At 45.4% G+C, this 144,179-nt stretch overlaps 1 protein-coding gene across 1 annotated transcript; it reads right to left on the minus strand.

Moving 5' to 3' along the window:
* Window positions 1-21,135: 21,135 nt before the first annotated feature.
* On the minus strand, window positions 21,136-115,718 carry KLHL38 (kelch like family member 38). The gene is made up of 4 exons (XM_086966188.1): window positions 115,399-115,718; window positions 110,526-112,091; window positions 41,812-41,917; window positions 21,136-24,273 (listed from the first exon to the last, which is right to left on the minus strand). The coding sequence occupies exons 2-4, from the start codon at window positions 111,873-111,875 to the stop codon at window positions 23,984-23,986; spliced, it is 1,746 nt and encodes a 581-aa protein (XP_086822314.1). The 5' UTR covers window positions 111,876-112,091; window positions 115,399-115,718; the 3' UTR covers window positions 21,136-23,983.
* Between the last annotated feature and the right edge of the window lie 28,461 nt (window positions 115,719-144,179).

A 144,179-nucleotide genomic window follows, 5' to 3' on the forward strand; every position in this document is an offset into this window, starting at 1 on the left:
AGAGCAGGTTTGCCTCTGCGCCCGGGTTGGTAATAGGGAGGGAGCCCACAGGCAAAGTGATGCCCTCAAATTTACAGTTCCTCAAATTTTGTGGGGTCACGCTTTCATGCAGCTTCCCTTTAGGAAAGCGCTTGTGCCACATGTACGCCAGTACTATCAGTCTTACAGAAGGGGCAACACAAGCGTGTGCAGCCCCTTCTATAATACAATAGTGCCCTGGGGCACACAAAGTAGGCACACACGCCTGTGGCTCCCCGGGGCACTATGTGTAGTATGGCCATTGGTCCTCTGGGAAACTGTAAAGTCCCCATCAAGGGGGGGTCATAGATTCTCCAAGTCCAACATTGTTACAAGTCTATACTAGTAATATTGATGCTTTGCACATAGAGATCTGCTATAACTCCGATGCAGTGGTCAAGGTACCCCTGCTCACTCTGTCATACCCTCTAGAAATGAGAAGGCACCTAAATATCTCATTTCTTTACCGTCCTCTTCTCACCTCTTAGTCTGTTCTTGAACAGTTACAGTTTTTGGTGAAGCGGTCTGTTGGCCTTGCTGCTAGGTTCCTTAAATATATAAATATAAATAAAGAAATATTCTTTACTAGCCAGCGCTTTTGATTTGCTAAATGTATTCCAAAGTAAATCTGCACTCTAGTGCTGCCTTTGAGACGCAGGTTTTTAAAAAAGATAATGCATCATTAAAGAAAAACACAAACAGAAACACAATGTGGCAGGTATTATTTGTTAGCATTTTAGGACAAAATGGTTACTGGTATATTTAACAATCACACTTTCCCTTCTCTTGAACTCATCTATTTTTTCTTTAATCCTTCTTTTTATTTTCCTATTTCATTCTTTCTTTCTTCACACCTTTTTTCTCCCACCCACTCAACCTCTAACCTTTTTTCCTTCTTTCATTCCTTCATTCTGCTTTTCTTTAATCCCTCACTCCCTTCTATCCATCCATTATTTGTTCCTTCCTTTCGTACTTCTGTTCATTCTTCATTCTTCTCCCTCTCACTCTTCCTCCCATCCTTTCTACCTAATGTTATTTCTCGATCTTGCTAATAAAAACAGCATTGCACAATGCCCGTTCTTTTTATCATTGTTTTGAATGTATCGAACATTTTCGAGTGCTTGAGGCAACTGATGCAATAGTGTGGCTCACACCTGCATTCTTTGAATTACAACACAGTCCTTGTATCTGCTGAACAATGGAGAATTCATATCTTTTTGTTTCTGGTCAGAATCGTGCCAATATTTTTCTACTCGTGTTCAACTTTGCGGAATAAGGCACAATCTGAAAATTGTAAATCTAATTTAGAAAGACCACTAAGCGCAGGTGTGTCATGCCAAGGCAATAAGACGTGGAAACCATGCTACCACACGTCAACGAACGGGTTTAACCCTATGCATTGCGCCAGCTGGCACAACTGTACTCACAAGTGCATGCCACCTAGTCGGCCAGGCGGTTCCAAAACCAGCACATGTGTAGAGAAACGTTATTGTTAATTGTTTTGTGTGAATTCTGTCTTTTATTATCATTGTGGAAAATGGAACACTGGCCCTTTTCCACCTCCGCCTTCTCTGTTCCGGGGTCTAGCACGCAGGTAATCTCTTTCCATTTCATTTTTTATGAGTTTTACTGATGCACGGCTAACAGCATTATGGTTACGCCAGCATATGCTTATGGCATCTTTGGGGATGAAAGAGAGGGTAACTGGGTATCTGGTAGTTGTCCGTACCCTTAGCACGGACCCTGGTCTTTGTGGGGTACTGGCAGTCTTTAGCTTGGTTATTGGGGTCACCTCCACTGAGGTTAAATTCTGACAATGAAGTAAATTACGAGGCATATTAGCAAGACCTCGTTAATATTATTGCAGTTTTAGAGGCAAGAAAATGCCGCTAAAACGGCGATAATGGGCTTGGTAATATGCGTTATAGAATTCCAATAGAAGCCCAGGTTGGATGTGCAGGACATCTGGCATGGGCTTCCATTGGAATTCTATAACGCATATTAGCAAGCACATTATTGCCGTTTTAGCGGCAGTTTCCTACCGCTAAAACGTCGATAATTCTAACGAGGTTCTTGCTAATATGCCCCTATGTTCTTCTCGAACACTTAACGGCTCCACTGAGATCTCAGAGTCATGTCCACGTTCCAGACCAGGGCTGTACAGGATTTTTATTCCCCCAGGCATTTTCCCGGGTGGGCTGACGCCCTTGAAGGCTGGTCTTGAAAACCTGGACCCCTCCTGCTGCCTCTGTCACTTTCCCCAAAGATTACTTGCAACAGGCGCAGGAAGAATTCAAGTGAGAGAGAAAGGGATAGGGAGGAGACAGAGAGAAAGCCACCAGAGAGGGAGAAGTGACAAAGGAGGGGGAGAGGGAGAGATGGATGGAGCGAAAGAGAGAGATGGCATGAGGAGATGAAGAGAGCGGGGCTGGTTTGAGCATTTTGCGGGGGCTACTTTTGGTTACTCAGTCCGGCCATGTTCCAGAGTGTGCTCTGACATTTATACTGGCTGACCATTTGCCATGTTTATTTCTTAAATTTCTTAAAGCCATTCTGGTCATCAGGTTTGCCAGGCTGCTGACTGTGTTGCCGGTACACATCACATTGACATTGTAATTGAACAATTGAGGAGATTGTGTGGATCCTTGTGGCACTCCGCACATTAGGCCACCATTGCTGAGCTTATCATGCCTTGAAAACTTTGACCTGTTGTTAGACGCTGGGTTTCTGGGTGGCAGAGGTATGCACCCTGTTGAAGCAGGGACCACAATCCTAATAAGGGCAAGTCACAAACACAACCTAAATTAACCTGTGCTCACACAACCTGGTAGCTTTGCAAGAGCAGACAGGCTAAATTTACGAGGCAATGTGTAAAGTATTTGTGCAACACTTCAAACAGTAAAACAACGAAAACACCACACAAAAAAGATACCATACCTGGTTAGAAAAATAGAGTTTAATTTAATGAACAAAACAAGCAAAACGACAAAAATCCAATAGGTTGAACTAGAGCTATGATTTCTTAAAGAATAAACTGAAATGTAGTGCTTAAAAGAATAAATCACTAACCGGGGCTATCTGGTCGAGCTAGACCGGGTCAAACCAAAACATTCAGGCCAATCGCGATGGAGCGCGGGTCAGATACAGGAACTAGCCTTGGCCTGCTACAAAGTACCTTGGTTGCATCCTTGTCGAAGTTGTGATGCGCAGTACAGAGGAGGAGATGCATCACTGACTATCTGTAGATTGCAGGTGATGCATTAACTCCGAGCTTCGCAAAGTCGGCGATGTGTCAGAAATGGTGTCTCTTCGCCACGCAGTGGGCAATGTATCGGAGTCGATTCTTGCAATGGCATAGATACGTCCACTGTGTTAGAGATGTGCCTGTTCTGAGCTGCTGCGTCGACTGTGATGCGTGGATTCTGCTGGAGCAGCACTTTAACCCACTTTCAGGGGCCCAGAACTGGATTGGCACCACTTGGCAGAGCAGACTCAAAGATGGTAGAATCTCAGTGCTGAGGCAGGTGAGTCGGATATTTTTGATGTCCGTGAGACTTGAAAACAGGAGGCAAGCCAGCAAGCCCTTGGAGTCACTCTGGTTCTGGGTTCAAGTGATGTGGGTCCAGTCCTTCTCACCCAGGCAAGGTGGGTAGTAAGCAATAGGACAGCACAGCAACAAAGCAGTTCTTCAAAGCAGTAGTCCAGCAGAATGACAGAGTATCCAGAGGTCCAGCAGTGTATTGAGTTGGTAGGGGCAGAAGTCCAGTACTTATACCCAGTGCTGCCTTTCAAGTGGGGGAGACTTCAAAGAGGGCCTTCGAAAGTGCACGGAGGTCCTTCCTTCCAGGCCTGGCTCAATACTCACTACAGGGGGTTAAGCAGTCCTTTGGTGGTAACAGGACACAGCGTATACAGGTGTAAGTGTGAGGCTGTGGCCAGCTCCTCCATCCCTTCCTCCCCGGGATAGCCCACCAGTCACACCTAAGTTCACTTTATGTGTGACTGTCTGGAGGGAATGCACAAAGGCCAGCTGTCACCCACCCCAGATGTGTATTGGAGACAGGCTGCAGGCACACAGGGCTAAGAGCAGAAAAATGCCATCTTTTTAAAAGTGCAAAAACAACTATTGATGGAAGGAATGCGGCACAGTGTCAAACATTCATCCCCAGTACAGAGATCTGGGCCTAAATCATTTTTTTACTCACCATGCCATTCCAGTTTGGACCCAGGCATATGCAAATCAGTCTTGATTCTGCTCCCCATGGGAAACGTCCAGCCCAAAATAACAGGCCAGGTCCTCCCTGGACTGGAAACAAGCATCTTGTGACTTGTTACGGGCTATCACCCATCTTCAGCCAGGCTAGTGTGGCTCTAGTGGCATAGAGAGCATGGGACTCATGTTTGGGCATAACTGTCCCACTTAGGGGCTGATTCCGATCGGGCTCCGAATGCGATCTGCCCTGAAAATGTATGAGTCGTACGTGTGTTTTCCGACCGACTCGTACAGCTGCACAAGCGAGCAAGTACGATGCGAGAAACGCGAAATCGCCAACCGAATCTTTTCCAGGTCCGAACCGCTCCGTACGCCTCGTATGAGCAAACCGTGCTGTGCAATGGAGGCGATTTACAACCGAGCCAGTACGATGGACAGCCAGATCGAGTCGGGCCTTCGACACTTAAAAGCTCCAGGAAGCAGACTTCAGGGGGCATTGCAAAGTCCTTCATCAAGGGCATACAGTACAATCCTTAGTGGGACTGATCTGGTCCATGTATCCGGCCTGAACTCAACTGCAGTCAGACTGAACTTGTGACTTTGTCCCAGTCCAGCATGACCAGTGAACCGTAGTTGGAGCTTTGTGCTTTTAGATACTCTACTTACCTTAAAACATTTAAATTGCATATTGTCAATTCTTCCAATTGGATTCTTTTTTTTTTTCAAAACCGACCTTTATTGACATTTGTAACTTTGACACAGCAGGGTGTCTACATCCCATCGGGCCGGCGCAGCAATATTAGGCATTCTATACAGAAGATATAGGGGGGGGGGGGGGCGAACACAGCTAACCAGCCTACAACCCCCCAAGGGGCCGGCCGAGTCAGGTGGGCAAGCTGGGCGTACGCTCATCAACTCAGGTCTCTAACCAAAGTCCCTAAACCAGAAAAGACAGTAAGTCACAGTAATACTGCCGTTATCACCTAGTATTTCAAGCCTTTATCTTGTCAGATCCCACGCAGCGCTCCCAACCGAAGTACCCCAGCCCACACGATCTAAGTCATTTCTTACCATGTTAAAAAGAGGTCAGCACAGCCCTATGACCAGGATGCCTCCCCCTCTGCAATCCCCTCCCTGTCTCCTCCCCCGTCCCCCACCCGATCAGGGTCTGGATCTGTGTCCCCAGAGTCGGTATGTGCCAATAAATATGTTTGAAGAGGAGCTCATATATCCTTAGGACGGGATGAGGGTGGCATAAGTTCTGCGTAGGTGTGCAGTTGTTCCTGGCAATATGTAAGGTCACTCAGCTAGTCCTTGAATTTGGGGGCTCGGCCCGCCCCCCAGCGACAGGCTATTCGTCGTTTCACCATCAAAAGAACCAGGGAGACATTTCCCGCACCTTGACAGGAACCTGTTCCGTATAGCCTAAGAGAGCAGTAAGGGGATCGTCGGGCACATGTATCCCAGTCATTTCATCAATCGCATGCAGCACCTCGCTCCAGTATTTCTGAACAGGCGGGCAGTCCCAGGCCAAGTGTCCAAAATTAGCATCCCCGGCCTGCACCTATCACAGCAGGCAGTGTCACCCGAGTGTAGTCGGTGCAGCCGAGCAGGTGTGTAATATAATCGGTGAATATATTTATAATGTATCAGGTGTAGCCTGCTATTAGCTGATACGGCGCCTGTTTGGCGACAGCAATAGGACCATTGCTCCACCATGATGGGAGTTCCCAATTCCGCCTCCCACTTACCCTTAGCGGGCGCTAGGTCTCTCTCCCAGTCCCCCTGAGTCAAGCGATACAATCACGACACTACATGTTCCGGGGGAGTGTGCTGCAGGAGAGTATGTAGGGGAGCCATAACAGGGGGTTCTAATGGAAAGCACTGAGTCAAGGAGCGCACGTAATAGAAGCACTCCAAGGGGGTGGGGGTAGTGGTGCCAAAGAAGTCATCACTAGATTTAAACTTCCCATTCTTGTATAGCTGGCCCCAGGTAAGGCAGGCCATCTTGCGCAGCATCCGGCGGCAACCCCCCTCTGTAGTGACTGGTAGGTCATGTCTCCACTGCAGGGGGCATCAGTAGCGAACAGAGAACAGGGCATTTAAGTTTGGGTGCTAAATCGTGCCATGCACTGGTCGTACATTGAACAGTTGTAGCGGCCAGATGTCTAGATACAGTGGCAGTGCTGAGATACGCGGTGATTGGTGTGAGGGCCATATATCCATCTTCAATGGCGAGGTGAGGCATATATGGGGGAGGGTGCATCCAATAGGCCACAAAATGCGCCTATTGGGGACTCTAAATCCCCCAGCTTCAAAGGGATGAGTAAGAACCTCCCACGCCAGCCTGGGCTGCTTTCCTACTCACGCTAGCCTGATCAACTGGGCTCTGACACACTTAAAGAAATATCAGCTTGGCGCATACGGAATGTTTGTAAACAGGTAGAGAAACTTGGGTAGGATTACCATTTTTATCAAAGATACTCAGGCCGCCATGGAGAGAGGCATCGCGATCCATCTGGTGATCTTATCCGTGATAAGATCCAATGCTCGTCCGTAGTTGGAACACATCAGCTCCTCCCGGCATCTAGAGACCCGGATGCCTAGATATGCAAGTGTGTCCCTGCACCACTTCAGCGGAAAGACAGGAGCGAATTCCAGTGTGGCATTCGTTAATGGGAAAATTTGAGATTTCCCCCAGTTCACGTTTATTCCAGATAATTGACCAAAGAGAATAAGCATTCAAAGAATTGGGTTGAGGCAAGTACAGCGTGAAGTTGACAGCATACAGGGAGATTAAAATCTGCCTCTCTGGGTATATCAATGCATAGTCTCAGAAATGTTGTCTAATTTTTGCCGCCAAGGGCTCAATTTCAATAGCAAAAAGTAGGGGATGACATGGGGCATCCCTGTTGGGTCCCCCGGGTTAATGCGAAGGGGCCGACTGAACCCCGTTGACCATCACTCGGGCTCACACGCCCAAGTACAGCAAATCGATCCATTCCAGGAAGGGGGCAGGGAATCCCATCCGCTGCTAGACGAAGGTGAGATAATCCCACTCCAGGGAATCAAAAGCCTTAGTGGTGTTAAGAAATATGGCAGCAGCGTTAGTGCCAGGGTCTATGTCATGGAGGAGTGCGAATAGTGTACACAAATTATGTGACGAGCCTCGAGTGGGCACAAAGCCCGATTGATCAGGGAGCACCAATGCTATCATAAGGAGACTAATCCGATTAGCAACTAATTTGGCTAAAATTTTCACATCTGCATTTAAGGATAAAGACCTATATGAGTCGCAGTAACATATGGCTTACCCGGCCTAGGTATGGATATGATTCGCGCCTCGCGCATGGAGGGGGGAAGTATACCCGTCTCCCGAGCATCCTCGAAAACATTCCTTAGTACTGGGGTGAGTAGGTGATGGAAGGTTTTATTAAATTTGGCCGGAAGGACATCCGGCCCCGGCGCCTTTCCAGATTGCACTGCAATATGGCCGTTATGATCTCTTCATCCTCGTGATGTCTCAAAAGAAATTCCCTCTGTCCATCTCCCAACCAGGCTATCGCCGTGTCTTCAAAAAAGGAAGTGAAGTCTATTGTCTGGGTTCTATGCATTTTTTAGAGGCCCTTAGAAAATTTACGAAAGGTCTCCAGAATCTCGGCAGAGTCACTGTGCGTTTGGCCGTTGTCATCCTCAATCTCTAACACTATGTTCTAAAACTGCGGGGGTGGAATCAGCGCCGCCAGCATCTTACCAGGTCTATCCCCCTCCCCATATTGGCGTGCTCTATGATATTTCCCTCTGTATTTACATTCTCTCTCCGCTGTCTCTTGATATTCACTAAGCACACTTCGCAGCTTAGCTTGTAACTCAGATGTAGGATTATGCTGCAATTCCGATTCAATCTCCTTGAGTTCCGTCTCCAGCCGGCGTAGGTTGGAGCGGATGTCGTCACTCTTCGCAATCCACAGGCCCCATATGGTAACTTTAAAAACTTCCCACACTGTTTAGTACCTCTCCAATGAAGACTCATTTCAGGGAAAAAGGTCAGTGATCTCCTGCTCAAGTTCCTGCTTAAAGACTGGGTCCAATAAGGGCAGTGGATTAAAACGCCAGAATTGGAAGGAAGGGTCCATATGCGGAGGGGTTATAGAGATCAACCCAGGGGAGTGGTCCGAATAAGTCCGGGGGAGATGGGAGGAGAGCGTCAACCAATGAATGAGGCCTTTTGTAACATACCATGCGTCATTTCTAGACTAGGAGGCCCAGGCCGTGTACCGTCCCGTCTCGTCGGGTGCATGTGTCACCAGGCATCAAGCAGTTCATGGTCCCCGATTATCATCTTGAGGGTGGATTGCGAGTGGGAATAGTGGGGTGGTTGTGGATGTGAGAGGTTCAGTGCAAGGTCAACCGTGACATTAAAATCCCCACCCATCCCCCAACCCATAGTAGATGTGTGGAGCAAATCTCTGTAACACTTTGCCCCAGAGTACCCAAAAGAACTCCGGATCGTCCATGTTCGGTCCATAGCACGAGATTAACCTGAATGATTGGCCAGTGATCCTGCCCCAGAGAATAGAATATCGGCCCTGTTTGTCCATGACAGAGCCCAGCAGGGTGTATGGGAGGGACTTCCTCACTAAGACGCATGTGCTGCAGGCATATGTTGAGTAGGATGAGAAGCACGTGTAGCTGGCCCAGCGAGTGGCAAAAGTGGAAGGGACAGAGGGATTAAAGTGTGTCTCCTGCAGCATCGCGCAGTGTATGGCATGCCGGTCTAAGTAAGATAATATGTGCCTGCGCTTGTGGGGTTCACCTAGTCCTCTTACATTCCAAGTGAGAAAGCGGTACTTGGGTGGTCTCGAACATTCAGTCATAGCAGAAATTGTGAGTGCATATTCCTAAAAAGTGGTCAGACATAACATGGAAGTGACATCTAGGTGGTAGGTTACTATTATCCTATGGTCTGTGACTTGTCGCAAGGTCTGTCGCTGCTCATAGCTGTAAACAAAACATTCCCTCCCCATACCTGCCATGGCCCACTTCCCTCCACCCTCCCCCTCATCCCGCAACCTAGTGTTCCCAACAGGGGAGCACGATGCAGTCCATGCCATACCTAGCAAAAAAACATTAACAACCATACCATGTAAGGGTTTACCTGAGAGGTGGAGTCCAGAGGGCGACCAGGGGTCTTCCTCGCCAAGGTGAGGGTGTTCGGGAAAGCATATGAAGGGTCATTTCGGTTTCAGATTCCAAGGCATCCACGCAGTCCTATGACATCGCCAACTCGTTAGTTCAGGGATAGCATGTATTGGTCCATATCACTGCATACAGTCAGGGGGGGTGAAGGGCAGCCAGGCCATCCCCAGTTTCAGCAGGCCCCCACTTTCTCAGCTGCATCGTCCAGTGTCTCGCAGCCTGAGGGCTTCAACAGTGTCATATCTAGGGAAGGATGCCAGATCCGCCCCCAGCCCCCCTGCCACAAGATCAGTTATCCCTTATCATTGATCATCCAGGTTGTCGTCAAGAGGCATGATCTCCATATGCAGTTCAGGGCTGGGGGCTTCAGATCATTCCACATATGAGGTACCGCCTCTGGCATCAGGGCGATGTGGCGGGGAGGCTCGCCCTGCCGCCTGTCCTGGCAAGATTTTAAGGAAGTCCTGTGCAAGCTGCGGAGTGTTGAAAAAGTGTTGTCTGCTTTGATATGTCACCTTAAGTCGGGCAGGAAAGTGCATCGCGTAGGGAATATTTAATTGTTGCAGTTTCTTCTTCACCAGTAGAAATTTCCGCCTCTGCTCTTGAACGGTCATAGTGAAGTCAGGATATATAGATATGTCTGATCCCTTGTGGCGCAGCTGTCCCTGTTCCCTGGAAAGGCGGAGGGCAGTATCCCGGTCCTGATAGTTTAACAGCCGGGCAATGATCGAGCAAGGCGTTGCTACGGGTACTGGGGGAGCTGCCAGCGTGCGATGAGCCCTCTCGACCACCAATTCCGGTGAGAAGGCCTCTCCTCTAAGGAGCGCAATGAGGAGGCGTTCCACATACTCTTCCATTTTTCCAGTGGCGGTGGATTCTGGTATTCCCAAGATGCGGAGGTTGTTTCTCCGAGAACAAGATTCCAAATCCTCGTTCTTGGCTGCTATCACTCTCAACACCCTCTCCATTTCCAGCGTTCGGGACGTTGTATTGTATTGTATTGTATTGTATTGTATGGCATACTTGTAGAGCGCTAACTGTCACCCCAAGGGTATCCTGGCACTTGACTTGATCAACCATACACAACTTTGTGCTACTTTAGGATTTTACGGCGACCTGGGAAAAAGGTGTGTTTTTAATCCTTTTTTGTAGGAGGAGAAGTCCTCCTTACTTCTCAATGACAAGGGTAAAGCATTCCACAACTGAGCTGCGGTGAACCTAAAGCAACGTCCCCCCATCTGCTTCCTCATGATTTTAGGAATAACCACCAAACAGGCGGAAGAGGAGCGGAGGGATCTGGCGGGAATGTACCAAGAGAACATCGTCTGCAGCGAGGAAGGCCCCTGGCCATGAAGAGCCCTAAAAACAAGGCATAATGCCTTGAAATCAATACGTCGGGCGATTGGCAGCCAGTGCAGATGCATAAGCGCCAAGGAAGATGAATCAAGGCGCCGTCTGGAGAGGGCCAGCTTAGCAGCCAATTTTGTCCACCCTAAGCGTGGAAGGGTATACTCAGATGTGAGTCCCTTGCTCATTGCACCATCAGGATTCAAGCAAGCCGGGCCGAAGACGGCTGAAATGCCAGAAACCGGTCCCCGGTAGCTTGTTTCCTTCCCAGTGTAAGAATTGGCTTTTGTAGTTTGGTTTGCCCTGTTCCCATCATGCACTGGGACAGGAACAGACTAATTTGCATACAGCCAGGTTCTGAAACTGGGATGGTGCAGTGAGCTAAAAAACGGTGTTGGATCTAGCCCTGATCTCTTGACTGGGTGAGAGTATTCTGTTTAATTCAGAGACTCTGTCCCTCACCACCCCTTGTTGTAAATATTTTTGTCCACCCTAAGCGTGGAAGGGTATACTCAGATGTGAGTCCCTTGCTCATTGCACCATCAGGATTCAAGCAAGCCGGGCCGAAGACGGCTGAAATGCCAGAAACCGGTCCCCGGTAGCTTGTTTCCTTCCCAGTGTAAGAATTGGCTTTTGTAGTTTGGTTTGCCCTGTTCCCATCATGCACTGGGACAGGAACAGACTAATTTGCATACAGCCAGGTTCTGAAACTGGGATGGTGCAGTGAGCTAAAAAACGGTGTTGGATCTAGCCCTGATCTCTTGACTGGGTGAGAGTATTCTGTTTAATTCAGAGACTCTGTCCCTCACCACCCCTTGTTGTAAATAGTGCAGATGCATAAGCGCCAAGGAAGATGAATCAAGGCGCCGTCTGGAGAGGGCCAGCTTAGCAGCCATATTCTGCACCCGCTGCAGTTTACCCACTAGGGTGGCAGGGGCACCCAGAAGTAGTGCGTTGCAGTAATCGAGCCTGCTTAAGATGATACTACGCACTACCTCTGGGCGGGCATGCCCCGGGAGTTGTCATAGTCGAGGTGTCTTCTAGATCCAATATCCGTTGCTCCGTCTCCGCCAGTCGTTCCTCATGCTTATCCACTCTGTGGGAGACCCCTTCCAGTCGTGCAGACATGGAGTCCATCTTGGTTTCAATGAAGGTCAGGCTGGATTGCATAGCCAGTAGTAGGTCTTTCAGATCTGCAGTGGAGGGTGCCTGAACCTCCACCTGTTCCTCCTCAGGATCCGTCTGGGAGCGGGTGCCCTTCCGTGCCTCAAAGTTCAACTTGGGTTGGCACCCATCCGGCTTCCCCATGGCTGGTATCAGAGCAACGCATCACTCGAAACAGGGGCGACCACTCAGCTGCGCAGGTCTCAGACTTCGCTAGTGGGCCTGCCCCGATGCAGGCTCCGTCCCTGCACTGTCTCTCAGGGAACCAAGGGATGTCGCAGGAATCAGCCAGATATCTCCAGTCAGCCCAGGGGGACCCAGCAGCGCCCCTTCCTACTTCCTCTGCGTGCTCCCCAGGCGTGTCAGTTCAGGGGCTGATCATCAGCCGGTCTTACGTTGTCCCTGCCTGCAACAGGACCATAAGTATGGCAAAGGCGTCTCCCCACAGTGCACCGGGTAGTTGGTAGCAAGCCAGACTTTTTGTTGATCTATGCCAAGTAGCAGGGTCTAGGTAGTATTGTAGACTGGCCTCTGTATAAGTCCAAGGGGAGGAGGGAGACCAACCGGGGGCTGCTGCACAGGCCAATACGGGCTTCCAGGCCACCCAGCGTCGTTTATTTATTTATTTATGCATTTTTACATAGCGCTGACTTTACCCGAAGGTGTCAGAGTGCTTCACAATAGGAACAAAACTGATACATGAGGAGAACATTACAAGTGAACAAATTATAAAAGCAAACATTAAGTTACATGAGGCAAAAATGACAATTGTAAGCAAACAAAATAGAAGAGGTAGCAAACGGTGCATTACAGTAGGAAAAAGTGACGTGTGCAGGTTACAAAAGCGTACAAAGTACAAGTAGAGGTATAATACTGCAGTAAATGGCAGACACTCAAGCACAAGTACAAACGTTACGTAGGCAATGGTGGCACTTGTGCAAGTATCTAAAGCAAACAAAATGTAAGAGGTAGCAAACATTGTGTTACGGTCGTGGTCCGATTCGCCGTAGGATCCGGTAGGGGATTCGTCGAAGGACTGAGGAGAAGCAACCTGGCCTGAGGATCCTGCACGGCTATTCCCACTGGTGGCGGAGGGGGCTTGGTCCTCAAGAATACCTGCTTCAATCTATCAAAGGCATCCAGGTCCATCCCTTCAGGTTGCAGACATTTGCGCAAATTCTCAGAGGGGAGGGTCGGTGGCCTGCTCTGGAGGTTTGGGGGCCGAAGGCCCAGGCAATTCCTTCTTCTGGGTGAGGGGTTTCAGGCACTTTTGTGCCGGATCCATTAGTCTCCTCTCCAGAGCAGTCACCGCCTCCGAGACCGTCCTGACAATGGAGGCATCCACTGCGTCGTAAAACTCGTCAGTTACTGGGAAATATTGTGTATCCTCCTCACGGACGCCGACTTCACAGGCGAGCGTGTTTCTTTGTCGCAAGTGACAGAGACGATTAAGAGATAAATCTCACAACTCTCAACATAGAATCTATCCACTGGTCAAATTTAAATTATTGGGTTGATAAAGCCTCGCAGGCGGTCGCTCCCTCCACGCTGCTCTGCCGCTCGCCTGCCTGCTGCCCTAGCTGCTGCCTGGCCGCTACCTGATCGCTGCAGACCTCCGCTCACCTCCTCCGCTGCCCTCTGCATCTTCCTCAGGTTTGCCTTCTGCCCACAGCCTGCCGCCTGTGCCCCCGCTCCTCACCGGCCCGCTGCCCCGGTCACCTCTGTGCTTCCCGCCGCTGCTGACCCGTAGCTCCGCCTCCCCTCCTCTCCCATTGGTCCTCCCGCCTCCCGCCTCCCCGCTGACCCTCCCTCCCGGCTCCTACTTAAGGGGTCCCTGCCGGGTCACTCACTGTGACCCCTGTGCCCTCGCAGGCGGTCGCTCCCTCCACGCTGCTCTGCCGCTCGCCTGCCTGCTGCCCTAGCTGCTGCCTGGCCGCTCCCTGATCGCTGCAGACCTCCGCTCACCTCCTCCGCTGCCCTCCGCATCTTCCTCAGGTTCGCCTTCTGCCCGCAGCCTGCCGCCTCTGCCCCCGCTCCTCACCGGCCCCGCTGCCCCGGTCACCTCCGTGCTTCCCGCCGCCGCTGACCCGTAGCTCCTCCTCCCCTCCTCTCCCATTGGTCCTCCCGCCTCCCGGCTGACCCTCCCTCCTGGCTCCTACTTATGACGCCCCCTCAGCGACCGCGCAGCGGACGCGCACAGCGGGAGCGCCGATTGAGCGCCGAAGGTGCGCCAAAGGTAAGCCCGTCTGCGCCCGTCTGCGCCTGGACCGCGCCCAGTGCCAGGACCCCTGGCCCCCGCCGTCACCAGCCCACCCGCCGGACCTACGACGCCACCGAACTCAACGCCCTCAATGCCGGCCGACTCCCGGGCTGTTACCGAGCCAACCCGAGACGCACCCACGGACCCTTCTGCTGCAACGCCTGCAAGTTCACCTGCATCCGGACCTGCACCACTCCAGCAGTGCTCAAGACCAAGACGAGCAACAGCAGCAACCACCTGAAGTGCATCCTGCTCAACACCCGCTCCGTCCACAGACACGCCGTCGAGCTCTGGAACCTGCTCGACACTACTTCGCCAGACGTCGCCTTCCTCACGGAAACCTGGATGAACGCCTCTTCAGCGCCCGACATAGCCATCCCAGACGGTTACAAGATCATCCGGAGGGACCGCATCAACCAGACCGGAGGAGGCATCGCCATCGTCCACAGGAACACCATCCGCATCACGACCAACACCGACGTCACCCTCGCAACCGCCGAGCACCTGCACTTTCAGGTCCACATCAACCCCAAGACCACCCTCAGAGGCACCCTCATCTACAGACCCCCGGGACAACGCACACAATTCAGCGAAGACATCGCCGACTTCATCAGCCCGCACGCCCTCTGCTCCGCTGACTACATCCTCCTCGGGGACCTAAACTTCCACATGGAGAACAACAACGACCGCAACACCACCACCCTGCTGGACAACCTCGCCAACCTGGGACTCAAGCAACTGGTGACCACCCCCACCCACTACGCCGGACACACACTCGACCCCGTCTTCTCATCCAGCAAGGACATCGCCTTCAGCCACGCCACCGGACTCCACTGGACGGAGCACAGCTGCGTCCACTTCAGCTTCGCAAGGACCACGATCCACCACCACCAGCAACAGGCTGCACGCAGGAGCTGGAACAAGATCACAGCCGACCAGCTCGCGTCCTCCCTGAGCATGAACCCTCCCACCAGCACAACGAACCCTAGCCAGGCGGCCACCAACCTCACAAAGTGGATCAGCGACTGCGCAGACGAGCTCGCCCCCCTGAGGACCCCGCCCAGCAGACCCGGTAGCAAGAAAGCCCCATGGTTCACCGACGAACTCAAGAGCTCCAAGAAGAACTGCCGAGCCCTCGAGAGAACCTGGCGCAGAGACCCAACACCGGACAGCATGACTGCCCTCAAGCTCGCCACCCGAAAACACCACCAACTCATCCGCGCCACCAAGAAAACTGCATTCAAGGAACGACTGGACAACAACGCACACAACAGCAAAGAACTCTTCAACATCGTCAAAGAGCTCTCCAACCCCAACGCCGGAAACAACGACATCACCCCTTCGCAAGACCTCTGCAACTCCCTCGCCTCCTACTTCCACAACAAGATCGCGGACATACACACAGCTCAACCAACGAACACCACGACCGAACCACCGCCCCCCACCACCACCCTCCGTGCCTGGACTCCGATCAGCACCAAAGACACCGTCCGCACGATGAACTCCATCCACTCCGGATCTCCGACCGACCCCTGCCCTCACCACATCTTCAACAAGGCCGACGCTGTCATCGCACCCCACCTGCGGGACATCATCAACACCTTCTTCGACACCGCTACCTTCCCGGAGAGCTGGAAGCACACCAAACTCAGCGCTCTACTCAAGAAGCCATCGGCTGACCCCACCGACCTCAAAAACTACCGCCCCATCTCGCTGCTCCCGTTTCCTGCAAAAGTAATCGAGAAGACCGTCAACAAGCAGCTGGCCGCCTTCCTCGAGACGAACGGATCCCTCGACCCCTCGCAGTCTGGCTTCCGGGCCAACCACAGCACCGAGACCGCCCTGATCGCAGTCACCGATGACATCCGAGCGCTGCTCGACAACGGAGAAACAGCGGCCCTCATCCTCCTCGACCTCTCCGCGGCCTTCGACACTGTCTGCCATCGTACCCTAGTACAACGCCTCAGCAACGTCGGAGTCCAGGAGAAGGCACTGGAGTGGATCATCTCCTTCCTTACCGGAAGGACACAGAGAGTCCGCCTCCCTCCGTTCAGATCTGAAGCCACCGAAATAATCTGCGGCGTCCCTCAAGGCTCCTCGCTCAGTCCAACCCTCTTCAACATCTACATGAGCCCCTTCGCAGACATCGCACGCCAGCACAACCTCAACATCATCTCCTACGCCGACGACACCCAGCTGATCCTCTCCCTTACCAACGACCCTGCCACCGCCAGAGCTAACCTTCACGAAGGGATGAAAGAGGTAGCCGAATGGATGAAGAACAGCCGCCTGAAACTGAACTCAGATAAGACGGAAGTCCTCATCCTGGGATCCTCACCCGCCGCCTGGAACGACTCCTGGTGGCCCCCCGCCCCAGGCAGCGCACCCAAACCAACAGACCACCCACGCAACCTGGGCTTCATCCTGGACTCCTCCCTCTCCATGACCAGACAAGTCAACGCTGTCTCCTCGTCGTGCTTCAACATCCTGCGCATGCTACGTAACATCTTCTGGTGGATCCCCACCGAGACCAGGAAGACGGTCACCCAGGCCCTCGTCACCAGCCGTCTGGACTACGGCAACACCTCTACGCCGGAACCACTGCCAAACTCCAGAAGAGACTCCAGCGGATCCAGAACGCCTCAGCACGACTCATCCTGGACATCCCCCATCGCAGCCACATCTCCAGACACCTGAGAGACCTGCACTGGCTCCCGGTCAACAAGAGAATCACCTTCCGTCTCCTCACCCACGCACACAAAGCCCTACACAGCCAAGGCCCAGGATACCTCAACAGCCGCCTCAACTTCTACGCTCCCAAACGCCAGCTTCGATCGACCAGCCACGCCCTCGCCGCCGTCCCCCGCATCCGTAGAGCCACCACAGGGGGACGGTCCTTCTCCTACCTCGCCGCCAAGACATGGAACTCCCTCCCCACCCACCTCCACCTGACCCAGGACCACCTCGCCTTCAGGAAGCAACTCAAGACCTGGTTGTTCGAGCAGTAGCAGATCACCCTCCCCCAGCGCCTTGAGACCCTCTGGGTAAGTAGTGCGCTATATAAATGCGATGATTGATTGATTGATTGATAGATCTCTGGAATAATACATCTCTGAATAAATACATCTTCGGATAACACAGATCTATCCACTTTAATAGCAACGACAGAGGGTCAATCAATTAAAATTGTACTTAGTCCCGAAGGTTGTATAATAGACGAAAACCCGATAGACCGAAACGTCGACAACTACACCATAGGCAATTGGAACATTTTTAAATCAATTAGATTGCCTTTTATTGATTTGAGAAAGTGGTGTCCACAATTGTGACTGAGAAGTGTAAAATATCAGTTTTACAGCTGAATGGTCAGATAAAACCGCAGGGGTATGCGTTATTGACTCAGCTCTGCTCGGGGAGCCTGTAGGACTGGAGGAAGAGGCTGTGTAACCTGAGAGATAGCTCTGCTGTGAAACTGTAAGGCAGGAGAGGGGACGGGGCCAGGAGCATGCCTGCTCCACTGGAGGAAGAGGCTGTGTAACCTGAGCGATTGCTCTGCTGCGAGCCTGTAAGACTGGAGGAAGAGGCTGTGTAACCCGAGAGATACCTGAGAGATATCTCTGCTGTGAGCCTGTAAGACTGGAGGAAGAGGCTGTGTAACCTGAGAGATAGCTCTGCTGTGGGATCCTGTGAGAAGAGGCTGTGTAACCTGAGAGATAGCTTTGCCGTGGGAGCATGTAAGACTGGAGGAAGAGGCTATGTATCCTGAGAGATAGCTCTGCTGTGACCCTGTAAGACTGGAGGAAGAGGCTGTGTAACCCGAGGTATAGCTCTGCTGTCAGCCTGTAAGACTGGAAGCAGAGGCTGTGTAACCTGAGAGATAGCTCTGCTGTGAGACTGTAAGACTGGAGGACTAGGTTGTAGTAAATTATTTAATTGCCTCAAATTGTAAAGCGCTCTGATATCCTTCGGGATCAAGTTCGCGCTATATAAAACTTTATAAATAAAAATAAATAAATAAATAATATCTGCCTGAAACCATTACTTCCTGTTCCATTGTGTATGTAATGATTTTGTACCCTTTTCTAACATTTTCAAAACAAGATAAATTCTATTTTGTAAATATATACACACGTGTCCTTGATATATTTGTTATATCTGATTGTTACATCATGAAATGATTTTTGATTAACACTGTATATTCATTAGTATTTAATCATTCTTGAGAAGAAATCGATTTGCAAGTAATATCAGAAGGCTTGCCTAAGTAAAAGACAAGAGCGAATATTTCCAACTAAACAAATCCCTTGTGGGTACACTGACCTGCCAATGTTAGATTGCCCAAGCCGTCATGGGTAGATTGGGTTTCCCACTGTTAGTAATACTCAATCAATCAAAGGCATCCAGGTCAATCCCTTCAAGGTGCAGACATTTGCGCAAATTCTTAGAGGGGAGGGTTAGTGGCCTGCTCTGGAGGTTTGGGGGCCAAAGGTCCAAGCAATTCTTCCCTCTGGGTGAAGGGTTTCAGGCACTTTTGTGTCAGATCCATTAGTCTCCTCTCCAGAGCAGCCACCGCCTCTGAGACCGTCCTGACAATGGAGGCATCCACTGAGTCACAAAACTCGTCAATGACTGGGAAATATTGGGTGTCCTCCTTCTCCTCATAGTAGTCGTCAAAGTCCTCCATGGAAACAGTTTCTCAGAGGGCTTTGAGGGCCAGAGGTAAGTATCAGGGAAGTATAGAGGTGGCCACCCACCAATAAGAGGGCTTATATTGGCTGGGCTGGGGCCCAAAGGTTAGAGTCCCTTAGGGAAGAGACAATTATTATTGTAGCTGTGTAGCACACGCTTATGTAGTCCCTATAGGACAACCCCAGTCTGCACACTCAGGGGTTTAGAACTAGCCACTCGGAACACGGCAGACAGACCCTTTTTATTGTTACAGGCACACTAACTTTGCGCCAGTGTGAGTCTGTCAACATGTTGCAGGTAAGAGAAGCCTGCATTCCTACCCCGAGGGGTGTTCACACTCCAGGCTGGCCCGGGGAATCAGCTTACACGGTCAGCGCGGGCGGAAGCGTTCAGCTGTGGATGTAACTGACGCGCTCTCCGGCCCACGTTAGATCCAAGATAAGCGTCCTCCACAGACTCGAGGCGGTGTGCCCCCTGGTGGCCAGCGGACCACAGCACACTCCAGTCCTGGCCTCAAATGTAGATCGACTCGCGGCCGCGTAGGAGCGATGAAGCGTTCCAGCGGCTGCCGAAACGAAGCAGAGGCTTCGCTTCACAAGTAAACAGAACCCAAAACTAGGCAAGAAACCAGTAAAGCAACTAATACGCAGAAAATAAACCCTGAGAAGAGTGTCTGCACAAAACTGACACTGGCTGCAACAGTGAAGAAAGAGGGAGTTCCGGCAAGGACAACACCAGTTAACGAGCCATGAGACATCTGATTGGATGAGCGTTGCTGTTATGAACCTGATGTTTTTTTCTCAGGACTCATGGGGTATGAAGTCCTTTATTTCATCATTGTATGTTTAAAATGACTGCTGTTTGGAATTAAAGAAGAAAGAAATGCTTAATCCTTGCCTCCGTTTCCTGACATAGAATTCAAGACCAGCGCCTTGGCATCTGCAGCTGTCACAAATTCATAGTACTTGTAGAATCCGCTGAAAACTGACATTAAGTTGAACAGTTATTCCAAATGTAGAACTAAACTGAGAGGAGCAATTTTCAGACCCAGGAAGATTTCCAACTTTCACCAACCCACCTTTAGTGAATGCTTCTTAGGTTTTGCCTAGGCAGCGCATGCACTGTCTCTTAGAGACATGTTGTATTCACTCTGTGGGCTTACAGCCCGCCCATCACTTTTGGTTTGTTAATTAGACTGTAGTTTGCAAAGGCTTGCTTACAGGTGGTTAATATTTGTTATATGTCCTTCTTCCTTGTATCCTGCTCCCTACCATGGAGTATTGGCCTAATACTTATATCCTTTCACTTTAGTGTAATTAGTTTTGTTTATGCTGACTATTTTTTTTGTTGCAGAGAGACTGTGTTTTAGGAAGGTCATGTTTTCTTTTGTCGTATTGTTGCTAAAGCTTGTGCAAGATGCGTTCTCAGTGTTTTTGTGTGCTTTATGTGTTTAGCAAGGCTTTCGTGTATTGACAATGTTTTGTAATTTATGGGCTTTCTTTTTTGCTATTTTACATAGCGCAAACTCCACCCAAAGGTATTGGAGTGCTTTACATGAACACCAGTTGGAAAATATCCGGAACTACGCGTCCAGAGGCATGAGTACCGGAACCCGCAAGGCAAGTTCGGTGTGTTTTGTGAATAGTGTATGTATAACTTGGTGAAACCTTTAATAAAGTGTAACTGTCTGGAAGTAGAGTTATGCATAGCTACATTTTCCTTTCACGGTATTTTAGCATCAGGGTTGGGTAGCCAAGTTAGTCAGTTACTTAAAGTGTAACTTGTTCTTTTTGAAGTGCGTAGAGCTCATGGTCCCTTTCAGATCTGTGATATTAAAACCTATTTTAATAACACAAACAATATACACTTACTATCCACACAACTACTGTAGAAAAGAGTAAACAAAAATAGAACCTTTTGCAAAAGTGAGAAATCTATTGGCTTTGCCAATGCTTGCTTTAATATTGGTAACGCAGAAGCAGTGCATATCAACTTTTTCCAGCAGAGAAGATCTACACTGTGAGTAAACTTGTCTGCTGCAACATTTCAGATTTACGTACGCTGTCTCAGAGAATATTTGAGGTATATTCCTTAGAACACCTTTATTTATTTAGACTAGGCCTTGCCTTCACAGATCATTTCCCCAAGGTCACCGCAAAATCCTTCTTTTTACTTACTCTTTGCAGCTTGTTCTGAGGTAGTTGTTTATTCTGGCATTAAATATTTTTCTATAGATAATGTGCAATTTATTTTTGGTTCAAATTCTTTATTGCAATTCATTCAACATAACTTACATTATATGTTAACCACTTTACAGAGTTGAAAACTAGTGTTAAACACGAATATTATAAGTGGCAATAAAGCAGCAGATTATGAGAGACTTTTTCATGTTACGATAGTAAAAGTCAAAAGGCACATCAGTATGGAGACTGAATTAAGGAGAGAATGTGAGCTCACCTCACACACTCTCTCCTGTCTTCCCACAATATTCCAAAACTGTCGAGCATCAGTAGTTTCACATATTGGCATATACGCCGATATTATCATTCATAAAAACAAGACAGGACTGAGAATTCTAGAAAGGAAAGTAGAAACATAAATAAAAACTAAAGTTGGTCCCTGACATTTAACACAAAAACTGCGAACATCTGACTGGCTCTCTTCAATTACCACATATTAAATATGAGATTAATATTAATAAAAACTGTTATTTATCTAGTGCTACATGGCCTTAGTTCCAAAGCATAGCGTCACCTTAGTTTCAAAGTGCTGCAGTAGAAGATGCAGCTATGAAATATTTCACTTTTATTCTTATTTGACAATAATGCACACTTCTGCCTTTACCTGTATTTGCCAAAGGAATTAATAAAGTGCAAGTTAGGCTACATTTTTATTGGTGCCTTGATAAACTGGCCATATTTATTAGGGACCAATCGACCTCCAAAGTCAAATTTCAAGTGTTTCTCTATTAGTGGCGTATCTAGAAGGGATTTTTGAGAGGGGAGGTGGGCACGCTGGGCCACAGATGAGCGAGTGTGGCCACAGACAGAGGGCAATGTGGAAAGTTTGTGCGTGCATAGGCGTTTATGCACATTTATATGTGTACATATATAAAAATGTATATATGTCTTTGCTTGAAATATTTAAATGTGACTTTGTATACATTTGTATGCATCTACATCTATGCAGCTATAGGTGCACACGACACACACACACACGCCCAGCTTTATATATAGGCTCATATAGTGCCACATGCAGCGTCTCAAAGAACTGCTGCTTTATAGTGAAAGGTAGTGGCACATATTGATGTGTGCTGCACGGTGTGGTGATTGACTTTCTCCTGGTGTTGCTCCTGGAACGGGGCAACGGTCAACAGCGGTAGAGGTGGGGCGCAATGAGGGGCCGGGACAAATGGAGTTGGGGCTGTGGCACGTGCCCCATCTCATCCTTTCTAGAGACGCCCGTGTTCTCAAAAGAGAAGACGAGCTTAATTCTCAACATTACAGCATGCTACGAAACGAGTGTCAACCCTCTACTTTTAACTCCAAATATAGCACTGCGTCGGCGTCACTAAGCTAGGAGGGCAATGCAGACACACAATCTTAGCCTAAAACCTATGTGTATCAGTAAGGCATGCAGCCTAAGTGAAATTCTAGGGGACTCATCAATTGTTTCAGGGTGTCATCATTTATGTTACTGCAACTTCTCTTGATTATAAGATCATTAGTGTTGGATGCCATAAGAATAAAATTTTAATTGTGTTCTGAATTTAACAGGTGCAATAATTATCACATATTTTGAGGTTAAACCCTCAAATGGGGCATGGCAAAATGGATTTTGGGGATCATTACACCACAATCCACATATCCCGGTATTTACAACCCATTTTTCACCCGGGTGCTATAAACATTGTAAGACTAATAATGATGTTGCCTACGCAAACATTTGCTTACATAGGTATCGCAATGTACCAGGGCACTTGTAATGAGGTCCAAACACAAAGGTACGGGCACAGTGAGATGGGTCTGGGGTGAGCACTTCTTGCAGTCACACATTAGTCAAAGAAAGTGCCACCTGAACTAGGTTTCCTGCGGGCCACATTCCGCGATGAATATATGACATGGGGAAGTGCTCGCCCTGGTCCTGACCATACTGTAAACACCAGCCCATAGTTGGGTTACCATGTTTGCATGGTGAAGGCAGGCAATCCTTCTTTAGCCAGCATGCAGATGTGCTCACCAATTGTATGGGCATCCTATCTTTTAATCACCCTGATGAATGCCCTGGTCCTTTCACAGGCCGTCAGTTAGGGACAGAAACATGTCGGCAATAAATTGGATGCATTGGACACTGTACTCATACAACATCTCCTTTTTGTTTTTTAAGATTTTCTGAATACCCAGGGTACCCACCAACAAAGTAATTTCCACAGGTTTATCAAAAGGTATTTTTAATATCTGGATCCCCACTCTTCCAGCTGTCATACTTTATATAAGAACTTCCTCACAAAGGGGAGGTCGATTCCTCCCTGGTAGTATCCTCTTACCAGGCTGGGGTAGGAAGCTACTGAAAACTACTGAAAAAGCATGCCATATTGAATGGGGGAGGTTTCTTCACCATAGCTTGGATCTAGTTTTAAAGCTTAGGGTAGCCTTAAAGGAACAATAATTATTGTTCTATATTGTCACTGTACCCGGTACCTTTGTGTTTGGATGTTTTAACTGTTGGAGGATGTACAGTGTGCCACATGTTCCGCTTTATTACTCACTGTAATTATATAGACTTCTAAACGAGACTAAGCAGGGGGTAGCCCTCTCTTGTTTTACCAACTTACTATTTGAACCTTTTTTCTTATTCTGTACCTGACCTCAGTAATTACAAACAACCCTAAGAAGACGACAAGTAAACAACTGTAAATATTTGCCAAAACGAACTGCCTACACATTGCATGTAAGTGCATTTTTTGAATACGTATTCATGGCAGCACAGTGTATGTGCGGACCTGCAGCATCCAGTATTTTGCAATTGGTTGCACCCAGTCCTAGAATGCTACCTAGACCTCTTCAGGCAATAGCAGCCAGCACTGTGGTACGTCAGGTCTGAGTTATAGCCTGAGGCACAAATTGGAGAGTGAGACATCCATGGTCAAAAAGCTTGTGTGGCAGTTTCCCCTTGGATGTCCACGTATCTGTCTCAGGATCATAGCACTCAAAAGAGCTGGAATCTTCGATGGTGTTGTCCGTTGTAAGGCATCGCCCACCAGTGACGTATAGCTTGTTTCTGATTACCGTAGCTCCATGGTGCATCCTTCTGTCTTTCATGTCTGCACATTTTATAAACTTGTTCGTTTTGCTGTCGTAGGAAATTATTCTCCTTGTATAACCTATGAAAATACAAAAGAGCTGGTTAAGGAAGTACATGCCTACTCACAACAATGACAATCATATTACAAAAAGGATCATAGCATCAAATCACAAACCTTATTGCAAGCAAAGTGTAGCGTCCTCCCCAGTCTGTGTACCCGCCAATGACTACGCTACACACTGAGCTTAGTATTACACATCTTTACTTGTTTACGTGTAACTGTGAACCCAACATTCTAAACCAGTCTTCATTGTATTCGATACTAACACTTACGTCACAGTTCTACAGATACTATCAGGTGCCAAAATGGTTCCATTATTTCTAATTGCAAGAAAATACATCTCCGCCTCTGTTAAATAAAAAAAAATATATTTTCACAAAATAGACATATATAAACATGTACATTTAAATAGCTTCAATCAATCTTTTTGGTGCTTTAATTGTTCGACCTGATCGTGTTCTTGGAAACTGGGAACTGTCACCACTACTATCCAGGATCTGCTTCAACAGTGTTGAGGCAACAGCAGTCACTGGTGTTTCCGACCAAGGCCCAGATGTAGGTAAATCTGATTTACCGCCTCTAGAATACCGAATTTTACCGATTCGGTATTCTAGATTCGGTAAATCAGATATAGGTAAAAATTCGGTAATTTTTACCGAATCTGTATGATTCGGTAATTACCGAATCGGTATTTACCGATTCGGTAATTGCCATTGATTCCTATAGGAATCAATGGCAATTACCGAATCGGTAAATACCGATTCGGTAAAATTACCGATTTTGGAAGGGTGACAGGGTGTCACTTTGACACCCTGTTGCACCCCTGATTTTGGCTTGTGTGCCATGTGACACACAGACATGCCCTTAGGGCATGTCTGTGTGCCACATGGCACAGGTGTACATGCACAGATGTGCATGTACACAGGTATTCGTTATTTACAATGCAATAGAATTACATGGTAAATAACGAATCGGTAATGGCCTGTGGCACTGTTTTCAGTGCCACCTACATCTGGATTTACCGATTCGGTATATATACCGATTCGGTATTTTACAGAATCGGTAAATTTACTGAAATCGGTAAATTTACAGATTCTGTATATTTGAAGGCCCCTTCATCTCCATTTGCAAATACCGGTCGGTAACAGCCGAAATCGGACGTTACCAACCAGTATTTACCGACCTACATCTGGCCCCAAGTCTCTTCTTCAACAGTTAGATCTGATGAACTGTTAGTTAAGTGTCTGAAATGAGAAGAGTATCTAGTAATAGACTTCCCAGGGCACTGTGCAGTCACCATGTGTCTCCGAGTAAAAACCACTTGAAAAGGTTCTGCAATCCCTCTGCAATTAATAAAAGCAAGTATCGAGAGGCTATAAAGATCTATAAAATAGAAATAAAGGCAGCCAAAGCTCCCTTCTATGAGGAAAAAATCACCCTGTCGACAAACTGTCCACGTGAAATTTTCCGGATTGTAAAGTCTCTCCTGACCCCCCCCTATACCTTCCATTACGTTTGCAGATATCCCTAAACGTTGCAATGAAATGGCAGAATTCTTTTCGAATAAAATGCAAGCCATTTACAATTCCTTTCCTCAAGAGAAGGCATCACATACCCTATTGCTATCTGACGAGATAACCCATGATGGGGACCAGTTGCTGGAGGTCATCCCTCCTTTAAATTTGTCCTCCCTCCAAGGACTACTTAGCCAGCTCAAGTCTGGAGCACCATCAGACGCTGCTCCCCTTAATATCTTCAACCTAATCACTGAAACGGTATCCCCAGGTGTTCTAAATGTGATAAATGCCTCTTTAGCAACGGGAATAGGGCCTCTTCAATGGAAACAGGCCATGGTTAGAGCACTCCTAAAAAAATAACCTTGACCCGGATATACTGGCCAACTATCGCCCAATCTCCTGGTTACCAGGAATTGGTAAACTAGCTGAGAAGCATGTAAATTTGACTCTCTCCTCCTTTCTTGAAAACAACTCTCGTCTTCACCCTTCACAGAATGGTTTAAGACCACAACATGGCACAGAAACTGCTCCTAGACGGAGGGGTCTGCGCTGCACTCATTCTGTTAGATCTCAGCGCAGCCATCGACACAGTGAATTACCAATTGCTGGTCCAGAGACTGAGGAGGATAGGAGTGGCAGAAACAGCAATAAAATGGCTGCAGTCCTTCCTAGATTATAGATCTTTTGTTGTCTTCGAAGAAGGAATTACCTCCAAGCGAATGCCTCTTAGATGTGGGGTTCCTCAGGGTTCTTCCCTGAGCCCCATCTATTTAATGTCTACATGAGTTCGTTGGGAGATATAGTTACACCTTTTGACATTCAGATCATCACTTACTCTGTTGATACCCAGTTGGTGGTGGCACTCAATCAACAGGAGAACACAGGCTCGACACTAGCCTTATGCCTTCAAAAAGTGACAAGCTGGATGGACTCCTATTTGAAGCTAAATGGAGCTAAGACTGAGCGTATGCTCTTGGGCAACTCCACCTCGCTGAATATAGGTCCCTCTGGCCTAGCTGTCTGGGGATACCTCCCTCGCCAAAGAAACATATTACAAGTCTAGGCGTATGGTTAGACCATAAGCTAGATTTTAATGAACAAGCTAGGAAGGTAGCAGCGTGCTGCTTTGGGATCTTAAGAATGTTACGAAAGATACTCCCCCTGCTACCTTCCTCAGAGGCTACTGGTTCAAGCTATGATTTTATCGTGCCTGGATTATGCTAATGCCCTTTATTTAGGAGCACCACTCACAGCTAAAAAAAATACAGATATTGCAAAACTGCGCTGCACGCTTGCTTCTGAAAGCTCCCAAATGCCTTTCAGCCAAGCAGGCATTGGCCTTACTCCATTGGCTACCCATTCAGGAAAGAGTCCAATTTAAGGCTCTATGTTTCATGCATAAAGCACTCTCAGGCAAAGGCCCTCCCACAATCAGAGACATTATTCAACCTTATTGTCCCAAGAGATCTCTAAGGTCAGACAACAAACTACTGGCGGTAGTCCCAAAAATAAGAAGAACACGAAGTGGAGGACGTCGCTTCTCATTTAATGCTGCAAAATTGTGGAACCATCTACCCACATATATCCGCCCGGAACCCAACCACTTAACCATCCGGAAGCAACTTAAAACGTATCTGTTTCCTTAAGACTGTTTGTAGTTGGAACTGCAACGCTACTAGCACTCGGATACTCCAAGTAGCCATGCGCTTTAGAAATGCCTTTCCATTCCATTCCATGTCGCAGTACATTCACCTGTGGTCGATTGGGGTGTTGAACGATAATCTCTCACAGTAGAATTCAAAACAGTATTCAAATCGAGCTTCTCAAGAATAGCACCTTGCACTGCTTTCTTTAGCACATTCCTAAAAAGCTCGACAAGCCTGTGGCTGCAAAGATGTGCTCTTCTGATGCTTTATATTCAAATGCTCCAAGAAATCTTTAAACTCTCGACTGTTGAAAGGCAGGCCATTGTCAGATTTCACTATGGCTGGAACACCCCATGTCGCAAAGATGCCATCTAGTCTTTCAATGACTCGCTCTAGAGTAGTAGATGAAATATCTTCAATTAATTGAAATAATGAGTATTTATCCATAATCACTAAAAGGTGTTGTCCATTGTCGAGTAGACCGAAAAGTCAATAGCTAATCTCTCCCATGCATGCTTTGGGAGTTCTGAAATCTTCAAGGTGTGGTGAATAATTTTTGTAGAAAGGTTGTTGCATAGTTGGTAGGCCTTTAATTCCCTTTCAACCCCGTCATAAAAATAAGAAACCAGCCTTGGTCTCAGAGAGCTAGTTTTGTGGCAACGATTCCACAATGTCCTTCATGTCCACTACAAGTATTTTGTCGCAGACATGTGTACTATAACTTCTTCCTGAGTTATGGACAGTTCATCCTTGATATTTTTGAATTTTTGATATTAGTCATCACTGGTGAGCGGTCAAGTGTGTTGGTTCCATGACTGATGCATATTAATATCCTACATCTTTAACATGTCACTATCATGGCTCATTGCAGTATTAATCTGGGCTAACGAAGTGGCAGCTGGTGTGTTTGATATTACAATTAAGTTAATATAGGCCTCAGCGTCTTGGATGGAGTACCTGTGACCTTGTATAGGCACTCTGGAAAAGTAGTAAGCAGGGATCTAATCCTTCCCTGGATGATGCACAAGGGTATAATTATACTTTTGTAACCGTAGTTCCCATTGTTCATATGAGGAGGCTTTTTGGAATTTGGATTGCCAAATATAGTCAAAAAAGTTTGATGACCAGTTACTAGCGCAAAAGGTTTTCCATATAGTAATACATGGAAATGTTCACAAGCCCATACCACGGCTAAACTTTCTTTTTCTGGTTATGTGTAAGCACGCTCTGGGACAAACTTCACTTGCATGTGCCACATTATGCCTTTGAACATTCGGTTGTCCACTGTGCTGTGCATGGATAAAGTCTAACCAGATGGGGCTAGTAGCATCAACAACAACCTCTGAATGAAGCTTCGGATTGAGGTATGCCATTTCAGTAGCATTCTCAAAAGGCTTGTTTGATTTTCTTGAAACTTTTCTCACATTCATGTGACAATGAAATGAACCATTGTTTTTCTTAAAGTCACTTAATGGAGCACTTATAGTGGCAAAGTATTGTATGTATCTGGAAAAGAAAATGGACATGCAAAGAAATGACCCCCCCATACAAACATCTTGTGGGAGATCAGCATTTGGCATCGCTTGTACTTTAGCAGGATCTGGTGTCATAACCCCAGCGGAAAATATATGGCCAAAGAATTTTAGCTTTGTCTTATGGAACTCGCACTTGTCTGCATTCAAAATCAAACCTGCTTCGGCAAGTAAACAACATACTTGTATAAGAGTTTTATCATGCTCTTTTTGGGTAGCTCCGAAAACCAATATATCATCACTGTCATTGAACGCATTTACGACAGGCTGTATGATATGTCGAATGCCATCTTGAAACAATTCTGCAGGGGATGACCTACCAAAACGTAGTCTTTGTATCGAAACATGTGTAGAAAAGGTAATAATGTATCTACAATCTTCTTTGATGTCCAGCAGATGATAACCTTTATTTAGATCAAGGCAAGAGTAGACCTTTGCACCATTTGGTTAACTATCATGTCAGCAATGTGTGAACCTGGATGCTGTTCTCATTCAATTGCCTTGTTTGCCTGATGCATGTCAACACATATACCTACAGTTCCTCCACTGTCCTTTTTAGGCACTACTACTGTGGGAGAAACCCATGGCATTGGACCAGTAGACCGCTTGATAATATCATGCTTAAATAACAATTCAAGTTCTTTTTCAACCACTTCTTGCAGATGAAATGCAATTTGTCTAAGTCTCTGAGAAACAGGACATAGGTCCTCATTAATATGCAGCTTTACTTTCATAATCTTAAGCTTTTCCAAACCACGAAGTAATGAAGGGAACTGACCTACAATTTTGTGGTGAGCATTGATGTTGGAATTCCCCAAAATCAGTTCCATATCAGCGGCTGCGCTGCAACTGAATAGACACGCCCTTGACGTTGTGCCTTGAAACACATGGATGACTGCTTCCGCCTTCGTTTTCTTTTGTTTCATTGTTGCTACAAATGACTGTTTTGGGGCCCTAGGGGGCTGTTTTTGTTACCGGGGCTGTCGATATTGGCCCCCTGTTACAAAATCAGCCGAAACCGGACCTAGCAAACAGATCGGCCCCATCCCCCTTCCCCCCCCTTTGCCAGGCCGAGCAGTTTGTCTGGGCCGGTTTCAGTTCCCAGTCCGGCCCTGAATGGTTCTACTTCCCACAGCCTATACATATTTGTCCAAGAGCGGGACATTTACCTTTGTGTGGAAATGAAAATCCATATTTAAACTTCTTTTTACATGTAGACATCACTTTGTTCCCATTCAGAGTTTCTTTCAGCATTCATATTCTAAATTAAACTAACAAGCATCCATCAATAAGTATCTGATGCATAGCTTCTTCATTATCAAATTAATTGAACTTACAATGCTGGATGTGTGTGTCGAGCCTCTCCACAAACTCATCAATGGTTTCACCAAATTTCTGACATTCTTGGTTGAAGATGCATTCGAAATAAACATTGGATATTGGGTTAAACTTGAGATTCAATTCTTCTTTAATCTGAAGATATGTGACTTCATCGTCAGTTTGCGGCCTTTCCTTTATGACTTCTTTTACACCATCACCAGCAAGATTTTTGAGATACTTGTTTATCCTTTTGTTATTAGGCTCTTCAAGTGCATCAACAAAATCAACAAATGTCTCAATCCAAGCAGCCCATCTATTTCCAATATTTTGCTTTTTGGCGGCATCAAATAATGATGGTTTCAGGAAAGCAGCAGCGTGGTAGCCATTTCTGGGAGTGGCTGACATTAAGGGTGGAGCTCTTTCCGGCTCCCTTGGCTGTTCATCATGAACCTGTTCATGTGAGCCATCTCTAAGGACTGGAGATGTACTGGCCTCTGGATCATGCTCGATGGCTTTTGGAAAGATGGCCTCAGTCATCACCTCCATTCGCTCAGCCTTCCACAGTTCAGAAGATATCTTTGGTCGCTTCGGATTGTCACCAGTTTGGTAAGTACAACCCTTGGTGGCAGCGCCTGACGCTGAGGTTGTGCTGGCTCACTTTACTCAGGTTCTGGAATGTAAATACCTGTTTAATTCTTTGGCGTCTCTGTGTACTGTCTGACACCTGGTTGATCTCTGCCTCTCAGCACTTCTTATTGCAGCGTTATCTTGCAATCTGCTGTTATTTGCTGCTCTTTCTAAATGGTTGCACCTGACTTTAGCATTATCAATCCGTATTATGTGACTGCATATTGTGTAACAGCGTAGTACCTTTATGTACGATTTAATCAGCAGGTTCACAGTTATAGATATGTAGATTTCCTTGCAATGCTTTCGTTCTTTTCTACTTCTAAACAGCAGCTGGAGTTGTGCTTTGACTCTACATACGTTAAGCGTCGGTTCCATACCTCGACTGCAACACACGTGGCACAAATGAGCAGTTTGCTTGGACCACAGTAAACTCTCTGGGAGAGCACTGTCAATCTTCGGGTTACTTATTCCTATCCTCCGTGCCAGTTGTAGCGTCCTCCCCAGCCTCAATACCCACCAATGTCTATGGCACATATGGAGCTTAGTACTAGATGTCTTTATTCATCTTTGTGTAACTGCGAACTCAACATTCTCAACAAGTCTTCACTGCATTCCGCTCTAAACACTTATGTAACAGTTCTACAGAGTCTATCAAGAGCTAAAAGGGTTCCATTGCTTCTAATTCGCAAGACACTCGACAAAGAACAGACTTAACCTTGGAAAACTTCATAATGTGCGAATGTGCTTGCAAGGTACACCTGTAATACTTACAGAAGCATAGCTCAAGGGATTCATAGTACCATTACACACAAATAAATTTAGACTTGCATTATAAAAGGAATGAAATCAGGCCGGCTAAGAGTACAGTTAAATAGTAACAATTTTAATGTAGAAATAAAACAGTGACCAAAAATGTAATTCCAGTCCCACACATGCGTATTGTATGCATTTGTGCATGCACATACACAAGATTATGAAAACACACACAAGTCACCACTATGCGTGGATTCTGTGCATACAGACATACAAATTATAATGTGAATTATGCAGGTATGCCAAGTAATTGTGTGTTAATATGGTGTGCAAGACTGTAACATTTCCCTACTGACAAACATCCCTCAGGTGCACTGCCTTTGTCCAAATGGAAATCAATTTAAATCAAAGTACATTTTTTTGCTGCCAAAACCTTTTATTTAGGTCATCATAATCCTCGTTATTATTTCATGAATTAATCCAACAATTCATGTCGTAATATATGTTGATGAAGCATCATGCGTAAAGTGCAGAGAGTCCCCAATGCGTTTCGAGCATAGTGAATGCCCTTCATCAGGGGGTGTTCCTTAAACGGACAATACCAAATTGCACGCCAATAAATCAGTGAACTTTCTCCACACCAAGAATATTCAAACTCCTGATTACCTCATGGGTGCGGGACTCATTATTCTATCAATATGGTGTACCCCATCACTAAAGGTCCCAGAATATTGATGGGTCACACGTTTCAGGAGCACTTCTGGAAAACTATCACAGTCGTATTGGAAAATTATGCATAAGAAAATGTTAATTAGCATATTTAATTTTTGTTTGTTTCTCCACAGGGAATTTTTTTCCCTGTGAAGAACCATCACTCCCAAATGTGGGGGTGTTTACTACCCTTTGCTTCTCTGGAAAGCACTTACTACTACCTTCAACAGACAAATACATTTAGGAGCCCTTGCAGGTAGGGGTACTGCCTCCAAAGGCAATGGGAGCACCCACAAAGATACAAGTTAGTAAGTATTCAACAACTTTTCCACATTGGTGCACCCGAAATGCAGCAAACCCACCTGTAACCCTTAAATTCTGAATGTAGTAGATTAACAACTCCCATTTGCAAGATTAAAATTCAGCCAGCCATGATTTTGGTACTAAGACTTGGGTTTTTGACTACATTTGTGAGTCAGGTGCTTCATTTTAAGAACGAAAGCAGCTATGCCTAAACATTTCATCATTAAATCAGCTTCCTAGATTTCCCCAAGAAGTGTTGCCATGTCCACACGCATGGCATGAGTAAACAAAAGCTAGATCTGAACATGCGCTTCTAAATTAGAGCATCAGCTTTTTTGGTAGTATTCCTTTTTATGCTTATGCCTCGTTTGATAAGTTCACAATGAAAAATCGGATTGGCTTTAACTAGGCACCATTCCTGGATACCAACTGCTGTTTAGTATTCATACCCCCAAAATAAGTCTCCTTCTGAGATCCCACCATAAAGGTAAACCACAAACCTCAACTAAAATCAGAGGTGGCCTGACATTCAGGTGGCCTGACATTCTTCTTCAAGTGTCTAATTCTTGAACACTCTTGAGGAAGGATTCCAAATTTACTCCATCATCAGGTTCTGAGAGTGTCTCCTGGTTGTGAAAACTCCCCACCCACCTACTCATTCTGGCCCTTATCATGAGGTCATTTCATCTCATGGTAACTGCTACATCTGGTTTAGTACAAAGAGACCTGAATGTTCAAACTGCCTCGCCCTGGAACTCTCGTAAACTTTCCTTAAAGCTTTTTTTTGTTTGCTTTACTAATCTCAAGTGGATCCCTAGTTTCATGCAAATTGGTCCCCCACTCCTCCAGGGCCCGATACATTTTAGCCTTGTTTCCTACCTGGGGCGTGAGAGGGCAGGAAGCACGCTCATGGCAGCGCCAGCACATCCTTACACAATGTCGAGAATGTTACCGACCTGTCCCTTCTTGCTTCACAAAAGCAGAGAACTCAACGTATGCCAACAGGCAATGTTCAGCGACCACACACCACAAAAAACCACATATTTATATAAGCGGTGGCAGCATGGAAGGAGTGCTAAATTTGGAACACTGTCAGACCTCATAATGATACCACATGTAGTTGTTTTACGGTAGTTTAAAACACAATTAAAATAGACTATTGTTTTGAAATATGTAGCCTTTTTCTAGCTGAACAATAACGATTGTGTCGTGGGCAGCCGGCAAAGGGCGCTGCTGAGGGCATTCTTGTTCTGGAATGAAAACACCAAAGAAACCTACAATCTTTTCTCCAGGGACAAGGCAAAGGGAGTCCCAGGGAAAGGTAGAGGGTGAAAGGTTTATGAAAGGAGTACATCACCTTAGTCGATTGGCCTAGTCTAGAGGCTCTGTTGACTAACTCATCCACAGGAGGCAACTGTGTGTGACCTTATGGTGATAGGTTCCAGTCCTAGTGGACCCACTCAGCCTTTCATCCTTTAGAGGTTGATCACGAGAGAACCATTGGTTTGTGTAACAAGAGACATCTGTGATTCAGCACCCAGATGAATGTGTACTTTGCAAATGCACATGCTAAGCTGTGTTACCATTTTGGAGACAGCCCGATAAGTGGTAGATTTGTGGAAGTAGGAAGGCATATTTCCGGTGGGTGACCTAGTTTAAAAGATATTTCATTATTCGAGGGGCCTTAAATCCCACCAAGTAAGGTTGGGGACTTTATCACTGAATGCCACACCTTGGGCAACTTCACTGATCCTCCGCTAGGTCAGCTCTGCATAAAATCTGCCCATTCACCTGGCACGGGTGATGGTTTCTTCCAGGATATGACAGTGCGTGCCCTGACCATTCCAGGGAACAGTGAAATACTTCTGCCTTGTCCCCTGATGTACAGTGATTTGAAGCTCTTACACTCAAACCCCTTTAGCTGAGAAAAAGCAAGAATCTGCCTGCTCTACCCAATGGCGAAGGAGACCTGAAAAGAGCACTTAATGCAGAACTCCTGAGAGGGTACATTTAAGCACTTTAACGAAAACACACTTCTGTGCAAGCCTTAATGTTTTGTTAGGCAAAGTCCGAGGGAAAAGTAAGTCGGAAAAGAGAACATCTTCGAAGTACATGATCACAAACCTCCACTGGACGCACCCCACTGGTATATATGACACAATCAGGAAGTCACTTTGGTATAAAGGGACCCATGGTATATTGCATTGCTTCAAAGTAGAATGAGAGGTTTGGGAGGAGTCAGGCAGTGTAAGGCAATATAAGAGGTGTGGGGAAAGGACTGCTCACTGAGCAAAGTACAGTGATGGAAACAAAAAGAAAAAACATGGAGATATAAAGGAGCGAAAGAATGCAAGAAGAAAGAGGGAGTTAGTAAGTGTAGGAAAGTAGGATCTGCTTTTATGGTTATCCCCACTTTTTGCCTGGGAAGAGGAGTGGCGCAGCGGCCAGGGCAGCTGACTCCGGGGCTCACATTTCGATCCCCGGTGTGAGCCAGTGGCAGAAAAGCCCAGCACCATGTGACTCTGGGAAATAGCTCGCTTAATCTTCCCCCAGCGCCTTAACACCCTCGGGTAATTGTTCGCGCTTTACAAATACTGGACATTTACATTACAAATACTGGACATTTACATATATAATTTGTTCATGATGAGTCTGACTGGAATCATACTAATCAGGACCCCAATCTCTGTTTTTTCTCCCGAAAGTGGTTTATGGTAAGTACTTAGGTACCTCCCAGATTGCACACTGGTGTATTCTTATAAGGCCCTAGTATATGGTACTGTGGTACCAAGGGCATAGGTACACCAGGGGTTCCCAAAGGGCTGAAGCATGTTTATGCCACCCATGGGAGACCACTCAAACTGTAACTACCGGCCTGCCATTGCAGCCTGTGTAAGCTTGTGGTAGCACCACTTACAAAAGATATAGTTGTCCTATATCTAAGGTGACTGCACTTAAAAACTATAAGTCACCCATACAGCAGGTCTTTCAATCCTGAAGGCAGGGTGTGAGGGTACCCCTTCATGAGCAGGACATCTTTAGAGACTACGGAGTCCATTCTCCCAGGCTAAGTGCGCTAGCTAAATAACATATAGAGGGGCATCGCGTCATTACGCGATGACCATCTCGAAACAGGCTGGAACAAACCCTATCATGTTTAGTATCAAACATGTTGGAATCATACTTCCCACACTGTAAACGGTGTGGGAGGTATAATTCCAAGCACTGGAAGAGCCCTCCGTTAGGCTCTCAGTGCTCCCCGTACCAGCCTCCTTGACCCGGACAGCACAAAATGGTTGCTGCGGACCAGAGACACGATTCTGCCCTCCTGCTGCTGAGCCAGGCTCGAGCAGGGGAAGGCAGAACAATAGGCATTCTGTCACAGGGAGTTGTGACCACCTCCCAGGCAGGGTTTAGTGTATTGGGTCTGGGTGGAGCACTTGCTAGCGCCACTCAGTCTGCTTGAGGGGCACATTTGGTGCCCTCCTTGCATAGTCCATTTGAAACCAGTCCAGGGATGCGTTGGCTCCCGCTCTGGGGAAAACGTGGACAAAGGACAAAGGAGTATCCTCCTCACTGTCCAACACCTCCCCAGGGAGAGAACCCTGAATCGTCCCAACCCTTTCCTTAGGGTACTTAAGGGCTTACCCCGGGTGGTTCCCTAGATTCGTCGTGGACAAAATTCATGTCGAGATAACGCTTCTTCTTCAACCGTATGTGCACTCTGGACTTTGCTGGACTTCATTCTGTGCATCAAGGCTGCAACTGGGAAGAATCCGGCTGCTCCTGATCTCGTCGTCCTGCTTTTCTGTTGCAACGTCCGTGCCTGTGCTCCATAGATGAACCTTCCACAGGCCTGTGGGCATCCAACACACCTGAAGGAAATTCCCTTGAAGTGAAGGAGTCACTTCCCTGCATCTGCAGGCACCGCAACGAAACTGAACAGTCTGCTGATCCTGGGCTCCATCGGACTATGAAAGGCTCACCAACACAGGTGGTGGTGGCTCTTCACACCCCCTCGAGGCCTGCCCTGTCCTCTCACCAAGTTTGAGGCCAGTACTCCTCGTTGGAGCCGCAGGAACCAAACGCCTTTGCACCACGTCGACTTGCCGTTGTCAAGGCTTGTTGGCATTCTTACATCAAGATCTTCGGGCTCCAAGTAGCCCTCACCTCAAGCACGTCCAGTGACAAAGGTCTTTGTCCTCACCGCATCACTTACATCATGGGCTTGCTTCTTTGGTGGGCTGCTCGAGGTCCTCTTGCGACTCCTTTTAAGAGTCACTTTAATTCTGTGGACTGCCCCGATTGCTCGGGCCTGCCCTGACTGCCCTGCTTGTGGTGAGTCACCTGGACCTTGCTGATCCCAACACTGGACCTTCTTCGCTTTCCATTTTGTTTGCAGTTGCCACGGTTTGTTGGTGGTCACGACGGACACCGACCCCTCAACTCTCGATATCCGACGTGGGACAGCTGGTGCACGGCTCCTGCTCTTCCACAGCGTCGCCTGGTCCTCACAGCTGCAGCTCTAAGGTCACGTCCTCTATCCGACAACACCCTACATTGGTGGGCACTCGTCTTCCGTGCCGCCTGGTCACTCCTGATTGGCATAGACTCTGTCCCCTCTGATTGCAGGTACTTCTCAACTTGAATCCACTTTTGGGTTCCATCGGACACTTTCACCTTCTCCAGCAGTAGCATCTTCCTGAAGTTCTCCACTGAGTCGGATGGAGGTGTCCGACGCCACTTCACACCTATGCACCCGGCTTCCCTGGGATAGGTAACCTGGTTCCTAAGGTATCCACGGGTGGGGTGGCTCGCCAACCTTCGGTCTCTCATGGGGTTTTCACTGGGAAGGGCCCTTCTTTAAAATTGCAATTGCGACTTACCCATTGACTCGTATTGAGCCTGTGGTTGTGTTCCCACTCTGCACACGGCCTCCGTGGGGCTCCTTGTTACTTACCTCTGATGGTTCCTTGGGTCTCCGGCACTTATACATCTTCTGGGTATAGTCTTGACTCGAGTCGTGGTTCACCTACCACTATTTCAGTATATGGTTTGGTGCCCCCTGGTGACCACCGTGTATCCTGTGCTACTTACCTGTTTCTATTGAAAAGTATTGTGTTTATTGTATATATATCTCCAGTTAGGAGATATCTGTATGCGTTAGTGAGTGTCTTATAATAAATACATAAATGCACTGTGTGGTTCTTCTTCACCTACTCTGTACCCATAAGATTATGTTCTGGTAAAACTAGCTGCTTTACACTCCTTCTGGACTAAGCCTGAAGGCTGCTCTTCACAGCTACCACTTAGAGAGCTTTCTAAGGTTGGCTAAGACCACTAAAATTACCAAAAGGGTTGTCTGGATTGGTGCAGGGTGCATCATATACCAAGCCAGCCTCTGAAAGTAAGTAAAAAAAGGAAGAAAGAAGGAAAAATTGGGGAAAAAAGATTAAAGGAATGAGTGGTGAAAGTAAGAAAAATGAGACACAGGACAAGAACAAAGGGTGAAAATAAATACGCCCGAAAATGAAAAAAGAGAGTGAAAGAATGGATGGCTGATAGCTGGAAGAATGAATGACAGCTGAAAGAGTGAAAGTTTGAATAGAAGGGTGGAAATATGGGTGGATGGATGAATGGCATGGGAAAGAACAGATGGGACAAGTGAAGGATGGATGGATTATGGGTAAAACAATAGATTATTGAATGGATGATGGCAGCTGTGGTCCGTGCAGGTAACAGCGGTGGGGCCGTGTGGGGGGTAGGGGGGGCAGGGGGGTCGGGATTTCGAAGGGACGATGCAGAGGGAAAATTAAATAAATAATTTTTTTTCCCTCTGCATCGTCCCTTGGGATTAGGGGTGCAAGGATGAAAGAATGGATGAATCAGTAGTGAAAGAATGGCTGGAAACATTGATGGAAGGACGGCTGGGAATGTGAAGGGGCCTCTTCTATAAAAGGTCCACTAGAGGCATGGTTCAAAGTGATGAGCTTCTCCTTACTACCTTCTTGTCATAAACTGTTGATGCCATTCATCCCCCTGAACATCAGATCCACAAGGGCAGGTCTCATGAAAGGGGACTATTTACTTCTAGGCACAGAGTTTGTTGGCGTTATTTAGTCACTATTTCTTCTCAGTGCTATCCTAATCCTCTTGTAACCCCCCTGTAATGAAAAGACCTTTCTGCTGTGTACTCCATGCAGCTTCTTTAAAGAATAACACTTTCAGATTAGTTTATCGATGTTTATCTTTTCAGAAATAAGAAAAATATCCTAACCCACAAATGCGTGCTGGAGCACAGAAATGTTTCGATAATACGGTGTGGAGTCCTGAGAGACTTAAAAGATTTGATATGTCACCCCCTTCTCCAAAACAATCTTTAAAACTAACATTTTTAGCTCATATCCTGTTAAGGTACAGCAGGACTCGAAAAATCAAGACTCATTTCATTTTTACTATACCTGCAGTGCTTTTTCACTTTGTGAGCAATAAAGATGTCTTTAAATCTTGCTATCTTGTCACATTTCCTCTGCTTTCAGAGACAGAGGTCAAAAGTCAGTTTGTCTTCCTACTCACCAGGACCTAAATATAGCTTGCCCTAATTGAATTTGGCTCGCAAATGCGAGCATGCGAGTGGATTTTTTCGAGCCTGGTACAGAGTCACAAAAGTCGCAAGAAGCCCACTTTCCTTAAGAAACCCAGCTGACCAGTTCCAACTGGGCCTGCCCTGGTGGCTTCTACTAGGGTGAGACATGACCTAGAACTGGTGTCCAATAGGTGCTGGGGCCCTTAGATAAGTGTCAGAGTATACTCCTCCTGCCCAATCTGCAAAAGCTGAGACATAGAAACTTTTTGTCAACTTTTCTCTGAAGAACCGGTGATAGACCGGGACTGCAGTCGAGCCAAAGCAGTCAACGTTGAATTGCTGGTCAGATTCAACTAGCTAGTATGCTCTGCTGAAGAAAAGGTCACTTCCAGAAAAGTTTATAAGTCCAAAAACAAAAACCTTAACCGTGAACGATGCTGAACCAAAGCCAAACGATGTGAAAACTATCCTGAGCATGGACACCAGACTTCGCCCACTCAGTGCTTTTCTACCTTTGTTGCCAACTGCACTGGGACCTAACTCTTTAGAAATCCGCTGTAATCAAACCTCGTTTTGGATTTAGAGTGCCACTCTGACGACTCTTGTCGACAACCAACTTTTCTCCAGAAAAGTTTCCATGTCTGAAAGTAATTCTTTGACTGGGACCTACCTGGGCCTTGAATCTGACCTCTGCTAAATTGCAGTCAGCTTCAAACCTGACCCTTGTCCCGGTCTAGTGCAACCACCTGCCTGCGGATGGTGGTATGCGCTTTTTGGTGCTAAAACGTAATTTAAATTTTAAAGATTTATATCTCCAATTCCCCATTTTGGAGTTTGCTGTTTTTGTGTCATTTTGTTAATTAAAATATTCATTTTTATTATAAATTGGAGAAGGATTTTTATTGTGCTGTGTTCTCAACATTTAAAATTTTTGGTACTTCTAAATGCTTTACACGTTTTCTTAAATTAAGCCTTAGCCATAGCCACCAAGGGTTGTGCTTAGGTTTAAATTACTGACCTGGACCTAACGAGTATAGTGACTTTCATTTCATCCATCTCAATTAATAAACCCCTTTCTCGCAATTATTTAGCTATTTGTACCAAGTCTTAAGTTGACAGAGAGCTGGGCATGAACACCCCTGATGTTCATAGGGCTGCTACCGTCTAACTTCAGTGTATTAAGTCCTTTTGCATGTCGTAAATAGTCTACGTGACATCTGGTACAGATGGAAAGTAACAAAGCTTCTGCTTCATCTATCAGTCCATGGGGTAAGTCTGCATTGTCACAGCTTATGAAATTTCAGGAATTCAGCTGCCTATGGTAATACCCTGCCATTCTTACAGGGGTATGGTGGCTTCATGGAATGAGAGGCAAAGTGTTTCATTAGGGGAAGTCTGTCGGGTGGCTTCATGGTCTTCATAAGATATGCTTACATGTCATTATAGACTTTCATTTCCACAGATCACAAATGGTCTTGTCACATAGCTGTTTTGAATGCTATTAAATCTCAATTTCTTGTTGTGATGTAAACAATTTCTTGTTGTGATGTAAACATAAAGATTGTGTCACATTTATTTGGCACAGGTGTCTTTGTTTCTGGTATGTGTTTTGGCCCATGAGAAAGCAAATGGGGCTTTCTGCATCCTCATAATCTAAGAACTGGGACAAGAAAGATAGACTTCGAGATGGCGACCGGACTGTTTACAGCTAATCCTCATTATTCCAATTCAAGACTTCTTTCTACCTGCCCTTCCCATCCTCGTTTCCTTCTCATGCAACATGCTGGTTTACTAGAGAAAGTGTGTTGGTTGAAGGATACCATTAAGTCATTGGGTCATTTATAGGCATTGAAACGTGAACAAACACATTGATGATCTCTGTTGCAGTCATGCATAAGCAGAAATATTAGAAATGAATTTCAGAAAGACATGATACTAAAAAGGTTAACAGTTAATTAACTATTTTATTGACCGTAGCCAGAAGGTGAGTAAAGATCTTGATAAAATGGACACAAACCAGCATACCTCCCTAGAACAAAAAATGTTATATGTGCAAAACCAGGAAGAAAGTATTCCCTATGTATTATTGAGCGTTTTCAATACCTCCAAAATATTAATCACCCCATATAAGAAGCCAGAACCTCCCTAATAAGTCCTGGATGCAATCCAACAAACACTACAATTAGAGTACATTTAGGCACAAATGGTACAGTACCCGCATATTATAGTCTAACAAAATGACTGTGCCCTAAATATAGTTTAAAAAGGTATTGCCCTCTCTACAAATCTATGTTCAATGGGACAAAATTAAGGACACCATATATATATGTCTGGTAATATTTCTAGGATACCAGTATAGATGTGGTGGTAACCTGTGCTCAAAGCACCATTGATTTTTTAAAAAAATATTAACAAATATGTCTTATTCATTTAGAAGACCTGGAATTAAGTTTGTTAGTTCTATTCGTATATGCAAAAAAAGACTCAGTGTACCCCCTTTTCCAGATTAGGTTATGGTGAATAGCAGGGAGCGATTAAGGCGTTTAAAAATCAGTTACCTCCAACAATGATGATCCGATCTCCAATTACTACTGCTGGTGCACAAACATTTTTCACCATTCTGGTCTCCATTCTGAACCACATGTTTCTGGATACATGGTAAACCTAGTGTAAAACATAAAATTAGGAGTGTTGAGTAATCATGAGGTTTGATTGGCCATATTTAAAAATAAGTAAAAAGGTGATAGTTCTGAACACATCAGAAGGTACAATTACCCTGTTATTTATGTGTTAACATTATTAATCATATAATTATTATATATGCATGCATGAATGACTTCTTTTCTAAGTCTGGTTTTGTTAACATCATATAATTCATGCTTAAATCATTTGCAGAATGATGGTCTATGCTGAGGCGAGTTGGAATGATAGTTTAGAGTGAGAGCTTTGCAAGTATCTTGCGTCAGAAATTCAGTTTAGCCGGATCCCCTTGCTAATTTTCATCTCTTAGTTTCATATTGTTGGCCCTGGTAAACAGAAATTCTGTTCTAATGAAAAGTGGACCCTTCAAGCTTCCACAGAACTTAAAAACATTACAGTGCAGTAGTTTTACGGGCATGAACCCTGAAAAACTCATATTCAATATAGAAAGTTTGCTGGGAAAAAACACCTTTCAAAGAACAAAAATGAAATTAAGTAAAATTGGCAATATTATGAACACCAAATGAAAATGTATGCATAGTGTATAGAATTTAACTTGGTAAAGCTCATGTACGCAAATTGCTGCTGGCAGATCTCTGTGTACACACTACATGCTTTGTTTCTAGTCTTGGGTGTTCACCCAACATATTAATATACTGGGAATTGTAGCCTTTGCATTGGTTGACAGTAAATGTGCTTGTTATATGGAATGATCTGTAAAATGAAAAATAAAGACTAGGTTTTTGTAGTATTCGGTATTGTGCCTCCCAGGCACTTGTAGGTAGAACTTTGTGTTATGGACATTCTGTGCTCTTTATTAGAATGGGGGCTGTTTGGCAGTTGTTAGCTGCTTCTGCCTGATGTCGCTGTTATTCTCTTGAGCAGAATAAACTCACATTTAACAACAATCCTGTTTGCTTTCATGAGCTCTTACTACAAAATTGTTGGCGACGATGCTCAAGAGAAGATAAAGAACCCGTCTTACCTCGATTCACCTCGAGATTCATCTTCAAGCTGTGTGAGAGAACGAAGATCGGCTAGTAACCACAAAAGAATTGCACAGGAGCCGTCAAGGGAAATCAGATAAGTCTTTCCGCATTATTTCCAACGTGTGAAAGACTTTACTCGCTCTTTTTGTTTTAACATCGTCAGCGCTAGTCGTGATTGGCAAAAGGAAAGTCACGTGTGGTTGGCAGCGCAATCCTACGCATGTACGCGATGTTGAACTGACTGCCAGCGCGTTTCGTGGTTGGAAGGAGATACGCGTGTGGTTGGCAGCGCGACTCTACGCAAGTGACGTTGCGGACGCCCATTTTGAGGATTTTCTTTTGTTCGGAAAGGCTGTAACCATAACAACTAAAACAACGCTGTCTGCTCTTCGCTGTTTTTTTTTTCTTTCTCAGACTCATTTTCAACACGCGTCACATTGGCAACGGTGTATACATAGGCACCGAGTCAGCGTTTTGTGCATATTCAACGCTATTTGCTCTTCGTTATCAAATGCAGTTAAGAAGCAATTGATCACGCAGACACTGTCAGTGGTTCTACACGGAAAGAAAATTTTGGAAGCATATCCCTATAACTAAATTAAAGTACACTTTGTGTCTAATGTTATGTTCCTCAGTTTTGTACTAATTAACATGCTCTAAACCACTTAGTGTCTAAAAAACGAATTGTTTTTTTTTTGGACTATCTCAAAATGTTGCATTCTTTTGAAAACAGCGACTAGACAGATTCATGAAGACTTGGCATTAAGTTTTTGTAGCAGAGCACCTATTTTGTACAATATGCAGTCAGTTTCACCTCCTCCTCCTTTTCTGGAGACGCCAGGCAATCCACCCATAATTTGGAGAAAATGGTTTGATGCTTTTGAGACTTACTTGGGTGCAATAGGCGCGTCGAGATATCGCGCAGAGAGGAAGAAATGCCTATTATTGCACTCATTAGGTTTTGAAGGAAGAGAAATTTATAAACATCTACCTCCTTTGGTAAGGAACAACGCAGAAGAAGACGTTGATGAATACATTGAAACAAGGATGAGGCTGGAGTTGAGATTTGATGTCAAGCCTAGTCTTGTTGTAATTAGACATAAATTCTTCAAAAGAGAGCAGCTACCAGGAGAGGACGTTGAGACTTATGTATCCAGTTTAAGGCAGTTGAGTGCCGAATGCGAGTTTGAGGGATTCAGAGAACAATTAATCAGAGATCAGTATATATGTAAATGCACTGACAAGTCAATCCAACAAAAATTACTTTCTTTAGGCAATCCAACTGTTGAAGAGACTATCCGTACAGCCAAAAGCATTGAGTTGTTTAAGAAAGAAGTGAAGTAGCTTGAGAAGAAAAGTGAAGAGGCGGTTTCCGTAGTCAGAGCTAAAGAAAACAAAGAAAACAAGGCAGCTTCTGGTCAACAACGTTTCGAGAGGAACAATTTTCCTAGTCCACAACGTTATGAGAGAAATTCCTTTCAAGAACTGACATTTGTTATAGATGTGGAAATCCTTCACATAATAAGAGTAACAAATTCTGTCCTGCTAGGAATTCTACTTGTCATAATTGTGGAAAATATGGGCACTTTGCGAAAATTTGTCAAATTTCTAGACAGGGTAATTCGGCCTTTGTAAACAAGTCTCAGGGACAGAGCAATGTAACTGGGGTAGGAAATGTTTCAGAGTTCTATGAAAGTACAGGAAAGGACTCTGATCCTATTAACAGCATCCAAGACGACCTTAGGGAGATGGTTGTGGTGGTACGGGAAGATTCAGATCCCACTAACAGCGTCCAAGGCGACCTTAAACAGATGGTTGTTGTGGTACGAGAAGATGGGGTTATCACTGGGGACCCTTCCGATTGTGTTGACCCCTATGAAGATTTTGGTGTGGGTGACAAAGTGCTTTCTTTGTTAGTGGACTCAGGCGCAAGAGTAACAATGATCACCCAAGAGTTGTTTGATGAAACTTGGCCTGAGAGGAAGCTCGAACCACCTGATAGAGCCCCCGTTTCCTATGAAGGACGCAGAATAGCTTTACTTGGGTATTTTGAAGATATCCTACAGTTCAGGGGTAGGAGAATTTTTGGGAAAATATATGTTTCTATTAAGGGGTTGAACATTTGTGGTTCCACCAGGGTCTATTTAAGTTGATTCTAAGACCAGGCTCTAAAGAACAGGTTAGTGTCGCAGAATCAAACGACTATATTGAAAAATTGGCTGTAGTTGAATCTGATGACTTTATAGAAAAACTAGCTTTCAAGTTTCCTACTGTTTTTGGGAAGGGGCTTGGAATGATCAAAGGGTTTAACCACGAGATAAGAGTGAAAGATGGAGCCATTCCTGTTAAGCATAAGGTCAGGAGTGTCCCTTTTAGCGTAAGGGATAGTTTAGAGATGGAGTTGATTGAGTTGTGCAAGAAAGGGGTCATAGAACCAATTGAGTCATCCTTGTGGTTGTCTCCTCTTGTTGTCGCCAGAAAAAGGAATGGTGATCTGCGCGTTTGCGTTGATTTGCACAGTCTGAATAAAAACATCTGGATTGATTCACACCCTTTGCCAAAAATTACAGATTTGTTGTCTCTTACTAGAGGGGCAAGATGGTTTACGAAGTTAGATTTAGCTTCCGCATACCATCAGGTGGTGTTGAGTCAATCTTCTAGACATTTGACGGCATTTGTTTCTCCTTTTGGGAGTTTTCAATACTCCAGGATGCCGTTCGGCCTCGCGTCGGCGGCAGCAGTTTTTCAGAGACTAATGAGTCAAATGTTTAAAGATACCCCTGGAGTAATTGTTTTCCAGGATGATGTTTTAATTTTTGGCGAGAACAAAGAGGATCATGACAGTTCATTGAATCAAGTTTTAGAAATCATGCAAGACAAAGGAATTGTTCTTAAAAGTGAAAAGTGTGTTTTCCTAAAGGAAAAAATTGAATTTCTTGGGCACGTGGTCTCACATGATGGCGTGGAACCACGTCCTGGTTTGGTTAAGGCCATTGTTGATGCCTCTCCTCCTGTTGATAAATCTGGTTTAAAGTCATTCATTGGTCTCAGTGAATTTTACTCTAGATTTATCAAGGATTATGCGTCTAGGGTTCAACCACTAACTAACATGTTAAAGAAGAATGTACCATTTATATGGGATAAGAACTGTCAAGAAATTTTCCAATGGATTAAGTTACAGTTAGTGAGTGACAGTATTCTTAAGCCTTTTGATCCAAATAAGGAATGTGTTGTGACTGTGGATGCTAGTGGTTTTGGTCTTGGAGCGGTGCTTACTCAAAAGAGTGGGCAAGTTGACAACACCATTGCGTATGCTTCGAGAGTCTTGCGTGGTGCTGAGATGAATTTCTCTGTCATTGAGAAAGAGCTCTTGGCTTGCTGGTGGGCAGTCAGAAAATTCAACTCTTTTCTATGGGGTAGTCACTTTGTAATACGTACGGACCATAGTCCATTGGTCTCTATTTTATCTGGTGAGAAGATTAAAGAGCATACTCCAAGGATAGCTAGGTTGTCAAAAAATTACTTAAGTACAATTTTGACATTGTCAGGGTGGATTACTTTTCACGTTTTCCTATTACTAGTAATGATTCTGAATTTGAGAAGGAAGATGATCAGGAGGATTGTTTTGTTGCTGCTTTGGATCTTGAGGGAATGTGTGCTGTTAATGAGGTTGAGTGGAGAAGGGAGTTGTTGAAAGATGAAGTTCTTGTTCAGGTCATCAATTATTTGAAATCTGGTTGGCCCAAGGAAAAGAATGTATCAGGACAATTTCAGACTTTTGTCAAAATTGCCGATGAGCTCACTGTTGAGGATGGTATTCTTCTGAGGTGTGGAAGGCTTATACCTCATGAGAGTTTAAGGAAACGTCTTATTGATGGTGCACATGAAGGACATTTAGGGAAAACATTCACAAAACGTAGGTTGAGGGATGTGTTTTGGTGGCCGCAAATGGATGTTTGTGTTGACACTTTGGTTGATGATTGTGTTATTTGCAAGTCCTCTGACAAAAGTCACAAGGTAAGGACACCCCCTTTGGAGCCTATTCAATTTCCGGAGAGGGCGTGGGAGAGGATTGGTGTTGATTTAGTTGGTCCATTCAATCTTACCTTCTTCTTCACGTTTTGCCATTGTTGCCATTGATTATTACTCCAAATGGCCAGAGATTCGTTTTATCAGCGAACCTTCCTCAGCTAATGTGATTCTTTTCTTAAAAGATATTTTCCTGAGGGAAGGTTTTCCTTCATTTGTCATGACGGACAATGGTGTACAGTTCGTTAGTTCAGAATTTGAGTGCTTTCTAAGACAAGGTGGTGGTACTCACAAGAAGAGTTCTTTCTATCACCCCCAGGCCAATGGCCTTGTCGAAAGAATGAATCGAGTGCTTAATAATTGTGTGCAATGGGCTATTGCTAGCAAGTGTGTTGTTGAGAATGCTATTCGTTCGATGTTGTGGTTTTATCCCACCACTGCACATTCGTCTACTGGAGTGTCTCCTTTTGAACTTCTAAGAGGAAGAAAACCTTCTATGAAGATTTGTCCAGGATGGATGTCTAAATGGGTGAAAATGAATGTTATGGATGGCATTGATGGATTTGTGAGGGACAAAGTTACTGGGGCACAAACCAAGCAAAAAGTTTATTTTGATGAAAGGAAAAGGTCTGTTTCTCATAACATTTGTGCTGGAGATGTTGTTCATATTAAAAATCCAGTTCATGTCACCAAGGGAAGAAGTAAATTCGCCGAGCCTTTAGTTGTTGATAAGGTTTGCGGTAATGCTGTCCGGGTGAACAACAAGAATTGGTGGAACATTTGTAAAGTTATTAAGGTCAAGGGTGAGGACATTGACTCTAATAACTATTTGTCTAGTTCTTGTTCTGACACCTTTAATAGGAATGACAGTTGTGATGATGTTAGCTTTGTGCCTGAGCTTCGCAGGAGTTTAAGAGTCTGTAAGATTCCTGCCAGGTTCAGGTAGCTCTCGAGTTCCCTGTTTACTGTTGTTTTTGCCTGTAATGCTTTGGTTCTTTCTTTTGCAACTTTTCCTTTCTTACTCTTCCTTGTTCTCCTTTCTTCTTGTCTTTTCTTTTCTTTCTTTTCTTTGGTTTCCCCTTTCTTTTGTTTTGTAGGAAAGAGGATATGTAGTATTCGGTATTGTGCCTCCCAGGCACTTGTAGGTAGAACTTTGCGTTATTGACATTCTGTGCTCTTTATTAGAATGTGGGCTGTTTGGCAGTTGTTAGCTGCTTCTGCCTGATGTCGCTGTTATTCTCTTGAGCAGAATAAACTCACATTTAACAACAATCCTGTTTGCTTTCATGAGCACTTACTACAGTTTTTTCATTTGAATTGGAGTAGAATGACAACCATAACTGTGATATATGTTAGTCCTAAACTCTAGGACCTAGAGAAATGCAGTGACAGAATTACAATGCTATTTCTGTATGATTATACCAAATAAATTAGACATGAAATGGGTATGGAGAGTTGCCTGAATTGTTACCTTGACACAAACATTCTCAAGAAGATGATGACTTGCTGGATATAGAAACTGACAGTTAACCCATTGCTCAGTAGAAGTGATTTCTCTGAGAAAAGGCCAGGCATTGAATGATCGTCAACACTGCACCCCTTTCTCCACCTCAAGTGTGAGTATCTCTGCAGAGGTGCTAAATATTAAGTAGGATATGGAGCCTAAATCTCCACAGCTGCAGTTACCAATATTCTGCTAATCAATCAGTCCAGTCATCTGTCTGCTTGTCCAAACCATCTCTGTGTGCCTGCTACTGAGCAGTCTGAAAGTAAGGAAACTGGGATTGAGAACTTGTCGGCCTGCTTATTTAGCTCTGCAGTTCCTGGACTTTCAATATATTGCTAAATGCATAGCTTGCTTCTTAAAATCATGTCTAAAAATTTGCTGTAATCATTGAAGTATCTTATTTTATTTGTTCTTGTTCCCATGAACTGTTTTTTAACCACGGTTTTCAATCCTTAAGGTTTTCTTACTGTTTTTAATGTAACACACATTGATTTTTTATATGCACTGTAATATTTTATTCTTGTACTTTTTATGGTTACATGACATGCAACCGAATAAAAGTAAGTGTTTCTGACGGACAGTGGGCATGTCTGTACGTGTATTGGTCTATGTGAATGGATGACTGCGTGTCTGGTGGTCCACTTTCAGGAATGTCTGTAGGTCCAGTGATATTTTTCATAGGTGAAAGTAGATTTGTGTGAACTACTGGTCTGTGTGCACTCGTAAGTGCATGTCTTGTGACCGTAGGTCTGCTGGTGAGCGTCTGTGGGTGTCTGTAGGTATTTTGGAGAGTGTGTGAGTGTTTATGTATCTGTATTTGTGTTTGAGTGTGTATTTTTGTGCATGCTAGCATGCATGGACTTTTGCACACAGGGCACGGAGAGCGACAGAAAAGCTTGAGGGCACACCTGCCTTTGGTGTGTTTACATATGTATATACTCCATGTAAATGTGTGAATTGATGTGGTGTATCTCTGCTTGCATGAAAAAGCTAACCCTATTTTGACTTTCCAACCTAGGTAGAGGATCCATCTATAATAATGTTGAACAGAAAGAAGACTATTAAATAGGAGAAGCTTGGGTTCAGAAGTTAATACACAAGGGGATGCCCAAACAGTTGCCAAAAAGAGGGGTAGATGTTGTATAGTGTCTAGCACTTTGAGTCTATCTGGAATTTTGGTACAATAGGGAATTCAGGGATCTTACAAACGACAGAAACAATTATTACTGAAAGGCGATAGTTTCTTTGGAAGGCAGGCCTATTGCCTGGTTAGAACTACTGTGCCCTTATGCAAAGGCCTGCAGTTATATGTGCAACTGCTGATGTGTGAAGGTCCCACAACCACGAGTCTGCTGCGCCAGTCACGGTTGATCAGCTGTGGTGGCATTTGCATGGAAACATGAATCATTCTAATAAGGGTTTTCCTCTTCCTCCACTGGCTTCAAATGCTGAATCAGCGTTATAAAGCGGAGAGGAAGAGAACCTACTCCCAAAGATTAAGTCATACTTTAGTTGATCAGAGTCAACAAATTGTACACAAGGGGCACTGATGGGTCTCTACTACACGACATTGGTATGAAGAGGGGATGGAGAAATTTCAGGAGATTCTGACACCTCCTAGAAGGAGGCACCAAAGCCCACATCTTGGAGGGGAACACTACTAACCCCAAGTTGAAATGGCCAGGCACGTGAAAAATACTATAAAGGCAGAGAGGAATTATTTTGTAATCCCTCTACCAAGTCATTATTATAAGAGGCAGTTGTATTTTGTCTATCGTGGTTGAGTCTTACAGTATGTTACACCAGTACTTAATTTTTATCACAGATAGACTGGGCGGTGCGTTTCAGCAATAAGGGGACAAGTATCATCTGAAAACTAAATTTCACTTATAAAAAATAGGCTCAAGCATCACCATTTCCAACCAAGGAATGTCACACGCTGCTAATAGCTGATAGTGTGCTAATCCGTAAAGCACAGATTTTACCATTTGCAGAAGCCTAGCAAATTCTCAGGGTTTGAGAGTATACTCTTAATAAAATGTTGTACAGAACATTTTAGTACTATAGAGAGACAGTATTAAACAGTGATGCAAAAAATAAAGTATGCCTTTTTCTGATTTCATAATTTTACATTTTAATGTGTATCCTATGTTTATCTAATGCCCCAAAATCCTAAAAGTAAATAAATCTAACATTTTGTGACAACACACACATTTCACTGCGTCGTAATTTATTAACAAAAAATCAGGCAGAAAGAAAATTGTTCCTAACTATTGTGTAGGAAAGTTTCAGTTCTATTACGGACGATGATAGTTGGGAACAATTTCCATTCTGTGTCCGGACCGCAGGCAGGATTATGCTGGTTCAAAGCTTGCTCACCATCAACTGAGCCACATCCAGCCCAGGCTTAAAGTAAAAGCTTTTGAACGTAGAGTCTGAGGACCAATCCACCGCGTTCATAATGTCCTCCAATCTTGGTCCGAGCGAAAAAGTCTTGGAAGCCATGGCTCCTATGGAGGAATGCACCCCAAAGGTGGTCAAATAGATGCCTGCTTCTTGCATCACTCAACGCACCCGCCATGCAATGGCAGGAGAAGACAATGACTTATACGGTTTCTTGAGAGTCATAAGGAGCTTTCTCTCTCTTGGGAATCTGAAATCTTCAGACATTTCCTCAAAAAACCTGAAGGCACTGCACAATGCATAACTTTGGGGAGTCTGGGAAGGCTGGGTACAGGATGGCATTGGACTTCCTCCTTCTACAAATGGCGAATGATACCTCGAGGGGGTAAATAGCCTGTCTGTAATACCAAGAGCGCGAACATCCAAAACTCTTCTACAGGAAACGAGGCATAGTAGCATTGCCAGTTTGGTGGAAAGAACTTTACAGGACAGGTACTTGTTTGGTTGCCAGGACAAAAATATATTTAGCACGTGGTTGACGTCCCAAGGCACTGAGTACTGCGGAGCCGGAAGAAGGGATAACCGGATTCCTCTCAGGAGCCTGCACACGAAAGGATGCCCCTCTGCTGGTGTGCCCTCCTGAGATGGCAGAGAGGAAGGTGTTAATGGACCGGTAACCCAATCCTTCGGTCGCCAGACTCACTAGATAATTCAACACTTGAATGATGTCAGCAACCATGGGATTCATACCCCTTCGGAGACACCATGTTTATTGAGTCCAAGCTGACTTGTTCCTCTTGATGGAACTATCCGCCCATGCCTAGGGATAGAGTACCTCTGCCTGTTGCGAAAGGCCTGGGACCAACCAGCATCCCCTGTAATTCTCCCAGCCATCAGGAAGCCCCCCAACACCAAATGAGAGGAGGTGAGGAAATAGGGGGAGTCTGATTGGAGAATCCCACAAAAGTTCCAGAAGTACCAGAAACCATACTTGCGATCTCCACAATGATGGGATCATTACCACATCCGGTCGCTGTTGTCAAATCTGGGCAGAGGCCTGCATGATCATGGTGAATGGAGGAAAAGCATAACTCTGCTCTGGAGCCCACTCTTGTGGAAAGGCATCCCTTTCCACTGCTTATGTGTACGGCCTGGATGCGAATTGGTCCACTGAAAATGGACCCTACCTGTTCTGCAACCCCGCGAATACCCTCAGTGTCACTGGAAATCCCCCCCCCCCCGAATACCCAGCGGTATTTGCTTTACTCAGAAGGTACTCTTCTATCACAGAGACCAGATGGTGCTGGCAGTTTTGCCAAAAGCTGGTGACGAAGTCCAAGAGGACTGTGGAGCGCGTGCGCCGCAGATGGTGATGTTTTTGACGGCTGAGACTTTGTCCATCTTGAGCAGAACGCCCTGTCTTTCGTCCAACATCGGATCACGAACAAGCCGACCAGGAGCTCCAAATAGTTGCTGTGCAAGGACCGCTCCTGAGGAGAGCACAAACCCAGTGTAGCGAACTGGACACATTGTGCGCCCCATCCGGAACTGCTGGCGTCAGTCTCTATGGCGAGGTCAGCAATGAGCCAAGGATCGCTCTGCCATTCCATTTTTCCATGTGTGAGAACCACCAGGAAATTTCCTCCCGAACTTCGTTTTTTATGGAGACTGTCTAGAGTAGGTAAGGCCCCTGCGAAGGTGTGATGCCTGGAGTCGCTGTAGGGCCCGATAATGCAAAGGGCCCGGAAAGATGTCCTCAATCGAAGAGGGCAGGAGCCCTACTTGGCTGGCAATCTGTCACAACGAGGTCCGTGGTTTCACCAGGGTTCATTGCAGTTTGTGCCTGATTTTTGTAATCTTTTGAGATGGCATACTTAGGGAAGAGGATGATGGAGTCTATTGTGATTTCCAATAAAGTTGCTCTATGGGAGGGAACCAGAAGGGACTTTGATTCATTGATCATGAATCCCAGGCTTTTCATGAGATCTACTGTGGTCTGCAACTAGACTGACAGCTGATGGGGACACTCCTCACTCACTCACTCACTCACTCACTCACTCACTCACTCACTCACTCCTCTCAATCCGGTTTCCGCCCCAATTTAAGCACCGAGACGGCGCTTTTGGAGGTGTCCGAAGCCATCAAAGAGGCGCTGGATTCAGGAGGCAAAGCTATGCTTGTTATGCTTGATTTGTCGGCGGCCTTTGACACCGTCCCCCATGAGGGTCTCCTCGCCAGACTTCATGAGATCGGTCTGAGGGGGACGGTGCTCAGCTGGTTTAGATCTTTTTTGGCTGGCCATCGACAAACGGTCTGGGCCTCACCTAGCTCTGCCGTGATGCCCCCTTTGAGAGTCGGAGTCCCACAGGGCTCCGTGTTGAGCCCGACTCTCTTTAACATCTTTATGACCCCTCTGGCGGCATTGGTGGAGTCTTTTGGGGCCCAGATCGTATCTTAGGCCGACGACACCCAGCTCCTCTTTACGTGCGGGAAAGGAGAAGATTTTGATGGAGAGAGTATCCGTGAGTGCCTTGGGGCTGTTTTCAAATGGTTCCAGCTTAACAGCCTCAAGTGCAACTCAGATAAATCTGAGGTACTCTTCTTCGGCTGCCCTTTTGACCCAGACTGGCATGAATGGTGGCCTGCTAATATGTTTCCTCCAGCGCGCTTGTCCCAGCTAGCAAAGAATTTGGGAATCAAGATTGATAATGGGCTGACGCTAAGATCTCAGATCCTTGCTCTTACGGGAACTTGTTTTGGCCTCCTCAGGATGCTCCGGAAGTTTCTCCCTCTGCTCTCAGAAGATCATAGGAAGACTACGGTGCAGGCCTTAATTGGTTCAAGATTGGACTATTCCAACGTATTATACCTTGGCCTGCCGGAGTATCTCCTGCAACGTCTGCAGGTGGTCCAGAACACGGCCGCGCAGGCCATTTTTGGCCTTCACAGGCGAGCCAGAGTCTCTGGCCTCTTGCAGTCACTCCACTGGCTGCCTATCCGGAAGCGGATAGTGTTTAAGGCCTTGACCTTGGCTCACAAGGCTCTTTATGCCTCGGGAGCTAAATATTTCCAAAGGAGGCTTGCCTTTTACCATCCGGCCCGATCTCTGAGATCTGAATCATTGTTCCTTGCTGTGGTTCCTCGAGTAAAAAAGGCCCGCATTGGAGGTCGCTCTTTTAGGTTGCGGGCACCACAGCTTTGGAATACTTTGCCCGTGGCATTACGCAGCACATCTAATTTACTGACTTTTAGGAAGGGCCTCAAAACATGGCTCTTTGCCCTTTAGTGCGCTCTTTTTTCTATTGCCGGGTCTGTTTTTATTCTTATTGCTCTGTTTTTATTTCACTGTGTTGTGTTTGTCTGTTTCTGGCTGTCAATAAAACCGCTGGGACACTCTATCGGAGTAGCCGTGCGCTATAAAAGACTAATTTAACATAACATAACATAACATAATGAGACGTATTCCCTGCGTCCAAAGGTATTCTATCACAAGTTTGAGGACCTTGGTGAAACACCGGGCGGAGGAGAGTCCAAAGGGAATGCTTGAAAACTTGAACGCCTGATGACACCAAATAAAATGAAGGAACCACCTGTGAGGTGGAAAGATGGGGATTGCCAGGAAGGAGTCATTGAGATCTAGACGAGCCATCCAATCAGATGGGTAAAGAACATCTTGCAGGAGGTGGATGCCCTCCATTTTGGAACGCCGGTACACTAGCCATTTGTTGAACTCTCGTAGGTTTATCACTGGCCGTTGAACCCCATTGGACTTGTCCACCAGAACAAAAGGTTGCTAACAAAGCTGTGGGGTCGATTGGTCATTGGTTGAATAGCCCGTCTGATCAGCAAAGTGTAGACCATCGCGTCTGTCAGTGTGGCTTTGCTTGAAGATAATTGGATTAGACAAGGTCAATTCATCTGAAAGGGGATTCCCATAAAACTCTATCTTAAACCCTTGAACCGTTTGTAGGACCCAAGCATCCGTTGTGATCTCTCCTAGGCGTGGATGAAAGATGCTAGTCTGACCCCCACTTGTGCCATAGAAGACAGGTGAACAATCAGTGGAATTGTTCAGGTTGGGTTGTCCTTTGAAGCCTCTGATTCTAAAGTGCTGGCCTTTGGTGGGGTAGAAGTTTGCGAAGCAGGATTAATCTTGGTATTAGCCTCACCTGGAGACTTTCCCTCTGGGGAAGGTTTGGAATGTAATCAGACTGGATAAGTGGCCCCTACCACGACGGCTCCTTGGAAAACCCGGGATGGAAACACCCGCTTTATAGATGTCCAAGGAAGTGAATGTATTCACAAACTTTCCCAGCTCCTTTATAAAGGGTACCCCGAAGAGTTCCCCTTGGGCCACCCCATCTGCCTTGGAAGTGGCGAGGTACCCAGGTTTCAGGTATAACCTGACAACAGTGAATGTCGGCATTCGGTAGACAGTGCACAGTTGAGATCGTGGAACCCGAACCATGGCATCCTCTGCCATGTCCAGGATCATGGTCAATAGTCCGATGGTGTATAATAGCTTGTCCTGGCAAGCTCTCAAGGCCAGATCTATGCCCTTTTTGGGTCTTTTATGAATATGGCTAGGCAGGTGGTCATTCCCAGTGCCTTGAGACCCTTAGGGGTGGTACTTCCCGCTTTGCAAATACCAGATGGATGATGGATATGTCGGGGGTAAGGGCAACCTTCCCTTCCAAACTGGGCCGTGGACAGCTATGAGCCTCCTTCTCCAGTGGTCTACTGAGGCGGTTGGCCACCTTACCACAGGGGACCCACTCGGCTGACCGTGGGTGGAGGATCTGATCAGAATCCAGCATGTCTGAACCTGCCGAAGCAATGGTTGGCTCGCTGGGATGGGTGCCATGGTCTGGAGGACCCTGCTTCCTCATCAGAAGGTGACTCATCATCTTGCTTTAGCCAGTCAAAGGCACCTAGGTCATCACGTACCTCTCAGGGACATTTCACCGGCAGGGAGTCTGCACCCAGTGGTGCTGGGGGCGCAGAGGAGGTTCCTGGCGGATCTGGCGCTGCTTGGGGCTTTTTGGCGCATTCACACGCGATGAGCTGCACAAGGCGCTCCTCCATGGGGCCCATGTCCTCGTCCACTGCCTGGCGCCTCTACTACTGCCAAGTAAATGGAGGCGTCAACAGCAATATAAAAATCATCATTCCAAGGCAGGTATGCTAAGGGATCCTCATAGCCATCCCCTGAGGCCTCCATGGGGAATGTTATTGCGCCATTAGAATTGGGGGAAAACTATGTCTATGTCTAGGACAAGTGCCACTAATGTGACACAGCCCTCACCAGGTCAATATAGGCAGTCAGAGGGCTGCTAATTAAGGACTGAGGGTACAGTGAAGGATTTGGTGTGGGCAGAGCTGCACAATAATGGTCTATGCCAGGGAAACACTCACCCCTGGTGTTTTAGTGATGGTGGTAATGGTTTGGGAGCGTGTTCCCTCGTGATGACCCTCATGGTTCCAAAACTGTTTACAGTTCCCAGAGGGGCATTATGGGCATTCAATGCTGACCCTGCAATGACAGGCAAGTAATTTATTTGTTACTACAGACCCCATTTCATGGGACGTAACCCTCCAGACCCCAAGGCTCCTGGATTGAGGCTGCTACCGGACGAACGATTTCAATCCTGTCAGAGTTGGAACCTAAAGGAATCGAGCATCCTGGGTGCAGATTATAGTGCCAACGGCGGGCATAGGAGCGCAGCGAGGAGCCGCACCTAATTATCAGCCACAGAGGAGCGCAAATGGTTCACACGGCCATTGTAAATAGGAATAACAACGCCCACTGACACACATGCATAGGAGAAGAGGAAAATGACTTAGCTTGTAGCTGCGAGCAGAGGAGAAAAAGGAGGCCCTACAAGAAGGAAGGACTATTAGGGATGCGGGAGGGGCCTGATTGGATGTTAAAATGGACTAGTATTGTTATGCGATTGGTTGTTGGTTTATACCACTTCCAGAGACTCATGGGACTGGTAGTTTGTTTTGGGCATTTCCAAGTCAAAACATTTGTTTAAAAAATGGCTGCTATAATAAAAAGCAAAGACAGTTTAAAGCACAATCCTCACCTCTGGGCCTGAAATAGAATTCAGGAGCCATTTGTGAAAAGGAAAGTGCATCCTTACTGTTCAGTGTCACTTAAGGTGGTCATTTAACTGAGGCACTGACAAACAAGTGCAAATAATAACTTGATCATCAGGAATGCTACAAAATAGGTATACCATCAGAGACAACGTTTTAGTCTGGAGCATTTTGGGTCAAAATGGCAGTGCGGGGAATGAGATTTTGATACCCTTTTTGATCACTTAGATATTAATCTCATTCATCAATTTGGATCGATTGTTTTCTGTCATTGAGTAAAAGACAACCCCCGCATAGGTTAAATTAACCCCATAAACTGACGCAACTCTGAAGAACCACTTACGACTGATAAAGTTTTAAGAGTTTAATATAAAATCAGAATTAAGTGCATATACAATCCTCTCAGGATCAAATTCAATAAGTATACAGGAACTAGAAGGAACATAAATTCCCTAAAGAACCTCAGTCTACAAAAGAATACAATTAAAGTCAATTCAAGAATCAACAGATTAAAAAGCATCGACACAATGTGGTTCCGTTGCGTCATCTACAAAAAGAATAAACAAGTTAATTCTGTCCCTACTCTGTACTAGGTGACATCCCTACTTCGCAAGTTCCTTACCTAAAAAGGTGTCAGCAGTTTGACTTCCAAAGAAGTTCAAACTCTCTTAACCCCTAATGGTAACTTATATCGAGAAGCAGTACCCTCTCTGCCTACCCATCCGCTCTCTAAGGGTCCTCGGCCTACTGCTCTCTTGCGCTCTGTTCTTTCTCTCTGACTTCTCAGGCCATCTGCTCAAGTCATCTGCGCTCTGAGCTCTTCGCTGAACTCTCCTCCCCAGGGTGCTGTCCCTAAATACACAATCACAGTATGGGTGGAACTCCCCTTGACGCCCACCACGTACTTTCCCCATGATGTCATTTCTAGCTCTTTCCATGGCTTCATCTCTTCACGTCGTCCGTTAAGTTGACCTTGCTTCGTAGGCACCATCTTCGTCTTCTTGCTGGTGACTTCATTGACATTCCAATTGACACTTTCGGAGCAAAGTCTATCACCTCAACAGACCTTTATTCTTTATGACTATATTCTTAACCTTCTTTGGTCCTGTGAACGGTCATTTCTAAACAAGACTCAAATTCCAAGCGTCTCTTATCACGTTTAGGCCATAAACTTCGTCCAGCATTGTCACCTTAAATCTAGCAAGACCTTTGACTCTTGTCTCGCACATTCAGATCAAGGCTATTCACGACTCCTGTGAGCCCACTAAATTACATACAACGGACTACACTCCTGCGAACTCTTGGTCAGTTAGGTTAAAATCACATATGACCTAAACCTTCTAACATTCCTACAAACCCTTCTACACAGTATAACCTTTAACACACATTTATATATCATCGAATTTAGCAAAGCAATGATTAAAATTGAATACATTCTACATAGAATACAACATTTATTCCCGTGCTTACATTGTGTTATACATGTTCTGCACATTTCTTCGATTTACGTTTTCTTCTTTTCTCCGTTTCATGATTACACACGTATATTCAGTTTTGCACGTTCTAATGTTCGTAAGCATGACTATACATTTCTATATTAGCCCACTATGTATACGGGCCTTTCTAAAGCATATTCTAATACACTTTATAGAGTAGATACAGATATATTTCCTATTACATTGGTTACATCTGCTAACTTTACGCTACAAGTGTTAACTTCACGTTATAGATTCTACGTTTATGCGATATGCTTGTGAATATGGTTCATACATATTTTTTATTCAAACTGCGCTCTCTCAGTTCCCCCCTTTGATGACCTCTAGGAGTCATCACTAAATGCAATTTGAATAACACCCTTACACAGAACTAGTTACAAGATTCCCTCTTTTTATCGTTTCGAGAGCTCTTAAACTTTTGTACTGTTGGTCTTGTAAAGCAGCTAATCTCCTTTCTTGCTCTCTCATAGACCTTTGTAACCGATTCGACCTATACCATTTGTACAATTTCACTAACCCTAATAATGTAATTATGCAAATCAATACTATCAATATAGGTTTTAATATATACCACACAATGCTTTTACCAAGGTTGGCAAACCAACTTCCAACCTTTCCCACTCCATGACCTACTTTCTCCCAAACATTTATTTTTGATAAATCTTCGATTTCTTTATGTATCTGTGTAATGTTCTGTATGACTTTCTCAAGTGGTTTTGAATTATCTGGAATGTAAGTACAACATTCTTGGACCTTCAAAGCCTTGCAGACTCCGCCCTCTTTTGCTAGCAGTACATCTAAAGCAAGTCGGTTCTGAAGAACCATTGCTCTAATCGACTGCATCTCTCCTTCTACTAGCATTAATGACCTTGCAGTACTTGCAGATAATCTATCTACAACTGTAGCTAGTCTCCTGATCTTAACATCGTTAAGTATCAAACCTAACATAGGAAACATTGCTCCAAATATGTCTCCAACTACTTCTGCATCTCCTATTTCCCTTTTCGTTCTTGTCGAAGCCTTTCCTTCTATGATCGCTAAATCCTTTGCATGATATATTTTGGGGAAGACAATTGCCAAGTAACACGAACCATACCAATTGTCAGGCAGTTTTACATAGGCATTTCTTCCACATACAAAATATACATTAGGAATCGCTTGCATCCCTTTCATGAAATCTTTCGTATAGTACTCCAACCTAAAAGCATGTTCGCAATTTACTTCACCTACAAATACACTCTCATAATACGTCTTGCTTCGAGTTAAACATAACTTTCCTTTCTGCGTTCTATCCAAAGCTATTGGACCATTGCTACCCTTCTTCTTGTGTGCTTTTTCTTCTTCGGTCCAATCTGTTTTCCACTGTCCTGACATTTTCAGAATCTTCTGCCTTCTGTATCTGTCGTCTACTTGTCCTATGAACCTTTTCTCTACCTCTGACACTTTGCAAGTCAGATTATTTCTACGTGCATATGAAGTATCTAATGTATCCCAAGGAAGAAAGAACTTTGCCAATCTATCCTCCTTTTTATAATAGTCCCACTTATTCATTTGTTTATAATTCGGGACTTCAGGCAGTACCGAATCATAATTTGAAAAGTAGTACTCAAATCCTTCTCTACCATAAAATATACTGAGCAGTAAACTACATGTTATCCCATAAGTCAGTGGGAGATGATGATATCTGATGCCTTCGTCTATGGAAGCCGGCAATTGCATACATACATAACATTCCTTGGCCTCCATGGCATCGATATACTCATACAATAGCTTGGCATATGCATTTGATCTAAAATTTCCCTGTGACTCGTCTACGTGTAACCTACGAGCTTCATTTGCCAGTAACGTCTTTTCACGGATGACATTGCTCTCCTCCTTCTTCCCAACAAGAGCAGGTTCCAAAGTCGTTACAGGCTTTACATCTGTTGTTTCTTTTTCACTTGCATGTCCTACCATGTACGGTGTGGTAACTACTGTAATAATAAGAAAAATTACTACTGCTATTAGTGTACCTATTATGCATTTAGCTTTTCGGTTTGGGTTGCCACTCTCCATGTTATCAAACAGCGTAGCTCCTTCTTTTACGAAGAAAGTTTCTTTGCAAGTCTTTATTTTCTTTATTTGCTTTCTCAGTCTGTAAAGTGCTCTTTATCAACAAAAAGTCTCTTTGCACAACAATGTCTTTTTATCTTCAGCAACAGACAACCCTAACCCTTCTCCGTCCTCTAAATGTAATCCCTAATTTTATTCTTCTTTCCACTCGGCTCTAGGTTATCTTCTTCTTTATAGCTTAAACACAAAAGTCTTTATGCATCTACAATTATTCTCGTACCTGCGGCTTTAATAACATGTTCCAATAATTCCAAACGAATGACTTTTTCTTCTTGTTCTGGTATTTGATGACCAAAAGTCAGAAACTGTAATCGATTTAGCACTAGATCTTTGATCCGACTTAGGTATGGGGGTATGGGAAGTGTGAAAGTCAGTAACCCCTCAGTCTTGAGTCCAGGCGTCAACATCCATATCTCCACTGCCACAAATGGATCGAGATCGATTACCTTCACTTCTTTCACTCTCCCAGATTTCTGTCCCCAAGACATCTGCTAGATAAGTCCACTCTGGGGTGGCGTACCTTCGGCAGGGCACACGTACCCTTCTCGATCTTCTCGGACTCTCAGAACCTGAATCCGTAGTTTCTTCTTCTTGATCCGACTCTTCAGAGATCGGGACAAGGGTTCTCTCTTGATTTGCTTTCGAGCTTGGCCTTCTCCTTCTCTCCGGCCAACTAGCTTCGTCACTCCTTGTCCTCCTGCTCCTTGTTCTTGGACTTGTCTCTTGATCACTCACAGCTTGTTCGTTATCTGATTCGAACTCCCAGGTACTCTCTTCTTCTAAGACGACTTCGGTCCCACTAGTGTCCTGACCGTCGTCGGCCTGCTCCGACACAGGATCAGCCTCTTCGCTCACCTCTACAGCTTGGCTTTCCCCCTCTGTGGCTTCTCCGCTTTCTGCTGGATTCTCATCCAAGAGAGGAGCTGTTTCTTCCAGAGGTGTTGGCACTCTTCGGGTGTGTGAGGCGTGTATCCAGTTGGGCAAGCCTCCACACTTTACTGCAGTGTTCGTAACTAGTATGACTTGGAACGGTCCTCGCCAGCGCACGTCTAGACAGTTCTTCCTGACGTGCTTCTTCACCAGGACCCAGTCCCCTGGACACAGGTCATGGCACAAGTCTTGTGCTGATGGAACCTCTGCAGCCTGGACCTGGAGGGACACAGAATTAATGGCATCAGACAGTCCCTTGCAGTAGTCCAAGATCAAATCGTCTGTGATGTTCAACAATGTTGCAGTCGGAACCGATGGCAATCTCATAGCTCTTCCCATTAGCACCTCGTGTGGAGACAGACCTGTTTTCCTATCTGGTGTGCTACGTATGCTCATAAGAACCAATGGAAGTGCATCAGGCCAACTCAGAGATGTCGATGAACAAACTTTAGCAAGTCTGGACTTGATTGTACTGTTGATTTGCTCTACGATCCCTGAAGCTTCCGGTCGATAACTGCAATGGAGCTTCTGGTCAATACTCAAAGCTGAACATAGCATCTTCACTATTTCGCTATTGAAATGAGTTCCTCTGTCCGATTCCAAAGAGGATGGCACCCCGAACCTCGGTATCAACTCCCTCAGCAACAATTTCGCTACTGTGAGTGTATCGCACCTACGTGTCGGGTAAGCTTCAACCCATCTAGAAAATATACAGACAATCACTAAAACGTATCTGAGTCTATTGCATTGAGGCATTTCGATGAAATCAAGCTGCATTCTATTGAAAGGCCCCCCAGACCTCCCAATGTGACTCAATGCGACTGGTGTTCTCTTTCCTACGTTTAGTTGCTGACAGATTGCACAACGCTGACATACTGCTTCTGCCGCTACTCTAAACTTCGGATTAAACCACGTTTGTCTGAACAATCTCACCATAGCATCTCTACCTATGTGTGCTGATCCATGCAATTTCCTTGCCATTGGACTAACAAGTTCGTTTGGTAAAACTGCTCTCCCATCTGCAGAGATCCAAAAGTTCATTTCACTTTTAGTACATCCAGCTGTCTCCCAGCCCTTTTTCTCATCATCTGGTGCATTTTCCTGAACACATTTCAACTCATCCCATGTATCTACAGTGTCTAACAACATTGTCAATTCAGTTCTTTCCTGTATTCCTCCCACTTCTACATTGGTGTGAGAATAACCTTGTTCCGCACAGTAACGTGCTACCTCATCAGCATAACGGTTGCCTTGCGACACAAAGTCTACATTCTTCTTGTGCGCGGCACATTTGACAACTGCTATGGCTGACGGCCCTTGCAATGCCTCTAACAATAATCTCACGAATTCTCCATTCCTAATTGGAGAACCCGAGGAGGTCATGTAACCTCTCTGAGACCATAACTGCCCGTAATCGTGAACTACCCCGAAACTATACTGGCTATCGGTATATATGGTGACTCGAATTTTGTTACCTGCTAAACAGGCACGGGTCAAAGCAATAATTTCAGCTACCTGAGCGGAGTGTACTCCTTCCAGGCAGGCGGCTTCCACAACTCTGGTAATTGTACAAACTGCATATGCTGCTCTCAGCTGACCGATATCGTCTCTTACGCATGAACCATCAACAAAGAATATTTCATCGGGGTCAGTCAATGGCTCATCTACGATATCGGGTCTCGGTTTGGTGCATAGTTCAGTCACATCAAGGCAGTCATGATCTGTACAAATTTCATCATCAATCTCATTTGGAAGTGGCATCAAAGTTGCAGGATTCAAGACGGAGCATCTTTTTAGGGTCACATTCTCGGCAGCCAATATGACTTGCTCGTAGCGTGTGAGCCTGCTATTCGTCAGATGCTGAGTCTTAGTCCTGGTCATTAACAATTCCACAGAATGCGGTACGTACACCACTAACTGATGTCCCATTACCACACTTTCACATCTTTCAATGCTGACACCCGTTGCAGCTACGGATTTGAGACATCCGGGCAACGCTGCGGCTACTGGGTCTAATGTAGCCGAAAAATAAGCAACTGGCCTACGCGCATTCCCGTGTATCTGGGCCAAAACTGCTAAAGCGCAACCTTCTCTTTCGCAGCAGTAAAGCAAGAATGGTTTTGTATAATCAGGCATTCCTAAAGCCGGGGCACGACATAAGTCCTCCCTCAGCTGCAAAAATGCCATCAAACAATCTTTGTCCCATGGTACCGGATCACTTACTCCTTTGTGCGTCAGTTGTAGTAAAGGTTTTGCCTTCAGTGAAAAGTTGGCTATCCACTGCCGACAATAACCGACCATGCCTAGAAACATCCTGACTTCTCTTTGTGTTTTAGGCGCGTTCATTTTCATGATCGCCTCTATTCTGTCTGGAGACACCTTCCGTTTTCCCTTTTCAATCCTGTGGCCCAAGTATTGCACTTCGGTGAGACAATACTGCAATTTACTTGGAGACACCTTGTGCCCGTTCTCGGCCAAGTGATTTAACAAGGTAATGGTGTCTACCTTGCAAGCTTCCTCAGTTTCTGACGCCACTAGTAGGTCGTCTATGTACTGGACTAGAACCGAGTTCTTGGGCAGTACTAGACTTTCAAGATTTTTCTTCAGCAGCTAGTTAAAAATCAATGGGCTTTCTGTATACCCCTGAGGGATACGACACCATGTTAAAACGCGATTTTCCAGCTTAAAAGCGAACAAATACTGGCTCTCCTCATCTAAAGGAATCGAAAATAAAGCCTGGCATAAGTCTATCACAGTGAACCATTCAGCTTGGAACGGTATCTGAAACAATATCACTGATGGATTCGGTACCACTGGACAACATGAAACAACGATATTAATAATCTTTCGAAGATCCTGCACTATTCTGTATTTTCCACTAGGCTTCTGCAAACCCATAATCGGGGAGTTACATGGACTTCCCACGATCTCCTTCAGTATTCCCTGTTTAATCATGGATTCGATCACAGGCTTTATTCCTGCAATCGTCTCCGGTGTCAACTTGTATTGTGGTGTTCTTGGATACTCAGCATTGGGTCTTACCATGATCTTTACTGGCTCTACCCCTTTAATCAATCCTATTTCTTCTCCCGTAAAATCCCACACCTCAGCTGACACTGTCTCCTTCAAGTCCTGTGGAAGCTCCTCCACTGTTAGGGTAGGATATAGTTCCACGCATTCCTGCAAGTTTACAACCTTAAAATCAGCATCCTCATCGTTCGTCTGCACTTCTACTCCTTCAGGTGTGGAATGTATTGTGCAATTTAGTTTACACAACAGATCTCTTCCTAACAGACACACAGGGCTAGAATCACAGATCACAAACTGATGTTCATCACTGTAATTCCCTATCTTCACTGACACTGGTTCAGTTAGAGGATTTCTCATTCTCCTGTTTGCGACTCCTACCACCTGAATCGTTTCTCCCGACATCGGCAAACCTGGGACTACCGCCGATCTCAAAGTGGATCGAGTTGCCCCCGTGTCTACCAAAAAGGTCGTAGGACATCCAGCCACCTCAGCCTCTACGTATGGTCCTCTCTGGTCTACCTCCAGGGCTGCACCTAGAGTACAGTCTTCTTCTCTATTCACTTGTTGCCCTGTAAGAGGATCAACGTAGTAGCATTCTTCTCCTCCTACGAACAATGGCATTTGTCTATAGGTTTTCCCTCCATTTGTAATGCGAGGCGGTTGAGGGAACGGCGCTCGAGGAGTCTGAGTCCCCCCTTTGATAAACTTTCCCTTCGGGACTGCTGTCCCTTTACCATGCTGGTTTGAACCTCATCCTCCTCCTGTTCTAATTCCCCCGTCTCGACATTATAGGGACACTCGCGTCTCCAATGTCCCACCTCGTTACACTGATGGCACCTCGTTGTCTTTTTCAGTGTTGCGATATCTACCCTCGGTCTCGGTCTTTCTTCCTCATCTCTGCTTTGATTATTCTGTTTCTTTACTGGTGTTCCTGTTCCCTGTTGCCACTGTCCACCCTTTCCAGCTGACTGCATCTACACCAACATCAGCTTTTCCTTAAGTTTCTTTGCCTTCGAATCTATTTCGTCGCTACAATACCTTGCATACCTCAGAATCTCATCTAACGGTTTGTTCTGCCAACAAATCAAATGCTGATGAATCATTAGGCTTATGTCTGGTCTCAATCCTAGAACAAACTTCGACACAAACTGTCCTATGTCTTTAGGATCCATTACGTCCAACCCACTGTACTGTTTGAAGGCTTTCAGCAATCTCTCGTAGAACTCGTGAACTGTCTCTTTAGGCTCCTGAGTTGTTCGATCTATCTTAACCCAGTCTATGTCTTGCACCGGTACTTTCTCTTTTAACCAGCCAATTACTCTCTCGTACTTTTCCATTACTCTATCCGATGGACCATTCGTCCTGGCATCTCTCGGAGGCTCACAAGCGGGCCATTCGACACTAAGCTTGCATGCCGTCCACAAATCTCCGGGTACTACGATATCGAACAAGGTGTTCAAATCGATCCACAGCACCTTAGAGATCTTCACGAATCTCTCTACCTGCTTGTACCACTCCACGGGGTTTTCTCTTAACTTGGGGAAAGAATTAGTAAATGCCGCTAAATCCCCCCTACTCCAGGGCACATGGACGTAGTTTCCGTTCGCGATTTCTCGCAAAGGGAAAGCTTCCATTCGCATTAGCTCTCCATCTTGAGATTTCGCAAGTGTACTCCTTCTGACGGACCCCCTCTTGGACCATCTTTCCTCCCATCTATCCAGATCCCTCCATATCCTGATACACATGATTAGTTCCCTTATGTGTACTCTTAGCCCAATCGTCCTACGCTCATCTAGATCCTGATCCGTGCAATTTAGCCTATGGTTGGCCTGTAAAGCCTTAGTCCGTGACATGTCTATCATATACCTGTCTGCCAATTCAGATAATTTTTCATGAGCTGCCCTTGCTTTCCGAGTAACATCCTTAGATAAAAACAGTATTTCATCCGGTTCGTACAGCTCTAACCTTTCTATTGCCACTGTGCCGTCAATTATCTCATCCAAGTCTGATTTTAAACTCATTACATCAAGCCGTTTTGCTTTTAATTCAGCTCTCAGTACGTCAGTCCTAGGTTGTTCACTCACACCCCTCTCACCTCCACTATGCGCCCTACGTCTAAGCACAGGTGAGTTATGAGGAGTTCTTCTTCCATCTCTTTGTTCCCACCTCTCTAGATCCCAAGCTTTTCCATCCTCCCTTGGGGTATGGTGGAACATTGATCTATTCCCCATTACTACATTCTGTCTTTTCGGCTCGGTCTCTCTAGATACAATGTAGGATCCTCCGTGCTGTTCTGTATCACTGCAAATCCCTTGCTGTCTGGTATCGCTCAATAAAATGAAGGGTCCTCCACGGTCCTCCATGTTCCTGCGATCTCGTTCGTGATCACCGGATGCATGGCGAGACATTTCGCGACTCCCTATATTCCCCTGACTTCGTCCGTGATCACCGGATGCATGGCGAGACGTTTCGCGACTCTCCATGTTCCCGTGATTCCAATGTCGCACGTTTTCTCTCGGGGCATGGTGAGTGCACCTGAAACTATCTCGGTACTCCTGCGTCTTTCGTTCCCCCTCATTAAGGATGACGCGAGGCACTCCCCCACACCCTGCACTCCTGTCATCGCACACTTGCCTATTGCCACTGGCAGTATGGCAAGTATCTCCTCTGCTTCCTTGACTCCCTCCCTCCCACTCAGGGCTGCTTTCGCCAGCTCTGCAGTGAGAGAGGATCTTGTTATCCTGGTCTCTCCATTCTGCTCCTGTTTCTAATCTTTTATTCTGAGTCTCTTCAGCAGCGTCCCATTCTCTCAAATATTCCCTTAATTCCTTATAGGATTTCGGTTTCGGTCCCCTCAGATCCATCTGTCCTCTTTGGCCCCCCTGTTCTATCCAGGGACCCGTTGCGGACTCTAATGGGGTACTCCAACTCATTGGTCCTAGCAACTGCCTTTGGGAATTGGTCGTGTTATTCCTATTCTCCATCTCTGCCCTTTCCCTGTCCCATCGTGCCTGTTCCTCCTGCTGGACCCCCTCTGGGTTGTAGATTGATACTATAGGGCCTATGGTAACAGGTACTTGCAAAGCATCTGGCATTTGATACGACCTTGCATGCTGTGTTTCTGGCACCTTCTGGACCACGAATCTTCCCACTACTCTCTGTTCGGGACTAGATTGAGGTACTTCCTCACCTTTCTTGGTATCCCATTCTGATACTGGGAGCGGTTTATATTCCCCCCATCTAGCTCCGTCCCCTTGCTGTAGTACGGGACTTTCGGCTTCTCTGTTGTACGGAGGAGGTCTATCTGTTAATAGTCTCTCTATCAGATCCTCATCTGGCTCGCTATCCTCATCTTCTTCTAGAGGTTTCTTTTCTCCCGTAGCTTCTAACATTGTGAACAGTTTGTCTGCTTCTATCTTTTGCACCCTCCACTTTTTAGCTTCATCGTCCCATTTAGCATACTGCACTGCTTTTACTGATCGTCTCACTCTTTCTTGGCGCCTCTTCAAGCTCTTTTCGTGTGCCGTTCTAAACCATGCACTAAGGGCTTCGAACTGTGTTGGCCTCGGTAGAGGTCTCGTTGCAAGCATTACCGCTTTCAGTTGGTTCAATACTTCCAACTTAAACGTCCAGTATCTCGGAAACGTCAGTTCCTTATTCCCTTCCGTTAGCTTATTCCACTCAGAAATCCATAGTATTGAGTGTAAGCCTACATTCACTGCCATATGATAAGCTGGTGTGCCTTCTGGTGGAGCTTCTTCTCCGGCATACAAGTTTCCTCTATCTCTCTTAAAGATTGCCCTTAAACGTTTAAAACACTTCATTTTCAAGAATCTACGATTTTTCTTTATTCTCTTCCTTGTTTACGTCCCGATGACAAACCAACCAATCCCTACGCGGCTCTCGCTAATCGGCCTATCCCAGCGCGACTCTACGCTGACCGACCAATCTCAGCGCGGCTCTACGCTGACGTCACTCGTCCCTTCTGCAACAGTTCCCCTCCTTTCTCAACTCATCTCACGATCTTGCATGCGTTTTCATTCATACGCTGAAAAATGACTACTTCCGTCCAAGCGATCACTTTTCTCTGACTGTACGGCCACAGTCTAACTGTAATTGTCACCTCAACTGACGAAACGTCTTTCCTCTCACGGTCAGATGCTCGCCTTAACTGATAGGTTACTTACACACAGTAAACGTCCGACCAGCGTCCGTTACTCATACACTCACTCTTACGCTCCCCCTATCATCGGTCCTTCGGGCGATCAATGGTACCTCATGACCCCCTTTACAATGGTGAACAATTACTCTGGGTGTTCGATACACCCGAACCACTTAAGCTCTCATTGAACTTAAGATTTTATCCGGTTGCGCGCGCTCACAACCTTCCCTCAATCACACTACAGGCATTCAACTCCGCTTGACATTACAACACAGGTACAACATAAAACACCGCAATCTTACAACGCATGACCCTTATACTCACTCTCGACCGACTCTGCTGCTTTTCTCTCGCACCGTCAGCACCGTCTTCGGCAGGGATTCTTCTTCTGGTCGTCGATGACTAGGGACCTTGGGGTAATCTAGACCTGACCTAGGTTGTCTTCCTCAAGAAGAAAACCATCTTTCTCTGCTACCAACTGCGGGGAATGAGATTTTGATACCCTTTTTGATCACTTGGATATTAATCTCATTCATCAATTTGGATCGATTGTTTTCTGTCATTGAGTAAAAGACAACCCCCGCATAGGTTAAATTAACCCCATAAACTGACGCAACTCTGAAGAACCACTTACGACTGATAAAGTTTTAAGAGTTTAATATAAAATCAGAATTAAGTGCATATACAATCCTCTCAGGATCAAATTCAATAAGTATACAGGAACTAGAAGGAACATAAATTCCCTAAAGAACCTCAGTCTACAAAAGAATACAATTAAAGTCAATTCAAGAATCAACAGATTAAAAAGCATCGACACAATGTGGTTCCGTTGCGTCATCTACAAAAAGAATAAACAAGTTAATTCTGTCCCTACTCTGTACTAGGTGACATCCCTACTTCGCAAGTTCCTTACCTAAAAAGGTGTCAGCAGTTTGACTTCCAAAGAAGTTCAAACTCTCTTAACCCCTAATGGTAACTTATATCGAGAAGCAGTACCCTCTCTGCCTACCCATCCGCTCTCTAAGGGTCCTCGGCCTACTGCTCTCTTGCGCTCTGTTCTTTCTCTCTGACTTCTCAGGCCATCTGCTCAAGTCATCTGCGCTCTGAGCTCTTCGCTGAACTCTCCTCCCCAGGGTGCTGTCCCTAAATACACAATCACAGTATGGGTGGAACGCCCCTTGACGCCCACCATGTACTTTCCCCATGATGTCATTTCTAGCTCTTTCCATGGCTTCATCTCTTCACGTCGTCCGTTAAGTTGACCTTGCTTCGTAGGCACCATCTTCGTCTTCTTGCTGGTGACTTCATTGACATTCCAATTGACACTTTCGGAGCAAAGTCTATCACCTCAACAGACCTTTATTCTTTATGACTATATTCTTAACCTTCTTTGGTCCTGTGAACGGTCATTTCTAAACAAGACTCAAATTCCAAGCGTCTCTTATCACGTTTAGGCCATAAACTTCGTCCAGCATTGTCACCTTAAATCTAGCAAGACCTTTGACTCTTGTCTCGCACATTCAGATCAAGGCTATTCACGACTCCTGTGAGCCCACTAAATTACATACAACGGACTACACTCCTGCGAACTCTTGGTCAGTTAGGTTAAAATCACATATGACCTAAACCTTCTAACATTCCTACAAACCCTTCTACACAGTATAACCTTTAACACACATTTATATATAATCGAATTTAGCAAAGCAATGATTAAAAGTGAATACATTCTACATAGAATACAACATTTATTCCCGTGCTTACATCGTGTTATACATGTTCTGCACATTTCTTCGATTTACGTTTTCTTCTTTTCTCCGTTTCATGATTACACACGTATATTCAGTTTTGCACGTTCTAATGTTCTTAAGCATGACTATACATTTCTATATTAGCCCACTATGTATACGGGCCTTTCTAAAGCATATTCTAATACACTTTATAGAGTAGATACAGATATATTTCCTATTACATTGGTTACATCTGCTAACTTTACGCTACAAGTGTTAACTTCACGTTATAGATTCTACGTTTATGCGATATGCTTGTGAATATGGTTCATACATATTTTTTATTCAAATTGCGCTCTCTCAGTTGCCTCTGCAAAGGAAACAATGCTGCTCATTAGAACGGGAAGGGTTTCAAAGCTTTTTCCAAACCACATTTAGACCATCATTCCACATTTAGATTTACAACTAGAGAAAGTTCGACAAAGTTCCCAATCTACCTGAGATAGCATCCCAGCAAATTAACCCCATATCAGGTCATACGATGCTCTTAGACTTTGCGAAGAACTTCAAAGCCACATTCAGGAATATGCAGGCCTCTGTGATTCTACCATTAGGAACATGTGAACAAATACAGTCTACATCGACTTCTAGAGAGAGATAACACTGTGTCTCCAGGAAGAACATTGCTGCATTGCTTAAGTATGCAAAACAGTAAATAAGGAAAAGAGCTTCCCTTTTTATCTGAAACCAAAGGCAATCAAGCACTAAAGAGCAATGGTTATTTGTGCAATAACTAGATCAAACAATCTATAGATGTAGAATGAAAAATTAAACAGTCAATCAATAGATTTACCATGTCAATCATTAATATGAATTAACAAACATAATTTAAGCAAAATAATATGTTACTATTGCCAAAGAGCAAACTTAAGTAGATGACATTAAAAAAGAGGTTCACCATCGCCCGATCAAGAATAAGATTACAAGTGAAGATGATGGTAGCGTCTCTAAAAACGTCTTTTTTGTTTCATACACACTTTCATATTTTTTCAAGTTGTTCTGCACTGTATGATCAATTGAGCACTGAGCATAGTCATGATGAGGTAAATGTCATACACTTAAGTTTGCTCTATGACCATAGACACTTAGGGCCAGATGTAGGTAAATACTATTTACCGATTCCTAAATACCGAATTTTACCGATTCGGTATTTAAGAATCGGTAAATAGTATGTAGGTAAAAAATCGGTAATTTTTACCGATTCGGTAATATTCGCCTGGAGGCACATAGGAATGAATGGGAATCCATTCACTATTACCGATTCCGTAAATATAGAATCGGTAATAGGGGGAGCATATTCAAGTGTGGCAGGGTGGCACATTGATACCCTGTTGCACCCCTGAATCGTGCATGTGTGCACATGTGGCGCACATACATGCCCCAAGGGAATGTATGTCTGCCACATGGCACATTTAAAAAAGCACAAAATTGCTTTTTTAAAGGTATTCGATATTTACCACCAACTTGGTAGTTGGTGGTAAATAATGAATCCTTAAATCAAAAATGCGCTCACTTGAGTGCTCACTATATAGGATTGAAGGATTCGGTAATTTACCGATTCGGTATTTTAAGGATTCGGTAATTTACAGATTCCTTAAATTACCGAATCAGTAAATTACAGAATCCTTAAATCCAGCCACCTACATTAGAAAAAGCTAAATACCGGTCGGTAACGGCTAATTTACCGAATTTCGGCCGTTACCGACCGGTATTTGGCTACCTACATATGACCCTTATTCTTTTGCTTGAAGTATGTTTGTTAATTCATATCAATGACTGACACTGTTTATTTATTGAAAGTTTTATTTAATTATTTCTAGATTGTTTAACTCCACAAGGAACCCTTCTTATTTTTTCCTTAAGTTTGCAAACCAGCACCTGAACGGACCACAAGACAGATGGGAAAATGTAATCTAGACTTATGAGACCGAACTGGTGTTGTGTTGCTGTAATGCACAACACAATATTTGGAAAACCAAACACTGTGTATTGCATAAAAACCTCCAAACAAAGGCGAAGCTGGTGTAGGGTGATAGTTTTGGTCCGCTTTGAAGCAAGACGTAAATGACCACCAATCATTTTGTACACCATAGATTCCTCTCCATTCCAGAAGCCTACAAGAAAATGTGAGATGCCTACCCAATAGCTAATGCTTAGCCGAAACTAGTAATAGGACAATGATCTAAATCACAAAAGTAAGTTTATAAGTGAACGGCTGAAAAATAAAACAATCTGGATTTTTGAATGGACAACTCAACCCCCATTGAGATAGTGTGGCAGAGAGCTTAGCATACGCAAATGTCCTCAAAACATCACCAAGCTTACGCAGTTTAGTAAGGAGAGGAGGGCCAGAATTATTTCTATGTGATGTGAGAAAATGATGAACACCTAAAGAAAACATCTGCTTCAAATTAATACTGTTGAAGAAGATGTCAAAGTGAAGTTGATGTATGGCATTTGTCACATGAGGTTACTAAGATTTATCTACTCTACTGTTAGGCTTTTGTGAGGACTAAATGAATGCCAGGTATGTCTTAGGTCTCGAAAAATCTACTGACCCACTCACAATTGTGAGTAAACAAGCTATTTTTAGCACCTACTAGTCCTAACATGGCGAGTTAACTTTGGCTGGAAAGGAACAGGTGTTATTTTCATTCAGAAGGTAAATGAGCAATAAAGAGGCCATTAAATCTTGTTTTTATTTGGACACATTTGCTGTTTGTTCAGGGAAAGAGGTCAAATGTCAGTTTGTCTTTTAACTAATTGCAATGGAAAAAGAAGTTTATTTTTCTCTTTCTTACTGGTTAGAGGGTTTTGTCAAGTGAGCTGTCTGAAAATGTCAGTTATTTTTCTCTAACACTCTAACACATAACATTTAAATGAATAGCCTGTAAAGTAATATTACAAATATTTCAAAATGTATCAGGAATTACAAAAGCAACTTTGTAGGAAATTAAGAAGTTCTTTGCAAACAAGGGGTTAAATAGGAGCAAAACAAACCAGAACACTTTACTTGTTGATGTGCAAATGACACATATTTGCAGAAACTCTATTTCCAAATATTATTGTTTGTACACTATATAGTTTTATGAGTAAAGCCACATATCAGTGGGAAAGGTTGGCCATTTCAAGTAAAATCTGTTGATTGCAAATGACAGTGTGCTTAATGAACTGAGAGGCAAGTCAGGGGTCATGTTTATCCTAAATGTGGCTAGATTTGTATTATATATGAAAAAAAGTTTGGTCTATTAAATCAAACAAGATTTTTTTTGTACAGCAAACATGCTGAACTCGCACATTTGGAGGTGCTCTCATATGGGATAATGAAGAAAATGGCAGCTCCTTGAATTAAAATATTTGCCCAAAGGCACTATAGAAAACTTTATAAATAAATAAATAAATAAAATACATCATTTGAAACCAGTTTATGGGTCAAGAGATTTACAAATAGGTTGAGTAGATTATTTAAGTCACTAGACCGGCAGGTCTAGTAACATTTGTATGTTTTTTCAAGACCTGATGTAAAACTACTAAATCTATTTCTAAACCCTTGATGTATGTGATATCATTCTGTCCATGGCGGTGAAAGCAGTTGCCTTCTCTATTTGGTTGCCAACGCCTGCACTAACTCCCCTGTATGTCCGCCAGCCACCACCTGACACTGTGGAGGGATTAAAAGGCATTGCACTGGAGGACTCCTTTTTTCAAAAAAGAAGATTAAAAAATGGGTGGATGTGTCTGAAGCAGAATCCCAAGCCCCCTCACCCATCTGTGACGTTGGAACGGTGATATCACATATTCCCCACCGGATGCGGCGGTACCAGGTGGTGAGTGTTTTCATGTGCTTCAATGGGGTTTTTTCTTTCCCCAATGCCCCACCATATTTCAGGTAGGCTCTGTTAGAAAGAAGAGGGGTCTCCCCTTTTCAGCAAGGCTCCCTATAACGGTTTCCTATGCCTCTAGGCGCGAACACACATTTCAAACAAGCATTTACAATGCAACGGTCTCGCCTTTGCAAAAGTTAGCGCTTTTGGCATTGTAAATGACAAATGTTTTATTTATGTGTTGGTTTTGGAAACAGATAAATAAATGGCATTGTCATGAGCAGTAGAGAGTGAGTAGTAGAGAGTGAGTAGTAGAGAGAGTAGTAGAGAGAGTAGTAGTGAGTAGTAGAGAGAGTAGTAGAGAGTAGTAGTGAGTAGTAGAGAGTGAGTAGAGAGTAGTAAGTGAGTAGTAGAGTGTGTAGTAGAGAGTAGTGAGTGTGTAGTAGAGAGTAGTGAGTGTGTAGTAGAGAGTAGTGAGTGTGTAGTAGAGAGTGTGTAGTAGAGAGTGTGTAGTAGAGAGTGTGTAGTAGAGAGTGAGCAGTAGAGACTAGTGAGTGTGTAGTAGAGTGGTGAGTGTGTAGTAGAGTGGTGAGTGTGTAGTAGAGTGTGTAGTAGAGTGTGTAGGAGAATGTGTAGTAGGGAGTGTAGTAGAGTGTGTAGTAGAGAGTGTGTACTAGAGAGTAGTGAGTGTGTAGTAGAGAGTGTGTAATACGAAATGTGAAGTAGAGAGATTGAAGTAGAGAGATTGAAGTAGAGAGATTGAGGTAGAGAGATTGAATTAGAGAGATTGAGGTAGAGAGATTGAAGTAGAGAGTGTGGAGTAGAGAGTGGAGGGTCTGTAGTAGAGTGTAGTAGAAAGTAGTGAGTGTGTAGTAGAGTAGTAGAGAATGTGTAGTAGAGTAGTAGAGAGTAGTAGAGGGTGTGTAGTAGAGTGTGTAGTAGAGCGTGTGTGTAGCAGAGTGTGTAGTAGAGTGTAGTAGAGTGTGTAGTGTAGAGTGTGTAGTAGAGAGTGTGTAGTAGAGAGTGTGTAATGTAGAGTGTGTAATGTAGAGTGTGTAATGTAGAGTGTGCAATGTAGAGTGTGTAATGTAGAGTGTGTAATGTAGAGTGTGTAGTAGAGTGTGTAGTAGAGTGTGTAGTAGAGAGTGTAGTAGAGAGTGTAGTAGAGAGTGTAGTAGAGAGTGTAGTAAGTAGTGACTGTAGTAGATAGTGTGTAGTAGAGAGTGTCTAGTATAGAGTGTGTCGAAGAGAGTAGTGGCTGTAGTAGTGAGTGTGTAGTGAGTGTGTAGTAGAGTGTGTAGTAGAGTAGTGACTGTAGTAGAGAGTGTGTAGTAGTGTGTAGTAGAGAGTAGTGACTGTAGTAGAGTGTGTAGTACAGTGTGTAGTAGAGAGTAGTGACTGTAGTAGATAGTATGTAGTAGAGAGTGCCTAGTATAGAGTGTGTCGAAGAGAGTAGTGGCTGTAGTAGTGAGTGTGTAGTGAGTGTGTAGTAGAGAGTAGTGACTAGTAGAGAGTGTGTAGTAGTGTGTAGTAGAGAGTAGTGACTGTAGTAGAGTGTGTAGTACAGTGTGTAGTAGAGAGTAGCGACTGTAGTAGAGAGTGTGTAGTAGAGTGTGTAGTAGAGAGTGTGTAGTAGAGTGTGTAGTAGAGAGTAGAGTGCGTAGCAGAGAGTAGTGACTGTAGTAGAGAGTGTGTAGTAGAGTGTGTAGTAGAGAGTGTGTAGTAGAGTGTAGTAGAGAGTAGAGTGCGTAGCAGAGAGTAGTGACTGTAGTAGAGAGTGTGTAGCAGAATGTGTAGTAGAGAGTAGTGACTGTAGTAGGGAGTGTGTAGTAGAGAGTAGTGACTGTAGTAGAGAGTGTGTAGTAGAGAGTGTGTAGTAGAGAGTGTGCAGTGATTTGAGTTTTACATCAAATTAAAAACGGGAACGGAACAAACTCATCCTATACATTATTGTGGTAGGTGCCCACGCATATAGGGTTAAATGATGAGTTAGATGCCACAGGTCCCACCAACACGCTTCCTTTATGATAGGAGAATGCCCAACATCGCGGAGATTTGCTCTCTGCTCTTCCCGGATATTTGTATTTTCAAATGTATAATGTTATCCTGCTAAACGAAGACGATGCTCAAACTATAAAAGAAGAGGGTTTCACAGATATGTTAGTCCTTCCGGGCAAACGAAATGACCCAAAGAAAGATCAAGTGACAGTTTAGAGCTCCAAGTGAGTCTTAATAAAATCAGTGTCTGGAACGCATAGCATCAAAAAACGAACGGGGCATCAAACTGCAGTGTCATTCAATCAAAGCTTCAAGGCTTCTGAGCGCTAGCCGAGAATTATTTTTTGTGAAGCACAAATCACTGTGGAAGGTGCCCCTGCTATCCCAGATGTGAGAAGTCAGTCTGATATGAAAATAAGCAGTATTTGGAATGAATGTATTTGGCAGGGGGAAGGTGGGGCGGCGCAAGACCGTACTGACGAGTGAACAGGAGCCATTTTGTACCGAGTGATTCTGCCTGTGTGCATGTAGACAAACCAGGCAGCAGCATGAGCATGTGATTCGGTAAAATAACAAGCATTTACAATGCAATGGTTTTGCCTTTGTTAAAGTTAGAGCTATTGGCATTGCTCTTGACACTCTGAAGCTCCACTCTGCATTCTGAAGCTCCACTCTGCACTCTGAAGCTCCACTCTGCACTCTGAAGCTCCACTCTGCACTCTGAAGCTCCACTCTGCACTCTGAAGCTCCACTCTGCACTCTGAAGCTGCACTCTGAAGCTGCACTCTGAAGCTGCACTCTGAAGCTCCACTCTGAAGCTCCACTCTGAAGCTCCACTCTGAAGCTCCACTCTGAAGCTCCACTCTGAAGCTCCACTCTGAAGCTCCACTCTGCACTCTGAAGCTCCACTCTGAAGCTCCACTCTGCACTCTGAAGCTCCACTCTGAAGCTCCACTCTGCACTCTGAAGCTCCACTCTGAAGCTCCACTCTGCACTCTGAAGCTGCACTCTGAAGCTCCACTCTGCACTCTGAAGCTCCACTCTGAAGCTCCACTCTGAAGCTCCACTCTGAAGCTCCACTCTGAAGCTCCACTCTGAAGCTCCACTCTGAAGCTCCACTCTGAAGTTCCACTCTGAAGCTCCACTCTGCACTCTGAAGCTCCACTCTGAAGCTCCACTCTGAAGCTGCACTCTGAAGCTGCACTCTGAAGCTGCACTCTGAAGCTGCACTCTGAAGCTCCACTCTGAAGCTCCACTCTGAAGCTCCACTCTGAAGCTCCACTCTGAAGCTCCACTCTGAAGCTCCACTCTGAAGCTCCACTCTGCACTCTGAAGCTCCACTCTGCACTCTGAAGCTCCACTCTGCACTCTGAAGCTCCACTCTGCACTCTGAAGCTCCACTCTGCACTCTGAAGCTCCACTCTGCACTCTGAAGCTCCACTCTGCACTCTGAAGCTCCACTCTGAAGCTCCACTCTGCACTCTGAAGCTCTACTCTGAAGCTCCACTCTGCACTCTGAAGCTCCACTCTGAAGCTCCACTCTGCACTCTGAAGCTCCACTCTGAAGCTCCACTCTGAAACTCCACTCTGAAGCTCCACTCTGAAGCTCCACTCTGAAGCTCCACTCTGCACTCTGAAGCTCCACTCTGAAGCTCCACTCTGCACTCTGAAGCTCCACTCGGAAGCTCCACTCTGAAGCTCCACTCTGCACTCGGAAGCTCCACTCGGAAGCTCCACTCGGAAGCTCCACTCTGCACTCGGAAGCTCCACTCTGCACTCGGAAGCTCCACTCGGAAGCTCCACTCTGCACTCGGAAGCTCCACTCTGCACTCGGAAGCTCCACTCGGAAGCTCCACTCTGCACTCTGAAGCTCCACTCGGAAGCTACACTCTGAAGCTCCACGCTCCACTCTGAAGCTCCACGCTGCACTCTGAAGCTCCACTCTGAAGCTCCACTCTGCACTCTGAAGCTCCACTCTGAAGCTCCACTCTGCACTCTGAAGCTCCACTCTGAAGCTCCACTCTGAAGCTCCACTCTGAAGCTCCACTCTGAAGCTCCACTCTGCACTCTGAAGCTCCACTCTGCACTCTGAAGCTCCACTCTGAAGCTCCACTCTGAAGCTCCACTCTGAAGCTCCACTCTGCACTCTGAAGCTCCACTCTGCACTCTGAAGCTCCACTCTGAAGCTCCACTCTGCACTCTGAAGCTCCACTCTGAAGCTCTACTCTGAAGCTCCACTCTGCACTCTGAAGCTCTACTCTGAAGCTCCACTCTGCACTCTGAAGCTCTACTCTGAAGCTCCACTCTGCACTCTGAAGCTCCACTCTGAAGCTCCACTCTGCACTCTGAAGCTCCACTCTGAAGCTCTACTCTGAAGCTCCACTCTGCACTCTGAAGCTCTACTCTGAAGCTCCACTCTGCACTCTGAAGCTCTACTCTGAAGCTCCACTCTGAAGCTCCACTCTGAAGCTCCACTCTGAAGCTCCACTCTGAAGCTCCACTCTGAAGCTCCACTCTGAAGCTCCACTCTGAAGCTCCACTCTGCACTCTGAAGCTCCACTCTGAATCTCCACTCTCCACTCTGAAGCTCCACTCTGAATCTCCACTCTCCACTCTGAAGCTCCACTCTGCACTCTGAAGCTCCACTCTGAAGCTCCACTCTGAAGCTCCACTCTGAAGCTCCACTCTGAAGCTCCACTCTGAAGCTCCACTCTGAAGCTCCACTCTGCACTCTGAAGCTCCACTCTGAAGCTCCACTCTGCACTCTGAAGCTCTACTCTGAAGCTCCACTCTGCACTCTGAAGCTCTACTCTGAAGCTCCACTCTGAAGCTCCACTCTGCAGCTCTACTCTGAAGCTCCACTCTGCACTCTGAAGCTCTACTCTGAAGCTCCACTCTGCACTCTGAAGCTCCACTCTGAAGCTCTACTCTGAAGCTCCACTCTGCACTCTGAAGCTCCACTCTGAAGCTCTACTCTGAAGCTCCACTCTGCACTCTGAAGCTCCACTCTGAAGCTCTACTCTGAAGCTCCACTCTGCACTCTGAAGCTCCACTCTGAAGCTCTACTCTGAAGCTCTGCTCTGAAGCTCTACTCTGAAGCTCCACTCTGCACTCTGAAGCTCCACTCTGAAGCTCTACCCTGAAGCTCCACTCGGAAGCTCCACTCGGAAGCTCCACTCGGAAGCTCCACTCGGAAGCTCCACTCTGAAGCTCCACTCTGAAGCTCCACTCTGAAGCTCCACTCTGCACTCTGAAGCTCCACTCGGAAGCTCCACTCTGAAGCTCCACTCTGAAGCTCCACTCTGCACTCGGAAGCTCCACTCTGAAGCTCCACTCTGCACTCTGAAGCTCCACTCTGAAGCTCCACTCTGCACTCTGAAGCTCAACTCTGAAGCTCCACTCTGCACTCTGAAGCTCCACTCTGAAGCTCCACTCTGAAGCTCCACTCTGAAGCTCCACTCTGCACTCTGAAGCTCCACTCTGAAGCTCTACTCTGAAGCTCCACTCTGCACTCTGAAGCTCCACTCTGAAGCTCCACTCTGCACTCTGAAGCTCCACTCTGAAGCTCTACTCTGAAGCTCCACTCTGCACTCTGAAGCTCCACTCTGAAGCTCCACTCTGAAGCTCCACTCTGCACTCTGAAGCTCCACTCTGAAGCTCCACTCTGAAGCTCCACTCTGAAGCTCCACTCTGAAGCTCCACTCTGAAGCTCCACTCTAAAGCTCCACTCTGCACTCTGAAGCTCTACTCTAAAGCTCCACTCTGCACTCTGAAGCTCTACTCTAAAGCTCCACTCTGCACTCTGAAGCTCTACTCTAAAGCTCCACTCTGCACTCTGAAGCTCTACTCTAAAGCTCCACTCTGCACTCTGAAGCTCCACTCTGAAGCTCCACTCTGAAGCTCCACTCTGCACTCTGAAGCTCCACTCTGAAGCTCCACTCTGAAGCTCCACTCTGAAGCTCCACTCTGAAGCTCCACTCTGAAGCTCCACTCTGCACTCGGAAGCTCCACTCTGAAGCTCCACTCTGCACTCGGAAGCTCCACTCGTAAGCTCCACTCTGAAGCTCCACTCTGAAGCTCCACTCGGAAGCTCCACTCGGAAGCTCCACTCGGAAGCTCCACTCGGAAGCTCCACTCGGAAGCTCCACTCTGCACTCTGAAGCTCCACTCTGAAGCTCCACTCGGAAGCTCCACTCTGCACTCTGAAGCTCCACTCTGAAGCTCCACTCTGAAGCTCCACTCTGCACTCTGAAGCTCCACTCTGAAGCTCCACTCTGAAGCTCCACTCTGCACTCTGAAGCTCCACTCTGAAGCTCCACTCTGAAGCTCCACTCTGAAGCTCCACTCTGAAGCTCCACTCTGAAGCTCCACTCTGAAGCTCCACTCTGAAGCTCCACTCTGCACTCTGAAGCTCCACTCTGAAGCTCCACTCTGAAGCTCCACTCTGAAGCTCCACTCTGAAGCTCCACTCTGAAGCTCCACTCTGCACTCGGAAGCTCCACTCTGAAGCTCCACTCTGCACTCGGAAGCTCCACTCTGAAGCTCCACTCTGCACTCTGAAGCTCCACTCTGAAGCTCCACTCTGAAGCTCCACTCTGAAGCTCCACTCTGAAGCTCCACTCTGCACTCGGAAGCTCCACTCTGAAGCTCCACTCTGCACTCGGAAGCTCCACTCTGAAGCTCCACTCTGCACTCGGAAGCTCCACTCGGAAGCTCCACTCGGAAGCTCCACTCTGAAGCTCCACTCGGAAGCTCCACTCGGAAGCTCCACTCGGAAGCTCCACTCGGAAGCTCCACTCGGAAGCTCCACTCTGCACTCTGAAGCTCCACTCTGCACTCTGAAGCTCCACTCTGAAGCTCCACTCTGAAGCTCCACTCTAAAGCTCCACTCTAAAGCTCCACTCGGAAGCTCCACTCGGAAGCTCCACTCGGAAGCTCCACTCGGAAGCTCCACTCGGAAGCTCCACTCTGCACTCTGAAGCTCCACTCTGCACTCTGAAGCTCCACTCTGCACTCTGAAGCTCCACTCTGAAGCTCCACTCTGAAGCTCCACTCTGAAGCTCCACTCTGAAGCTCCACTCTGAAGCTCCACTCTGAAGCTCCACTCTGAAGCTCCACTCTGCACTCTGAAGCTCCACTCTGAAGCTCCACTCTGCACTCTGAAGCTCCACTCTGAAGCTCCACTCTGAAGCTCCACTCTGAAGCTCCACTCTGAAGCTCCACTCTGCACTCTGAAGCTCCACTCTGAAGCTCCACTCTGAAGCTCCACTCTGAAGCTCCACTCTGAAGCTCCACTCTGAAGCTCCACTCTGAAGCTCCACTCTGAAGCTCCACTCTGAAGCTCCACTCTGAAGCTCCACTCTGCACTCTGAACGGTCAGACTCCAAAAATCGGCCCTAATCACAATAGTATTATTTCACCTGCGTGAATATAAGTCTTTGAAATTCTGGCCAGTGGTAATACACACAAGTAATATAAAATTGTTGTTCCAAAGAGCATTAAATGGAAATAAAACAAGTACCAGACCCATTGACGCCTGCACCTTAAAAGTGAAACTGACTGAAGCAAGCGCCAGGGCCACGTTGAAAAAAAAAGCCACACACATTAGATGCAGTCAAGGCCGCTCACGAGGTCAGAAGGCACTCCACATGAACAACTACCAGACACATTGTTTCATTTCACTTTGAAAGTGCAGGCAAAGTGAAACTGACTAAAGGAAGCGCACGGCCCATTAGATGCAGTCAAGGCGCGCTCACGAGGTCAAATCTCCAAAGGAGAAGCTCGTGACAGCCTGACTACAGCAGAAAAAGCTCGTAACAGTCTGATGTCCACAATATTCCCAGAAAAGTGGCAACATAAGTTGTCTCGCATAGACAGCAAAAGCTTCGCTTTTGCTTTCGTCTAGGCGAGACCTAAAAAATATTAGTAGGGGGTCTGTTGTGTCATTCACATTATTCTTCAACCCAGTGCAGCACGAGGCAATGGGTATGGCTACTCATGCCACAGGCTAACTTTACTGTGAGAGATAGCGCTCTAAATTTTTACAAGCAGCATGCCTGTGCACAAAGTTGCAGGGGCTACTATGCGAATGTGTGCTTCTTCAGATAAAAGGTCAGTTTTTGCCTTTAGGGAATTACTTTTATACAAGCAATTGTTCAGCAGCACCCCCAACCATAAAGGTTTGCATAAGCGATGACAAAACAAGCGTTGACAAATAGGTCTGGTGATCACTATCAACCTTTTGACTTTACAAATGGTTGTTTAGCTCTCACATTTGCTAGTGGGGGGGCATTTATTGTTGTGCCCAAGTGTAGTTTTTGGGCCTGTCTGACTCATATATTTTTTTTTGTTGACTTCCACCTAAAATAATTTCTGCTGCATGCCAGCGCCATAATAAATGAACAGTGGCTGGAGTGGTCTTACCCCTTGTACTTTGAAGCATGCTATGGTATTGGGTAGGTGGCAAGTTGAATAATACTTTGTTTTGTTGTCTTATTTTAAGCATCCTTGGAAAAGCTGCTATCGATAAGTGCTTTTCTACTGTTGCACACATATCATACACGCATACACCCACCCATCAATAAGTGCCTTTACAATTTGCTGGTGAAGAATTGGCTTGGTAGTTTAGTCTGCCCTGTTCCCATGATGCACTGGGCCAGGGACAGACTGATTTGCATATAGCCAGGTTCTGAGCTGGGATGGGGCAGTGAGATAAATAACGGTGATGGATCAAGCCCTGATCTTTGGACTGGGTAAGAGTGGTCTGCTTAATTCAGACACTCTGTTCATCACCACCCCTTTTTCGGAATCGTTTTTGGCCACTATAGGTGTGGCAGGGTATACTCAGACATGAGTCCCTTTCTCACTGCTCCATCAGGATTCAAGCAAGCCGGGCCGAAGACGGCTGAAATGCCAGAAACCGGTCCCCGGTAGCTTGTCTCCTTTCTGGTGAAGAATTGGCTTGGTAGTTTAGTCTGCCCTGTTCCCATGATGCACTGGGCCAGGGACAGGCTGATTTGCATATAGCCAGGTTCTGAGCTGGGATGGGGCAGTGAGATAAATAACGGTGATGGATCAAGCCCTGATCTTTGGACTGGGTAAGAGTGGTCTGCTTAATTCAGACACTCTGTTCATCACCACCCCTTTTTCGGAATCGTTTTTGGCCACTATAGGTGTGGCAGGGTATACTCAGACATGAGTCCCTTTCTCACTGCTCCATCAGGATTCAAGCAAGCCGGGCCGAAGACGGCTGAAATGCCAGAAACCGGTCCCCGGTAGCTTGTCTCCTTTCTGGTGAAGAATTGGCTTGGTAGTTTAGTCTGCCCTGTTCCCATGATGCACTGGGCCAGGGACAGACTGATTTGCATATAGCCAGGTTCTGAGCTGGGATGGGGCAGTGAGATAAATAACGGTGATGGATCAAGCCCTGATCTTTGGACTGGGTAAGAGTGGTCTGCTTAATTCAGACACTCTGTTCATCACCACCCCTTTTTCGGAATCGTTTTTGGCCACTATAGGTGTGGCAGGGTATACTCAGACATGAGTCCCTTTCTCACTGCTCCATCAGGATTCAAGCAAGCCGGGCCGAAGACGGCTGAAATGCCAGAAACCGGTCCCCGGTAGCTTGTCTCCTTTCTGGTGAAGAATTGGCTTGGTAGTTTAGTCTGCCCTGTTCCCATGATGCACTGGGCCAGGGACAGGCTGATTTGCATATAGCCAGGTTCTGAGCTGGGATGGGGCAGTGAGATAAATAACGGTGATGGATCAAGCCCTGATCTTTGGACTGGGTAAGAGTGGTCTGCTTAATTCAGACACTCTGTTCATCACCACCCCTTTTTCGGAATCGTTTACACTTTGCTACACACATCTCACAGTTGCACACACACACCAACTGATTTAGATACATTTTTCAGCCTTCTACGTATGATAGTGCTTTAGAAGGAAGATTTTAGAGAGTCAGCAGTGATGGCGCCTAGGTGGATGACTGTTATCTATGCCCTAACTCAAGGTGTGAAGGACACCTCTTAGGCAGGATCATATACTTAGATAGCATCTAAGGGAGAAGAAAATGCACATAGGACTTCATTATGGATGCGACTCATTCACAGGCCTGATATTCTCCGGCGAGCTGCGTAGTCATGGAAGCACATTTTCCTAGGCAGGCTCGCCTCCTCCAATATGGTGCCCACCAGGGGACCACTCCGAGCATCTGTGGCCTACAGCTATGTATGGTACAGTCCTGTACATGTATTTATTAGGTTTACACAGCTATTCCAACATGGAACTGGCTGTGAGACGAACTGCAGAACACCGGGCAGTCTAGTCTACGCTGCTTGTTAACCTCACTCATGGGCGGATTGTTTTCAGCTACGTGCGAGTATTTAACTGCGCTCCCTTCACGGTTTCTCTGCCTCCGCATTGGCAGAGACAGGGGAGGTTACCAAGCTTTCAGCGCACTATAAAACCATGAGTATTGACCCGATTGTACACAATTTGGATTTTTAAAGGCACTTTTCAGGACCATAAGATATGTCCGACCACTGAATTGTTTTTACTTCTTTAGTTTTATCCCGCTAAATTAGCACGTCCTCTGCTTTCACCTGAAGGGGCCATACTACCAATCCTAATTGGGTGAGTTGAACTGGACATGTAGTGTCTCTGATCTGATGTGGAGTGTCCATGAATGTGTCACATAATTTGTTTTTATATGTTTTCTATATGCCTTGTGATTTATGAACCTTCGTCACCAAGAGCTGATCCGCCATTGCATGCATTGATCATTTATGTGTGTCACTGATTGGCCAAAATGTATACAGGTATGACTTATACCTAGTGTTTTACTTTTTCTATTTATCATTTCAGGTTGACTTTTACTATAGCTATATTATGTTATAATATAAACTATGGATTATTTGTTAACTTTAGCTGTGTTTGGGTACTTTTTACCAACACTTGCTATCTAACCCAACCACTGTGCAGATTAGATCTCCCAGTCCTGACGAATTGCCTTTGATCAATAGCGATTTCACACAGCAAGAAACATACTGACTCACCTATGCACAATCTCTTGACATGGAACAGACCATTTTTTAAATTGCTAGGGTACAACATAGTCTACTTTAACACATTCATACCTACACCAATCTACACCTAGAGCACCTACGGCAAAAAACAAAAGATCTCCAGCAAAGAGCCCCCTCGATGGGCCTGTTGGGCATTGCAGCACCGGCCCATCGACGAGCACGCACTATGATGAAGCATGACACCCACCTGGGTGTGTGAGGACTCAATCATGAGCAATCAGATCCCCAGATCTGATTCCTCAGTTCCGCAATGACACTACCTACTCTCTTCTTAAGGAACTGCATACTTTGTAACTTCAGGCTTGTTGGGAGCATGCATGCTGGACCTATATGAGCTTCTCGTTCCTCTTCTTGTGTACTGTTGGAGAAGAAAATGGGGCAGACTCCTGAAGCGATTTTTAGTCAGCGGAATTTCATCCAATGACGCGTCATCCAGTGATGCTGAGGAACATGGACACGGAAGTTGTAATGTCCCTCCACAATCACAATCTCTGCAGCGGAGAGAGAGTAGCACGGTAGACCAGACCGGAGAGCAGACACATGTGGCAGCAAGCACAGTGGTCTCTTTGTAGCTATCCAATTTAGTGCAGCCTCACTGAAGTGCCCAGTTCACTGCAGACGCTGGATATAAAGTCGATACAGCAATTTTTTGCCCATCAAATAAGTCCATCTCTTCTTGTGTGTTGAGTCATTGAGGAAATTGTGCTCCAAACAAATCTGCATGCAGAGTAGTTTTTGAGGGACCATGGAAGCATTCTTATATCTTATTCAAGGGCAAACCCGTGGATTTCCAATTCACTTGAGGAGTTGTACACATTTCTGGGCCTCACATTCCAAATGGGGGTAACTGGTCATTAGCAGAGATCGATTTTTGATAATTCAGCTACATTACCTCAGGACCATCCAGATTATGAAAGTTAGTTAAAAATTCGACCTGTCTTGAAGTATTTGTGTGCCAGGTTTCCAGAGGTTTAAACTCCTGGAAAGAAAAGAGCCACTGACGAGTCCTTGATCCCTTACAAAGGGCGAGACTGTATACAGGGAAGGACTCTGCTCTAAATCCTGGAGGTTGCCCTTCAATCCTAGGAGTCACTGCAAAGATTGTATGGAAGCTTGTCCAACCATTCATTTACAAAGGTTATTACCTTTATGTGGACAACGTCTATTCGGGAGCAGAGCTGTTCAGTGAGCTGTACAAAGCTGGCACTGTGGCATGAGGTACAGTTCAATGTCGCCACAAAGGATTCCCCCAGGAGCTTCCTTGTAAGAAGCTCCAAAAATCCCAAACTACTACGTTGCGTTCCAACAGACTGTTTGCTGTCAAATTCTCTGATTGGCGAGATGTGTACGTGCTCACTACAGTACACAAATAGTGGACTTCCCCGGTCATGGTTTGGGGGTCAGTTGGCCAAAGTTCACAAGCCCACCTGTAAACTTAATTACAACTAGTACATGGGTGGAGTGGGTAACAATGATCAGGTACTTTAGCCATACAACAGAAGTCAGAAAACTCGCACATGGTATTCGAAGCTCTTTACCCACCTGATCTAGATGGCCACATACAATGCAATGTTGTTCACCATCAGACCCCCACAGGAAGACTGATGTCTTTCCTTGACTTTCAGTTGACTGTCATTGAAAGTCTTATTGCTGAATAATAATAATTAATAAAAGGCATTTGTAGAGCGTGCAGCTACCCCAAATGGGGTGTCCTGGCGCTGTAGCAGACTGTGGACATGGTAGAGGAGAGAGCAATACTAGAAATTCTGACTGAAAAGCCAGGTTTCCAAGGTCTTTCTGAATTCCTGTTTGGACTGCATCATACGTAGATGGGGAGGGAGGTTATTCCAATATTTGGTGGTCCCTACTTTGAATGTTCTACCTCCCATTCTTGCTTTCGAAAAGCGCGGTATGGAGAGAAAGCATTTGTGGTTGAGCCTTAAAAGTGGTTGTATGACTAAACAACTACTGCCTTAACCACGACTACCTTAACCACGAAGGCTAAACAACGAGCATTGCTAAACCACTACTGTTTAAACGACGACTTCCTGAAGCACTAACATTCTTTACTTTTCTCTTTTTTTAAATTACGCCACTATGTACTTTTATTTAATCATGTCCTTGGCGATTTATTTTATCTTTTTTAAAACGTACTTTGTCTATTTACGCCATACTTTTCATTACCGGAGGTACTTTAAAATGTCAATTATTTAAGCAATGAGACACAAAATTAACATTCCATCATCTTTTTTTCGAAGCTGTCTGCGTTAATCACTAAATTAAAGTATTAAAAAAATTAACCATGCATTACCACAAATGTCCAAAATCTTAACACCTAACAATTTTTCAAAAATAATCCCGCCTACCTTTTCAAAAACTGAGCATTCCTAAACACGCTGTTCCCACGACCAAAGCATGAAGAGATCATACTGCTTGCTCACACTCCATATAGTCCGCCAGGCTGGACTCAACACTTCCGATTCCAAGTGGGTGGGTGCCTGGAGAATTCCTGATTACCTGCCTTCCTGTTTGCAGCAATGCGAAGAGGTGCCAGAACATTTAGCCAGTGCCATAGAGTGTGTCAGTTTGCCCTGTGGAAATGAGATGACTGACGTGACCTTACGAATCCACTTCTTTAAGAACATTGCTTTGCTGGCAAATGTAGGATGACGTGACTGTCTTCGAATGCCCGGAAGCAGTAGGATGAGAGACTCGGTCTTCTTGTTTGAGAAAGTCGTGGTTCAGGTCTTCGTGGTTGGAATCTTCGTTGTTTGAGATTCGGCATGATTCAGAATTCGTTGTAAAGGTAAGTCGTTGTTCCAATTTCGTTGTTCAGGATGTTTCCCCTTAAAGGTATGTCTTGTTGATAAGGGGGGAGTCTCCTCCTCAGGTAGATAGGCCCCTTCCCTATGTATGCTCGAAAGGCAAACGTCAGACCCTTAAATTCAATCCATTTGGCTATCGGAAGCCTGTGCAGTTGCCTGAGGTAAGGAGAGATGCAGTGTCGAAGCGGGACCCCACAGACCAGTCGGGCTGCCGCATTTTGAATAATCGGAAGTCTATGGATCAGACCAAGCGGCAGACCCATATATAGGCCGTTCATGTAATCGAGGTGGGAGGTGATTAGAGCATGGACTACGGTTTTGCGGGTTGAGTCTGGCAGAAAGTTTATACATTTTCTGATGGCTTTAATTTTCCCAAAACAAGCCGCCAAACCCATTGTACATGGGTCGTGAGGGACAGATCTTTGTTCGATCTCACTCCCAGATTTTTGACCGAGTCCTTCGGAGTGGGAGCGTCGCCCAATTCCGATGGCCACCATACGATGGACGGGGGGGGGATGGATTGGTTAAAAACAAGACCTCTGTCTTGTCAGTTTTAAGTTTTAAGAAATTACAGTTCATTCAGTCAGCGATATTTTCGAGGCAGTCTTTAAGCGGGTCAAATGTGGAGTCTGACACTCCACTGAAAGTAAACAGCAGCTGAGTGTCATCAGCGTATGATGTCACCTTGATCCCCATTTTGGTGATGAACTCCGCCAAAGGTGTTAAGTAGACATTAAAAAGAAGCGGGCTTAGGGTCGAACCCTTAGGTACCCCCCAATTCAGAGGTTTAGTAGGTCGAGGTGAAAGGGCGGGTCAAGACCTGTTGGTTAAGCCATGCAAAAAAGATGTAAGCCAGTTCAGTGCTGTTCCCTGAATGCCTATGTCTTTCAGGCGATCTAATAGGATGGGACGGTACACCCTGTCGAATGCTGCAGATAAATATAACATCACCAACATGGCCTTAGAGCCTCCAGCCACTGCCCAGCGTATAGAGTCAGCCATTTTAATTAGGACAGATTCTGTACTAAATCCCGGGCGAAAGCCGGACTGGGAATCATGTAAAAGGCTATTAGACTCAATAAATGCTGCCAATTGCTGGTGTACTCATTTTTCTAAAACCTTCACCGGGGTGGGAAGCAGGGAGATCGACATATAGTTGCTGGTGACTCCAGGGTCAGCGTTGGCTTTCTTTAGTATTGGGAGAAGAAAGGCGTGCTTCCAGGCTGATGGATAAATACCCTGTCTGATTGAAGAATTCCAGATGGCATTTAAGTGTGGGTTAAGGCACTCTGCGAGGTCACTGTATTGCTTGGCTGGCCACGGGTCAACAGGGGACCCAGATTTGCATTTCTGAAGCTCAATCAGCGATGTTTCCATTGGAATAACAGCAAACTCCAAGAAAACTGGCCTAGGTGTCTGCCCAGGTTTATAAGCATTAGTCACCTCTGGGAGGCAGGGTAATGCTGGAAATGAAGCATAAATCCGGTGATTTTCTCTTCAAAGAAATCAAAGATCTTGTTACATAACTTCTGTGAAGTGGGACTAACGTGAGTGAGCGTGTGGGGGTTCGTAAAAGACTTCACTATTTTGAAGATTTCCCTAAATGAGTTGCAGTGACTGGGAACGTTAATAGATAAATATGATTTAGTATTAATATAGGAAACCTGGGTCATGGAGGAGTTAAGGTGACCTAGGCACTATGGCAGCGGTGGGCAGATTGCAATACAATGGCAAGGTTAGAGGTTACACAACCACGTTTTGAGACGTTTTCTAAAAAGAATGAAATTGGGGCAGGCACAGATGGATATGGGCAATTGATTCCAGTGATACGGGGCCAGAAATGAAAAGGAGCGACTCCCAAATCTGATCGTAAGAATATTGCCAGGGAGTAACAGTAATACATCACTAGATCTGAGCTGGTGAACAGGAGTGAATGGCTGTAGTTTATTTGTAAGGTAACACTGTCCCATTCCATGCAGAGTTTTGCAGGCTAGTCAAAGAAGTTTGAAGAGAGCACGTTCTTTGATCGGTAACAAATGAAGAAGGAGCAGCGTGGGTTCGGATGGGAGCGAGGAGGGAGATTCAGAATAAGACAGACGTCAGTATTCTGCACCACCTGGAGCCTAGCAAAAAGACTTTCATTTATTCCAACCAATAGGGCATTTCCGTAGTCACCGCGATTGAATATTAGCGCATGGACTAAGGTTTTCCTGGCCTGCAGAGGGGTACACTGAAACACTTTCCTAAGCATGCGCATGAGACCAAAACAGGTTCCCGAGATGCTTTTGATGTGCTCATTCATGGAGACATTTTCATCTAAAAGGACTCCTAAATTCTCTACATATTTTTTAGATGTTGGTGGTAATCCTGCAGACCAGACTGAGAGGGCTTTCCCGAATAGAAGGATCTCCATCTTATTTGTGTTCAGCTGCAAAAGGTTTGCAGTTATCCATGAGGCAATTTTTAGCATACAACCCTTGAATTTTATTTTTGTGATAGTCGAGTTGGAATTCATGGTAATAACCAATTGCGTGTCATCAACTTAAGTGAGGGTTTCAAAGCCACATGACCTAATGAGTTATACCAGGGAAGCCACATAAATGTTAAAAAGAGTGGGGCTTAGAATTGAACCCTGGGCGCCCATTTGTCTAGAGCCATGGGTTTCGATAAGTAGTTACCCATCTGAACAGAATGGGTGTGCTCAGAAAGAAAGTTTCCCATCCATTTTAGGGCTTTGCTGGTGATACTAATCTCCCCCAATCTTTGAGCTAGAATTTGGTGGGAGATGGTATCAAAAGCCGCTGATAGATCCAGGAGAACTAGCAAAGCTGAAGTTCCCTGGTGTAGGGCGAATGCAATGGTATTGGTGACCTCCATTAAGGTAGATTCCATGCTATGAAATGCACGGAAGCCTGACTGAGAGGAGTCAGGCAGGCAGTTGGATTCAAGATAGGACACCACTTGTTGGTTCACCAGTGACTCCAAGAATTTGGACATAAAAGGGAGTAGAGATATGGGTCTAAAGATTTGCATCTCCAGGGGGTCAGCTAAAGGTTTTTTAAGAAGGGGTTTGATTCGTGATGTCTTCCATTTAAGTGGAAAAGTAGCTGACTGTAAAGAGAAATTGCATAGGTCTGTGATTGTGGTTAGCAAAACAGGGGCCAAAATAGCTATCACATGAGGGGGGAAGCAGGATCCAACAGGGAATCGATTTTTATTGTATTTATTCGGACCAATAATTGATCTGCTGTAACAGGATTGAAAAATTCCAAGGTGGGAGATTGAGAGTTACTCCTGGCTTCCTGAGAATCTAGAGTCATTGGTATCATGCTATTTGCGAATGAATTGTAGATGTTATTAATTCTTTGGTTGAAATGCGCTGCAAGAGTGTCGCAATGTAATTGGGATGTAGATATTATGAGATTACAACTGCTCGGGTCTGTAAGTTCCTTAAGGATTTTAAAGAGTTCCTAGGGGGAGTTTTTTGCAGAATTGATTCTCTCAGCTATGTGAGTCCTTCTAGCGATGTTACAATATTTTAAATATTTCCTTAGGGCTGTTTTGTAAGCAAGTTTCGCCTCTTCTGATTTGGATTTCCTCCATTTACATTCCAAGTTCCTACAGGCGGATTGCTCCCTTTTTAAGGATTTGGAATACGAGGGTGCAGGGGGTTTTCATTTTTCATTTTAGATACTTTTAGCATTGCAATGGTGTGTAAGACCTGTATAAATGAGTCTTCAAAGGCTTTTAGTGCAAGATTGGTGTCTTCATAGTCAGATACAATAGGAGGAGTAAAAACAGGGAGAAGGGTGGAGGGAACCACCTTTCTCCAGGGTCTCGTACGTTTTGTGGCATCTTGGGGCGGCACCCTTGGCTTTCTGAGAATCCAGGAGGAACTTTAAGGAGAAGTAATCGGTCCACACCTGTGAGACTGGTGGATCCACTACAAGGTTTGTGGCATCTGTGAATATTAAATCAAGAGCGTGCCAGGCTATATGTGTGTAATGATGTGATATGCATGCATACACATGCATTATGATGTAGGAAAGGAATGATGTGAGAGAGGTGTTCTAAGATGGAAGCTTAAGGGTCTTTCAAAGGATACAAGATCAGTTATGTTTAGAGACTTGAAGTGTCAGGAAGCTGATATACTCATGCCTCAATAAAACATTAAAGAATTTACCTGACGTCTGAAGTAAATCATTATAATGTGTAAGACCTGATACCATTTGGTGGAGCCGCAGTGATTCCATGTCTGCCAGGAGACGGATGGTATCCGGGTCAGCTTGATTATCAATATGATAATTGAAATCCCCCAAGAGCAGAACATTATCTGCAGCTAAAATGTGTGGTGCTAGCTGTTCCATGAGCTTTGCGCTAAAATCTTTATTTTCACCTGGTGGATGGTAGATCAGTGCCCCCTTCCAAACTAGGTTAGTTAAGGTTTTTAATTGGAATATTATCATTTCTAAACCAGAGGTAAACAAAAGGCCAGGGTGTCCATTTTAAAGGATTTTGTGTTGCAATAGCTACTCCCCCTCCCTTTTTGAGTTGCCTGTTGCGACTAGTTACACAATAGACTTCAGGAAATGCTATAGCTATGGAAGGGGAAGAAGACAGGTTTAACCAGGTTTCAGTAATGAATCATATATCTTGCTTTGTTGAATCTAAAAGGTTTCAAAGTTCTGAAGCGTGCTTAGGGATGGAATGTGCATTTAAATAAGTGCACTGCAACTGAGGGGGGAATGAGATTGGCCTTTACCGGATTAATGCTATTGTTACTGACTGGAGATTTGCTGGTTAAGGAGTCAAATCAAATCAAAAATTACTTTATTCGGGTGTATGAGAATCGCGCTAGCCAAACTACAGAAGGGTATCTATGCGGGTGGACTGGCTATTCGAGACTTACAAAAATATTATTGGGCCTCACATCTAATGGTAATTACTGACTAGGTGTTCACGATAGGAATGTTCCAGCCTATAGGATGGACCACTGGGCAAATGGGACAAGGGGTCATTTAGGAGCACTATATCGTCAGAAAAAAACGGGAGGCAGGTCACCACATACTCAGATAATCAATGACATATGGATAAAGGCCAACCGGTTTCTCGACTGGACTGATAAATTAACGGAACAGACCCCTCTCTGGGACTGTGATATGCTCCAGGAAGTAGGTAACTTGCAGGGCTTTGGAAAATGGAAACTGATTGACATAATACGACTGGGAGATGTGTGGCGGGGGAAACATAGGCTCACTTTCTCTGAACTACACACTGATTACCAATTAGCGGAAACAGAACGTTACAGGTATCTACAGTTGAGACATGCTTTGAACAAATATTTAAAGGATGGGATGGGGAACAGATACCCGAATATAGCCCACTATACAGGAAATGTCCTGGATCTCCTGATAAAGTTAAGAGAGTCCTGGTAAACTGATGTAGGCCTATTAAAAGATGATGACTGGGCGGAGGTGATACAAAGCCCCAGGGAGGTGGCGATTCGAGCAAGGTTCAAGCTGGTTCAACTTAGAATAATTCACATATCCTATTCCACTAGTATACTCATGTTCAAGCTGGGGCGCATTCCTACGGAACAATGTCAAAGGGGGTGTAATCAAAGAGGTACTTTCTTTCATATGGTGTGGGAATGTCCGGGCATCCAACGTTATTAGCGGAAGGTGATACGCATAATGTCAGAGGTGGTGGGACGGGAGGTACTTCTTGAAATCTGGTGGCATATATTATGGGTACCAGGGGAACAACCATGGCATAAATACCAAAAAATATGGCTATTAGTGGCCGCAATGGTTGTCAAACGGAGCATTGCCAGAGCTTGGGGGCCACACAAATGCCAACAGCAACGCAATGGAAGCGAGACATGGACTGACGCTGCACCGCAGAAAAGACTATTTACGAAAGATGGGGTTGTCCCAAGAAATGGGGAAAAGTATGGCAACAGTGGGAATCCTATAGGGGCAACTGAGAGATTCCTGGAAGCTAGATGAGGGAGCGGGTAGGAGAAGAGATTTGTGTTAGATTGAGATTGTGATTGTAACGTGCTCATTGTCATATGCGAATACTGATTGCTGATGATGCACTATTTTACTGAGGATGCATAGAATATGAGACTCCTAATAATGCTATATTTTGATGCTGACGAATGTTTAATAAAAATATTTTACAAAAAAAAATTACTTTATTCTTTCTAAAAAGCACATAGATCATAAAAGCACAGACAACAATTTACAATAACATATCATACACAAGAAGCATTTAAAAGGAATAAGATAAAAACACATATTTAAAAGATAACTGTGGAATTTTGGTTTGCGAACTGAACATCATCTGCGCCATCTTGCCCATTCCCCAGACTCACGTACGAATATGCACGGCAGCCATTTTAGGTACCATGGTCTCCCTGTTCACGATCGATCGCTAGCGCACTCCCCTGACCCTGCAAGCATCCCCCACGCACCCTGGCTGCCCCCGCTCTCACATGCACAAGTCATAAACCCTCTCCTTCCGCGTGACTCTGTCCCTGGGAGTCACACCCCGCGCCTGACCAACACCTCCTTTCCTTTCATGAATACCCCTCTTTTGATAAACCCTTCCTCTACGCTCGATTGTCCACTCCGACCCTTCCTTTCATGAATATCTCTCCTTTGATGACCCCTTCCTCTGAGCCCGATTGTCTGCACGGATCCCAGGCCATCACCTAGCCGGAGGATACAGTTTATTGCCCCCTACTGTATGAAGTCGCCCCTCTTCAAAGGAGCTACTATTGATCATGGCCTCCCCGCCCCCTGATCCGATCAGGCGCACACATTCTAAAGAATCGGCGGAACATCCAGCTGCGTGATAGCCCCCTCCTATTGTATGTGGGGTGAGGACCTCTACTGTAGCTACGTGTTGTAATGGGCCGGAAACGGGGATTCCGGGGATGTCTTTTCCTTACTACACAGTGTCTTTATTGTAATAAAGAATGGTCACATGCCATAAACCAGTGTATAAGAGGCCAGGCCTCAGAGAAGCTGTTAGAGCACCTTGAAACGATACCTTGTTGTCCGATCTGATGTGTTCTGCTCCGTCGGAATAAAACTTTGTTTCCTGTCATCCTGTCTCCAGCGCCTGCCTCTTTGTTTGATAACCCTTCCATGGTATTAGAGGCGTTTAACGCCGGGCAAATTCTTGAGAGACATCGACTCAACCGCCTGACCATTTTTTTTACTTTGCTCAATTGGCGTCCCAAGCGTGGGGCTCATCAGCGACACGTGGATCCAGTGGGAGAGGTCCCGACGACAGAGTGAACGACTGCAACGATCGGAAGTGCACCTGCCCGATAGACCCTCGTCTGGCAGCCGGTCATCCGAACTTCACTGGTTCCGAGCAGACCTCTCTCGAGTGATCTTCGGTCCTGACTGAGAACCATCAGGAGTGCCGCAGTAACAACAGAAAGTAGAGGACGATCGGGCGCTGGAAACAGAAGACGAGAAACTGTCCATGCGGTCCGGGTAAGGTCGTGGAACACGACGAATTACGAATTGATTGATTGTTTGACTAATTGAAATACTAGTATTTTGTTTTGTCGCTCTTTGAGATATTCGCTACCTACAAACGGGGAGGAATAGAAATATTCTGTCTCCCTTTGCAGATAGTGAAGGGTAGGTAACGCGGACCTTTGTCCCCCGTTGTAACCCGTCGTGCCTATCTCTTCTCCCCACTGATTGATTGTTGGACTCATGGGTTTTCTGGTTCGTTAGATTCGATACCTGAGATACTCGGTTGCTCCTTGAGACATTCGCTGCCTGCAAACGGGGAGGAATAGAAATATTTGGTCTCCCTTTGCAGACAGTGAAGGGTAGGTAACGCTGACTTTTGTCCCCCGTTGTAACCCGTCGTGCCTATTTTTCTCCCCACTGATTGATTGCCGAACATAGATTGTTTACAGTATAGTGCTTTTGAGATATTCTCTGCTTGCAAATAACGAAGAAAAGAAATATCCTGTCTAGTCTTTGCAAGTAGTGAAGGATAGGTAGTGCGGACCTTTGTTCCCCGTTGTAATCTGTCATGCCTGTCTTCTCCCCACTGATTGGTAGTTGGTACAGCCCGGACCGCTTATTAGAGATGAACCATCCAGCTCCACTGGAAGGCACCCCTAATAAGGACATGTTCACTAAGCATGGACTAGTCGCTGTAGCTTATAGCAAGTTATGGCATAAATATACAAAGGAGGACCCCGAAAGTCAGTGGCCACTGATAGGTTCCTTTGATGATCATAAAATAGAAACGTTAGAAGCAGCCCTTCGGAAAAATAAGACAACGCCCACCATGCTCGATAGTGTCTGCATGTGGCGCAAAGAAGCAGAACAACGAAAGAAAAGAGAAGAAGCAAAAATAGGGAAAGAGTTACGAAAGGCAGCCCACCTGGCCGCTAAGAAACTAGAAGAAGAAATAAAAGAAAGAGAGAAAGCTAGACAAAAGCAAGAATCAGGGTCGGCAGGCCAATGCCCTGTTAGGACCCCCTCTACGCTCTACCCTGAGCTGCCCTCCAAACAACAGGCGAACGACGAGTTACTGCTAGGTCCTCCGATCATCTACATGCCCCCTCCATATGCCCCTGCCAGCCTCTAGTACAGCACCTGCCAGTTCTGAGTGCGGACGAGAGTGACCTTAGCGCTAGTGCCCCAGCCCACGCGGCCTCCGCACCGGCCGCATTAGTAACAACATCAGATGAACTCGAGACTAGCAAGCAGCCACCAGCCAGATCAAATAGGTTGAGCAAAGATGAGCGGGATGGGATTGACAAGATAGCGAAGACACTGGTAGAACGGAAGGAGAGCGAAGAATACACGATGGATATAAACAATTCACATGCCGGTAGCCACAGGCGGCATTTCATTTTACGATTCAGCTACCACACCCTGAATGCATATGAGGATAGGTATCAGAATAAGGGTCCTGCTAAACTGACAACTTTATATAGAAAGGTCGATGTTGGAGATGGGACTGAGCACGATGTGACGGACCTCTTCATGCAAACGCTTGAAGTCTTCCGCCACCTCACGGAACAGAAACCAGAGGTTAAGATTACAGTCCCTGAAACGGCTGGGTCCTCATCAGAAGTAGCCAACACTATGATGCCTATCAGAGAAGCCGCCCCCTACTGGGTTCCCCCATGAGGTCAGGGAACAAACGACGATATCAACCACGCAGATGCAAAGGGGAGGGTTGTGTACAATTGGGTTTATCAACCATGGGATCGACAGGATATTTTAACTTTTAGGCAAACCCTGCCTGATTTAAGGAAGAACCCGACAGCATTTTATACCGAATTAGGCACAGCCTTGGGTTCAACGATAATGACTCTAGCGGACATTGACTTGTTTTTCGGTTTATGTCTGCCGGCTGACGTGTGGAAGCAAATCTGGAAAGCCGACCACACAGATCTGTTCGGCCATACCTGGAATCAACTCAGTGAGCTAGATAGACGGCGAGAACCCGGAAAGAAAACAGTAAAAGACATACTGGAACTCCCGGACAAAATAGTTCAGAAGCTAAAGACATTGATCCCAGAGAAAAAGGTAGATTGGTCGATAGTCACGGCTTGCCGTCAGAAACCCCAGGAAGACGTATCAGAATACTTCTCCCGATTTGAGACGGTGTTCTCCGACTACAGTGGCCAAGACATGACCACCGCAATCGGACAACACCTATTCGTGCAAAACTATGTAAAGGGTCTATCGCAAGAGGTCTCCCAAAAGTTACAAACGAGCGAGAGTAGTTGGGGGGCCTCCAAACCCGCAGCTATCCTTCAAATGGCTCAGTACTACGAACACCAAAAGAATGAGAATGATAGGGCAACCGAGAGAAAGAAGAAAGATTTGAAAGAAAGGGTGATGATAGCCCACATACAAGGGGTGGCGGTCGGGAAAGAACCCCACAGGGGGAGCTACCAATCAACCGCCCCTAGAAATCCACCCCCAAAGGACCGCACACCTACTCCCTACTCTGGACGTAGGGACATAGAGGATAATCAGTGTGCATTTTGCAGAGGATTCGGGCATTGGAAGTCTCAATGTCCGGTTCTTCTGGAACTAATTAAAAATAAAGAGACGAGGGATATGACGAATGGCCCCAGGACTAGAGGGCAGGGACGAGGGCACACAAACGACACCAACAACGACAGACCAGGTAGATCGAACACGTTTGACCGCCCCCGACAAAACCAGTATCAACTGTCTGACTGTGAGAGCACCCCCGACTTTGCATAGGACTGCCAGGGGTAAGGGAGGGATCCAGTCGAGCTCTGTGTTGACCAGCAAGGTCCTTACGTCACCGCTAAGGTCCTGGGTACAAAGTCTCCATTCTTGGTAGACACTGGGGCGACACGTAGTGTGCTATCAAAACAACTGATTCCAAGGGCACCCTTGTCTGGCTCACACATTACATCGATAGGTTTCGATGGAAGGCCTTCCACTAATCCCCTGTCTGTTCCTATCTCCTTCGACCTAGGAAACAACCCAACTGACAACATTTCTGCTCTCCTCCAACTCCCCTGACGCTATTATGGGTATTGATTTACTAAAAGATTTCCGAGCTACCATTAGGTGTTCCCCAGATGGAGTCCGAGTCATCCTGTACGACAACCCGAGCATGTCCAGATCCTGCCCCGCACGACATATGTACTCCATAACTGATGCTGACCTGTCCTTGCTCAACACCCTGCCTCCGTACCTATGGGCCAAAAACGACTCTGACGTAGGACGAATGATGATTGACCCTGTGCACATAACTGTTCGACAAGACGCAATGCTCCTGAAACTCCCACAGTATCGGATATCGCCCGAAGGCGAGAAGGCACTGGTAGCGATTATTCAGTCCCTGGTAGATGCAGGAGTGGTAGAGGAAGTAGTCAGCAATGTCTGCAACAGCCCTATCCTACCCATTGTTAAGAAGCAAGGCGAGGGAGATGAGAAAGCGTACCGCTTCATCATCGACCTGCGGGAGGTCAACAAAGTGGTTGTGCCACAGTACCCCGTAGTCTCATACATCACCACCATTCTGACCCTCATCCCGTCCACTGCCACCACCTTCACTGTTATAGACCTCAAGAATGCATTTTTCTCTATCCCATCCACCCAGACAGCCGTTATCTCTTCGGCTTCACCCTAAAAGCCCGCTCGTACTGATTTTGTAGAGCTCCCCAGGGCTACACTGAAAGTCCCAGCATTTACAGCCAGGCCCTCAAAAGACAGCTGGACGCCGTCCAGCCACCAGATGGAGTGGTGTTGATCCAATATGTCGATGATATCCTTTTGGCGGCCGACACCACTCCACTTGCAATCACGACCACTATCAAACTCTTGCACTTTCTTGCGGAAAATGGCCACAAAGTCTCCAAAAAGAAATTGCAGTTCTGCCAGCCTCAAGTGACATACCTAGGCCATCTCCTGTCCAAAGAAGGGAGGAAACTTACGCCCGACCGAATCCAAACCATCCTAGACACCCCCGTCCCAAAAACACAGAAGCAAGTCCGTTCTTTGGTGGGTCTTACCTCTTTCTGCCGACAATGGTTACTAAATTTCAGTCTCATTATAAAACCCCTACTTTCCCTACTTTACTATCACCCTCCGGTGTTGGAGGAATTCCCCCAGTTGCAGGCAGATCACCTCACCTCCCTCATGCACCAAGTGAAGTCGGGCTCCCCCAGAGACCCAGCACCCCCATATGTTCTAGTCTCGGCTATTCAAACCATCCTTCCCACACTGCTTGGAGTACTCAATACCTCGATCGCTACCAGCACAGTACCAACAGCGTGGAAGCAGGCTATGGTGAGGGCCCTGGTCAAAAAACCTAACCTTGACACCAAGAACTTCAACAATTTCCGCCCGATCTCCCTGCTGCCTTGGGCAGCCAAAATCCTGGAGAAACACATAAACAGTATAGTAACAACTTTTCTCGAACAATACCAACTGCTCGATCCATCCCAGACTGGCTTTCGCCCCAAGCATGGGACCGAGACGGCACTGCTGGCAGTCACGGAGGAGTCCAGGAGAATCGTAGATCGGGGAGGATCGGTGGCAATCATCCTCCTCGATCTAAGCGCCGCATTCAATACCGTTAACCACGGTATCCTCTTGCAGCGTCTCCTGGACATCGGAATATCTGACAGAGCTCTGGAGTGGCTCAAATCCTACCTGAGCGATAGATCCTTCCAGGTGTACGAGGGCAATGTCACCTCCTCCAGCAAGCCTCTGGGGTGCGGAGTCCCGCAGGGATCATCCCTAAGCCCGACGTTATTTAACGTCTACATGAGGCTGAGATCGTCCGCCCGTTTGGTATTAAGATCGTTACCTATGCGGACGATACCCAGCTGGTGGTCTCCTTGGCACAGGCAGGCGGTCCCTCGGCGAATGTAGATCTCGCAGGTTGCCTGGAGACGGTCAAAAGCTGGATGACCAAGTCTTGTCTCAAACTTAATGGAGACAAGACAGAGCTCATGCTCCTGGGTCACACTTTACCATCTACCATAGACACTCTCTGGCCCCCCAGCTTAGGTCCGGCTCCAGCTCCCAAAGACGCTATTAAGAGCCTTGGTGTCTGGCTCGACAGGTCCCTGTCCTTTGACCAACAGGCAACAAAACTTTCTGCCACTTGCTTCGGCATCTTGAGAGTCATCAGGAAGATCCTGCCTCTACTCCCCTTTGAAGCAAGAAAAACCGTAGTCCTGGGCCTGATCCAATCGCGGCTGGACTATGGAAACGCATTGTATCTCGGAGCTCCTGACTTCACTTTACGCAAACTACAATTAATACAGAACTGCGCAGCCAGAACACTTTTACAAATCCCCCGCAGATCCTCAGTAAAACCAGGACTAAGGATACTGCACTGGCTCCCCGTAAAGGAAAGAGTAGATTTCAAATCACTCTGCATCGCACACCAGACTTTCTGGTCTCGAGGCCCGGCTATCAATCTCCCTCTCATCACACCCTACCTACCCACTAGACAGCTGCGTTCCACCTCTGCTAATCTAGCCACTGTGCCGCAAATAAAGAAATCAAGGTCCGGAGGCCGTTCCTTCTCCTACAATGTCGCAAAAAAGTGGAACGCCTTGCCTCAGCATCTCAGATCAAACCCTGACATTCTCTCCTTCCGCAAACAGCTGAAAACGCTACTGTTTACTGCATAATCAATGAAGCTGAATCTGCCTTCCTTCCAACTTAAACCTCAGCAATATTCTTAGCGCTTGGACGCCTCAGGGCAGCTACCCGCGCTTTAGAAATCCGAATTCATTCATTCATTCATCCCTGTTGGCCAAAGATGTCCCCTTCCCACTCCCTTGGATCCCCGAATGTCAAGCGTCCTTTAAAGAGTTGCGAGATGCCCTTTGTTCAGCACCTGTCCTGGGAACACCAGATTACTCCAAGCCCTTCTCCCTCTTCACTCACGAAAGGGAGGGATGCGCGTTGTCTGTTCTAACTCAGCCCATCGGCTCTAAGCAGCGCCCTTGCGCCTACTTCTCTGCCACTCTTGACCCTGTCGCCAGAGCTTTGCCTGCCTGCCTTCGAGCAGTAGCCGCCGCTGCTGTCTCTATCCGTCAGAGCGAGGGAATTGTACTTTCGAACTCCCTCACTGTGTTAGTACCCCATGCGGTCGACACCCTTTTGAACCAGACCAAGACTCAACACCTGACTAGTGCACGACTGACTGGGTACGAATTGACTCTACTTGCACCCCACATCACTCTGAAGAGATGCACGACTTTGAATCCTGCCACACTGTTGCCCTTGCCTGAAAATGACCCCGATGTGCCCCCTATACACGACTGTGTGACCCGCACGGACGAACAGACCAGGAGTAGAGTTGACCTCCGAGACACTGCTTTTACAGACCCTGATGGAGAGCTATGGGTAGACGGCTCTTGCATCAAACTCCCAGACGGCACCACTTCAGCTGCCTATGCGGTAACGACAGCCCGAACAGTAGTTGAGACAGCCCGCATCACACAACGATCCGCACAGGCGGCAGAGCTAATTGCCCTCACACAAGCATGTATCATAGCGGCAGGGACCTCGGCGAACATTTACACGGACAGCCAGTATGCCTTCGGGGTGGTTCATCATTTTGGGCTCTTGTGGAGGGAAAGGGGATTCCTGACGTCCCACGGCACGCCCATCCTCCACGGAGATCTAGTTTCCGCCCTGATTGAAGCAGTTCTCCTCCCCAAACGATTAGCAGTGATCAAATGTCAGGCACACAAGAAGGTGACGGACTTAGTCGGACAGGGAAACGCGCTGGTCGACATCACTGCCCGAACCACAGCTGAGAACAGGACGATGACACGCATGTATGTGACCAGGTCATAAGCAGAAAAATGGACTGACGCTAGGGAGACGATTAGGGACATCCAGTCGGCCAGCACCCCTCACGAACTGACCGAGTGGGCACGGTGGGTTTAAAGGACGATGAAGGCTGCTGGCGGACAAAAGATGCAAACAAATGGTTGCTGCCTGACTCATACTTGATTCCCATACGGACTATGGCACACTCCCCCGCACACATAGGATCTGCCCCCATGATTGAACTCATTTCCAAAGTCTGGCACAACGGCAAAATCCCCGACTCAGCCAAACGCCTGGTCCAGCAATGCCTTATCTGCCTGCAACACAACCCCGGGAAAGGAACTGTGGTACCCCGGGGAGGGTTTGGGGTCCCCGACCACCCCTTTGAGGTCCTCCAGATGGATTACATCCAGCTAGAAAGATGCCAAAGCCTGAAATATGTATTAGTCATTGTATGTGCCTTTAGCAAATGGGTAGAAGCCTATCCAACCCGTGATAACACTGCCATGACTACTGCCAAAGTACTACTGAAAGAGTTTTTCCCTTGCTACAGCCTTTTTTTTCTCGAATTTTATGGAGCGACAACGGCCCCCACTTCATAGCTGAAGTTATCCAACTAATCTCGAAGGGGTTGGGTGTAAAACAGAGGTTTCATGCAGTCTTCCACCCCCAATCCTCTGGCTTAGTTGAGCGACACAACGCCACACTGAAACTAAAACTGTCAAAGATAGTGGCCACCACAGGACTTAAGTGGCCAGATGCCCTCCCACTGGCGTTGCTATTGATGCGCTCCACTCCCACTAAGCACCATTTGACCCCCTACGAGGTTGTATTCGGGCGACCGATGAACCTCTGGACTGCCCCCAAACCGACCTCCATTCACGACGTCCCGGACGTCCTACTGTCTGATTACTTGTACAAATTGACTAAAACGTTGTCTGTCATTTATCAGCAGGTGCAGCAGGCCATCCCCGATGCTTCCAGGGGTCCGGGTCACGACATCCAACCGGGGGATTATGTGCTAGTCCGGAATTTTCAACGGGCAAAGAGTCTCGAACCCCGGTGGACAGGCCCCTGGCAAGTACTGATCACCACCCGGACGGCCCTTCGAGTGGAGGGGAAACGGCACTGGCTGCATGCACACCACTGTAAGAAGGTCTCCTCGACCCTGGCCACAACAGAAAACGTCGACACCCAAGAAGAGCTCCTGAACAAGGATTGACCATCACTGAACTGCTATCCTGATACCGAGGCACTCGAACTTGCAAAATTCTCTGATCTCACTGTGCCATCCAGGGAAGGGTATTTCCTGCGTCGAAAGGAGGGAGCTTCGGCTAAGTAGACCACAGACTAAGTTAAATCTCAGAACGGTGGCCTAAACACAACCAAGGGTTACCCGGAGAGAAGCTAAACAAAGTCTGTGGTTCTGCCCACTACCGAGCACCTTGAAGATGATGGAAGCGCCAGATAAGAAGATGATGGAAGCAACCGGAAATACCCACTACAGGAACCCAAAGACTGACAGTATGCACAAATCAAAGACAATCGCCTTCTTCATTGTCTTCATCCTTTGCCTCCTCCTCATGACTTCCTTCTGGATCTTGGAGGAAAGCACACCCGCTCATCAGATATTGCTGACCACTGCACAGCCAACCACCATGAAAGATCATCACCTGATCTCCCTTTCGCCTCAGCTCCGAGAAAGGCGTAAGGAGTTCTGGAACAATTCCTTTGTGCAACTGTTGCACCAGCACAACCTTGCTGCCAACGCCACCAACTGCTGGATCTGCGGGTTGCTCCCGCATGCCACCGGACACTTCTACTATGGGTTCTGGCTGAACAAAACGGGAAGGACATCTGCTCCCTTTTGTCCTGTGACCTCTGGTTCCGCCTTCCATATGGACATCCCTGCCAAAGAACGAGTTGAAATGCAAGTGCTCCATAATCCAGCTAGACCCACCTTCTCCTACCTGCGGAAGCGAACGGCTGCCACTCTGACTGTGGCTCTGTCTGTTATCAATGTCACGGGCCTTGTGTGCATCGAAGGCCGGGGAACACAGCTGGTGGGTCACAGTTCCTGCCAAATCACCAGGTCATTGGACTCAATTGATCCCCCCTCCTTTGTTGCTTCTCCGAATATGTACTTTGTTTGCGGCACCAAAGCTTACACTTGGCTCCCGAAAGGTTGGGGGGGTACTTGCTACATCGCCTTCATTCTTCCCCCAAGGTATGTGGCCCCAGCTAACCATCACCGGCAGAAGCGCGCAAGAGACATTGGACAAGCCGACTCCACCGGAGCACAGTTCCTGGATGCGGTGAAGGGACTTGTTCCTCTGTGGGGCCGATGGCAAACAGCCGCGCCATCCGACACCTGACCCAGGCAGTAGAAACGACGATCAACATCACGGCTGGCATACTCGCTAACAACACGGCTGAGCTTCAGGCAGTCCTCCTGGTGGCTCTTCAAAACCGCCTTGTTCTAGATGTGGTTCTAGCCGACCGTGGAGGAGCATGCCGCATCATCGGATCCAGCTGTTGCACCTACGTGCCAGATAACTCGCCTTCAGTCTACAAAGCAATCGAACACCTCCACAGACTTTCCTCAGAGGTTCACCAGGAGCAAGAAGGATGGTCGCTTGGGAGCTGGTTTTGGGATACTTTGAAGGATTGGGGATGGAGGTGGTTTACATTTATATTGATACCGGTCGTGGTACTGTGTGGGTGTTGCCTAGGAATTCAATGTTTGCCACCTTTGTGTTCTCTCATTTCTAACTGCATGTGCCCTAAGACTTTGGGCTTCGGAACTGAGCACATGAGTCCCCTCTATGAGATAGAAATACGTGGTCTTATGGGGATAGATCCCAATTGACAAGCTGGCGAGACATGTTAAAAGGGAGGACTGTGGAATTTTGGTTTGCGAACTGAACATCATCTGCGCCATCTTGCCCATTCCCCAGACTCACGTACGAATATGCACGGCAGCCATTTTAGGTACCATGGTCTCCCTGTTCACGATCGATCGCTAGCGCACTCCCCTGACCCTGCAAGCATCCCCCACGCACCCTGGCTGCCCCCGCTCTCACATGCACAAGTCATAAACCCTCTCCTTCCGCGTGACTCTGTCCCTGGGAGTCACACCCCGCGCCTGACCAACACCTCCTTTCCTTTCATGAATACCCCTCTTTTGATAAACCCTTCCTCTACGCTCGATTGTCCACTCCGACCCTTCCTTTCATGAATATCTCTCCTTTGATGACCCCTTCCTCTGAGCCCGATTGTCTGCACGGATCCCAGGCCATCACCTAGCCGGAGGATACAGTTTATTGCCCCCTACTGTATGAAGACGCCCCTCTTCAAAGGAGCTACTATTGATCATGGCCTCCCCGCCCCCTGATCCGATCAGGCGCACACATTCTAAAGAATCGGCGGAACATCCAGCTGCGTGATAGCCCCCTCCTATTGTATGTGGGGTGAGGACCTCTACTGTAGCTACGTGTTGTAATGGGCCGGAAACGGGGATTCCGGGGATGTCTTTTCCTTACTACACAGTGTCTTTATTGTAATAAAGAATGGTCACATGCCATAAACCAGTGTATAAGAGGCCAGGCCTCAGAGAAGCTGTTAGAGCACCTTGAAACGATACCTTGTTGTCCGATCTGATGTGTTCTGCTCCGTCGGAATAAAACTTTGTTTCCTGTCATCCTGTCTCCAGCGCCTGCCTCTTTGTTTGATAACCCTTGCATGGTATTAGAGGCGTTTAACGCCGGGCAAATTCTTGAGAGACATCGACTCAACCGCCTGACCATTTTTTTTACTTTCCTCATAACTGGTTCCAAATGACTTCATAAGCCTTTTTGCTTTTATCGCTAATGGAAAAAAGATGCTACTGAATAACAGATAAAATGATCCTGTAACATTTGCAAAAAACATAACGCTACTCGACCTTGCCTAAAATATATTTGCGTATGATTGAAGCTATAAAAAATTTAAGATTAAGTGCATAGTGTTTACAGAAAAACAGAAAGTGCAAATCAGTTTGAGTCAAAACTCCATCACATTGAGAAAAAGGCAAAGCTTGTTGCGAGTAGATACCAGAAGGATAGCCCAACATGTAGGGGATAAGATTTAATCTGAATCTTAACAGTACAAATAGATGCTGACGATTTGTCACAAATGACTAATAAGAAGCGGTTCCCTCGGGAATAACAGGTATGTTCAAATAAGTTAAAACTGTTCTTTTTTGATTATTGTATGCATATCTTACTCTTTTCATGTTGCATAAAAATTTAGTTACATTTTTTTAGATATTAACCCACAAGTAGATGGGGTCTTAAAAACATGTAGACTTGAAGTAGTGAGAGTATAATAAGCATATGAGATCCATGGCATCTTATGAACTTTATCAAGCGAAAGACAATCATGAATGATATTTTGAGCTAAGGGTAATTATTCCCTTCACCAGATTGAGTGCCACAACAGGATTGGTGCTAGACGGACCTGGTCGATTATATATGTTACTTCTAGCTCAAGGTGGCAATTAAAAGAACAGCTTCTAGGAAGGGCTACACATTTTTTCAAGAAAGTGCCTTCCGTGTACTGAAGTGACTCAGAGTTTGTGTATCCCCATACTCCTGCTCCATATGTTGCAACAGAAATAGCTTTGTCACTATATATCGGTTTCATAACATTTAGTAGTTTTAGAGCCCAGTTATTTAATGAAATTAAAAATTGCATCAATACTTTTTCCTAAAAACAAGTTTCTTTTGTCAATCATATGGTTCCAAGTGGTGGTTTTATTAAACCATATTCCCAACTATGAAAAGGTATCTATTTTTTCAATTTTGCGGTCATCTATGTGAAGGACAGGGTTTCTCTTTGGCCGTTGGCCAACCACTAGCAGAAAGGATTTGGCTTCATTTACACGGAGGTTCAACTTTCCCATAAGAGACAGATACTCCGTTATCAGTTTCTGCAGTGCCAAGCCAGTCCTGGCAATTAGCACTGCGTCATCCGCCTAAAGGAGTATGGGAATGCAACTTTGATTCATATCGGGGACATCTAAAGTGTAAACAAAGCGAATAGAAGAGGGGCAAGGACACACCCCTGTCCGACCCCACTTTCTATCTTAAAGCAACTTGTACATTCTCCCTTATTTCCATATCGTACAAAGGCTATAGCCTGTGCATGCAGTCGTCTTATTAAGGAGATGATGGCTTTATCAATGCCCATTTTTTCCATAATAAGTCACAATTGGGGGTGGGAAACGCAGTCAAAGGCTGCTGTCAAATCCATAAACCCCATGAAGAGCGTTACCATTTTAGCTACGGTATATTTGGAGCCAATCAAATGTAAATTTAAACATTGGTCCACAGTGCCTTTGTGTTTCCTGAAGCCTTATTGCACCGGAATCAGGATATTTCTCTGACTGGCCCAATCCTCTAGTTTATTTAATAGGACGTGTCCCATTAATTTTGCAGTGTTGTCCATCAGCAGAATGGGTCGATAATTTTTGGGGATTGATCTATCACCTTTTTTGTGTATTGGGACTATAATTGATTTCGACCATGATTCTGGTGGTCCAACACTAGATATTGCATTAAAAACATTGGTTAAAAAAGGGGCCCAAAGGTCCGGTTTATCGAAAAAGAAATCAATAGATACAGGTTAAGGAGTCATATATTGATGGCCCAAGGACCTTATACCTGTCTAGGGAGTGGTATAGGCCCAGGAGTACTTGCAAGTGTTGCATTGCCAGTTATCTATTTTTTCGGATAGATGAGGTTTCTCTCTTCAAGAGATGCTGAGAGTGTATTTCAATGCTGTATTGGGTGGTATGCCGATCCCTGAAACTTGGGCCAGTGCTGAAATAATCCCTTTGTATAAGAAAAGGTGCCCCCTTCTACCAGGTAATTACAGGCCCATTAGTTTCATAGATGCGATGCAGAAGGTTTTCTCAAGAGTCATCCTAGAGCGGCTAAAAGAGTTGATAAAGGACCAGGACGTTCTCAGCTCTTTACAAGCAGGCTTTAGAAACCAAACTTTCCCCATTGACCAGGTATTCCGCCTCCAACTCCTCTATCTTAAAACAGTGATGTTAGAGGGTGGCAGTCTATATGTGATTCTTGTAGATCTAAAATCTGCTTTTGATCTAGTTACGAGAACCAAACTCTGGTCTGTTCTATCCAACAGGGGGGTCCCCACCTACCACTAATATCATCAGGAGGCTACACGAGAAGAACTATGTGCAGGTTCGATGTGGGAAACTGGGGCAGCTTTCTGTACCATTCCCGTTAACTAGGGGAGTACGACAGGGCTGTGTGTTGGCACAACCCTATTCTGTTTGCACATCAATGGGTTGGTGGATACTTTAAATGAGGTCAGTGACAATGACGCTACCAAGAATTGGTCCACCAAAATTCCAGCCCTGATGTTCGCTGACGATAACCTCCTCTGTACAAAATCGCCCAAGGGGATTCAAAGGATACTCGGTGGGTTTAACTCATTTTGCATCGAGCAAGGTTTTGAGATCAAGGTTGCCAAGACGTAAGCGTAGCCATTTTTGTGTTTTGGGGGGATCACTCTCAATGAGCACATGGACTGGGCCTTTCACATAGGGAAACAGAGGTTGAAACTAGCACATGGTACCAGTGGCCTGGCTAAGGTTTATAGGTCTTTATTTTCTACGCCTCTTAGCCCCCGGATGGAAATATACAAAACCCAATGTCTGAGAGCCATTACTTACGGGGCAGATCTATGGGGACGCAAGTTTGTTAAAGATATTGTACTGGTAGGAAATAAATTAATCAGGGATTTAGTGACACTTCCATCTAGCACCCCCCCTGACTCGACTCAGACTTGATCTAGGGTTGTGCCGGATCTCAGAGCCCACTGGCTTAAGACCTCTTCTCTTCTGGAGGAGAATTTAGTCGACCCCAGAGCTGAATCCATACAGACAGGATCTACAAGAACTTCTGGGAAACCAGGGGCCAAAAGCCTACCCTGGTTTTCGCATCTTAGAGACACCCTGACTAGTATATGACTGGAGTCTCTTTTTACGGCTTGTAATGCCTTTCGTACTCATTATTTATTTAATGGTGTTCCTGAAATAGTCACCTAATCTATGAATATTTAGAATTCAATTTTCAAATCATATGAGAGAAAAAGTGAAAACAACAGACTGTGAACCAGGCCCCTCAATTTAAGGCCAGCCTTTCTTACCTGTCCAGCTTTTGCCACTCGAAGTATCAACGAGCACAGAGGTTAGCCTGACAATACTCTTCAAATACTACACTCAGTTTTTTCTAGCTGTAATTTCCTCTCCAGCTTTTCCAGATAACACTACCGGCTGTGGTAGGTGTATTACAGGGCTTGCGTTTATGTGCCTTATCCTGTCATGGGGCTATCTACTGTCTTGTATGGATTGTTCTAATGTTCAAACTACTCCCTTGGGTTTGTCTAGATCGGTCAAGTTTTTTTTCTGAGTTTTGAAATTCTGCTCCAGTCCCACACGCATCAGATAAAGCAAATTAAACCCTATACCATGCTCCTTATTTAATTCTGTATTTTAAGATGGATTTTTAACCTCTTGGCTGCTAATGACAAGGGTAACTCGTCATGGACTTTCCATTGATTTCAATGGAAATTATATGATCAGAGTAATAATGCCTTAGCAGCCAAGAGGTTAAAGAATGTTAAACCCTTTCCCGTCTCCATTGCTGTGTTTTTCAGCATGTGCAGACGCCTGCTTGATTAGTGTCAGCTGAATATATATTTTGGCTTAAGCATATAACCAACATCTGCATGTTCCCTAATGTAAAAAAGCACAATGTCTACTCATTTAATGGCAAGTACAGTAGCAAATCATGTTTTATTAGCTTCATTTGGAAATATCATTGCTTGGTGCAATTAATATAACTAATAAAACATATGGAAGATTGACATTTACTTTACCTGTATTAGCCGGACAGGATTTTGCATGCAATCTTCGCCTCCGAAAAGATAGATTCTTTGGTCTTTTGCAGCAACAGCAGGGTGAAGGACAGCAAGAGGCATATTTGACATAGCCTCCCAGGTATTGTAAATAGTGTCATATCTCTCTACAGAACTCAGGATCCCGTGGTTGTTGCCAATACCTCCAATTGAGAAGATGTAGTTCTTGGAAGTGAGACTCCTGTGGGAATAGCGGGGGACAAGCATGGGTTCACCCATCCTCCACTGATTCAATTTAAGAGACAGAATGTACATATTACGACTCACTTGGTGCTTCTCATTACTGACAGGCATCCCTCCCAAAACATAGATGTTACTGTGCAAACCTACTGCAGTGGCCTTGTAAAGTCGCAGTGGTAGCTTGGCAAGACTTATCCATTGGTGAGTCTTTTCATCGTACAACAGAACGTCTCTCGTTGTCTGCTGGCTGTTCTTTCTGCCTCCCACATTGATCATGAACTCTTGCTGAGAGTACCTCCGCGGAGCATGCCACATTGGTTTAATATCTGGAGCATTTGTGCTAGAAAGACAAAACAATAGTTTGCGGGCCGTCTCCAAGTAGCTTTTGCAAACCGGGGAGGACTGAATAAGTGGATCATTGGCAATAAACTGGAAGAGGAATGTTGGGTGGACGTACTGTATCCTGACCTTCTCAAACAAATCCTGCATGTAGCTTTTCCTTGCCTGTGGGTCATGTTGTATCCAGACCATTATTGTCTCAAACACCTGCTCTTCTTCTCCGCATAGATCATCGTCTCCAAGATAATTCATCAGTTCCAAAGCACAAAGCTCTTTTAGGTCTTCAGAGTTCGCTACTTCCGGAAAACATTTCAAGGCCATATCCAGGGCTTTACTCTTGAGATTCTCACAGCATAAAATGTCGGACAACCTTTTAATACTCAAACAGTTCTTTGGTGTCAGCTGGTTCTGGAGGTACTTGGAACAGGCCTCAAATAGCTTTGGATACTGGAACATTGACGCAGCCTCTATCAGCAACAACACATTCTCCCCTGTGATGAGAATTTCTCCGGTGTAAACATATAGGATGATTTGAGACAGGGTCTCCTGGTCAATACAATGGATGTCCACTTTTGCTTGATGACTTTCCTTAAAGTTGTTGCAGAACATAGCCTTGAAGTAAGGGCTGCTGGAGGCAAGCACATTTCTGTGGCAGGCAAATTCACAGTCACCAACGCAGATACGAACATCAGTCAATATCTCGTTCTGTCTGAAAATGTTAAATTGCCTTAGCAGTTCCAAAGCAAAGTTTTGATCTTGGAAAAAGAACCCCTCTAGTGATTGTTCTTCCATTACGGCCTAGGTGGGAGAATCCTGTAATTTATACGGCACACCTTACACAACCTGTATCATATCTTCCATCTCTGTTTTTGCAACACTGAAGATCTGAGCTAAAATGAAATTCTTATAGAAAGCTGGAAACAAGGATTACTGCAACTGAGGTCAATGAGCGACTTTTCCATATGTTGTTGTGACACAAGAGGAATTGAAATCACTTCTTCTGTGATCCTAACAGAAAGCAGAAAAGTTGTAAAGAGTGTTGTTCACAAAAATAAATAAATCAAAAATAAATAAATACTGTTGATTAGATCATGCAAGTTTACTTTGTTAACAATGCGAAGGTGTGCATACAATGAATCACAATACTAGCACAAGCATGAATCACATACAATGAAATATCAGACAATGCAAATCAGGATGGGTCAAATAACTCTTTCATATTGCTCAAGAAAACATTTTCTTCAAAGACCCTGATTTTTACAGCTAATTTATTAACATCTGAGATGTTCCAGGTGCACCCAGAAGATTACTACGCCATCTTAAACGTACACAGCATCCCAAGATTGTTCTGCAGCATTCACGGGGTAGAATTCTTGTGATTTAATGCACCCTAAGGCAAACCCTGCTGGTCAGAAAATCTCATAACCGACCATTTCATAACAATCTGTGTACCATCTTCTGTCATCTACCAGAATGCAGAGGCAGAGTAAGTGCCATATTAGTTTGTTACAAATCAGTTTAACCCATATGTTTTCACTTTTTGGGACTATTCTAGTTTATGACACAAAAGCTTAATTGCAGAATACATCCTGGTCAGACAGGAGATTAAGGAGCAAATTGTTCTTTTGTTGCTTCTGGCCCAGGGAGCTTTGCTAATCTGCAAACTTGTATGAGGACTTTGCTCCTTTCTGGGTGCAGATGTCTTGCAATTTTATCCCTGGTCTGTCCAGTTTTGCCTTACCATAGTACTCCCTGGGACTTAAGGGACCTACTTTGTGTGTGGATGTGCTCCTTGTGAAAGGGGCAGTATAAGAAACAAGAAACAAGGGGACCCGTCTAGGTAGTTGAGGACCTCGGGTAGTTAGACTGTTTTAACAGTACTGCATCTTCCATTTGTGTAATATGTGTTGCAGTCACTGTTGGTTTGTGCTTACACAAGATTGCATTGTATTGTAATCCACCTTTTGCTCCACTCTGTTTGCCTGTCATTTTCCCCATGTATTGTTTTCTCCTTTTTCTCACTTGGTACAGGCTTGTGCCCAGTTTTCGATTTGTGCTGTGTCTCACCTAATCTTGAATCTTCGTATTATTATTGAAATAAATATTCCTCTGTCCGGCTGGACATTGGATAATAAGAGACATAGTTCTTATCTAGGTCTGTGCTTATTGTTCAAAATTGCATTAAAAAGTTTAGGACCTTTGTCTTTCTAAAAACCTTGTGAAAGGGGGGCATGCCGTAACTCATAGTGAAGTCTGCCAATGGCTGCAGTGGACTGAAACATTTCTCCATTAATGCATGTTGGTGTGTGTGGAAGGAAAATGTGAATGAAACCAACCACAGACTAATGAATGAAATCTGGATGAAACCCCAATAAATACCTATGGTACAGACATAATTTTAGTAAATTCAAAAGGTCTTGGCTAACACAGACCTAAAAAAGTCAATCAGTCTGGCAATGGCTGGAAGCCTCTTGCCTTTGAGAAGAAAGAAGGAAAGAAAGACAGAAGAAAAGAGAGACGGAAAGGAAAAAAGAAAGATAGAGAGAGAGGGGGTAGGGAGTAGGAAAGAAAAGGAAAGAGAAAAGGAAGGCAAGAAAGTGATGGAAAGAGAATGAAGAACAAGAGAAGAAAAATGGTAGAAAGAAAGAAATTAGCAGGAAGGAAAGAAGGTAAGTGAAATAAATAAATAGTGAAATGGAAAGAAATAACAAGAGAAGGACAAAAATAGACAGCAGAAAATAAAAAAGAAAACAGAACAAAGGCAAGAATTAAATAATGGAATAAAGAAAAAGAAAGAGGGAAAGAGAGAAAGAAAGGAGAAAAGAAAGAGGGAAAGAGAGAAAGAAAGGAGAAAAGAAAGAAAGAAAGAAAGAAAGAAAGAAAGAAAGAAAGAAAGAAAGATGATCAGCTGATACATAACAGTTGCAAATGGACACTATCTGATCTGGTATGCTTTGAAATAGCAGCAGCCAGAAAAGCAAAACACTCCGGAAGTAATTTACAACAGCATTGGCAGGGGAAGGGGTATGATTAAGATGGAATGTGCATCAGAAGCTTCCTGCTATCATGCCCTAAACACAATTACCACAATAAATTATTTATATAGTAAACACAAAAACACTGGCACTGAAGGGAACTAACTTGTGTGCGGATGTGCTCCTTGCGAAAGAGAAAAATGTAGTAACTGAAAGTGATGTTAACCCATGCTGTAGTGGGCAGAAGCAAAATGAGAAAGACACAAGAACAGATTAATGGATGAAGAACGGTGGTTGAAAGGCCCTCTATGTATTGTATTGTATTTGCATTTATATAGCGCTTACTACCCCTGACGAGGCGTCAAAGCGCTTTTTCAGCGAGTAGCACGCTACTCCGGGACCCATAGAGGATTAGTTTTGAATTAGTATAGTGAAACATGCAAGTACATTTTAAGTGGTGGATAGGTTAGTCAGTTATTTGGACCTGGAATGATAGCAGAAGGATAGAGGAGGACAAAGGTTTGTATTTATATAGTGCTTGTTGACGCACGCTATTCAGGAAGCCTACAAAGGATTAGTGGTGAATTAATATGGTGAAAAAAGTAATTTCAGTGGTGGATATTAGTCAGTTACTTGGAGTGAGAAGGATAGCGGAGGGATAAAAGGGGAAGAAAGATTTGCAATCATATAGCACTCGTTACCCCTGTTGGGTGTTGAATCGCTTTTCTGGCGAGTAGCACGCCACCCCGGAAAGGATTACTGTTGAAAATTAGTATAGTAAAAAAATATATATGAAGTAATTTGAGTAGTGGATGTAAGTATATAATACATATTTTAGTCTTGGCTATCGCCTGACCTATAAAGCTTCCAAGTGGTCCCATGCCAGGTGTGACTCATTCTCTCTTTGCATGCTGGGACTAGTAGGCCCACACACATAACAAGAAATTCACAACAAAACGTCCTAGAAATAAAAGTGCTGTTTACCTCAAAATGCAGGATTTAGCTACAGATGTCAAAGAAAACATGGGGTCCCAATACAGTTACAAAACAAATATTCTAGCCATAAGGACACAAAAAAGTTGACCAATTTGAACATCGAATGCAAATTGTTTTTAAAATTGCACATTTTCAAATGTTTCAAGCTTAACCACAAAGAGCTTTATTTAAACAGATAGTGCGGTCTGTTGGAGGGCAGTGGGGGGGGGGGGGGGGGGGGACAATCGAAATTCAGTATTAGTTTTAGCTAGTTGCATGAGGTCGAAAAAAGCCTGGGCATAAGGATAAATATCCATATAAATTAATTGAACAATACAATTACACAGCACACAAGACAGACTTACCCGAGAACTTTCACTTTCGAGCTGGGACGTCACAGCTGCCCGCCTTACTGTGTTTTGCGCCCCTCGGGAGAAGCCTCTAAGCCCTGCACGCCTGTGGACAGAGAACCCCCCTGTGTTTCTCACGGCGGCAGATTAATTCGTCCACGCAGGCGTCTGCTTTTGTTCAATTCTGAAGAGACTTCCCCTGCTTTTCGAGGCTCTGTAAAACAACCATGGGGCAGCGAGGTACATACAGCAAACTAAATTCCGGGCCTAATAATAGCCGCAGATGTACTTGGCACTGTTGATGCATGTGACTTGGCCTTAGAGCAAAGCGGCCGGCAGGTTCTGCGCACGCGCGAGAACTGTTTACATTTTAGAAATAGAAGCCTGGAGCCTCTGGCTGCTCATTTGGAAAATAGCTAAAGACAGACTGCCATAATCCCAGTAACCCGCGAACAGTTTCAATTTTCATTTTACTGCGAGCCGGACAAAGAGTGGTAAATAATTTAGAAAGGAAAAAGTGTTCCTGGGAAGAAGATGTATTCAGTGCTTAAGGGAACATTCCGGGAACAGGCCTCGTGGAACTAGGAAGGGGTGTCATTTATTTCTAGGAAGTTTGCTAAAGGTCGCACTCAAATACCTGCTTTTTCGAGGAACACTTTAAAGGCAGGGAGCGGTAGCATCTGCGTCACTAAGACAAAGAGTATTATTGACTCAGTGGTACTCATTTTATCGAGTCGTGATAAAATGCTGACTGCAAAAACACAATTCACCTTATGACCTTTTGATGATCACGCTGAAATATGGCTGCCACGTGATCGTTTGACCAGTATTTTAGTGTTCCAGGCTGTACACAAATTACGGAAATTAGCGAAAGGGGTGAAAGGGGGGACCCGGGGAGAGCTGTGTGCGAGCCGGTCTCTCCCCGGGTGGGTTCGCGCGGGTCAATGGCCACGGCAGGTGGGATGCTGATTAGTGAGGGCCAGGTGGGACAATTAGGGCCAGCGGAGGGCAAGGGAGCATTGAGCATTAGGGAGGCGGGCGGCGAGGTTCGTTTTTGTCCCACCCACCCTTCCCCCTTTTTTCTTTAGGCCTTTTGTTTTTCCAGTGCTTACGTGCTGATTTAGTTTTTTTTTTTTTTTTTGCCACTTTAAGACAGGTTGTTTTTCTTTTTTGGCGGATTTTAGTGGGGGTGGGCAGCCTGGAGCGGGTTGGTCCATCCTCAATAGGCAGTTGTAGGAAAGGAAGGGGTATACATAAGAGTTAGGGGCTTCTGGTTTGGTTAGGGTTAACTTGGTGGGGGGTTTATCAGTGGGTAGGAATGATCCGTTAGGCTGAGAGCAGTTTGAATTTGTAATTAAATAAATAAATAAAGAAGTGGTTTGATGTGTTGTGTAGTATATGGTTATTGTTTGAAATGACGCGCGTGAACGCACGCGCGTCATTCACAAACAATAAACATCGTGTTATTGTTTAAATGTGTGTATGTCGCGTGTTGTGTTCGTGTGAGGTGTGTATGTGGATTTGTGCCGCGTGTCTGCATGTTGTCCTTTGAATGTTGCGACGTGCTTGCAGGTTTGAGTCGCGTGTCTGTGTTGTTGCTTGAATGGAAATGCTTTGCTTAAATAGTGTTGCCGTGCGGTTAAACAGCATTCAATTTGTACGCTGATACTTTTGGCTGCACATTAAAGGATCTGCTTACCGAATTAACTTGGATTGTTTCCTGGAGAGTTTCTTTCACTTTTATTACACTGGCGACGATCAGGAACACGTTTCCATGCGTGCAACGAGTATATTTTCAGAAGTTTTCTCATTTTTTTCAACAAATCGTTTTCATTGGCTGTTTCACTTGGAAATTTTTACCCTGGCATTTTCTATTGGATGCTTCACAATCTTACTCTTGGATAATACAAAGAAGGATTTATAAGAGCTTTATCCATTGGTTACTGTTTGGTATCATCGTTTTAAAAAAAAAAAAAAAAAAGGGAACACTTTATTTCTTCAGTTGACTGTGGATTGTGAACAAGTAGAATATATCTGCCTAGAGGAGTACTTACAAGAAGGAAATTAACAGTAAGTGACATCTGTGATTCGCACACACTGTTGTGAGTCACAAACATTTCAATTGTAAAATATTTATTAATTTTTATTGTTTAAATCGGTTGCTTTTCGTTAACTATGACTGGGATTCAACCCCCTCTTTCATTTTTAGCCAGTAAGGGTGATCCTCCTATTGAGTGGGACATTTGGGAACCTATGTTTTTAGCATACGTTGAAGTTTTAGAGGAAGAAGAATGTGGAGCAGAAAGGAAATTAGCTCTATTAAAGCACTGTCTTGGTGGAATAGCACTTAAAGAATTCAAAAGTTTACCTCCTTTAAGTGACACTTCTAATTTGGATGTATATCAGATTGCTACTAGGCAATTGGCTATTAGATATGGAAAAAAATTAATATGGTCATGGAAAGATTTAAATTTTACTCAAGAAAACAACAAACGGATGAGTCCATTGATAACTATGTATCTACATTGAGAGCATTAGCAGTCAGATGTGATTTCGAACATATTAATTATGATCAAGTTTTAAGAGATCAAATTCTTATGTGTACTAATAACAAAAAGATACAACAAAGACTATGGACAACCTCTGATATGACCGTAAATGCAGCGATTGAAATTGCAAAGTCAATAGAACATTCTGAAAAATTTGTAGATGAAATACGTTCGCAGAGCAACAGTAAATCTGATATTCTAATTATAAATAACGAAAATGAGAAATTTAAAGATTCAGGAAAATATGGGAAAAATATTAATACAAGGAATGATAACCAGTATAAAAACACATACAGAAATAGATGGCAAAAACCTGATCAAAGGATGAATACGTGGCAAAGAGCAGATTCAAGAACATACAATATGTACTGTTTTAGATGTGGTAGTAGTTACCATCTAGGGAATTCAAAATTATGTCCAGCACTGGACAAAGTATGTTCAAGATGTGAAAAAAAGGGCATTTTTCAAAAGTTTGCAGATCAGCACCAAGGAGAGTCAGTTTAGTTCAAGATCAAGAACATGAAGGTTCAAGTGATTGTGAATTTGATGTGAATACCATAATGTGCATAACTACAGAACCAAAAGTAAGGAAATTTCCTTCATGTAATATCACCGTTAATGGAGTTTCTACCAAAGTATTTGTTGACTCTTGCTCATGGTACACAATCCTACCTGACATCTTATTTAAATCTAATTGGCCTCATGTTAATTTGATACAACCAGATATCACGCCAAGTGGATATACAGGCCATAAATTGCAGCTCATTGGTTACTTTATTGCTGAACTCAAATTTAAAAACCACTCTACACATGGAAAGGTGTATATTACAAAATCTGGTGATTAATTATTAGGTTGGCCACATGCAGAACAATTGGGAATTAAACTTGATCCTAATGCTGATCCTCCTGTTTATTCTATTGACTCTGAACCAGGCAAATCTGTACAAAGTAAAACTGGAGAAGACTTGATCTCCGAAATTAAAGAGAAATTTCCAAAATTATTCTGTGATGTTCTAGGAAAATATAAAGGATTCGAACATCGGATAAAAGTACATGCAAATGCCTTGCCTGTCCGTCATAAAGTAAGGAATGTGCCTCTTTCTTATAGAGAAAAATTAAAAGAAATTTTACATGACATGTGTCAAAAGAAAATAATAGAACCATTGAATCATCTCCATGGGTTTCACCCATTGTAATTTCGATCAAATCTGGGGGAGATCTTCGCGTATGCATAGATTTACGCAGTTTGAACAATGCAATTTGTGTGGACTCACATCCCTTGCCCAATCTACACGAAATGGTTTCCACTTTAGATAATGCTAAGATATTCTTATGTCTAGATCTAGCAAGTGCGTATCACCAAGTGGTCCTGCATGAGGATTCAAAAGACTTAACTGCTTTTATTACACCTGAAGGGTTATATAGGTTTTGCAGGATGCCCTTTGGGTTAGCAAGTGCAGCTGCAGTTTTTCAGAGGCTGATGAAAGAGACACTAAGTGGATTAACTAGGGCAATTGCATTCCAAGATGACATTTTGGTCTTTGGGAAAGACATAACAAGCATTTATTTAAAGTATTGAACGCCTTATCGGAGAAGGGTTTAACTCTACGTGCGTCCAAGTGCAAATTCAGGAGAGAAGAAGTAGAGTATCTTGGACATTGTATTAGTGCAAATGGCATTAGACCTAAAAATTCACATTTGGAAAACATTAGCAAAGCTCCTGTTCCTCAGAACAAAGAACAATTAGTTGCCTTCCTAGGTCTTGTTGAATTCTATGCAAAATTGGTGCCGCTCGTAGCTGGGACTGTGACCGTGTAACAGTGCGGATTCCTTTCGTGTATTTCACCCGTTGCCATAAGGAGAGAGGAGAAGGCGTCTCTGAGCCTGTTCAATCACCGGGAAGCCTGCTGCATCAGGGGACGGGACTGCGAGACCCATGGTTCCGCGCAGGAGCATCGGAGCGCACCTGGAGTCTCTTCCCGCCCCCTGCTCCTCCCCTGACTGATTGCCTGCACACCTTAAAACAGCTCGCGGCCCCCGCTTCGCGGGTGCCGCTCGTAGCTGGGACTGTGACCGTGTAACAGTGTGGATTCCTTTCGTGTATTTCACCCGTTGCCATAAGGAGAGAGGAGAAGGCTACTCTGAGCCTGTTCAATCACCGGGAAGCCTGCTGCATCAGGGGACGGGACTGCGAGACCCAGGGTTCCGCGCAGGAGCATCGGAGCGCACCTGGAGTCTCTTCCCGCCCCCTGCTCCTCCCCTGACTGATTGCCTGCACACCTTAAAACAGCTCGCGGCCCCCGCTTCGCGGGTGCCGCTCGTAGCTGGGACTGTGACCGTGTAACAGTGCGGATTCCTTTCGTGTATTTCACCCGTTGCCATAAGGAGAGAGGAGAAGGCGTCTCTGAGCCTGTTCAATCACCGGGAAGCCTGCTGCATCAGGGGACGGGACTGCGAGACCCAGGGTTCCGCGCAGGAGCATCGGAGCGCACCTGGAGTCTCTTCCCGCCCCCTGCTCCTCCCCTGACTGATTGCCTGCACACCTTAAAACAGCTCGCGGCCCCCGCTTCGCGGGTGCCGCTCGTAGCTGGGACTGTGACCGTGTAACAGTGCGGATTCCTTTCGTGTATTTCACCCGTTGCCATAAGGAGAGAGGAGAAGGCGTCTCTGAGCCTGTTCAATCACCGGGAAGCCTGCTGCATCAGGGGACGGGACTGCGAGACCCAGGGTTCCGCGCAGGAGCATCGGAGCGCACCTGGAGTCTCTTCCCGCCCCCTACTCCTCCTACAAAATACGTGCATCAGACGCACAGCGGGACGCATGTGTGGGACGCCGGACGAAGCCCGGACAAAGGGCGGACAGTCTAAGACAGTCCGAGACAGGCTGAGACTGGACTGGGCACGTCACTCTGCCTCTGTAGAACCTGATAGTTACCCAACAGTAAGACTATTATTCTCAGAAACACCCGCTCTCCTTTTGTTAATTTTGCACTGTATTATCGTGATTTTGCTTGTTCTGGCAATTGGCAAAATTTTAGGACTTAACATCAACCACATTCAAAAATGCCTAAGAAAAATGTTGTGATGGGGGGTAATTCTATTGAAAACTATATGGTACAAGTAGTGTCAAAGATAAATACCGATAGGAGACAATCTTTAGGTCTTAGTCATTCCCCTAATTTATCTCCCTTAAGCCCTTCACCAGATTCACCTTGGTTAGATATTCCATCGCAGGCAGAGGGAAGTTTAATTCTAGATTCTGAGGCACTTGAAAATGGTCCATCAAACATGAGTATAGCTCAGGATCAAGATATAGCTACGATCAATGTCTCAGACTCACAGATAGTAGACCCTGAAGAAAATCATACTGTACAAGACAGTGAGCAGACAACCATAGAAGCCGATCCTCCTGTTCTAGCTCCAGCTGTTCGAGCGATTAGAAAGTGTAGAAAAACCCAATTACCTCGCAGTGGAGTTAGTACAGGGAGGAAGAGGGCTGCGTCACCACTGAGAAGCAGGGAAAAAGGTAGGAGGAAATTAGAAGAGGACGAAAAAATAAATATGGAAGAAGAGCTCATTTCCAGGATGGTAGATTTAATTGACACTAAAATTAGAGCCTTAATTAAACCGATAGTGGCCAAACTGGATAAGTTAACCGCAGACGTAAAAAAGCTGGGAGTAGATCAAAAGAAGTCAATGGAAGAAGTATCCAACATATCCGGTTTAGTTAAAAATCTGGCCATGCCTGTAAAAGAGGTATTTGGCCTCCAACCAGATACAGGCACAATTCCCAACATCACAAGGGTAAATCTTTCAGATCAGACACCAAATACTGCATCCAGCCAGTCACCGTCAAGGGATACCCACCCCCCACAACCACGAGGAACAACCCCACCAAGAGCAGGAGAAGATACTCTCCACTTCATTGAGGACGCAGCCCCTCTAGTGCTGGTTTTAGCAAATGCTCCCCCTCTAACGCCGGACCAAACTGAATCACCCACGGCGCTAACAAGTAAAGCCCTGCATTGGCTATCGGGCAATATGCGGTTGGCCCCTTGGGGGAAGCAACAACTAGCTAGAGATATTAAATCAGCCAGAAGGGCCACTTGGATAGGCCAAAACCCCAAAAAATTTAAAGGCGACTGCATAATTATAAACCTTGCAAACTCTGCAGTCTTACCAAATATCCTTCCAAACATTCTACCACCACAACGAAGGAGTGGTACTATCATCCCTCTCACTCTGGATTTTTTTGGTAAAAAACAAAGGAGCATGACATACCCTAAGCCTAATCATACCTACACCAGACCAATATGGCCAGAAAAAATAAATGGTTGGGGCTTTGATGCACCAGTAAACAACTGGGGCTATAGTAGGGACGGATATGACCAACAACCACGACCATATCATACAGATCCCCATTACTTTAATATCCCCACTTCAAATAGGTATGATATTTTCTCTGCGGAGGGTGGGCTGGACGGGGTAGAATGACTACCAGTAGACGTAGGCATAGTGAATGTGAATACTTGTAGTACTGTAATCCCTATTACTAACCCCACTGCAATAGGGAGCTCGAACAGAACACAAAGTGGAGGTCAAAAATGTGTGGAGGGACTTCTACTGTTATCATGGAATATAGCCGGACTCTCTGATAAATTGCAAGATAAAGACTGGCTGCATTATGTTAAAAAATATCCCATAATATGTTTTCAGGAAACCTGGGTAGTAGGTAGAAACCTGTACATCGAGGGATATCAGAGCTTCATAATCCCGGCAATACCATCTGCAAGTGGAAGAGCTAAAGGGGGTTTGGCTACTTTTGTTAGTTTGTCGCTTATATGTCAGAAGATTGAACATAAATCTGGTAACAAAAACATTCAGGTTTTGGAATTTAGAAGGGGTAAAATCCATTTTGCACTGATTAATTTTTATAATTCTGTGAACCAGGCTGGAGATTGCAATATAGAAACACTACGTGATGTGCTAGGGGCAATTGATAGTTCTCTGCCATGATCTAAAATTCTAGTAGGTGATTTTAACACACATTTATGTGGGGACCCTAGCGTGGGACCTGTTGGACAACTGGGCTGTAATAGTATGGAAGGAATACACTTTGAACACTCGCGGAGGGGTACAGGGTTAAACGAATTAATGAATGAAAACAATCTGTTCACGGCAATGTCGACAGTACCTGATCAAACTGTATTCCCAATCCCTACTTTTAAAGGCCATGCCACAGGCACTTATATAGACCACATCCTCATCTCAGCTGACTTTGTTAATATTATTGAGGATTTTAGGATCCTCATGAGTATTCACAGCGACCACAACCCTTTATGCATTTCTCTGGGCATGAGTCTACTTGAAAAACACATTCCTCGTGAGGACCGTGGCCTTATAAAATGCATTAATGGGAAGCGTCGCTTAAAATGGGCTATGGTGGATTGCGATCAATTTTATACTTCTGTTAGTGCAGTTTGTACTCAAGAACTAATGATTTGTACATCCCCTGCATCAGCTCCGTCGCAAATCCTGACATCCTTCAAGGAGATAGCTAAAAAGGTGGAGTCTCTTCTAACGGTACCCATTAAGGGAAGGATAAATTCAAACTGCAATCCAAAATGGTTTGACAGTGTTTGCTCAAAGGCCAGTCGCGAGCTCAAGAAAGCCTTAAATACAAAACCAAGAGATCCATTGATCATCAGGGGCTTGCGGAATGACTATAAGAAATCACTGGCTATTCGTAAGCGAGCAGTAAAAAAAAGTGTATGGGAATCACTCCTAGAGCCCGAGACCTTAAAAAATAGCTCGAAGTTCTGGGAGATAATTAACAAACCAATATTTGACTATCCTACCATCCCAAATGTGGGCACAAATATATCAGAGGACGAATGGATAGACCATTTCAGTTCTATTTTTATAAATAATGAATCACAGGCAGAACACAATCCAGGTACAGGCAGAGATATTTCTCTATGTTTCTCAAATGAAGAAATAGTTAAAGGAATTAAAGGTTTGTCAAATAATAAGGCTCCGGGTCCCGATGGACTTCCGCCTGACCTCTTTAAGTCACGCGAAGCACTATGGGCGCCGGTACTCACAGCAGTACTTAATGCAGCTGTGCTTTGTGGATGTCCAAAATCGTGGGGGGCATCTACAATAGTCCCTATATTTAAGCAAGGAGACCGTAGCAGTCCGGCCTGCTACAGACCGATATCTTTAATAAACTCTGTGGCAAAAGTGATAGGAGGAGTCATTTTAAATAGACTGACTAGTTGGGCAGAGGAAAGCAATATAATATCTCCAATCCAGTATGGCTTTAGGCCTGGACATTCCACCATTTCCCAATGTCTGAATTTGTATCTCATAGTCGGGAAGTACACCAAGGCACGAAGAGGAACGATCCATATGGCATTTATGGATCTCTCTTCGGCCTTTGACTGTGTGAACCGTGGGAAACTCTGGGGCGCCATGGTAAAAATGGGCGTGGACAAAAACCTAGTAAACCTTCTAGAAGACATACATTCAGATACCAAAGCGAATGTCAGATACACCCAGGACTTAAAAGTGACCAAAGATTTTGGAGTGTTTCGGGGCGTTCGGCAAGGGTGTATTCTGGCCCCGTTCCTCTTCAATCTATATATTAATGACCTGGAAGAGACCCTTTTAAGTACCAACACAGACTATCCATACATTGGTCGGAAAGGTCTGCCGGTTTTATTATACGCGGATGACGCAGTCCTTTTATCTAGAACGGCCAATGGACTTCAAATTTTATTAGACTCCTTTTACACATTTATGAAGTCCAGAGATTTAAGTATTAATAACACCAAATCCTACATAATGAAGGTTGGTCAAGGTTTTAAAAAACCAAACCGCCTAAATGTAGATGGAGTGGAAATACCTGTAACGCACACATTCTCCTATCTCGGGGTCCTCTTTGACAGTCAACTTAAATGGGGACCCATGATTCAGAAAAAAAAGGGAGACGTTTTAAGGGTAAACGCGGCCATATTGGATTTCTCTAAAAAGCTGGGAAATAGTCCAGTTGCCGCGCTACTCCAACTATACAAGGCCAAAAGTGTAACCACGGCTTGTTACGGCAGTGAATTATGGGGATATGTTCCCTTGGACGTACTCCAGATAGTTGAAAACAATTTTTTAAAACAGATTTTAAGGGTCCCAAGGGGTACAGCAAACTTTTCTGTGCATGAAGAACTGGGGGTTCCGTATGTCAGCGATAAAATTGCATTGAATCCCATGTTATGCTGGATGAATAGCTGGTTAAATGACAATATCCCCCTGACCAAGCTTATTCAAAGAGAAGCACTTACATGGGATAACAGGATGGAGGTTCCTTGGCTTAAATACTTATTTAAATGTTTTTCTGATTTAGGCCGTCCTGAACTCTTTTTATGCCCGGAATCCATCACCAAAATGGATCTTACCTCGGTCAAAAATGCTTTTATTGACTCAAGACAACAGGATAGGGAATCATGTGAATTAAAAAAAGAAAGTGTACGCAATCACATACTAATTAAAAGCACATTGCTTATGGAACCCTACCTGACATGGCAAATGTCAAGCTATGACCGATTCTTGTTAACAAGGTTCAGGTTCAACCTGTTTCATCTTCTGCTGGCGGTACCTAGGGGTTCTCACCGAGGTCAAGTGTTGCCAGCTTGCGGCTGCGACGATAAGTCTCCGCAAGATCTGGCACACTTTCTGTTTTTTTGCCCCTTTTATGCTGTACCAAGGAAGTTATGCTTGAAACCCTGTTTGATAGAATTGAACTTTCATCAATATCGTCCTGCACTACTTTTTTTACAGCTGTTAAACTGTGATTACACTTTATTTGTATGTAGTTTTTTAAGAATGGCGATCAAATTCAGAAACAGTATGGAAGGATAATAATACAGATACCGTTACTTATCACTGCTGTCAAAGGAACATTATTTTTTAAACGGTCTTCAATATCTTGGTATAGCGCTGTATTTTTTAATTCTGTGATTTTATACCTGTAATCGATTATGACTTTTTAAGATTATGTGTATGTCATGTTATTATCTGTAATGTAAATACTTTTATGGTTGTCAATTCGAACAACCGAATAAAGTTATTTGACTTGACTTGACTTGACTATGCAAAATTTATCCAGAACTATGCAAGTGTGATTGAACCTTTCAGGATGCTTTTGAAGAAGAATGCAAAATTTGAATGGACAGAAACTATGACGGAAACCTTCAATGCTGTAAAGTCAATGATTATTAAGGCACCCTGTCTCAAACCATTTGTAATTGGCAAAAAATGTATTGTAACAGTAGATGCAAGTAATTGTGGGTTGGGTGCTGTGCTGATCCAAGAGGAATGGGGTAAATAATGGATCGTATCATATGCCTCAAGAACGTTGAGAGAGTCTGAACGTCATTATTCTGTGATTGAAAGAGAACTTTTGGCATGTGTTTGGGGTGCTGAACATTTTCGACCTTTTTTGTGGGGAACGAAATTCACCATTAAAACTGATCACAAGCCTTTGGTACATATATTATCACCAGGCGGAGGACGTACACTTTCTTCTAGGTTAACTAGACTTTCATCTAGGTTACAAAATTTTCAGTATTCTTTGGAATACATTCCTGGGAAATCAAATGTTCATGCTGATTGCATGTCAAGGCTTCCATTGGCATGCAGAGATTCTGATGTGGTTGACAAAGATGAATGCGAAGTGGCACATGTTTATAATGATGTTAATTTAGTGTTTGGAGAAAATTCAATAGTAGAAGAAGAGACATGGAATGAAGAAATGAACAAAGACTTAGAACTCAAGGAAGTTAAGGAATATGTGTTGAAAGGTTGGCCTGAAGGAAGGAACTTTACAGGAGGTTTAATGAGTTATCACAAGATTAAGGATGAACTGGCAATAGAAAATGGCATCCTATTAAGAAATGATAAATGTATTCCACCCTTTGGTCTTAGGAAAAGATTTCTGGTTTTGGCTCATGTGGGGCATTTTGGAATATCAGTCACTAGAAGACGTTTAAAGAACAATTTCTGGTGGCCGGGTATTGATTATTTTGTTGAGCAACAGGTAAAACTGTGTGAACTGTGTGCTAAGAGTGATAAAACAGCTAAGGCTTTACCCAGTGTACCACAACCTGTTGGATTACCTGCATCACCATGGAATAAGATTGGTATTGAAATTATTGGACCATTTGGTGTTTTACCACAACAACATTCTTTTGGTATAGTACTTATAGATTATTTCTCAAAATGGCCAGAGATAAAGACAGTCAAGGAAGTTACTAGTGATGTTATCATACAGTTTATGGATGAAGTTTTTTGCAGAGAGGGTATTCCTCAAGAAGTAGTAACGGATAATGGTCCACAGTTTGTCAGTAAGCAAATGGAAAAGTATTTTAGTAGATGTGGCATTTTTCACAGAAGAATAGCAGTATTCCATCCCGAAGCCAACGGTCAAATAGAGAAATTCAATAGAGTGGTCAAGGAGGCTATCCAATTAGCTGTCAAAGGTGGGTTGTGCTGGAACAAAGCATTACAGTCCATGCTATTATCATATAGGACTGCTCCCAATGCTATTACTTTGCTATCTCCTTTTGAGATGTTGAGAGGGCGTAAACCCAGTACTAATTTGGTTCCTTGGTGGTTAAAGAACAAGGATAGTAGTCGTATTGATTTTGCAGAAGTTGATTTTGAAGAAATTCGCAGGAAAGTTGATGTTTATAAGGAAAAAATGAAGAAGGATCTGTCAAAAGTGGAAACAAGGAGTTGTGTGCCTGTTCGTGTAGGTGATTTTGTGAGATTAAAAAAAGGCAGTTATGTACATAAAGGACTAGCGAAGTGGTCTGATCCTGTTAAGGTTGTTGAAGTATTTAGGAATGCTGTAAGGGTATTTGGTGGAAGTGTGTGGCATTTTAGCAGAGTTTCAAAATATAATATCAGCAAAGAATCTTCTGAAGATGATTCATCTAATGTGGTTTCGGATGAGGATGACTCATTTAATGCATTTCTGGATGTTGACGCAAATGATTCAAAGTCATCTGAATTACCTACTGCTTCCACCAATTGTGATTCCAACACGCAAGAGTTACTAAGGAGTTCAAGGTATCGCAGAATTCCATCAAGGTTCAATGACTTTGTTCTTTCTTAAAAAAAAAAGAGGGAGGTGTGTAGCATATGGTTATTGTTTGAAATGACGCGCGTGAACGCACGCGCGTCATTCACAAACAATAAACATCGTGTTATGGTTTGAATGTGTGTATGTCGCGTGTTGTGTTCGCGTGAGGTGTGTATGTGGATTTGTGTCTGCATGTTTTCCTTTGAATGTTGCGGCGTGCATGCAGGTTTGAGTCGCGTGTCTGTGTTGTTGCTTGAATGGAAATGCTTTGCTTAAATAGTGTTGCCGTGCGGTTAAACGGCATTCAATTTGTACGCTGATACTTTTGGCTGCACATTAAAGGATCTGCTTACCGAATTAACTTGGATTGTTTCCTGGAGAGTTTCTTTCACTTTTATTACATGTTGTTTATAACCTGTCTTAATAAAGTGGCCTTTCTTGTTGACTAAGAAGTTGTGGACAGTGACTTTTATTGCGAGAGGAAATGTCACTGGTTATCATCCCATTACGGTGTAACCAATGAGACTACACATTAATCCACTCGACTCTTGATCTGAGTTTAGTAGATTTTAATTACAAATTTAGAAACAAATCTATAAAGATCAATCTTTGAATAATCGTATAAAAGTACAAAAAGATCAGAATAAGCCCAAATCTCCTTAACCACATGGCTGCTAGGCGTTTTCCCGTCCTGCGCTGAAAAACCAAAATGATCATTAATCATGACGAGCTGGCCTTGTCATCCGCGCACGGCAGGTAAGCGCCATGACGAGCCCAGCTCGTCATTAGCTTCGAAGGGGTTAAAGGACGTACCCTATATAGTACAAACAAATGACTAACTCCAAGATGATGATGCAAACAATCAGGAAAAAGAAATGAAGGTTAAATTATTGATGATTCTCTTTAACGAGTATGAGCAAACTAATGTTCCCTACACTACCTTAACAAAAGAAACCTAAGTCCTTTGGGTCAAGATATATTTAGGGAGAAAGGGAAAGAAAGGTGTCAGCCGTCAGAGTCTTCAGTAGAAAACACTGACAAATGGGTCAAGTAGCGTGAAGAAATTCAAGCAGAAGCATAGGCCTGCTGTCTAAGAAATCCTAAGATGGACTCTCTCCCTCACTAAACACAGCACATAATATCAACTGCAGTCAAATTGACACTCCCATGTGACTTCTTATTGGTAAATTTCCATAGCTCTGGCACAACTGGATGCTTTTACCACCTTTCCCACCTGGATAACACTTAGGGCCAGATAATGAGTCAGGGTTTTCGTACCGCTAGACTTGTGTTGGCGCAGCTGGCCGGACTACCACTGTCCTGCCAAGCATATTACGCCTTTCCTCTCTGCCATGCTTTTCATGGCAGTTCAACCAACATGAAAAGCGTGACGGAGAGGAAACAAAGGGGGCCCTACAGCACCCCCCTGTGCTTCAGACATATGTGGATGCACACAAGGGGGCATAACGTGTGCACACAGGGAGGCATAACATGTGCCCCATGTGTGCATGCACATAGGTTCCTGCATGGCACAGACTTCCGAGTCCATGCTGTGCAGGAACCTTGTGAGGCATTTCCTTTGCGGTGCTTTTTTAAAGGGCACTGCCACCTTTTAAAGGGCAACAAAGAGGAAACCACCACACCGCCCGTCCACCAGACTATGAATACATTGTATTCTGGTGGGCGGACAGTGCAAACATTGGCGGAGCGGTGGCACAGTGGTTTGCAGCGCCGTGCACCACTCCACCAAAATCTCATAATTTGGCTCAAAATCTCTTCTAGTCCTTGGTCATTCCTCTTCAAGAAGAACTCCTCTCCTCTCTCATTACCACAGTTTTCTTGGCCAACTCCTCCTTCCCATGCTTTACTGTCTAATAAAACAAAACTCCTTTATTCTAACTAATGGGGATTCTCCACACCTGCAGTGGAAACAAAATGAAAAAAAACATTTCACAGCAAAGGCTGAACATAGACGAAACATGAGATTACAATGTGAGCTTGCACTGAAACAGAGACCATTATGCTAAAATGAAATAACACAAAGTTAAACTGACATACACATCAGATCAGGCTGCACTTTAACGGTCAACTTTGTCCATTGCGCGGGATTACAAATATGTGCCCACGAAACATATGCATCCTCTCATAACCATGATTATAATGCAACAACTACGAAAATGTCAATATAATTATACCTTCACATGATTAATTCGGATTATGCGTATGAACCTATTACTAGTTGCACACACCTTAGTTAAACATCTCACAATAAGAGATTTCATGTTAAATTCTCCTCTCACATTCATATGTAAATTGTCAATTAACTTTATTAATCATGTTCTAAACATATATATTTCGAATGTAGTACTTTCAGTATTCAATACTCCACTTCTTTAAGTAAAATAATTACAACAGAATCTATTTAAGTGCTGACTATGCTTGAGTATGATGCACTCCTACATTATCTCAGATAGGATCAAGGTTACATTTCTTCAACTTCAAATAGTAAGATAGGAATAAAGCACGTTGTGTTCTAGATCTGCCTTAATGATCCCTGACAGAAAGTAAATAAAGACAGATAGGACACATTAGACATGAATACAGGCAATTTTATATCAAGTTCTATTTAGGTATCATGTCTGGTCCTTTTCAGAATCTTAAAACATGAACAGATGGCTTGTGATTTTGTGTGGGAAAGGTTGCAACATGACAGCGAGGGCATTACAAATGTAGGCTTTTTACCAGTTACATCTCTGGCAAAGTGTATTCACTGTTACAACAGTGAAGGGGGTTAAGATACCAGCAGCAACACCTGTGCATGACCAACAAGCACCAGCTCATGCAGCTGATAAAATGGCTCAGAAAGTTAGTACTTTTGGTGTAGAGATTTGTCGATAATTTGCTGGGTACCAGTTTCATGAATCATAAAATTACTCAGAGGGTTCATGTGCTTGCTGTACACCAATACAGTTGCAGGCCACAGGTTCATAACCCAGACGTTTAACTCAGTGGGTTTGTGGATGTATTTTAGAGAGCCACTTGTAGCATGCAGGTCACGTGTTCCTGTCCTGATAAACAGAGCTCTGTGAGTATCCTGAGATTCATGAGGTTGAATCTTTGCCAGACTAACACAAAACTTCTATCCATTTAAGGTCGATGTAATAAATCATTTAAGTAATGAATGTTCTCATTATTTTGAACACGCTTTTCTTAACCCCTTCCATGCTGATGACGAACCCCAGCCGTCATGCACTACGGTGCTCGTGTGCTGATGACGGCTGAGGTTCGTCACGGCCCGCCCCTGTTCGTGCTGTTTACAGCACACCAGGGGAATCGCGGCCGCATGGAAAGGGTTAAACCTATACTTCTTCTTTGAAGTGTCCCACCTTCTATATAGGCACCAGCTGACACAGCTTTACCAATTAAAATTTGAATCCTACCCTCCATCTTCCTAATGGTCCCTCCACTTACTCGGGCAATAAGTAGGGAAGGGACCCTCTGCACTTTCTGTTATCCAGAGACTTAAAAAGCAATCTAGGTTTTGCATGGTTTAACACCATCGCTGCTTATGGTATTCTCCCTCTATGCTGACAATCATTGATTCCCATTGTTCATGACGAGCTCAGCTCGTCATGAGCACACAAGAGGTGTACCTCATGACGAGCTGAGCTCGTCATGAGCATCGAATGGGTTAAGGAGGGTAGGTTGTATGTATTGGTAGGAGAAAAGGGCATTCACAGTGATATAGATTAGAAGTAAGTAACCAATTCATTACCCACATCCAAGCTGTAATGTGATACAGAAGTCGAGGAAGTAGCCCATGTGACTGCCTTACAAATATCCACAACTAAAGATCCACAAGCTTCTGCTCAAGATGCAGTTAGGCCATGTTTTGAGCTATCCTATATTGTCCTTGGCAAGACTGCATTTCCTAGAAAATAAGCTACAGAAATCAAAGTTTTAATCTATCTACCCATAGTAGAATAGAAGGTTATTGATGATATCATAAAATTGCAACATTATCAAACAGATTATCACGCTGTCTATCATCTTCAAAAACAACAGTTGATGGACAAAATGCAGGCCAATGCCATACATTCACCCCAGAACAGAGATCTGGGCCTAAATCCATCGTTGTCTGCTCACCATGCCATTCCAGTTTGAACACAGCCATATGCAAATCAATCTTGACCCTGTGCCCCATGGGAACAGTCCTCCCGCCCTCTTAGAATATTTAACTGGTCCTTCCCTCGCGCTCGGTGCCTTACAGAAGCTCTCCCCGGTGAGGGGAACTGGGGCTGCGAGCTGCGTGTATTTGATAACGTGGTGATTTCATTTACAACTTGATTTATCCTTCACCAGCACTGGGAGCGTTTTTAAAACTGATTACTTTTTACCATATTGTTGCGCTTTTATCTGGGGGGCTTTCAAAGAATTAAGGGGAATGATTTTGTGAGGCACACTGACACTCTTACCATCCTCTTATCGCCCTCACTCGGCACAGCCGCTTTTGCCGACACTCGGCGACGGTGGGCGCCATCTTGAGTGAGGCGGGGAGAGCGCTCTAGTCGCGCCGTCCTCCCGCCCTCTAGAATATTTAACTGGTCCTTCCCTCGCGCTCGGTGCCTTACAGAAGCTCTCCCCGGTGAGGGGAACTGGGGCTGCGAGCTGCGTGTATTTGATAACGTGGTGATTTTATTTACAACTTGATTTATCCTTCACCAGCACTGGGAGCGTTTTTAAAACTGATTACTTTTTACCATATTGTTGCGCTTTTATCTGGGGGGCTTTCAAAGAATTAAGGGGAATGATTTTGTGAGGCACACTGACACTCTTACCATCCTCTTATCGCCCTCACTCGGCACAGCCGCTTTTGCCGACACTCGGCGACGGTGGGCGCCATCTTGAGTGAGGCGGGGAGAGCACTCTAGTCGCGCCGTCCTCCCGCCCTCTTAGAATATTTAACTGGTCCTTCCCTCGCGCTCGGTGCCTTACAGAAGCTCTCCCCGGTGAGGGGAACTGGGGCTGCGAGCTGCGTGTATTTGATAACGTGGTGATTTCATTTACAACTTGATTTATCCTTCACCAGCACTGGGAGCGTTTTTAAAACTGATTACTTTTTACCATTTTGTTGCGCTTTTATCTGGGGGGCTTTCAAAGAATTAAGGGGAATGATTTTGTGAGGCACACTGACACTCTTACCATCCTCTTATCGCCCTCACTCGGCACAGCCGCTTTTGCCGACACTCGGCGACGGTGGGCGCCATCTTGAGTGAGGCGGGGAGAGCGCTCTAGTCGCGCCGTCCTCCCACCCTCTTTTCTCCCTATAATATGTGTAGGCCGGACAGACGGCGCAGCGGGCTGGTGCAGCGGGCGCGCCGAAGCCGCGCCTAAGCCAAGCCCGTCTGCGCCCGTCCGCGACCGGACCGCGCCGGGCGCAGGGTATGCTGCTCGAATACCGCACACTATCAGGTATGATAGCAACGATTTACTCGCCTTACGTTCTAAAACAGTCACCCATTGTACGGACTGCCCCCCTATTGATCCCCTTATCAGCCCCTTCTTATGTCCCCATTGCAAATGGCCACCCCCTGCAATAACTTCTGATGTACTTGACTTGCCTTCCCCTTCAAAGAATAATCTCACTCACTTAAAGGGAGGTCTTATTAATGCCAGGTCTCTAGCCTGTCACTGCCAAGACATACACGAATTAATATTAGACCACGAGTTGGATGCTCTTTTTATCACCGAAACTTGGCTTAATGATTCATCCAACGCTGATCTGGCCACTGCCCTCCCTTCAGATTTTACTATCTTTAGGCGGGACAGACCCATTGGACGTGGTGGCGGAGTAGTACTTGCCATTAAGAAAACCTTCCCCTGCCATACTTTTGATCTAGGCCACCTTAAAGACAGCGAGGGCATAGGTTTTTCAATCAAAATTAACGCCTCCACCTCCTTCTCGGGGGGACTTTTATACCGCCCTCCTGGAAATGCCACTCCTTTCCTAGACTCTCTAGATGAGGTTCTTGGAGCACTTATGCTACAGTACCCCAACTTCACACTATTAGGAGACATGAATCTACATTTGGAATCTCGTGTTGACCCCCTCACCATTTCCTTTCAACACTCCTTAAACATTTTTGGACTATCCCAATGTGTCACTGCTGCTACTCACTGTGCTGGACATACTCTTGACGGCATCTGCTCTAATCTCACAACCTTGACCACGTCCCTCCCGATACCTCAAATTTGGACTGACCATTGTTTTATCCCGTTTGATATTGTGATACCAGCCCCTGCCTTATCCAGCACGAATCGCTCCCACGCCTCCTTCACAGTCAACTGGAAGAAAGTGATGGAACGCATTAAGCTGGACTCCCAACCTCTACCTCAATCCCCAAAAGTAACTGGAGATGTAGTAGTTGATTCTCGCAATTTCCACGCTTGAATGGACCAAATTGTTTTGGATAATACCGAATCTAAAAGCCATCATGCAAAATGTAATAAGAGAAAGCCTAACGCTCCCTGGTTCACTCAGACTTTATCCGATAGTCATCTTCTCTGTCGGAGATTAGAAAGACAATGGAGAAAAATGTATGACGAGGCTGCAAGAGCGCTTTATGTCCAACAGAGGAAATTATATTTTGCCAACATAAAAATGGCAAAAAAGGAATATTTTACCAAGGTCATAAATGAAGCCCATCAAAACCAAAAAACTGTCTTCACAATAGTCAAGTCTTTTACCCATCCTAAATCCCTCATGCCCGGAATCCCACCTTCAGAGAGCCTGTGTAATCAAATCGCAGACTTCTTTGTAGATAAAATCGTCAACATCCAGAAAGATTTTCCCCCTCCTTCGACCAACTCCCTAGAGGTAACAGATAACTACCCCCGCTTTCCAGTTTTAAACCTGTTTCCCTTCAACAAACAGGCAAGGCAATTCTGGCATGTAAATCAAGAGCCCCCACTGACTCCTGTCCTCCTATCATTTTGCATCACTTGATCGAGGCAGTAAACCCTTACATTAATATTATTATTAATGAATCCCTTGAGTCCGGTCTAGTGCCAAATGACTGGAAGAAGGCCATTGCAAAGCCCCTGATGAAGAAGCAGAACAAATCGCCTACGGATCTTTCCAACATGCGCCCTATCTCACTACTACCTGTCCTTAGTAAAATCACGGAACAGTTAGTACATGATGAGCTAAAAACATTTGTAGAGGCCCATAACATCCTGCATCCTCAACAGTCGGGATTTCGCTCCGGTCACTCCACCGAAACAGCCTTGATCGAACTAGCTGATTCCATCAAGTTCTTGCAGGATGAGGGAAGGCAAGCAGTCCTCATCCTGCTTGATCTAACAGCAGCGTTCGACACTATCTCGCATGTCATCCTGATTAACAGAATGCGAGAGATCGGCGTGACAGACACAGTCTTGGCATGGGTTACATCTTTCCTATCTAATAGGTCCCAGACTGTGTCTCTGGGTCCCTATCTATCCAGCGAAAAATCCATCACATCAGGAGTGCCCCAGGGGTCCATATTAAGTCCTCTCTTTTTTAACATCTACATGGCGCCCCTCCTCGCTGTGATAGAATCGCATGGGATCCTCGTCACGTCATATGCCGACGACACACAACTTGTCGTCACTATCGACAAAAAGTAGACGGATGCAGAACTACGTTTTCAAAACTGCCTCTCTGATGTATTCCAATGGTTGAATAAAAACCATTTAAGATGCAATAGTGCCAAGACAGAAATCATACCGCTGGGTAAAGATCTATCTTTCTGTCCGAAAGATTGGTGGCCCATGGGATCGGAGGCCCCCCCCCCCCCCCCAGTGCAGTACCATCAGCACGGAACCTAGGCGTGCAATTCGATTCATCCCTCTCTTTCGATGACCACGTCAGGATCACTGCTGGACGCTGCTTTGGACTCATTAAATCTTTGAACATTTTTTTTGATTTCCTCCCCATTGCAGCTAGAAAATCAGTTGCGGTAGCCTTAATACTCTCCCGACTCGATTACTGCAATGGATTAATGGCTGGAGTGAAAAAGTCCACCCTTAGAAAGCTGCAGAGTATACAACATGCAGCTGCTAGACTGGTTTTAAAACTCCCCAGAAGGTCATCAGCTTCAGCAGCACTAAAATCTCTGCACTGGCTACCATTGCATAAAAGAATCCTTTTTAAATTGCTTCTCACTGTTTTCAAATCCATGCAAAACACAGGGCCCCATTACCTCACAAATCGCTTTACGCGTTACAATCCCTTGCGATGTCTGAGATCCTCTGGGACAAATCTCATCACGATTCCCAGATTCAAATACAAAACCAAGGGTGGGAAAACCTTTACTGTCCTGGCAGCCAGGGCATGGAACAACCTACCAGCCAACCTTAGATTAATTGAAAAGGATAGCCTTTTCAGAAAACTCCTTAAGACATGGGTGTACCAACAACCAGACACCTCCGTACTGGCAGCCATCTAGTTCCAGTTTTTCACCACATTCCATCTTTTATTCATTTACTGCACGCAAGCTTAGCGCCAAGATGCTCCCTTGGGAGCGAACGTCCGCGCTTTATAAATACCCACAAATATCAAATATCAAAGTCCAGCCCGAACTGCCAAGCCAGGTCCTCCCTGGACTGGAGACAAGCATCCTAGGACCGGTTTCGGGCTCTCAGCCCTCATCAGCCAGGATAGCTTGATTCCAGTGGCATGAAGAGCACGGGACTCACGTCTGAGCATACCCGTCCCACTTGGGTGACAAATGCAAAATCAACAGTTGTTGGACAGTATGCAGAACAATGTCATACATTCACCCCAGTACAGAGATCTGGGCCTAAATCCATTGTTTTTTTGCTCACCATGCCATTCCAGTTTGAACCCAGATGCTTGTTTCCAGTCCAGGGAGAACCTGGCTTGGCAGTTCGGGCTGAACTGTTCCCATGAGGCACAGGGTCAAGACTGATTTGCATATGGCTGGGTTCAAAGTGGAATGGTACTGTGAGCAAAAAACGATGGATTTAGGCCCAGATCTCAGTACTGGGGTAAATATATGACATTGTTCTGCATTCTGTCCATCAACTGTTGTTTTTTCATTTGTCACCCTGATTGGCATGGAGAGCACTGGACTCACGTCCTTTGTCCATTTTCACACCAGAGTGGGAGCCAAGGGCTCCCTGAACTGGCTCAAACTGGAGTATGCAAGGAGGGCCCCAAATGTGCCCTTCAAAGCAGTCTGGTGGCGCTGGCAAGCAACCCCAGCCCAGCCCAATACACGTACGTCACTCCTCCCTGTGACAGGAAACCTATTGTTCTACCTTCCTCTGCTTGAGCTTGGCTCAGCAGTAGGAGGGTAGAATGGTGTCTGTGGTCAGCAGAAGCACTAGGTGGCTGTCAGACCCAGAAAGGCTGTTACCGGTAGTATAAGGGGGGACCCCAAGTGAACCCCCCCAGTACATGGGATTATACTTCCAACACTCGAATCAGTGTTGAGGTTTGATTCCAGCATGTTTGATACTAAACATAACCGGGTTCAGTGCAGCCACTAAATAGTTAGACATCTCGTAATGACTGATGTCCACTATATATGTTAAAATGGCTGCCCGCACTTACAAAGCCTGGAGAATCAATTCTACTATTTGTAGGGGTGTCCTGCTCATGCAGGAGCACCCTCACACTTATAACCAAGCACCCTACCCTCAGGACTGAAGAGCATGCCATGGGGTGACAGTGTTTTTTTTTGTTTTTTTTTTAAAGAAATTTTTATTGAGTGTTAGCAAAAACATAAACAAAGCCATACAATAATGTAAGTGAATACAATAAATTAAGACAGAAGGCATTCAAGGTAATGAAAGGATTTTTTTTTTCCATAAACACAAAAGAGGAGAAGAAATAAGAGTAAAGATAGAGTGATTCTATCCTGCTGGAAAGATAATTCTGAAATTTCTGTTATAACTTGGTGGAATTTCATATGCGATGAACATAGACTTTCTGTTGCTTCTTCTTCTTCTGTCCCTCTAAAAATCAAATCTGATCTCCTATGGCTCCCCTTTGTTTCTAACCTCTCTTCTACCCATTCCTTGTGAGTTCATATCCTGTTCTTCTTCTTGCATTTTCCCAACTCTCATCTAGCTTCTTTCTCTCCTCCTTCCCCTTCCTTCTCTGTCTTTTCCCTCTTTCCTCTCTTCTCTCTCCTTCTTTTCTTTACTCTTATTTCTTCTCCTCTTTTGTGACTTATAGTTTTAAATGTAGTGACCCCAGTTATAAGAAAACCTATATCTGTCATGAGAGGTGCAAGCATGAACTCACACAGACTTCAATGGCAGGCCTTCAGGCACAGCTTAAGTGGGCTACCCATGGGTGGCACAATACATGCTGCACCCCATGGGAGACCCCTGGTATACTTATGCCCTGGGGACCTCAGTACCATATACTAGAGACTTACGAGGGTACACCTGTAGCCAATTGTGGATATACAGAAGTACTCACCATGGTACGTGTTGGACCCGGCCCATTAGGCAGGTTCACCCCTAGACTTTTTGCGTTTTCCTACCCTATTTATGGAACCTGGGATTGGTGATTTTAGGCCTCTGCGCACTTTTTCACTGTGGTACAGTGTAAAGTGCTTGAGCTCTCTGTGAATGAATGGTGAGTGACCTGCCCTCCCATAGGAATGAATGGGGAATCTGTATGCCCATGGTAGTTCCTGATGCGTGGGGAGTGCAGGGGCGAGTTTGGTATGAGAGAACTCGTGAGAATGAATGCTGCAAAATGATGTATGCAGCATGGCTGTGTCTAGTCTAGAAGTCCTACTTTTGGAAGTTGGCATATTTGTGTAAGTTGGTGCTAGCGTGTGATTGGCTGGTGAGCCTGGCCCAGAGTGCATGGGCCTGCTTTTGGATTGACTGTCTGGTTTGAGGATGACAGGGGCTGGAGAGCCCAGGAGGTTGTCTGAGTCAGCCCATGGATGAAAGGCAGCATCTGCTGCCAGGGAAGTGGGAGGAGATGGCACCTGATAGTGAAGGGCTGTTCCTGTGTAACTACAAAGCTGGCTCCACCTCCCGCTGGGCGACTGACACCTCTGTCCCTGATACTGAAGGGGACTTCCCTCTAAACCAGTCCAGCTGGTTCTCACACTGCCTGCTTCAAAGGACTTCAAAGGTTTTGCACTGTATAAAAAGGGGTTGTATCCCCTTCCAAATTGTTCTTGTTTTCAACTTGAATCTGCCAGGGGCTGCTGCTGCTTGAGCTCAGGGGAATCCCTGGCTCTGCCCAGCCCTGGGCACCTGATGGACTTTCCTGGACTCCTGGGGGACCCCTCTGCCTTGCTGGGCTGATGGGGGGGACCTTGCTTTGCCCCCTGGGAATCTCTGGGACCTTTGCAGCATGGAGAAGCTGCATTTTTCTGTGGAGGGCGCTTGTGTTGGATTCCTAGCGCTGATAGCGCTTTATCTTTAATCCTGGGCTGAAGGGCGCGTCTTTTTGCCCCTTTAGCTCTTTGGAGCGCTTTTCTGGCCCAAGCGCTTAGTAGCGCTTTTATTCTGCATTTAATGGAGGCCGGTGCCCACCCGGCATTGCCCCGTGTTGTCACCGCTGCGGCCCGGGGGCCTGAAGGCAACCAGGAGCCGAGGAGAGGAGAACGAAGGGGCCGGGACCCGATTGGTCCCTCGCCGACAGGAGCCGCGCTCTGATTGGCCGTTGTAAGAGGCCTGCCCCCGAGAGTCGCGCTGGGATTGGCCGCCTGGCCTGCAGAGGCTCCGACGTCACTGGGAGGCTCGCCAAGAGCCGCGATGGGATTGGCCCATCGCTCGTGATCACCGCCGGGCCCGGGAAGAGAAGAGGCCGGGAGGAAGATACTTCCGCTTCCCCCCCCTTGCCTGGGGGAAGCCTATGGCTGTGTTGCCGGTCTCCCGTGTGAAGTGGGAGACCGGAGGTGCTGCGCGCCGAGAGGGTGCGGCCCAGAATGGACGCCCGAGAGAGGAGCGAGGAGCCTGGAGCCATGAGGGCTTCACTTCCCGAAGTCCCGGTCCCGAGATGGGGGACCGGGTGAAGCGTGGTGCGAACCCCCGCCCTGGTGAAGCAGCTGGTGAGTGGCGCTGCTGAGGAGGAGGCGGGGGAGGAGAGAGCACCAAGGGGAGATCAGTGAGAGTCCCCGTGGGTGCGGGAGCGCACCCGCATTAGTTCTTGAGTGGCCCCCGCCTGATAGGGGGCCGCTCCACCGAAGGGGCAGTTGCCATTTAGAGCCTGAGAGGCCCGGGGGGCCGTTATTGAGTGAGAGGCTCCCGAGTCGGCCACATTATTCTTGGAGCGCAAGAGGGCTCGGGGCATATCGGGGCATATGGTCGTTGCCCGTCCCCAAAGGGCGGCCCCGTTTGGCAGTGGGTCGCCCCAACGCTTTGAGAGAGCCTGTGTGGCTCAGAGGGGCCATATGTGTTTTTAAGAGCCTGTGTGGCTCCAACGTTTGACCAGTGTTGGCCAGAGCCTGTGTGGCTCCAACGTGCGCAGTGTTGGCTTCAGAGCCTGTGTGGCTTAGCTGGCGCCGTTTTGTTGATTCTTCAGGTGCCCAGCACTTTGTGGGCACCTGCCACGTTTAGGCCTTTCTGTGATGTACACAGTTGCCCAGCACTTTGTGGGCAACTGCCACGTTTAGGCTTTTGTACTCTGTGACTGGCGCTGCATGGCAGCGCGCCCTGACATTGGACACAGGGCATCCTTGCCCCAACAAGGCCGGTTGGCCTAGGGACTGCCACAGGTAGTGGCTTATGTAGTGTAGGCGCAGTGTGATTTCTATGCTTTTAAATAGTAATTGCCTACTATGTGTTTTTGCGCTATTGACTTATGTTATGGCACCTCTGAATGTTTATGCATTATGTGTCTTCCTTTCCATGCGCTGCACCTCTGAATGTTTAGTCATCATGTGTTTCTCTTTATTACTCCTCTGAATGTGTTCATGCATCATGGGTAAGGTGTTCTGGTTTATGCCCCTAAATGTGGTTATTCTTAGGTGGTTGTCTTTTCTACTCCTCTGAATGTAGGTTTATTGCATCATGAGTAACGTATTCTTTCTTAGACCCCTAATGCTGTGTGATACTTAGGTGGTTCTTCTTTCTTAGTACAGGTGGTCCTAGTAAGGTCCTGGTTCCTGTTACCAGTGGTTACTGGTTGTTATCTTTGTGATTACCATTTTATGTTTTACTATTTCATTCTAGAAGTGATTTTATATTCTACATTTTATCTAGAAGTGCTATATCTGAATATGACAGTGGCCCTTGTGGCCCTGTCTTGTGTACATAATCCCTGGGAATATTGCCTGTGCCAGTTGGCCCAATGTATATGTGTGATTTTATCTGATGTGTTTTTACAATACAAAAGTTATTTTTATAATAACCTTGTGTGGAGTCTCTTCTGTGGTGTGCCTAGTATGTTGTTGCTGTTGTGCGCTGGCGCAAATGCTTTACACATGGCCTCCGAGTTTAGCCTTACTGCTTGTGCCAAGCTACCAAGGGGGTGAGCAGAGGTTATCTTGGCGTGTGACTTCCTTGCCCTGACTAGAATGGTGGTTTCTGCCTGGCTATGGCGTCAGCCTTAGCCTACCAGAAATAGCCAGTTCTAACATTGTTGGTCAGCGGTGCGGATTTTGGACATGTGTTTGCGCAGTGCCATAGCGACAGCTGGCTACATTACAAAACTCTACAATTGTTTTTTTCAGATAGTCACATGTTTGGGATTATTGTTTTTGATTTTTTTTTCCTCAAGAGTGTCATTTTCAAATGTGTTTCTGCACTTTATGTTTAGTGGCAGATGAGAGAAAGTGACAGGGCGGGACGCCATTAGAGGGGGGAGGTTCCCATAGATTAGGAATCCCTTGCTGGGTCCCGTGTCCAATCCCAAATCCTGTCCCTGTGTGGGTAGATGGAAGAGAGGGAGTGTGAGGAGAAATGACTAGCTCAGGAGGGTGGTTGTTCCCTGAGTGTAGTGTGTGTGTCTGGATTCCCCAGTGTGGTAGGATCCAGTGGTGGCAGCTTTAATGTGTCCAGTGTGTTAATTCCCATTCCCCGCTCCCAGAGTTTGGTACCTGTGTCACGTGTGGTCAGGTTGAGTGATCAGGGGTGGTGGAAACTGCCTTACCAGTCCGAGGGGGGGGAGTGTGCGAACGAATGATGTGCTGAACTGGAGGAGTTGGTGTGAGTTTTCTTTTTGTTAAAGAGCTTGCATGAGAGGTGTACCTCTGGTGGTGTGCAGGAGGTCCTGCAGAGGCACTGGACAAGAAGGTGGATGTCTGGCGGTGTGCTAGATGTCTTGCAGAGGCATTAGGGAGTGGTTCCAAAAGGAGTGGCTTGTGTATCTGATGATCCTGTAAAGGGGAAGAGGTTCATGTGTAACCCAGCTTGGTCCCAGTAGTATGGTAGGGGTGTAGGGGCTCACGCCCTGTCTCAGTGGAGGCGGAGTGAGTGTGGGACGGTGTGTCCCACGTTGGCCTGAAACCCTATCTCAGGGCCTGGAGGGTTCCTTAAGGGAGCGCCAGGTCAGGGGCCTAAGCTGTACATAGGTCATTTGAGGAGGATCTTCCTGTGTCTAGAGGACGGGGAGTGTCTGTAACCAGAACTCCGGCGGTCCTAGTGTTGGGCAGTACCGCTCCTAAGTGGAGGGTGCAGAAGTCCTGGCTCGCTGAGCATTTGACCGTCTAGAGTGCTTGACCATTTGTGGGGCCTCTGGAGGTCGTTCCCCGAGGAGGGGGGAAAGCCAGGTTGTGGTGTGGCCTGACCTGGAAGGAGTACTGGAGGAAAGTGTGTCACTGATACGCCGCTGGCGTGTGCTCTGTCTAGCCTGGGACATACTGAGAATCACCCTGTGATAGGGAGTACTGGAGGAGAGTGTGTCGCTGATACGCCGCTGGCGTGTGCTCTGTCTAGCCGGAGACATACTGGAACTGGAAGGGGGTGCAGAGGGACGGTGTCCTTACTTCTGACCCCGGTGTAACCTGAGGGTTTAGATCTTAGGTTGGGAGATTAGGAAACTTCTAGGTCAAGAGGAATCTCTACCAAAGTGGATCAGCTGAAGAGACTGAGGGGGCTGCCCTTGCTGTGTGTTCTGGGGCTCACCTGCAGTTTGTTGTTTTCACTAAGGTAGAGGAAAGGGGGCTTTGCTGTGTGCTGTGTCCCCCCACCTGCTTGAAGAGGGACTGTGCTGTGTGCTTTGTACCTCAGAAGTGAAATAGTTTCCAGGTGGTAGACCAGTGATGGAGTGAGGTCCTGATCTGGTAGGAGAATTGTGTTCTGGCGAGTGCCTTTCTGTGAGGGTGCGGAAACCCAGAAGTAGAGGTAGGGTGGGGCATTCTTGCTCGTGACCTCTGGTCAGCCTGAGGGTATGGTCCCTAGGTTGTTTGATCAGTGGTAGTTGTAGCTACACTGAGAGAGAGAGTGGAGAATGGCTATTGTATGCCAGGGGTTACTACCCCCCACTCTGTGGATTAGTTAGGACCTGTGATTTGGATGGCCTATGGCCTGGTCTTGGCTGTGGATGACTAGTGTGTACCAGTGGGGTACCCTAGTTGAGTCAGAGAGTTATTATTTGGAGGAAACCATGTAGGTTCAGAGTGGCGAAAAACTGGACGGTGTCCCTGCTGTGCGAGGCCGTGTCCGTGGTTTTGTCGCCCAAAGCAGTGAAGCCCATCAGTGGTGTGATTGGTCTACCCTGCGTTTTGGCTGGAAGGGGGTTGTGTTGGACCCGGCCCATTAGGCAGGTTCACCCCTAGACTTTTTGCGTTTTCCTAGCCTATTTATGGAACCTGGGATTGGTGATTTTAGGCCTCTGCGCACTTTTTCACTGTGGTACAGTGTAAAGTGCTTGAGCTCTCTGTGAATGAATGGTGAGTGACCTGCCCTCCCATAGGAATGAATGGGGAATCTGTATGCCCATGGTAGTTCCTGATGCGTGGGGAGTGCAGGGGCGAGTTTGGTATGAGAGAACTCGTGAGAATGAATGCTGCAAAATGATGTATGCAGCATGGCTGTGTCTAGTCTAGAAGTCCTACTTTTGGAAGTTGGCATATTTGTGTAAGTTGGTGCTAGCGTGTGATTGGCTGGTGAGCCTGGCCCAGAGTG

This window comes from Lissotriton vulgaris, chromosome 4_1 (assembly GCF_964263255.1).
Source record: "Lissotriton vulgaris chromosome 4_1, aLisVul1.2, whole genome shotgun sequence".
In the NCBI taxonomy this organism is placed as follows: domain Eukaryota; kingdom Metazoa; phylum Chordata; class Amphibia; order Caudata; family Salamandridae; genus Lissotriton; species Lissotriton vulgaris.

Bases quoted from the DNA above. Each gene is read 5' to 3' on its own strand.
- KLHL38 (XM_086966188.1), bottom strand. From the start codon at position 111,875: ATGGAAGAACAATCACTAGAGGGGTTCTTTTTCCAAGATCAAAACTTT. The intron at 41,918-110,525 runs GTAAAGTAAATG...GTTTTACACTAG, and splicing joins ATCCTGTCCGGCTAATACAG to GTTTACCATGTATCCAGAAA. The intron at 24,274-41,811 runs GTAACTGATTTT...GTATTTTCATAG, and splicing joins TCGGATCATCATTGTTGGAG to GTTATACAAGGAGAATAATT.